Here is a 134,915-nt window from a genome sequence, read left to right as displayed (position 1 = left end):
TCGGGTCAGCCTGATTGCCTCAGACCACAGCAGGCTGGGACTCTGTGCTTTCTTGGTGGGAGGTGGGTGGGAGGGGGGTCGTTTACAGGATATGCGGAGAGTCAGGGGATTAAATAAAAGGTCAAGACAGGTGTGGAGGCTGCTGACTTCTGAGGCCAGTGCAAGGTCAAGTCAAGATGGAATTTGGACTGTTACTTCCTGCCAGGATGGACGAGCCCCATCTCCTTAATCCCTTAACCAAGGGGTCCCCAATCCCCGGGCCGTGGACCGGTACCGGTTCGTGAGCAGAAGGTGAGTGGCAGGCAAGGGAGCGAAGCTTCATCTGTATTTACAGCCACTCCCCATAGCTCGCATTACTGCCTGAGCCCCGCCTCCTGTCAGATCAGCCGCAGCATTAGATTCTCATAGCAGCACAAACCCGACTGTGAACTGCGCATGCGAGGGATCTAGGTTGCATGCTCCTTATGAGAATCTAATGCCTGATCATCCTGAAACCTTCCCCTCTTCCTTGGAAAAAATTGTCTTCCGTGAAACCGGTCCCTGGTACCAAAAAGGTTGAGGACTGCTGCCTTAACCCCTGCCCCAGCCCCTCACCAGACCTCAGGGCCTCCCACCTAAGGCCCCAGCTCAGGAAGCTCCCAGGGCTCAGGGATGGGGAGGGAACAAATGCCTGGAAGTGGGTAGGTTGTAATGGCTCAGGGTCTGGGTATCCACAGGGCCAGCAATGGGTCCTGGCTGGACCAGAGCTCTAGGGTCACCACCTGTCCGGGTTTGCCCATGACCGAGGGATGTAGGACTCCTAGTGCTAAAAGAGGGACAGTCCAGGGCAAACCGGGGCAGTTGTCCCCCTGCAACATCTCTGACCCCAAGACAGCTCCTCCTGCTCATTAGATGATTCTGGGCCCTGGATAAAGGACGCTGGGAAACCCAGAAGGCGTTAGTGCACACAGGGAGGTCAGCCTGGGTGTGGCCCCAGGGGCTGGTGGAGAGAGCAGGGCCAGGAGTCGGAGTGCCCAGGGCTTGAGCCCACTTCAGCCTTGCACTGGCCACTTGCCGAAAATCCCTGAGCCCCCCTTCCTCTTCTCTAAAATGAGGCGGGTAACGTCCACTCGACAGGGTCATTGTCAGGATGAACACGAGATAACGCAGCCAACAGGAGGTATCATTGCAGGATTAAGCTCAACTGCAAATAACAGAATCATTCTGGCTTCAACAAGAGAGTTTGTTTCTCTCTCACATAAAAGCTGGAAATAGATGGTTCAAGGGTGGTATGGAGGCTCTGCTTTGTTAAGTCCTCAGGTGTTCAGGCTCCTTCCAGCTCATGGCTCCTCCAACCCTAGGGCGTGACCTATGTCTTCAAAGACCAAGATGGTGGCTAGAGCCCCAACCATCACATCTATGGGAGCTGTAGGCACAGAGAAGGCATTTAAAGCCTTGCAATTGGATGAGCCTGACAAGCAAATGGTTCTGCTGGAGAAGAGAAGCCCAAAGACTGAGCTCCAGGGCTCTCACAACAGGAGAAGAGAAGGAACAAGCAACAGCTCCTGAGTTTCTGGACTTCTCCCAGCCTCCAGACTTCTAAACCCAACTGTATGCCTGACATCTCCACTTGGATGTCTAAGAGACACCTGAGAATTAGCATGTCCAAACTCAAATTCTGTTCCGTTTCCCAAATCTGCTCCTGCTGTCACCTTCCTCAGTGGCAGATCATGGCAGCACCATCCTTCTAGGTGTTCAGGCCAAAAACTTGGAGCCATACTTGACTCCTTTCTTTCTCTCACAACCTATGTTCAGTTCATCAGAAAATCCTGTGGTTCTACCTCCCAAGGACACCCCAGCATCTGATTACTTCATCATGCCTGCTGTTGCCCTGGTCTGAGACACCATCACCTCTCATCTGATGCCTCATTCTGCTCTCCCTGCTTCTACCCTCTCCCCCTTGGTCTGACTCATAAGGCAAATGACTTAGAAGTCTGCAGTGACTTTCCATTTCAATTGGAGTAAAAGTCAAATTCCTCACCATGGGCTCTAGGCCCTTCATGATCTGATCTCAGTGACCTTGTACACCATCCTTTATGTCCTTCCGCCCTGTCACTCCCTCCACTCCAGCCATGTTGGCCTCCTGGCATGAACAGACCAGGCACATCCCACCTCAGGGCCTTTGCACCTGTCATCTGCTTCAGGTTTTTACTTAAATGTCACCTTCCCTGACTACTCTGTTTAAAATGGTAACCCCCTCACCGATACTCCCTACTATCCTCTGTCTATGCTGTTCTTTCTTTTGTCCAAAGTGCGTGTCCTATCTAATATATACCATTCTCTCTCTCTTTTTTTTCTTATTGTCTACCTTCCTCTACCGGAAAGTAAATTTCATGAGGGCAGAGATTTTTGCTGCTGTGTTAGAATGTTACAACCATGCTGAGCACAAAGTAAACACTCAATACAAATGTATTTAAAGAGTGAAGAAAGGGATGGAGCAATGAATAAGTGAAGGAATTGCTCTCCCTGCCCAGGAGGGTTGGGCTGCCCAGAGAGGGCAGTAAAACAGGGGCAGTGATGACCACCATTGTGTCGCGATGTACCCGGCCCTGTGCCAGCTGCCAGGTGTGGCCTGGTGGAAGCAGACATCTAAGCTGACATTCACAGAAGCGGCTGGTAAATGAGAGGATGGAGGGAAGCCCTGGGGCCTGTGGGAGCCCAGAGGCGCTTCCATGAGGTGGTGACACCTGAGCCCTGCCTGAAGCCACACCTTGCCAATCTCCACCCCTCTATAGGCTAAGTCCAACTTGACTTTGAGGCAGCAGTGAGATTGAAGAGCACAGATGTGGAGGGAGAACTACCTGGGTCTGCATATTGGTTTACCAGCTGGATGACTTTGAGCAAATCACATCCTCTCTCCACGTCTCAGTTTCCTCATATGTAAAACGTGGCAGCTGCTGGCCTAGAGCTTGTTCTAAACTCCTACCAACTTTAGGCATCAGTCAAGCCTTGGAGGTGTATCGCTCAGCCCTCCCTTCAAGAGAGAGCTTGCAGGGCGGGGTGTTCTTAGCAACAGCCTCCTGCTGCAGCCCATTTGGGATCTAGGGCAGTGGTCGGGATGAGGTCACGTCCTTCCTGGGCTGCTCCAGCCAATGACTCGGAGCAGCGGGAGAGCAAGGGCCTGGCCATTTCTGCCCAATGGGCGTTTCCTCTAATAGGCAGTTTGTACTCTGGGCTCCCCACCGGGCTGGTGGGACTCTCTCAGAGCTGCCCTGTATTCGCTGAGGCTTTTCCTACTTAATTCTTCCTTCCCTCTCTCCATTCACAGACGGCAGACCTACCTCACAGTCTGAGGGAGGCTCCCTAGAGGAGGAGAAACTGGAGCTGGGTCTTCCAGGTTGGCCAAGGACAAAAGCATTCCATGTAGAGGGTCTAGCAGGGGCCAGGAATGGGGAGCCATGGAAGAGTTTTGTTGTTTTTTTTTTTCAATCTTCATTTTTGTGTGTGTGTGATTTTTTTTTTAACATCTTTATTGGAGTATAATTGCTTTACAAGGGTGTGTTAGTTTCTGCTGTATAACAAAGTGAATCAGCTATACATATACATATATCCCCATACCTCCTCCCTCTTGCGTCTCCCTCCCACCCTCCCTATCCCACCCCTCTAGGTGGTTACAAAGCACCGAGCTGATCTCTCTGTGCTGTGCGGCTGCTTCCCTCCAGCCAACTATATTACATTCTGTAGTGTATATATGTCGATTCTACTCTCACTTCGCCGTCCCACCCCATGTCCTCAAGTCCATTTTCTATGTCTACCTCTTTATTCCTGCCCTGCAAGTAGGTTCATCAGTACCATTTTTTTTTTCTTTCATACAGAGTGAAGTAAGTCAGGAAGAGAAAAAAACAATAGTTTTTTAAAGAGTAAATGCTTGGACCAATACCTAGTACACAATACACACTCCAGAGCAGAACCTTTCGGGGGAGGTGGCGGTCTTCGAGGTCCAAACTCTCTTCATAATGATACTAAGGTGTCCTTTGTCTTTTTCACTGGGGTGACATTTCACAGATGATGCAAAAACAATGGTGGTAAAACTGCTGGCACCTCAGGACAAATCTGAGCAGCGGCTCCAAACTGTACTAGAAGTCATCGTATCCTCTGCCACCATGCCCTCACAGTAAATCACTGCCAGTATCACTCGAGAAAGTCATTGATGGGCATTCCCTGGTCGTCCAGTGGTTAGGACTCTGCGCTTTCACAGCCAAGGGCCTGGGTTCGATCCCTGGTCGGGGAACTAAGATCCTGCGTGCCGTGCAGTGCGGCCAAAAAAAAAAAAGAAAAAAGAAAAAAGGAAAGTCATTGATGAAGCGATGAAACATTTAATTCACTCTATATTGATATTTAAATGCACATCTTTTTAATATTCTGTGTGACAAAATGGTAGGTACCATAAAGCACTTCTGCTGCAGACTCAAGCACAGTGGTTGTCTCCAGGAAAAGCATTTGTGCAATTATTTGAATTGTGAGCTAAACTAGCCACTTTTTTTATGGAACACCACTTTTACTTGAAAGAAATATTGACAGATATTATGGTTATGCAGACTTGAGTATCTGGCAGACATTTTTCTCAAAAATGAATAAAATCAGTCTGCCATTTCAAGGTAAACTGACAGTATTTGTTGCTAATGATAAAACTCAAGCTTTCTGGGACTTCCCTGGTGGCGCAGTGGTTAAGAATCTGCCTGCCAATGCAGGGGACACAGGTTCGAGCCCTGGTCCGGGAAGATCCCACATGCTGCGGAGCAACTAATCCCGTGCACCACAGCTACTGAGCCTGCGCTCTAGAGCTCGTGAGTCACAACTACTGAGCCTGCGTGCCACAACTACTGAAGGCTGCATGCCTAGAGCCCGTGCTCCACAGCAAGAAAAGCCACCACAATAAGAAGCCCGCGCACCACAACGAAGAATAGGCCCCGCTCGATGCAAATAGAGAAAGCCCGCGTGCAGCAGTGAAGACCCAATGCAGCCAAAAAATTAATTAAGTAAGTAATTAATTTTAAAAAAACTCAAGCTTTCAAATGAAAATTAGAATTTTGGAAAACTTGTGTTCACCACTGTGAGCTTTACAGCTTCCAAAAACTTAAAAGACTTTTCTGATGAGATTGGTGGTTATATTAACAAATTTGATTTTTAATATTATATACTGAAATTTATCAATATTTGAAAGATCTGCATGACTCAGTGAACCACTTTTTCTCCCAAATGGCCAATGCATGCTTTTACAAAATCATCCATGGTAAAAGATACAAAGTGCAAAAGAGACCAATGGATTTTAATGTAACTAAGTAAGAAAATCTCATTGATATGGTTTCAGATTTTTTTTTTTATTTGGTTGCACTGGGTCTTATTTGCGGCAGGTGGACTCCTTAGTTGCAGCACGTGGGCTCCTTAGTTGTGGCAGGCAGGCTCCTTAATTGTGGTTCCAGGGCTCCTTAGTTGTGGCAATGCGAACTCTTAGTTGCGGCATGCCTGTGGGATCTAGTTTCCTGACCAGGGATCGAACCCGGGCCCCCTGCATTGGGAGCGCAGTGTCTTACCCACTGTGCCACCAGGGAAGTCCCATGGTTTCAGATTTTAATAGTAACTAAACTTCAAGAAATATTTCAAGATTAAGTTAGTATAAAATAATAGCCACAATTATTTGAAAAGGCCCATAAAATACTCCTCCCTTTTCTAACTCATATCAGTATAAGCCTGTATTTTCTTTGTAAACTTTAACCAAAACAATATATTGCATCTGACTGAATTCAGAAGCAGGTATGAGAATCCAACTGTCATTTATTAGGCCAGCCATTAACATTTTTTGTAAACATATTAAAAAAATGCCTCTAATTTTTTTTTTAAAGAATGCTTTATTTTTTTCTTAATTAATTAATTAATTAATTTTGGCTGCTTGGGACTTCGTTGCTGCGCACGGGCTTTCTCTACTTGCAGTTAGTGGGGGCTACTCTTCGTTGTGGTGTGCGGGCTTCTCATTGCAGTGGCTTCTCTTGTTGCAGAGCACAGGCTCTAGGCTCACAGGCTTCAGAAGTTATGGCACATAGGCTCAGTAGTTGTGGCTTGTGGGCTCTAGAGCGCAGGCTCAGTAGTTGTGGTGCACGGGCTTAGTTGCTCTGCACCATGTGGGATCTTCCCAGGCCAGGGCTCAAACCCATATCCCCTGCATTGGCAGGCGGATTCTTAACCACTGCACCACCAGGGAAGCCCACCTGTAATTTGTTGTTTTGGAAAATGTAGGTGTTTTTCATTAAGATACGTTAACATTTACTAAGATTGTTATAACTATTTTAAATTAATTACTTAAATATTTTAAGTGTCTCTGTTTAAATTTATAATACTGTAAATACCGATACAAGCCATATAAATAGGAGTTCTTTGGGGTCCTCAATAATTTTCAGGGTGTGAAAAACAGTCCTGAGACCAAAAAGTTTGAGAACCAGTGCTCTAGTGTTACCAATTAGGATTATTATTCTGCGCCAATCAGGATCATACAGCAGGGGGCAGCAGAGGCAGCCAGATGAAGGCATCCCCTTTGCCTTTCTTTAGTAAAAGGTACTGGGCGTCTGCCTGTTGGGTATTCCTCATACCCTGTACTGGAGACACAGAAGTAAATCTGACAAGGAGTTCATGGTCCAGCAGGTAGCAGACCCTGGCAATTGACGGTGGTGGAGCCAGCCCAGACACCCCCCCTCGTGAGCATCAGGAGGTGCTGGTAAAGGTAAGCTTGGCGTTACTGGGATCACGAAAATTCCCATCTGCTGGTGGCAAGGCCTGGTGGGAGGGAGGAAGCCCACAGACTTTGGGGTCCGAGAAGCCCTGAAGCTCCCCGCCCTTTCAAGACTGGAGCCTGAGCAGGGATCCAGGAGAATGGGAAGGGGGGCCCGGTATCACTGACACAGGCATTCCCCGAAGCCGCCCCCAACCCCTCCACCAGGGGAAAGGAGCTGCCACAGATTCCCATCTCAGTCGGACTTTTTCCCTCCCCTTTCACTTTCCACAGCAAGGCTCCCAGCTTCAGGCCTCTGCCTCGGCTGCCCCACCTGGCCCTCCCCTGGCCTCCTGCTTCGCTGAGACCCCAGGCCTGATCTTTCTCACCTGCCCCACCCCCACTAGGGTCCCTCCCAGACCCTGAAGTGGAGGTGCTGCCTCTCTAGCCTTACCCGTTATCTCGTCCGTGCTCACGCTTTTTTTTTTTTTTCCAATGCTATTCTCGTCTGCTTACATTCTTTTTTTATTTATGTATGTATGTATGTATGGCTGTGTTGGGTCTTCGTTTCTGTGCGAGGGCTTTCTCTAGTTGTGGCAAGCGGGGGCCACTCTTCATCGCGGTGCGGGGGCCACTCTTCATCGCGGTGCGTGGGCCTCTCACTATCGTGGCCTCTCGTTGCCGAGCACAGGCTCCAGACGCACAGGCTCAGTAATTGTGACTCACGGGCCGAGTTGCTCCGCGGCATGTGGGATCTTCCCAGACCAGGGCTCAAACCCGCGTCCCCTGCATTGGCAGGCAGATTCTCAACCACTGCGCCACCAGGGAAGTCCTGCTCACGGTTTTAAGTCCTCTCTAAAAGCCTCTACCTCTGCCTCCTCCTCCAGCTGCCACCCAAGCATGCACCCTTTGCAGTACCCTGGGGAGGGCACCCACACCAGCTCCAAGTGCACCCCTTCTCCTGCCTCCACCTCCCCCAGGCCACCCTCAGTCCCAGCCACTGACCCCAGGATGCTTCCATCCTGGCCGTGCTCACCTCTCCTTGCTGCTCACTCTTCGCTCAGTGTCTGATTTCCCCCTCTCTCCGCCTTCTCTGACCAGTCCTTCTCTGGCTCTTTCTGGGCCCCATCGCCTGCCCACCCCTGTCCCTGTGGATTTCCCACTCCCTCCCTGGGGCCGCTGACCCTCTCATCCCAAAGCCTGTCTCAGGCCGTGGCCTCGGGCCTGGTCCCTCTCCTGAGCTCCGCACCCAACTCACTCTCTCTCCCCCTTACCCCACAGAGACAACATCAGCGGCCTACCTCGCCCCCAACTCCGAAAGGTTCCTGACCTCCCACCCCTGCCCCACGGCCAGGGCCCAGTTCAGACCCTCATCTCTCCTTGTCACCTGGACTCTTAAAATAGGTGCCAGCCGGCCTCCCTGCCTGTCTCTTCTCCAGACGGTGATCAGGCTGAGCTCTGAAGAGCAAACCTGACCTTGTTACCGCCGCTTAGACCCTCCCAGGGGTCCCCTCTGCCCTCAGCAAAGAAGCCAAACTCAATGACAAAGACATGTGACACGTCCCCCTGCCACCTCTCCAGCTACGGATGCTCCTGGCCTTTCTGCCTCGGTGCCGTAGAATTGAGTTTGGTGTCAGCACATGCACCATGCTACCTCAGGCCTGGTGACGGAGCACTGCCTCTCCTTCCGTCCCCACCACCTTCAAGGGGCCACGCTTCTCATCTCCATTTTACTCATGGAGAAGCCGAGGCATAGAGGGGAGGTGCCTGGGCCAGGATGCTCGTCTGGCTCCCGAGCCCTCTGCATCAGGCCCCAAGTGTCCGATACCCAACTTCACCTTCAGTGCTGGCAGTTGACTTTCTCCCTCCACCCCCCATACATTCCCCACTGAACACACACTTGGATCCAATCCCACCATCCTTTCAGCCCAGCCAGGGCCTGGATGCTAGGCCCTGCCCATGTGCCTTGGTCCTCCTCGGTGCCCCTCCTTGACCTCCTTTGGCAATTAATCGGGCCATTAGTTTCCCCGGGTGTTCCGGGGTAGGGGTGGCCCCAGCCCCTACAGTCCCACTATACATCAATTGATGCCACAGGGCTACTGGGGGCACCGGAAGGCCAGGGAAGGGGAGAGGTGGGCAGGGCTGGGGGCCAGCAGGAGGCCCTCTGGGTGTTCATGGGCTGGGAGGAGCAAGGCTGGATCTAAGCCAAGCCGCCTCCTCCCCTTCACCCCTCCCCCTTTGTTAACGCTCTGGTACCCTCTGGATATAAAGGCCAAACTCAAAGCCCCACCTAACATGGCCTGTGCAGTCCCCTCCAGCTCCATCCTGTTTATCAGACACTCACAGTGGGGCTTATCATGTACCAACACTGCCCTAAGCTTTTATAGAAATTAACTCATTTTATCCTTATAAATAGACTACAAAGTAGGTACTAGTATTATTCTCACTTTACAGATGGGGAGACCGAGGCACAGAGCAATGACAGAGTTAGTGATGGCAGAGCCGGGATTCAAGCCCAGGCCATGTGGGTCCAGAGTCTGTGCTCTAACTGCTCCCAGTGCGACCTCCATTTCTTCCTTCCTGTGTCATTCCCATTCCCCCAAACACACCGAACTTCTCACCCATCACCTGCCAGTTCCCACTTTCATGCCTTTGTGCTCAGCGTTCCCTCTGCCTCAAGTGCCACCTTCCCAGTGAAGCCGGCTCGACCCTGCCCCACCCTCCTCCTGCTGAATCAGGCAGCCTCCTCTGTGTTCGCGGCGCATTCTGTGTACACCGCCACTGCAGAGAGCCCTGGGACTGGGCTCCTTGATGTCAAGGGCGGCTCCTCTCTGATTGTCCCATCCCTGGATGCCCAATATTTGGTCTGGGACTTCATCCAGCCTAAGAATTCTTGGTAAATGTGGGATGAGCGGGGCGGGGTGGTGGGGTGGGGACAGAGAGAAACAAGACTGCATTCCTTGCTCTCTAGAAGCTCACACTCCGGTGGGAACACCAACCCAGAAAGAGCCCAACATCTAAGCAGATCAGAGCCCTAAGAGAGGCACAAAGAGCCGCATCACCAGCTCCGTGGGAAGATGCCGTGCTCCCCACTGGGGGAGTCAGGCAGGCTTCTCAGAGAGGTCAATTTGTGTACTGGGCCTTGAGGATGGAGAGAAGTCCAGTGGCCGGGTGGGGCGCATGCAGGCAGGAGAGCTGGGGAAAGGAATCCGGGCTGGCAGAGGCAGAGGCAGGAAAGCAGGATGTATTGTGAGGGCCAACAAGTTCGGCTGAGCCTATCAACCCCACACCAGACAGTGAGCTGCAGGAGGGCCACGTCTGCCTGCACCAAGCACAGTGCCTACACGTGGTGGGTGCATTGTAAGGATTTGTTGGAAGCAGATCTCACAGGGTGTGAAGCCTTACGCAATTCGGTGGCCCTATTTAAGAAAAAAAAATGTGAAATTGTTAATGTAAATGTAGGCATGAAAGTGAATGTTCATTTGTACTGAGATTGGGAAGGAGCTTGCAACAGAGCTGAAGCTGCAGAAGAAAGTAAGGTCAGAAGAATGTCAGGAGGGCGAAGGTTCTTGGAGCCCAGCACCAGGCTGACAAGGCTAGCATTTCCTGTCAGCCCCGAGGCCCAGGTTCAGAGCCGGCCTCTGAGCCCTCAATCACCCTCAGACAAGCTACCGTGACCATGCCTCTGTCACACTTTGTGAGCCTCTCTGGCCACAAAAAGGCCTGATTCTCCAGCGTCAGGAGACTTTCTCCCCCGGAAGGGTAGTCAGAGGGCAAATGTGGGCGTCTGAGAACTGTGTGCTGGTCACCTCCTGGTAACCTTGGGCACCTCTCTCCAGGGCCTCATGGGTCATGGAGGGTCTGTTCTGAAAGCCTCCTTTTCATGCAGGCATTCTGCTCATCTGACCCGCTTTGGGGGCTCTGTGAGAGCCTCATTCATCTCCCAGTGCTGAGGTCTCACAAGGGCACCAGGCTCTCTGCTGGTGATGGGTGCGGGATGCATAGCCATGGAGGTGCTCCTGGCCCAGTGAGTCCAACAAAACACGAAATGCCTGATTACAGAGGCTTCAAGACGAGAGATGCCAGACCAAAGACAGACTTTCTGGGGGAGTCCGGGAAGGCTTCTCAGAGAAGGAGACACTTGATTTGAGAGATGGAGCATTCATTCAGCAATTATTTACTGAGCACCTACTACGTGCCAGACTGTGCTAGGCTCTGAGGATACAGCAAAGAGGAGGACAGACGGGCATTTGCCCCAAAGTTTCTTCCCTTCAGGCCAGCAGGGAAATAGGAATTAACTCAGGAGAAAAGGGGAACATGGTCCCCCAGACAAGCTAGAGCAACCACATGGAGGGGAGAGACTGTATCCTGCTTATGGGTGGAGTTGAGAGAAGTTTGATGTGAGGGGAAAAGGAAGCAATTGGGAGACGAAGCGCGTGGGGTTGGCAGAGAGCAGCAATGGAGGGGCTGGAATACCAGGCTAGGAACCTAGGACTCCATCACGCTGGCAACTGGGAGCCACAGAAGGTTCTGAGCAGAGGAAGAAGTCACAAGGCTTCTTAGCAAAATAGCTTGCAAGCCCTCCAGCTTGCACAGCCACCAGTGCAAGCTTCCTGGGCCAACCTCCCCACCCCCACCCCTGGGCTTGGCCAGGAGAGGGCATCCCTCCCCTCCCCCCACCCAGCTTGGACTTCAGCCTCCAGCTCACCCTCTTCCTTGTTCTCCCAACCAGACTCTAAGGCTGGTGCACTCTAAAGAGGGGATGGGGGGACTTCCCTGGTGGCGCAGTGGTTAAGAATCCGCCTGCCAATGCAGGGGATACGGGTTCGAGCCCTGGTCTGGGAAGATCCCACATGCCGCGGAGCAACTAAGCCCGTGCGCCACAACTACTGAGCCTGCGCTCTAGAGCCCGTGAGCCACAACTGCTGAGCCCACGTGCCACAACTACTGAAGCCCATGCGCCTAGAGCCCTGCTCCACAGCAAGAGAAGCCACCGCAATGAGAAGCCTGCAGACCGCAACGAAGAGTAGCCCCCGCTCGCCACAACTAGAGAAAGTCTGTGCGCAGCAACGAAGACCCAATGCAGCCAAAAATAAATAAATAAATTTATTTAAAAAATAAAAATAAAAAATAAAGAGGGGATGGGCAGAGCTCTGGGTCCAGGCCTCATGGAGGACTCCAACCCTTCACACCATTTGCCCCACACTATTTGCCTCTTGTGGGCTTTAAATGTTTTCATGCTACCTGGTTTCCCTACAAAGTGCTATCTTTCCCATAACAACGCCTAGCTTAAAAACTTCCCAGGGCGCCTCTCTGATAACCAGTGAGTCAAGACTCAGGGGCTTCCAGGCTGGGGCCTCAGCAAAACCCTACTGGGTTCAGGGTCATGAGCAAGACCCCAACAGAGTTCTTGGCCTTTAAAAAAAGTCTGAACTCTCTCCTGTTTGGCTCCGCCTGCCTCTTCCCATCTGTTCTGCTGTCCCTTCTCTGGGAGCTCCAGCTACCCTGAACTTGTCGGGGATTCTTCAACAGGGCAGTGCTCTCCCCCACCTCCCGGGTTTTGCCCAGGCTGGCCTTTGCCCAGACAGAGCACTGTCCATTCCCTGAGGTTCCCTCCTAAGCTAATTAACCCCTACTTCTGGCCTGAGTCTGCCCTGAGGGAAGACTCTCCTAATCCCCCCCAGAATAGGCCAGGGGTCCCCAGAGGTGTTCTTTCAGACTCCATGCTTTTGCACATGCTATTTCCTCTGCCAGGAAGACCCTTCCCTCCACCCTCTGAAGCCTGGTGCCTGCCCAGTTCCTGCCAAGTAGCAACATCTTTATTTCCCTTTTACAGACGAGGAAACAGAGGCTCAGAGGGGTTGAGTAACCTGTTCAAAGCCACATAGCTTTGCCCTAGAATGTTAGTGGTTGTTTTCTTGGCCACGCTGCATGGCATGTGGGATCTTAGTTCCCCGACCAGGGATGGAACCTGCACCCCCTGCACTGGAAGCACGGAGTCTTTTTAAATTAATTAATTAATTTGTTTTTGGCTGTGTTGGGTCTTCGTTGCTGCGTGCGGGCTTTCTCTAGCTGCGGCGAGCGGGGGCTACTCCTCGTTGCGGTGCACGGGTTTCTCATGGCAGTGGCTTCTCTTGTTGTGGAGCACGGGCTCTAGGCGCGTGGGCTTCAGTAGTTGTGGCACACGGGCTCAGTAGTTGTGGCTCGCGGGCTCTAGAGTGCAGGCTCAGTTGTGGCACACGGGCTTAGTTGCTCTGCGGCATGTGAGGTCTTCCCGGACTAGGGCTCGAACCTGTGTCCCCTGCATTGGCAGGCGGATTCTTAACCACTGTGCCACCAGGGAAGCCCCCGGAAGCATGGAGTCTTAACCACTGGACCGCCAGGGAAGTCCCCTGACCTATAGATAGTGATAGTGATGAGTAGATGGAATCCTGTGCCAGCTATATGGTCTTGGGAACATCATTTGGCCTCTCTCTGCTTTGGTGGCCTCATCAGTGAAATGGAGTACCTACTGCATAAGGTTCGTGGTGAGGCTTACAGATAACCTGTCCTCTGCGGCCTCCATTCTTTCGCTCCCCAGACCAATTAGTGGCTTTCACATGGCCCCTGCAGGACATTCAACACTCATTCATTCATACATCAAAACCCTCCAAGACCAGCTCTGTGCCCCGCCCTGTGCTGGGTGCTTGGGACTCAGAGATAAATCAGACACAGCTCCAACCCCAAGGCTCTGGGGGGGGGGGGGGAGAGGGGAGGGGCAGGAGCTCGGAGCAGAACTCAGTACTCTTGGAGCTCGGAGCAGAACTCAGTACTCTTGATGGTGTGTGTGTGTGTGTGTGTGTGTGTGGTCCTCACACACCTCTGCTCTTAACTTCTTATTTTTAAAACTGACAACGACGCACCTCCCCGCGGATGGGCGCTGGGAAAGGCGAAATGTTGAAGGAAGATCCGCTCTTTATCTTCAGAAACTTGTTTTTCACTACTTCCTGAAACCCGAATATTTCACCGCATCCAAGCTCGCCTCCTCGCGCTGAGCCCTATTAGCTGGGAAGGAGGAGGGTACTGTGAGGGTGTGTCCCACCAGTCCCGAGGGCTCCACTATCCCTGGGGACTCCACTACCCCCGGATAACTCACCTAGCCTACCTCCTAATCCTTTTCCCACCCCGACCCCTGTTCCTACCCCATGACTCCCCCACCCCAGGTCCCAGACAAACCAGCCCTCCCCACCTCTCCCTCCATCCGGGTCCCCAGGTTACCCTCTCCTCTCGCTCAGCTCTTTAAACCATCCTCCCCCTCCATTGTCCTCTCTCGGGCGGCACCTCTCCACTTCTGCCCCGCCCTCTCCGAGGTAGAGTCCACGTTCCGCAGACCTCCGCTCTTTTCCCACTCTCCGATTGGCTCCCGCTGCCCGACGGCGAGGGACCGGGGGGAGGGGATCTGGAGCTCGCCCCGCCCCTTGCCGGTGGCCGGGGTGGGGCGGGGCCTCAGGCTGACCCCGCCCCCACTCGGGCGGGGCCGCGCTGGCAGGCGCTCCGGCGCTGTGCGGCGCTACCTAGGCTCTGCTGGGCTCCGGCTCGACTGTAGCTCCTGTGGGGGTGGGCGGCGCGGGTGGCAGCGGCTGCGGCGCGGGACCGAGCGAGCGGCTAGCGAGCCGGGGGAAGAGGAGGAAGTATAGCCGCGGCCCGGAGCTCTGGAGTCAGCTGCCGCGCCGGGGACCGCCCCATTTTGCAGAGCGAGCCGAATCCGAACCTAAGAAGACTTCCCCGCCGGGCTCCGCGCCTCCTCGCCGGCGCCCTGCCCTGCCCCGCCTGTCCCAGCCCCGGGTTCCGCCGGGACGCTCCCTGCCCCGCGGTCCGGGGCGTGTGACCGGGACGCCCCGAGCCCCCGACCCTGATCCAGTGCACCGGAGAGGGACGCTCCTGGCCCACCATACGGCTCTAGGGTTAAGGGCTCATTCCCAGCCTTTCTATAGTGTGTGTTGGAGCCCCCAGCCCTCCGACCGCGGTTAAGGCGGGGTGCCCCCAGCCCCCTGACTGAGTGCAAAGCAGCCCGGACGCCTCCAGACTCTGGTTCCCCGAAACCCGAACCTTCAGCTGCCTCCGATCCGGTGCTTCGGACTTGGGACCGTGCGAACATTCAGGAAACCCCGGCCCGAGTTCAGCGCCCCGTGAGGGGTCCAAGGCGGGCTGGATACTCGGACTGAACCAGACCGGGCTGGTGCTTCGAGTCGAAGCTGCCACCTTCCTGCCGCCCCAGGAGAGGGGCTGAGCGCTTGCCCCCAAGAGAACACAAGAGAGAGCCGAGAAGTGCAGGTGAGAGAGCCCCGGATGCCGGGCGGCCTCCGACCCCATCCTGGCAGCGCTGGGGCCACCTGCGGGTGTGCACTGGGTACTAGCTGAGGCTGGAACTGGCTAGGAGGGGGCGCGGGAAAGGGAGGAGGAAAAGGGAGAAAACGGGCACTTATTGAGCGCCCATTGTGTGCCGTTCCGCGCCCCACCCTTGCGCAAATGGCTCACTACTCCGTGTGATAGAAGGTGTTGTGTGCTGTTAAGAGCGCTTACAGATGGGGAAACTGAGGTTCAACGGGGTTAATTGACCCTGCTCCTTTTACTCTGGTGCTGAGACTGGGGAGGAGTGTTATGCTGGAGAGGGAAAGGAGCAGAGAATGGAGAGAAAAAGAAAGGAAGTGCAGAGCCGCATGGCAGGAGGTGGGGCGGGGGGGTCGAGGTGGGGGCCACTGGGGCATCGGAGAGCTGATCCTGAGGCTGGGACGTGGCTTCTCCTAGCCTCTTTCCCTCCCACTCCATTGCCATGTCACCTCCCAGGAAAGGTGACCCAGAGTTGAGGGAAGAAGTGGGAAGCTTCCCAGTTCCACATCTTCCCTCCCTGACAGAGCAGCTGCCCCTGTACCCTGTGTGCCAGACTCCAGTGTCTCTAAGACGCTCCGGAGGTCCTGACACGCTGCTTATCTGATGGGAGAACACACTGTAGAGGTCCCTAAGTCACAGCCCATCAGAACTGCAGGAGATGCGGCCCCTCAGCACTCACCCAGCTCACATCCTTCACATTAGTAAGGGGGACTCTGAGGCCTGGGGACAGGGGGTGCCAATTGCTGAGGTCCTAAAGCAAGTGAGTAGTTGAGCCAGAAGTACACTTGAGAAAACCTTCCCAAACATCCTTCAAGGTGTCCACTCCCCTTCCCAAGTTAGCATCTTCTGGGTGACTGGCTGGGGTTTTCCCACCCCTGATGTGAGGTCTGGGTGACCCCGTATCAGGCTGTTGTGAGAATCTGTGTGCAAGGTGCTGGGACCTGAGGCAGATCAGCAGCCCCATAGCCTTTGGCCCCAACCTCAGGTCTGACCTCAGCCTCTCCTGGGCAAGGGAACCTGCAAGACACCTCTGGTCCAGGAGGGGCGCGGGTTGCACAAGGTCTCAGGGCTGGGGGCACAGTCTGAGGGTCTGGATTCCCAGGCAGGGTCTCCTTCTGCTGCCCCCCTGGGGCTGTGCAGGGAGAGGCGTGTTGTGAAAGAGTGCTTGGCATGGATTCTGTGGGCTCTTGTTCTGGGTGGGGAGGGGGAGGGGATGTGGCCTAGGTAGGAACCCCGGTGGCCTTGGCCGGGACTGGTTAACCCCTGCTGTGCCCAGCTTCCTGGAGTCAAGGGGAAACCACCTTGGAAAGCCCCTGGGAGGTGGGGGAGGGTGGAGAGGTCGGCTGGAGGCTGGAAGCTCAGTCCTGGGGGTGGAGTGTTTGGGGGAACTGGAAGAGAAAGTGACTGAGGGGCTTGGGATTCTCCAGCCTCACCTCCACCATCCGTGGGGATTCAGATTCTCATAATAATCCCTGCCTCTAAACAAAGCTGCTCTTTGATGAGATAATTTCACACCTGTGATCTCATTTCACGGTGGGGTGGAAAGGACCTGGAACTTGGAGTGAGGCAGAACGGGGCTGGGGAGCCACCTGGGACCTTTTGGATGCATCCAGGGCTCCAAGCCTCACCTGTAAAATGGGGTCAAGGCAGGCTGTTTGTTACCTGCTCAGATAATGGAGCCATCACATCCGGCACACTGTCAGGTGCTAGAGAATTTTTGGTGTTTGCCAAGACTGGGCTTGTTCCTAATGGCTACCTTGTGCAGGAAGCTGAGGGGCAGAGAGGTGAAACCTCCTGCACAGGGCCTTGGAGTTTGCTTCAGGAACTGAGTGCTGACTGCGTACCAGGTGCCCTGGAAGCTACCCAGATGGAAAAAGCGTTGTGGTGACTAGCTCCCAATGGGGAGGGCTAAGCGGCACGGGCAGACGGCAGTGAGTCAGACAGACCAGGCGGCGTGAATCTGCTCTGATTCCTCCCACCAGCCGTGTGGTGTTGGGCAAGTCACTTCACTCCTTTGAGCCCCAGCTGCTTCTCTATAAATTAGAATTCCTCCTTTACAAGGTTGCTGTGAGCTTTAAATGAGATATAAATATACAGCACGTGGCCAGATAATTTATTTCCTTCCCTATAAGAAAAGGAAGCTTGGATTTTGACCAGGAAATCTAGAGAAATTCTCAGACTTGCCTTGGATTGGAATGGAGGCTACTGTTGCAGATTCACAGACCTGAGTTTGTTCAGCTGTATGGGTCAGGCTCCCCTATGCTACCTCCCTGGGCCCACAGCCCTCTGGAATCTGCTTGGGGACCCTGGCAAGGGGCTCTGGGTTCTGAACCCTCATCCCAGGGCTGCTAGCTTTCTTTGGGATTGTGGGGAGAGGGTGTTCATTCCCTCTGGCCTCCCTAGGCACAAGGGTGTGGTGAATAATTTATGGCTTCCCTCGCTGTGAGGTGGGCTCAGGGAAATTGATTGCTGTGTGCTCAGCTGAGCTTCTGAACCCCACCAGAGGAGGCAGGTAGTTCCCATCAGTGCTAGACAAAGTCTCAGATACGGGGGAAAGGGGCGACAGGAAGAAAGTGACCTAATATCAAGCCCAGCTCTCTTACTGGGGTGCAAGGTGGACCCGCAGGAAACAGTGGAAACCAAGCTATAGATGAAGCAGGCTCAAGCTGTGGGCCTCCGATTCCAAATGGGTCAGGAGGGGTGGCAGGGAGAGGCTCTTGGGGACTGGAGTAACCCAGAAGGCTTTATCAAGGAGAAAGGGGTCTGGGCTAAGGCTAGAGGCAACTTGCCTTAGAGAGTAGGGGTCCCGACATCTGTTCAAGGTTGAATTCTGGCTGTGCCACTCACTCACTGTGAGACTGTGAGCAAGATACCCGACCCAGCCAGTCCTCTGCTCCCTCCTCTGTAAAATGAGGGTAGTTACGGGTGACTGTGAGGTCATATATGTAAAGCAGATGGCACGAAAGGTACTTAATGAAAGGGTGCTTCACTGTGAACGAGAACCGTGAGGTGGGCTAATGGTGGGGAAGATGGGATGGTGTAATAAGCAGGGAGGTGGAGAGAACTCTGGGGTGATGACGGTGGATCTGTGGGGTCAGAGAGGGGTGTGGAGAAGAGGGGTGGGTGAGTGACCAGATGGTGGAGGGCCTTGAATGCCAGACAGAATTCATATTGCAGAAAGCATCATGGGGCCCCAATTGAGAACCCTCTGTGACTCCTTCTTACCAGTAAGATGGAGACCAGGCCTCTTTGTTGTGCATTTAAGGCCTTGCCCACTGCCGCCACTGCATGGACCCCTGGTCATTGCTCACCACTGTCTCCTAAACACATCATGTGTGGCCCCTTTGTTTATGGGGTTCCTCTGGTCATCCATACCATCCTCGGCTCTGCTCACTTCCACACTTCCACATCAGTCAAGGCCCAATTCAGGTCATAAATCCCCCCAGAAACATTCCTGGATTACCCAACCCTCTGGTCACACCCCCTCTGAATCTTTAACACTTCACAGTACTAGTAATAAACAATACCTACCATTGCATCACATTTTACAGTTTGTAAAATGCATCTACATGCTCATTTATTTTATTTTTTTATTTTTTTAATTTTTATTTATTTTTTTATATTTCTGGCTGTGTTGGGTCTTCGTTTCTGTGCGAGGGCTTTCTCTAGTTGCGGCGAGCGGGGGCCACTCTTCATCGCGGTGCGCGGGCCTCTCACTGTCGCAGCCTCTCTTGTTGCGGAGCACAGGCTCCAGACGCGCAGGCTCAGTAATTGTGGCTCACGGGTCTAGTTGCTCCGCGGCATGTGGGATCTTCCCAGACCAGGGCTTGAACCCGTGTGCCCTGCATTGGCAGGCAGATTCTCAACCACTGCGCCACCAGGGAAGCCCTATTTTTTTATTTTTTATGAATTTATTTATTTATTTTGGCTGCGTTGGGTCTTCGTTGCCGCACGCGGGCTTTCTCTAGTTGCATCGAGCAGGGGCTACTCTTTGTTGCGGGGCTTCTCATTGCGGTGGCTTCTCTTGTTGCGGAGCTCAGGCTCTAGGTGCACAGGCTTCAGTAGTTGTGGCACGCGGGCTCAGTAGTTGTGGCTCACAGGCTCTAGAGCGCAGGCCCAGTAGTTGAGGCGCACGGGCTTAGTTGCTCCGTGGCATGTGGGATCTTCCCGGACGAGGGCTTGAACCTGTTTCCCCGGCATTGGCAGACGGATTCTTAATCACTACGCCACCAGGGAAGCCCCTACATGCTCATTTAATAATATTGTGACGGTGATATGAGCAATTGCTAATGCTCTTGAGAACTTATTCTGAGCCAGACACTGTGTTAAGTGTTTTACAGATCCTCTCATTCACAACTCTGGGTGGTAGCTACTGTTATGCCCTGGAAGACGGGGCTCAGAAAGGTACATTGTCTTGCCCAAGGTCACACAGCTAGACAGTGGGGAGTGAGGAGTCAAGAGTGTGCTCTCATCTGTGACTGAACAGACAGCTCAATAGCTCTTAGATGTCCCACCTCTTCAACTCTACCCAGGTACCTCGAGAGCATGCTGCGCAGGTAAAAAGCCTGGAAATGAGCCTTCTTCTCAGGGCTAGGGAAGGGCAGTGCTGGGTTGAGAAGGGGGCCTTGGGCTCTGCACTGGCTGGCTGTGTGACTTGGGGTGAATCAGACCCATGCTGTGGTCCTGTTTCCCCGGGTCTGTGGTGAGGGGGATGGTGTCTGAGCTTCCAGAGCTCCAGCCTTCTGCAGTGTCCTCCGTGACCCTGGAAGGTAGGGGAGGAGACCACAGCCTCAGGGCCAGAGGATGTGGTGTGACGGGCAGCTGTGATTTTTGGCCCGGCCACTGTCTGGGCCAGCAGGCTCTGTAGTTAGCTGCTGCCTCCCCCGAAGGAGGGTGGCGGCCAGGGCTGCTGGCAGCATGGTCATTAGCTGGGCAGAGAAGACCCTGTGATTGGGAGCCAGCTGGGCCAGGCCAGGTTGGCAGGGCTGGAGGCAGGCTGGACCTGGCCACAGTGGGGTCATTGGCAGGGCAGCTGGCTGGGCAGCTGCTTGTCCCTTTGCAGCCTCCAGGGCAGTACCCGCAGGGCACCAGAGCTTTGTAGGCCAAGGCTTGCCCTTCTTCCTGTGGCGGTCATGGGAGTGCAGCAGTGAGGAATCTAGCCAGGCCTGAAGATGCCTCCTTCCAGAAGCTTCCAGGACTCCTCCCCTACAGATCCACAGCCCTCACTCGCCTACTGTGGTCTGTGGGTTGGACTTGTGTAGATGTGCTTCCTTTGCCAGCCAGTCAGAAATAGATTCTCTGCCGCCCCAATTCTCCCCTCCGCCCCACAGAGTGCCTAGCAGGGTGCCTGGCACAAAGTGGCTGCCCCCACCCCTACCCAGGAGAGGCAATGCGAGCTGCCCCTTGGGCAAGTCGCTCAACCTTTGTACCTCTGCCTCCTTCTCTATAAAGTGGCACTGGCAACCACAGTGTTGTGAGGGCTAAATGAGACAACGGGCGGCAGGTGCCAGGCCTGACACATAGGCAGGTACTCTGTCAGCGTGAGTCCCCTTGCCGGTCCCTTCAGTAGCTTCGTGATCAAGTGACTCAGTAAGAAGCTGATGGAGGAGCCCATCCAGTGAGGCCGGGAGGGAGGATGTGCCAGGCAGCAAGGAGGGCTTCCCAGAGGAGGACACTTCGCCGCCTGGGGAGGACTCTGTCAGACGGGATTGGGAGAGCTGCCATTCCCACCACCTTCCCAGTGAGCAGGCCCCAAGCTAAGTTCAAGGCAGGGAGCAGGACCGGGATGTCCAGGGACCTGGTTCTTCTCAGGCCTTAGCGGCAGGAATGACCCAGTTGGGAGGAGCCGTCTGGGGTCCAGGTAGCAGATGCTGTGATTTGCTTGAAGATTACTTCAAGGGAAGCAGTGTTCATTTGGTCTCCCTCTCCCCCTGCATACACACATGATTACGTATTACAAAACGTAACATGATGGGAGATTTTGGTCTGCAGGGGAAATAGACATTCAACAAGTAAACACAGATACAAAACTTCCAAATTGTGAAGAGAGCTCCCAAGGCGGGGGCCGGTCCCATCGACGTCTGTAGATGGTGGTAGAGGGCAATGCTCAGATCACAGCCCGAGTGCACACTTACTAGCCATGTGACTTGGGCAAGTGATTTAACCTCTCTGGGCCTCAGTTTCCCCATCTGTAAAATGGGGACAGTTATAGTTGTGGTGAGGATTAAATTCATTATACATGTAAAACACTCAGAAAAATACCCAGCGCATAATAAGCACTCAATGCATATTAGCTGTTGTTGCCTGTATCTCCTAGCAGAGTCTGAAAGAACAGGTGCTCGGGAAGGGCATATGGAATGAATCCCAGGCACAGGGCAGCTGCTCTGTGTAATGAATGAATGAGCGACCTCATCAGGAGGGGAGAACGCAGAAGTAGTGACGACACTGAATGTGACAGATGTGGCAGAGAAGTCCAGGGGCTGGGTTTGTCCAGTGCTGGGCGGGGAGGGAGTCAGGAAAGGCTTCCTGGAGGTGGTGCTCCTGGCGCTAAGTTGGAAAGTATCATTTAACACGCATCTGCGCACACGCACCCGGGCACCGCTGTGAGGTCAGCACGAGGCATGAGGTCAGAGAGGAGGCTCCTGTCCAGGGTGGCCAGCTAAGAGGAGCGTCTGGGCAGACCCCAGGTCTGCTGGACTCCACAGGCCTCCCTCTTCCCACCACCCCACGCTGTCTTGCCATCTGTGATATTCTGCTGGAGGGCACAAGGAAGGCAGGTGGGAGGAAGTGTGGGCCGAGGTCTGAGAGTCCCAGCTCTTCCCAGGCCTAGAACCAAATCTCCTACAGAAAAGAATAAACAGGCCTCACTCAGAGTTCTTTTATCTTCTTGCTCCCAAACACGCCCACCGGCGGAGGTGGTCTTCCAGCATTAATCCTACAGTTTAGCTGTTTAGCTTTTGAATGAGTGAACTCTACTAAAGAAAAAATAAAAAGGCCGTGAAGAATTCGCCTCACCCTCCCACCCAGGAGGCTCAAAGGGAAAGTTTTCTTCCACTGACAAGGGAGCCAGGACCCCCCAAGTATCTTAAAGGAGTTCACCTCTGAAGTCAGGGTCCCCTCATGTTGCCTACACTCGTGGCTGGTGGTGGGGCTCCGAGAACACGACCTCGGCCCTTACGTTTTGCCTGTTTTTTGCCCCTCTCGTAAATGGGTCAGAGTAACAAAGCCCTTCTTTCCTTCAAGAGGTGTAGGGTGGGAGAGGTTGTAGTGGGCATCTGGGCCCACGGCTCTCAAATTTGCTGCACACATTAGAATCATCTAGGGAACTTTTAAAAGTTCGGGCAAGACCCAGGCATCAATAGTTATTAAAGCTTTGCAGGTGATGTCAAAGCACAGCCAAGACTGAGAACCACCTGGCCACCTCCTGCAGCATGCCTCCTACAGCATCCCCAGACTATACCTGCACATCCCCAGGACAGGGAGCTCATTGCTTCCAGGCTGCTCCCTCCTCTGCGGTATTGCTCTCCCTGGAGAAACAGTGAAGTGGAAAGACTTTGCAATCCGATAAACCTGGGTTCCAACACCCCTCTGCTCCCTGCTTGGGTGTCTTCTCTGAGCCTCAGTGTCCTTGTCTGAAAACAGGAATAACAGTAATCTCTCTCTGAAATAACAATAATCTCTCATAGAGACCAAATGGGGCCGTGCGCAGAAAGCACCGGGGCAGTGCCGGACACGCCGGCAGTGTGCAGTAGAAGGTCACAGACAGTGGCAGAGCCTGCTGGACTCAGACCCTGGACCCCCCTGCAGTGCTCTCTCTAGTGCCCCAACCACCTGAGGCTGGCGGGGGAAGGATCAGCACCCAGTCTTGGGGCCCTTCCCATCCCCCTTCTCTCTAAGAGATAAGGCAGCAAGCATTTTGTCTTGCTTGGTTTTGTTTAAATGGCCAAAGAGTCAGGCTCTCCTTAACAATGAAGCCTTGTCTGGATCTGCTTGTTTTTCCAACCCAGACACCCAATTGCGCCACCCACTTGGGGCCCCCATCCCACCTGGGAGAACTGAAGAACGCCAGAGGTTTTTTTTCATCTTGGGGGAGGGTACTGGGGAGACACTGGAGACCTCTGTGTGGCCCTCACCAATAATTGACCCCATTTAAGTCAGCTGCCTCTGTTGAAAGCCAATCCAATAAAATTATTTCAAGGTAGCTACCAGGATGGGTTTTGGATGCAGAGAAAGTTGAATTTGAGTCCTGGCTTTGTCACTTACTGGAAATATGACCCTGGGAGAGTCATTTCAGCTTTTGGAGCACCCGTTTCCTCTTCTGTAAAATGCACAAATAGGGCATACCTCCTTGGCCTCCTTGGGGTTTTTTTTGTTTGTTTTTTTTTAATTTATTTTATTTAATTTTTTTTTTTGGCTGCGTTGGGTCTTCGTTGCTGCACAGGGGCTTTCTCTAGTTGCGGTGAGCGGGGGCTACTCTTCGTTGCGCTGCATGGGCTTCTCATTGCGGTGGCTTCCCTTGTTGCGGAGCGCGGGCTCTAGGCACGCGGGCTTTAGTAGTTGTGGCGCACGGGCTCAGTAGTTGTGGCTCACGGGATCTAGAGCGCAGGCTCAGTAGTTGTGGCGCACGGGCTTAGTTGCTCCGCGGCATGTGGGATCTTCCCAGACCAGGGCTCGAACCCGTGTCCCCTGCATTGGCAGGCGGATTTTTAACCACTGCACCACCAGGGAAGTCCCCCTTGGGGGGGTTTTAAGAAGTGAATGAAGTGCTTGGTGTGTAGTGCACAGTGCCTACCATACAGTGAGCGCGCACACTGGCCGTGGCTGTCCTCACTGAACTCTGCCTCCTGCCCCTCCCTTCATGGCCTGCTGGGCCAGGCCAGGCTGAGACAGTGGAGGCCTGCACGCTTAGTAACGGGCACCCCTGCAAACCGCGATTCTGTAATCATTTGTTCCATGCACATTTAGAGGAGGCTCTGAGGGTGAGAAGGAGACTGTAGAAAGGGGCCACTGGCGATAGTACCTGGTCTCCTCTGCTCTGGCCCCACCAGAGAGGGTATATCGGCCCAGGGTGAGCTGCTCCGACAGTGGGGTGGAGCAAACCAACAAAGGGAGTGCAGCACCTGGGGGCAGTTACCGCCCAGGGCTGCAGTTGCCCTGGAGGAAGGTGTCAGCTGTGTGGACAGAGGCTGCGGCCAAGGGACCCTGTTAACCCAGGAGACCTGGCAGGGGGAATAAAACCTCCACTCTCTTTCTTCCTTCCTCCAGTCTCCCACTGGGGCTTCCCTCTGGGTGAACCTTCTGGAAGCCAACGACACATTAACCCAAGGCAGTCCGTTGAGATCAGCCTCTGGGGCCCCACGTAGAGAGGACTGGGCCCAGAGAGGCAAACGGAAGGCTTTCCTCAGTCAGTCAAAAGCCATGAGGTCCACTGGACTCACCCTCCTTGGGATGCAGTTTAAGGCTCATCTGTTGGTACTTGAGCTTATCCCTTGTAAAAGAGGTCTCAGCCCTCACCCCAGAGATGAACCAAAGCATCCCAACTGCCACATCCTCTCAGGGAGAGGAGTTCTGGGGGCACCCATCTTTCCGTTTCTGCCTCACCAGAGGTGCCTTAGCACCCCTTTGAGATTGGTGCCCAGGCCCCTGGCCACCACGCCCACCACTTGGCCCAGCTCTGCCGTCGCTGGTCCTCAGAGGACCTGGCTGTGAGTTTTTTCCAGCCTGTGTCTCTGTCCCTCTTTGTCTGGAAGCATGGAGTAGCAGTTAGAACACAGGCTCTGAAACCAGACTTTTTTCCTGAAATCCTGATTCTGCCTAATATGGCTGGGGAACTAAACAATGTGGCCCTTAATCTCTCTGTGCCTGGGTTTTCTCATCTTTGGAATGGGTATAACAGAGAGTACCTCATAGGGGTGTTGTGAAGACTGATGAATGAATGAACGGAAAGTGCTTAGGACGGTGCCTGGCGAGCAGGAAGTGCCTGGTAAATGACAGCCTTTACCATGATCGCAAATAATACAGTGGGAGCCCAGAACCCACGGTGTGGCCAGACCTTTGATGAGAGGATGGGGACCGTCACCGCCTTCAGTCTAGACTCTGCCCCAGTGATGAGGCTGTGACAGTCCCCCACCGCCTGGCCCCATTATGGACACTCAGCTGTCAGCCATCCACCCCCTCCCCCCAGTCCTCTCCCGCAAACCATGTCCTGTGAGAAGTGGCCTCGCATTCTGTCAAGCTTCAGTGTCCCCATCTGTGAAAGAAAGCAGTTGGACAAGATGTCCCCAAGTTCTGCTGCCCAGTCTGTGCCGGGAGCTGGGGGGAAGAGGACTCGGGTGTCGCTGCCCTGGAGGAGCCCTGAGGCCGGGGGGGGGCGGGCAGGGAGTGGCTGGGGCACAGGCCAGGTCTCTTCCTCACAGGGCAGGCCAGGCAGCTCCGAGCAGGAGACAAACGAAAACAGAGGAGGTCAGATGAGAATGAGAGAAATCAGGGGGGGCTTCATGGAGAAGGGGGCATTTGAAATGAGTCTTGAAGGTAGGCTGGGAACTCTACTGGCTCAGATTGGATGGGAAAGGCATCCTAGGATGGGGAAAGGGTGAGTATAAAGCATGGAGGTGTGGCCCTAGGGGCCGCAGCAAGCCGAGCAGCAGCTGCACTCAAAGGTAGAGTGATGTGCTGGCGAAACACTTGGACTCTGGAATCAGGCAGATGTGGGTTTGAATCCTGGCTCGGTTTCTTATTGAATTATTTCTTCTTCTTTGACTGTGGGCAAGTGGCTTGGCTGCTCTGACCCTCCGTTTCCCCAGCAGTGGAACAGGACTAAGCGCTCCAGGGCCGGGACGGTGACTCACAAAGCGCTGAGCGTGGCTGGAGGAGCCAGGCCTCCCCTCCACCCTGTTGCTGCAGAGCAGGCAGGGACCCCAGGGGCCCTCCTTGGCCCATGCCTCCTCCCGCAAATCAGGTGCAGGTAGCTTCCAGGGTGGCCTTGCTGGGGATAGCCTTATCTCCGGAGTGGGGCAAAGGCTACGGGGAGGCTGGTGTCGGGTGAGCTCAGGTGCACAGTCGGACAGAAGATGTCAGGCCACATCGCATGGAAAGCATCGGTGAGGCCCCTGGGGCGTGGCGTCTTGGGGGCAGCAGGGCAGGCCTGGGACGCAGAGCCCTTTCCTTATAGCTGGCCACCACTGAGCACTCCCTCTTCTCCCTGGCGGGAATGCTCGCGGCATCTCCGACAGCTCAGCCCTGGGTGTCTGAGGAGGAGCGGTGAGATGCCCATAGTGGGTGTGGTAGCGCTTTGATCTCGGAGGCCTTCCTGAGAAGGGAGGTGTGTGGGCTTCCGAGTCAGTCCTGGCTTTAAAGCCCAGCTCTACCTCTTTAGAGCAGAGCTTTGAAGACACTGCGCAAGTCACTTAAACTTTCTGAGCCTCAGTTGCCCACCTAGAAAATAAGGACAGCCACACTTACCTTCCAGGTCTGTTTTGAAGCTAAAAGGACATAATGGATGAGATAGCATCTTGTATTTTACAAGCGACTCCATAACCACCTTCATCCTGCTCCCTTTCTCTGTGCACTGTTCATTTCTAATGCTGCCTAAGGAAGTTCTTTCTTGTGTCTAATTTAAATCCACTATGCTGCAATTGGGACCTTCTTCTTCTTGTTGAGGACTCTGCAGAAGCACACTGAGCCCTTTCTCTATACAAATGTGCCCCATCAGTACCTGCAGTGAGTGAGGCAGGCAACAACAGAGCAACTGAGTGTTGGTTTTCAACTTGTGTCTTGGGGGCCCCGCTGTCAATGGCCAAGGCCTCCTGACCAGCATGACGTGGGAGTGGGTGCCTCATCTTGACTCTTTTCACTGTTCTTCCTCTCTGAGTCTTATCCATGCTCTAAAACTGGGACCCTGGGGCAGTGGAGAGAGCCCTGCGCTAGGCCTGGAAGGCCTGGGTCCCAGCACCCACTTGACTCCTGACTTGCTGTGTGGCCTGAAGCCAGTTAGCAACCTCTCTGGGCCACAGTAGGCCTGTGAGGATGTCTGTCCCCTGGGGCCCAGGTGTCTCCAGTAAAGATGAGTGCAGTTCATCTGAAGCCCCTTTTCCTCCATCTCACTTACCTGGGCCCCAGCCACCCTGGGAAGCCAGCAGATTAGGGTCCTGCTGGTGCCGGCGGTGGTAGGAGCTGAGTCCACCTCTCAGGCCAGGGCTCCCAAGGGCAGGTGGCGAGTTTAAGGTTAGATAGATGGGGGATTCCTGGTGGGTGGGGTAGCACCTGCCTCCTCAGCCAGGGATTTTTTTTTTTAATTTTTAATTAATTAATTAATTAATTAATTTTTGGCTGTGTTGGGTCTTCGTTTCTGTGCGAGGGCTTTCTCTAGTTGCGGCAAGCGGGGGCCACTCTTCATCGCGGTGTGCAGGCCTCTCACTATCGCGGCCTCTCTTGTTGCAGAGCACAGGCTCCAGACGCGCAGGCTCAGTAGTTGTGGCTCACGGGCCCAGTTGCTCCACGGCATGTGGGCTCTGCCCAGACCAGGGCTCGAACCCGTGTCCCCTGCATTGGTAGGCAGACTCTCAACCACTGCGCCACCAGGGAAGCCCCAGCCAGGGATTTTGAGAGCCTGGATTTCCTCCGGCTCACCCAGTTAAACTCATCCAACCAAAGGTCAGTCATGTTTGTTGAGTCCCTCCTTGGAGTAGATCCTTTCCCATGTGAAGTCTCCTTTAATGCCCCACTTTGTGGGTGGGAATCCCAAGGCTCAGAGAGATGAGGCGACCGGCATGTAAGTAGGGCGAAGGAGCCTGGGCTCTTGATTCTGCACAGCCCCCAGGGCCCCCGGGCCCAGCCATGCCCTCCGGGTCCTCAGCAGGGTGGAACACAAGGTGGTCAGGAGTGAGGCCGTTTCTGGTCTAGGAGGGGGCCCCATGGGCTGCGGGGGGTTAGCTGGGGCTCCTGGGACTGCCCTTTCCCTGGAAGAAGTTGGCCAAGGAGGTGCAGGGATCAGGAACCCAGGAGTTCTGGGCTGCGGCCAGTTCTGAATGCCCCTGTGAACTTTAGTGTTTGCTTTTGTGGAGGATCAAGACTGATTTCTTGTTGGCTCTGGACACATGATAGTTTACCTTTTATAAAGCACTTTGATATTCATGATGTCACCGAATCCTCCCGGCAATCTGTGAGAGGCGGTGTGGGACTTGTTTGGGAGGGCCGGAGAGGGTGAGCTTTGGAGTCAGACAAACCTAGGTTTAAATTCCAGCTCCCATCAACTCTCTGCCTTCAGGCAGGTGAGTAACCAGCTGAGCCTCAGTTTGCTTATCTGTGAAAGGGACAATCGTTCCCTGCAACAAATAGTTAGCTGTCTTGCTGGTTGTGCACATTAGATAAGGTCTGTAACCACTGGTCCAGTGCCTGGTGCAATGTAGTAGTTTTTGTGATTTTTTATTTTTATTTTTTATCATCCACCCCACTTTATGGATGGGAATGTAGAAGCTCAGAGGGGGGAGGTGACTTGCCTGAGGTCACGTGGTGATTTAGCTTCATCCTCCAGACTTCCTGTCTGTGGCCTTTTTTCTCCAACACCTCCTTCTCTGTCCTCAAGTGACCCAGCACCTCATTGATCTATCCAGGTCTTTAATGTGTGACACTGAGGAGGCCTTGTGTCCCCTCCCCCCAGTGCCTAACAGCACTTGCCTGGCACACAGTAGGTACTTTAAAAATGTTTGTCCTGTGCCTGAATATGTTGATGAGTTGGTATAAAAATGTAAGAAGTATTTTTTCAGGCAGCTAAGGCTTGTGTCCCTGAGGCTTCCTCTTGCTCCCTGTTCCCTTTAAAAACAACCCTTTAATAGTTTTGGTTGGAAACCTTTGTGAAAAGGAGTGATTGCTTCCTTTCCCTGCACGAGGCCCACATGGTTAAAGTCCCGGGATGGGCCCTGTGAACACTGACTGAGCTGCTGGGACAGCCGAGACCAGCTGGTCCCTGCACCCCGTGGCCCTGGGCTGCTCGCCTGTTCAGCAGCAGCTTCTGCCTCTGTAGGTTCCTGACTCTTCTCCCCCTGCACCTTCATTCTGCTGCCCACAGACCTGCCTCCAGCAGCCCGGCACCTCTTTTTCCTCCCCTCTTGCTCTTGTGTGTGTTTCCTAATTTGCTGCTTCTACCAGCTGGGGACTGAGAAATGGGACAATGGAGCTTATTAGAATTGGTTCATTGATTCATTCATTCATAACTATTCAACCAGCCATTGTTGACCCTGGGTCTTGCTAGGGATTCCATCTATCCATCCATCCATCCATCCATCCATCCTGATTGAGGACCTCTGCAGTGGCTTGTGATCAATCAAGACGTGACCACACCCTCCTGGCAGCACACGCGGGGAAATCATGATGTACATAGCAAAGGCCAGCACAGGACTTTACAGTTTATAATCTGCCTCTGCCTGCAGTACCACACTGCATTTTCACAACAGCCCTGAGAACAGCATTATCCCTGTTTTGCAGACAATGAAAGCAGAGCTCAGCAGGAGAAGGTCCCTTGCCCAGTGGCCAGCAGTGAACACAGCATTGCAATGGGAACTCAGGTCTCCAGGCTGGCCTGTTACCTCTTCCCTCCTCTGGGCTCCGTTTGCAAGCCACGTGATGCCCCGTTCATTTACTGCTTCTGTCACAAAGGAGTGTTGTTGGTGGCTTGGGTGGGATCTTCTGCCTCTGGAATGGTCAGCGCGGGGGAGTATGGGCTTGCCTCAAACACCCTTTAGTGCGCATACTTGTCCTGCGGTGGACGTGGGCACACCATCTAGTCCCCACTGCCCGGACTAGGGCTCTGGGGAGCCCTAGTTCCCTGGGATGGTTAGGGGTCCCAGGACGCATACAGATTTGGGAAATGTGAGGTCACATAAGTCAGAATGGGACTTCTCCCTTTAATGTGTTGATATGAATGAGGGATCCCTGACAGGTGGCACGGGTGCCACCAGCCTTTCCCAAGCTTGTCTGAACGTGCAGCTCCTTTGTCACAGAGCAGGGTCTGGGGCGGATAGCCTAGAGAAGACACTGGGCAGAGCTGATCAGCGAACCCTCACTTTCCCATTTTGCACAGAAGCCTCCAGCTAGAGCTTGTTTCTTGCCCAGGGCAGCTTGCCTTTTGAGAGAGGATCCCAGGGAGCACCATTTTGCCCCAGGAAAGAATTGGTAATAATGGTGGAGTTTCAGGCAGCAAGGGGAAGTGGAAAGTGGAGATATTTTGATTCTTTCACCCACCAAACGCACATATCTCAGACATCTACTGTGTGCCAGGCACAGAGCCAGCGTTTGGAAATGCCAAGACGCGTCTGACTAAGAACCTTCCATTTCATTTCCCCGTGCACACTAAGGGTTTTTAAAGAAAGACAAATGCTAGCCTTAAAAGGAAGAAGTGATTATTTTTCATTGTTCTGGGTCTTCATGGCAGGTGGGTGGGTGACGCAGTTACTTGATTCAGTGGCTCTTTAGTCCCGGGTCCTGAGGGGTGTAAGGGAGATTGTTCCAGGAACAGTTACCCTGGGCAGGGAGTGCAGATATTGTCAGGAGTGTGGGGAAGCTCAGAAGAGGGAGGAAGGGAAAGAGGGAGGAGGGAGGGAGGGAAGCGGGGGGAGGGAGCACTTCCGGCTCCATCAGCCTGAGCTGGGGGGTGAAGGAGCTGGGGTGAGGCTCTACACAGAAGAACAGAGGTTACCTGGGGGTTGGAGGGGTGGGCAGGCTCTGGCCAGCCGGGGAGGACACTCTTGGAAAAGCAGCAGCCTGGAGCAAAGGTACAAAGGTGTCAACAGGTGGGTTGCACCTTCAGGGCACTGTGAGGAACCTGGGGTGATGGGGGCAAGAGGGAGGAAAGGGGGGACATTGGAGATGGGGCTGGAGAAGCTGGCTGGGGCAGCTCACGAGGGTCCGAACACCAGCTGAGTGGATGCCTGCATGACTGGGAACACCTTGAGGGCCAGGCCATTCAGCCTAGTGTGCCCAGCACCTGGCTGCTGCCTGGTAGGTTTATGGACTGACTGGACTCTTCCGCTCTGGGATCTTGAACAAGTCCTTCCCTGCTCTGGACCTTGAGTTCCTCATGCTCATAGTCAGGCAAGGTCACCTAGCGTGTCCCTTCCAGCTCTGAAGGGCTCTCAGGAATTCTTGGCATGTATGCAGGGGAGGACCAGACTGTTTCTTCCCCAGCCTCGAGGTCTCCTGGGCTGCCCTAGCTGGGTAGGGGCCAGAGGCTCCCTGGTTGGGGGTCAGACGTTTGCTGGGGCGGAGGTCAGGCTGGCTCTGCTGGAGGAATTCGCTCCTCATTCTCTCTTTCTTTCAGCAGTTAGCCTGCTGAGCTCAGGATGAAGTGCCCTGATGTGCTCACTGATGGCTCTTCTAAGGCCCCAGACTGGGGGGTGGGGGGGAGTTGAGCCAGGCTGGGGTTGAGGGTTGTGTGCATGAAGCAGCTTGGTGTAGGGTAGGAAGTTCTGCTTCTTCCTTCTGTGTGAAAATGGGTAAGTTACTTGAACTCTGAGCCTCAGTTTCCTCATCTGTAAAATGGGAACAATATTAACTCCCACACTGGGCTTTTGTGCCAATTCAATGAGATAAAATTTGTGAAAGCATATAGTAAACCAACCCCCCCCCCCCCCCCCCCCCCCGCCGCCCTAGTCCTCTAGCCCTCTGGCCCACTCACCCCTTTCCCGGAAGTGCTCCCTGGTGGCCACTCACTAATCTCCACGCGGACTTCTGTTGGGTACATTTTATCCAGGCCACAGCGATAGGAGCCCATGAATTATGTACATGTTGCACATGCAGGCCAGGCCTGCGTGTTTGCATTCCTGTGTCTGTGTGCCTTCCAACTGGAGGAGAAATGGCGCTGCCCCTCTGGTCTCCTGAGCCCTGGGACCAGACACCACCCCTCCCCAGCTGTACCCCAGAGGCCTGCAGAGAGTTGGGTCTGGCTTCTGGGGAAGGGTGAGGGGCATATGTCAGGAACTCCCCCTCCCCAACTTGTCTGTTCTGCTCACAGGCTGGGTCCAACAGGGCTTGTCTTATACAGGGGACTCTGACCTGTATCCCTGGGGGCAGAACAAGACTGTCACCCTCCATCCCTCCACTTCCCAGGAGGCATCAGTGGGAGCGACTCAGATCTCTGGTGTGGATGCTGCTTTATTTCAGCAGGGCCTGGGGTACCCCCTCTGGGAGGTCCGCAGCCTGTCACACAGAGTGTTTGGTCAAAGCCACCCTGCCCAGGATGGGGTGCAGGGCTGGGCTGTACCCAGCCTCCTTTCCCCAAGAGTTCTGAGGGTCTGTCTCAATGCCCTTGTTCCTGAGTGTCTCCCAGATGGTCTGGCCCCACCAGGGCTGCAGGTTGGAGGCAGACTGGGATAGGCTGGCCCCAGAGGTACCACAGATGCTCCCTTGGCTTCCGCTGGCATGGAGTTGGGGGCGAGGGAAGGGGCAGGCAAGGAGCAGGATACTAGTAGAGTAGCAACGCAAACTTAAACAGTTTATTGAAGAGCCCAGTGAACATAAACGTCTATCCCCCTCGCCGACCTTAAAAAGCCCTGACACACCTGGATTCCTGTCCCAGCTCCACCCCGTGCCTGTGCAACCTTGGATTTGTGACATGACCAGTCTGAGACTCAGCCTAGGCTGAAGTTCACAAGGTTGGTGCGAGGTCAAATCAAACCACCCAGTGGGTAGGACACCTACTAGGGTGCCGGGCATGTAGTAGGCCACCTATTTGCAGAAAGGATTTAATTCTAGCCCAGAGCAAAGCAGTTGGGTTTTTAGATTACTTGACCTGTGATTTCTGTAAGCAGGAAAGAGGAAATTTCACTTAAGGCTCCATGAAGTGGTCAGTGCAGCTTAGATACATTCTCACACTCATGAGCCCAGCACAGGAGGCTCTAGTTCGCCGGGGCATTCGGGAACTCGTCTCTGGGACCAGGCAGCCCAGCAGCCCTGGGTGTGAGTCCTGATTCTGCGTGCTCGCCAGTGGCCTAGGGCGAGTCCCTGGTCTCCTTGTTCCTATAACAGGACACCGAACTCTCAGGGTTGTGAGATTCGGATGAGAAATTACCTGTAAAGTCTACTGGAAAACAAAAAGCACTACTGATGCGTAGTGGGTGCTTGGGGGAGGGTGGCCTGGGGTGCAGGCCAGTGGCTCAGGAAGCCGAGACTGTGTTTGTTCCCCGTTCTGGTGACCAGCAGGCTCTGTGACAGCCAGCTCAGTGGAGCCTCATTTGCTTTGCTTAATGGGACAGCTGGTTAATTAACCTCTGAGTATTCCTGACAAGTGCCCCTGTGAACTTCCCGACACGTGTCAGGGTCAGCCCTCTCCAGACCTTGTCACCCTTGTGCTCAGCTGGCCAGCCTTGGGCATGAGGCTGTGACCCACCACCCCATCCCCTGATTCTCAGCTCATCCCTCAGATGACCCCGTGGAGCAGTTGCTGTGCTGGGGACCGAAGGAGCAGGAGACAGCTCTGCCCCAGGAGCCCGGTTCTGGGTGGGCAGAAAGGGAGGATCCAGAGAAGGATCAGTGACAGGCACCTGGTCAGGGGATGGGGGACAGTCAGTGGGAACAATTCTGCCTGGCTTGCTACCAATTCCCTGTGACCTTGAGCACCTGACCTTTCTCTCTCTGGGCCTCAGTTTTGCATCTAAAAGAGGATGTTGGGAGAGGTGATCCCAGGAAGCTGTGGGTTAACATGAAGCAGTGTGAGGTGAGGAATGATCTCTGAAGCCAGCCAGGCCTGGAGTTCTCACCCTGGCTCCTCCATGTCCCAGCCTTGACCTGGGACAGGTCACCCAGCCTCTCCAAGCCTGTCTGACGGGGGTATGCTGGCCCTGCTAGCACAGGGCAGACACTGATAGTGGATGCCCTGCCCAGCACTGTCTGGTGATGGTGGGCCTCAGGGCAGCTTCAGCCTGTCCCCTCCTCCTTTCCCAGTTTCTCCTGCAGTACCCAGAAGTTCCCCAAGAACTCTTGCCCCCAGCAGATCTGGGCGGCCGGGGAGCATTGTTGACCTCAGTGCTGAGTCCACCAGGGCTGTATGTGTCACTCATGCCAGAGGCCCCAGGGTGAGGATGGAGCTGAGGATCCTCTGCCTCTTAAACGGAAGGGGAGGTGCACACACTAGAGCCAGCCTCCAATCTTCTTCGGCATCTTGGAAACTTGATCCTTTAGAACCACAGACTCTTTCCCAAATCTTGGAAGCACTGGATTATGGAACCTCAGAATCTTGACCCTTTGAAATCAAGACTTTGAGAATCAGAAGTGACCTTCGGAGTCATCTGATCCAGATCTCCAACCAGCCTTATGTAGCCCCTCTGCAGACCCCTTGGACATCCCAGGGTCGGGGGCTTACTCTGCAGCCCCGTGGTGCTGGCCTCAGGCTTCAGTCAGGTCACAAGGCCGCCGTCCGCCTCCTTGTGGTCATGATTGACCCCCAGGCCCACACCTCCGGGGCTGGTACCTCAGACAGGCAGCTGGGAGGGAGCTAGGGCTCTGCTCAGCTAAGAATAGAAGGCTTTGTGCCATTTAAGTAGCAACATGATCATATCAGGCCTCCCAGCCAGGCCTCAGGGAGCTTATGAGGCAGGATCTGGGGTCACCGTGGGTCCTCCTGGGTGGTGGAGGGAGAGGATGGGTGAAGGGTGCTGGGACAGCCGCCGGGCTTCCCTAGGACTTGTCTCCCGTTTCCACATGATGATGATTTGACTTTTTCCATCAAGTAAAGCTCATTGCTCCTCCCTTCTCCTTCCTGGGGCTGGCTGGAGAGCGTCACTCAGCGTTCCCCAGGAGTGCTGGGGAAAATCTCTTCTGGGAAGAATTCAAACAAACAAACCAGCCTCTGAGAGGAACGAACAGATCAATGAAAATGGCTTCATCTTCAAAGAGAGAGCCAAGGATGGTGGCCATTTATTAAGCACCTACTGCATGCCAGACCTTGGGCTCAGCATTTTGTGCCCTTGCCTCCTCTAACCCTCACAGGGGAGGTATCCATATCCCCAAAATGCAGACGAGGACACTGAGGCCCAGCTTGTGCTTGGCAGAGCTGGGATTGAAACCAAGGACTGTCCTACCTTGTTCTTTCTGGGGACAAAGGACTCCTGAGTCAGGGGAGAGGTGAGAGTGGGATTCTTGGCAAGAGCCCTGGGCACGGAGGACGCTGTCTCTCAGTGCAGTTGTGTTGCTACGGTACTGGATTGGAGGTTAGATTGTGATCCTGTCACAAACATAGTAGGTGCAGGCCCCTGTTTGTAGAGTTGGAATGAAACCAAATCCCTTGGGTCTCAGATTCCCACTCTGTGAAGTGAGCAGAGGCTGCCTGGGGGTTGAGGTTGCAGCTTCTGATTCCTGGGCTTTTGACCAGGAGTGTCCTGGTCCCCCTCTCGGCAGGTCACTGGTGCCTCCCACCTCCCCTCCCCCTCAGAGGTTATTCCCAGTGTGCGAATTGGAAGGAATTCCGGGTCACCTTCTGATTGTACAGACAGGAGGACTGAGGCCCCAGGAGGACAGGGACTGGCCCAAGGTCATGAAGTAAGTGGGCCTGAGAGCACATAGTAGGTGTTCAAGAAATCCCTTCTTCAATCCAGGCCGATGCTTGCTCCCCTGTGGGGTGCTGCTTCTGTGTGGAGATCTGGGGGGCCTGGGGTGGGCCAGGGGATGGAGTCAGCTGGATCCTGGCAGGCAGGGAGGCAAGGGCCAAAGGCCCGAGCCTCTGTCTGTAGTGCCCCAGACTCATCTATGCTTGCGCCAACCCTGCCCAACTTAAATGTCCCCTCTTCTGTGAAGCCTGCCTGGACTCTCCCCCACAAAACGTCTCCTAATCTCCCTCTCTACTCCAAGAGTGAGAATCTTTTTTTAACTGTCGGGTTTTTTTTTTTTAAAAACCCACATAACTTAAAATTTACCATCTTAATCATTTTTAAGAGCATAGTTGATAGTGTTGACTATATTCACATTGTTGCACCACAGGTCTCAAGAACATTTTCATCTCAAACACCTGAAGCTCTGTACCCACTAAACAACAACTCCCCATCCTCCCACCAGACCTTGGCAACCGCCACTCTACTTTCTGTTTCTATGAATTTGACTCCTCTAAATACTTCATGTAAGTGGAATCATGCGGTGTTTGTCTCTTTGTGATTGGCTTATTTCACTTGGCATCATGTCCTCATGGTTCATCATGTTGTAGCACCTGATAAGAGTTCCTTCCTTTTCAAGGCCAAATAACATTCCATCATATGTATATACCACATTTTGTTTATCCATTTGTTCGTCAGTAGATACCTAGGTTGCTTCTGTCTCTTGCTGTTGTGGAAAGAGCAGAAGTTTTGAAGTTGAGTGGGCCTGGGTCAGATCCTGGTTTCCAGCATCACTTGAGTGGTAGGTCTGGGTCCTTTGTCACTTGCTGTTGTGCCTAATGAGGTTGCTGCAAGGATGCAGGGAAAGGTGCCCCGCACACGGCGAGCTCCCGGTGAGCGGTAGGGGGATTCATTCTTGTTATCCACTTTCCTCCTAGCGTCAGATCCCTTCTGGGGTTTATAGGACCCACATACTGAAGCTCACCTTGACCCCCATCCACCAGGGCAGCTCAGCATCTGGTGAGTCTTAGAACAGTGTCACTGGAGAGCACCTGGGACCAGAGAGGGTCGGGGACTCACCCAAGTTCACACAGCCAGGCCTTGGCCATGCTGGGATGAGACCAAGGTCTCCAGCCTCCCAGGCTGGGAACCTTCCCGCTGCAGGCTCCAGGATCCGCAGGCCTTGTTCTTAGGAGGGACTGGCTCTCCAGGGGATAATTCTGCAGCATGCAGGGCTGAGGGAGGCAGGGAGCAGGGAGACGAGCATCTCAGGCTTATCTGTGAAAGGCAGAGGTGGGTGGCATCTGCCAGGCTCCTCTGATCACCGCCTTCTCCAGGTGACAAGGGGCTCGTGTCAGACTCATTTACATAGTTCGGGCTCATCTAAGGTCCTTGCCTTGCACCTGGGAGCTCACTCTGCTTTCGTTCACACTCATTCAGCTGTTCCTTTGCTTATCCCTTCCCTGGTCGTTTATTCAGCAACCACTCCCTGAGGCCTGCTGTGGGCCTGGAGACCAGTCAGACCTTGGAGGCATTTAGTATGGCATGGCAGTGAATAGTGTGGACTCTGGGGCTAAACTGCCTTGGCTCAAATCCTGGTTCTGCTGGTTACCAGCTCTGTGACCTTGGGCAAGTTGCTTAACCTCTCTGTGCCTCAGATTCTTCTTCTTTAAAGATGGGATAATGATGTTCCGGTTACTGCTGTTACATAACAAATCACCCCGAAACGTAGTGACTTTATGCAAGAACAATCACTTTAACCCCATGGTTTCTATAAGTCAGGATTTAAGATGGGCTCAGCTGAGCAGTTCTGGCTCATGCTTACTCACGTGGTCTCAGGGCTTTGTTTCTCTCTGCGAGCTCATCTGCGCTTCCCCACAGTATGCATCACATTTGATGACCTGGCCTTGGAAGTCTCGTAGTGTCACTTTAGCCATTAGTCCCAAGCCCTCCCAGATTCAAGTGCGGCGGGTGATAACATAGACCCCACCTCTCCATGGCAAGAGGGACAGAGTTATAAGGAGAGCGTGTGGGATGGGAGATACTGCTGCAGATGTCTTTGGAAATACAATCTGCCGGAGTTGTAAGAGTTAGATGAATCAAAACACAGGAAATATCTAGAACAATGCCTAGGCATTGTAAATAAATGATAGCTATATATAGTCAAGGGTGATTTTGACCATATGCAATTTACTTGTGGTGTGCTGACTTTAGGACCTGATTCCCACTATAGAAGTCAGTTCATTAACCAGCAGCATTTCCCATTTGGGTACTGAGGGATCTATAGGAGGTCAACATTCCACGCAGAGGGAACCAACTGTGTAAAGGTTTGGAGCTGGAGAGTGGAGTCCCTGAGGCAGGGACTTAGCTCCGGTTGGCTGGGGCTCCCCTGTGTGGGAGGCCAGGAAGGTGAATTGAGGCCTAGTTGAGAAAAGCTTTGTATATGGGGTATGTTTGCTCCTATAGGTCCCAGGGAGCCCTTGGCTGAAGTATGCAGGGCTGGAGTGCCCTACTGGAGGAGCCACTTCTGAGGTGGAATCAGCAGGGCTGGGGCAGGGGTGGGAGAGAGGACAGGAATGATGGGGCTCATACCCAGGTGTTCGCCTGGGGCGTTTGCTTCAGCTTTGCATGTGCTGTGGGCATCCCCCTGGCTTGCTTTCCCACCCCTGCCAGTATATCAGATACTTTGCCATTTTTTCTCTGCTTTGATTAGCTCTCCTGCAGAGGGAGGTAGCCGGTTACCACCCTCTGGGGGGGCGGTGACTGCCTTGGCAGCCAGCCCTGGGGCAGCCGGCAGGGCCAGAGAACACCCAGTGGCCACCTCCTCTGTCCCCACCCCATGTGGAGAACAGCCCCTGCACCCCTCGTGGTCTCCCCTTCCAACAGCCCTCCTCCTCTGCAACCTTGCAAGGTCCAGATGGAACTGACCCCAAGGGTCGTGGTATCCAGCTCCCCTCACATCACAGGTGGGGAAACTGAGACCCAGTGACTTGCTCCACATCCCGCAGCAAGTTAATCAAGGAGCCCGCCTCGGGGCCCTTCGTGTGGCTGCAGCCACGTGTGGTGGTGCTCAGGACTCCTCCCCGCCAGGCCCTCCGCCCACCGCTCCCAGCCCCCCTCTAAGGCCACTGCTCCCTCCTGAGAGAGGTCATGGCTGGGAATATGATTTCAAGGAAAGAAAAGAAAGTCTTAGCAGTTGTGTAGCCCTGGGAAAGTCACCTTGTCTCTCTGAGCCACAGTTTTCTCATCTGTAAAAGGAGCGTGAGAACACCGACCCCAGCAGGGTTGTCCTGAGGATCAGATGAACCCACGAGTGCTGAGTTGTTAGCTCTCTGATGCCGGTGCCGAACCTGGAAAAGGAATTGCCAAGGGTTACTCGGAAGGGACATTTGAGCTGTGATTTGGAGGCAGGGCAGGACTAGGGCTGGGAAAGGAGGGGACCTTGATCCTAAAAGCTCTGAGCTGTGACTGGGCTGGTGCAGCCCTTCCCTTGTATAATCTATGAGAAGGGGTCCAAGGGAAAGATGGGGGTGGGATCCAGGGAGCATCCCCCGTGCGGGCAGCCTCCTCCCCTAGCGCTGAGAGGAAGGGCGTGATGAGGGAGGGCTTCCTGGAGGAAGAGTTTGTGGAAACAGAGGGGAGGAAGGGCTGAGGCAGATAGAGGTCCTCCGGGGTCCGGCATTCCCCAGACCCTTGCACTGCATCCATGAGATCCAGCCCCGGCCAAGCCAACCTTGACTCCTGGAGCCCATGATGCCCAGGGAGGCTGGTGCCCCGAAGGAGGCATGCTACTTCCAGGAAGCTGTGTCTGTGTGGGCCTGTCTGCACATCTGCACGTACTCCATGAGCCCGTGTGCTTGCACCGAGTAAGCATGAGTATTTGCCTGGGTCTGTCTGGGAATGTGCGCTTGGTGTATTTTTGTATGTCTACGTATATGCATTTGCAGGCCCTGTGCGACATCTTGTAAAGGCAGACAGGTTAGAATGCCTCTAAAAGGGGACTAAGTGCTCATGTGTTTTAGCAGAACAAAGAGATAGCCCTTGCCCCAGGGAGCCTGTGGGCTGTGGGGAGATCCAGACCTCACTGATGGGGCAAATTCAGCAGAAAGACAATTCCCAGATTTGGGAAACCTCTCCTGGGGCCCCTCTGCGCTGAGCTTGGCCTGGGTGCCGGGACCCAGAGTCAGACCAGGCCCTGGCCCTGCACTTCTGGAACCAGCCTGTGGCCATCACATGTGCAGCCAGTCACCAGCGTGGCTGCTGAACTAGGGCTGTACAGGGCACACGGAAACAGAAGAAGGCCGGCTTGAGTCTGCCAGGAGAGTCAAGGAGGGCTTCCTGCAAGAGGAGCCTGAGCAGAGGGACGTGAGGGACGTTTGGTGGGAGGTGAGGGGACGGGGGCGGGGAGAGCAGAGCAGGGCTTGGTGTCGGGTGGGATTTGGGGGTGTGAGGAGCGGGGAGGTAGGGAGGGTAAGTCTGGTCTTCCAGGCCTGGAAGACTGCGAGGATGGAGGCACCTTGAGTTGGGAGAAAGGGGGAGGAGCAGGTTCAGGGGCATGTGACGAGTTCCCATTTGGCCACTGTGGGTGTGAGGTCCCTGTGGGGGGGAGGATCAGAGGGCCATTGGATACTTGGGCCTTGCGCTTGGTCCGGGCAGGGACGGGGTGTCTGAAGCCACGGGAGTGGTGGTATCGCCCTAGAAGAGTGTGCAGGGCAGGGCAGGAGGGAGGGGCTGGGCCAGGCAGAGAGGGAAGCCAGCTAAGGCGCAGGGGGGCAGCCGGAGGGGGAGGAGAGAAACCGGAGCGACTGGTGTCCTGGAAGCCAGGGAAGGAGGACGTTTCCAGAAGGAGGGCGAGGGCCAACGTGTCAGGGAGGACTGAACCATCCAGGCGGCTTCCTCACGTGGAGGGCATAGTTGAACTTGGTGGGAGCAGAGGGCGGTGGATTTAGAAACAGGTGGGAGGGAGGAAGTGGGGGCGTGGGTGTCGACAGGTCTTTCAGAAGTTTGGATGAGAAGGAAGGGACGAAGGGAGTGCTAGCTGGAAAGGGGTGGAGGGGAATGAACTGGGTGAGACTCCGCCTGTTTATTGCAGAGGGAGGAGGAGCCGGAGATGCGCACCTATAAACCCCTGCTGTGGTCCTCTGCACCCCGGAGGGTTGGCTGCAGAGAGCAGGGGCAGAGGAGGTGGCCAGGTGGCAGCCCTCCGTGCCACCCTGAGTTCTGCCAGCTCCAGGGCCTCCATCCACACTGGGTGTGGGTGTGAGGATCGGGGGCCCCCACTTTTGACCTCCTAGGAGGCAGAAACCCCACAAACTCAAAGCATCCTCATAAACCAGGTTCCAGGTCAGTGGTTGAAGCTCAGGGCTGGCGGAGTTGGCCTCCTGTGGTTTTGTCTTCAGTGCTCACCAAGGTGACTTCATAGATGCTTCAAACCAGTAAGGCCTGGGAAGGTCAGGACATCAATTCACCTGCTCCCAAAGAGGCCATGACCATGCCTGCCTGGGCCAGCTCCCAATTACTGGGAAGTTCTTCCTCTGGGTCTAGCCTAAGTCTTTCCTGCTGTGTGTTCCCTTCTGGTGAACTTGTTCAACCCTGCTCCGTGGAGCCAAGCTCATCAGCAGGCCGCTTTGAGTGGCGGCCAGTGTTTTTACAACTTGTTTTCGTGAAGTTGGTTTGAAGTCTCCCTGCATTCCCAGAATGTCAGACCCACCCTGATTCACAAGGATTGACCAAAACAGGATCTGAGCCAACGAGAGGAATCTAAGGACTTAGTCATCCCCCTTGGATCATCTACAGATTCTCCTGCTTTCCTTCCAATTAAAAAAAAAAGAAAGAAAAAGAAAGATTAGCTCAGATGGCCGGGAGGGGACGGCATTTGAGATGTAAACAGGCTCAGATGATACTGGCGGTGGACAAGAGGGGTCAGTGCTCAGGCTTTGTACGGGGCTGACCTCAATTCAAGCCTGTGTTCTGATGCCTGCCACGTGGGGGTCTTTGACAACTTTGAGTCTCTCTCTGAGCCTCAGTTTCCTCATCTCTGAAATGGGAAAACTAATGGCACTTACCTCATAACTGTCTGAGGTTGGGGGATCTAGAAGCAGACCCTGAAATAAGGATTCGTGTGAGAGTGACTTACTAAGAAGTTTTCCAGGGGGAAGAAAACTGCTAAGGGGATAGGGAAAGTAGAACCAGAAAGAGAAGGAGAAGCAAGAGTGTGACTTCAAGCCAAGCCCCTCGGAGGGGATACTTGGCTCAGTCCCCAGAGCTGGCTGCCAGGGGCAAGGGTGCTGCAGCACTTAGACCTCGCCCAGGGGGTCCCTGGTAAAGGGGCCCTGGGCAACAGCCATGCCCACAGGCGAAGGGATTCAGGCAGCCTGACGGCAGCTCACCCACACGCCCCTGCAGTTCTTGGCTTTTGGAAGGGACAGTGCAACCTGGAATGACTCAGAACGGAGAGGGGGGGTCCCAGGGGACGTGGGTGGAGACAACAGAGGCAGAGTTCTCCAGGCGGAACCCGGCTCAGAGGAAGCACCGATTAAGTGTCAGCTCTGCCCACCTGTTAGAAAGGGGGGGTGCAGAATGGGTGCCCCAGGATCGTGTAGGCAGCAGCAGACAGGACCTTCTGAGAGCTGCCCTGAGCCCCCATTGTTCCCCCAGCCCCAGGCGCTGTCACTGTCTCTCAGCTCCCAGAGGCAGAATCCCTCAGAGCTCCCCAGCCAGCGGACCTGGCCCCAGCCCCCAGGGTTCTTCCTGACTACTTGACGTCAGGCAGTCGATCCAGCCGTGCCAGAGCTGGTCTGATGCCCTGATATAGCCCCTTCCAGAGAAGTCTGCCTCTGTGCCACCACCCCCACCCAGCCCTGCCTGCACCGCCTAGCGGGGATTAGTGACGGTCAGGAGGTGGCACAGGGCCATAGAAACACTGAGGGCCACGGAGGAAACTGAGGCCCAGGGGCCTATCCCCCACCTGAATTGAATTTGGCTTTTCTTCCCAGCCCACCCCGCCCCACTGTGTCTGCTGAGCTTTTTCTTTCTTTCTTTTTTTAAAATTTATTTATTTATTTATTTATTTATTTATTTATTTATTTATTTATTTATTTTGGGCTGCGTTGGGTCTTCGTTGCTGTGTGCGGGCTTTCTCTAGTTGCGGCGAGCGGGGGCTACTCTTCGTTGCGGTGCCGGGCTTCTCATTGCGGTGGCTTCTCTCGTTGCGGAGCACGGGCTCTGGGCACACGGGCTTCAGTAGTTGTGGAGTGCAGGCTCAGCTCTACGGGGCTTTTTCCATAGAAAGTGCTCAGGGATCGCTCATGGAGCTCGTGTTGGTCAGCGTGTCCCAGGAACAAATAAACAGAAGTTGTGCTTCCACGACTCTGACTATGATGACTTTAACTGGTGATGTCAGCCTGGGTCGGCCCTGATGGAACTTGTCCCAACCCCTCTCCTGCACCTGTGTTATCGCAAGGGATGTCACCCTAATCTGGCCTCTCCACCCTGACCTCTGGGAGTCTAGCCCCGCAGAGCATGACAGGCCTGGGTTCTAGTCCAGACTCTGTCACCTGCTTTGTAACCTTGCTCAAGTCACCTGCCTTCTCTGAGCCTCCGTGACCCGTGTTTCTGACCGAAGTTTTATATGCGCCCACCCAAAATCAGATGATTTCAATGTGGTGTTAATCCCAGCTTGACTCGTACCCCGAGAGGTAGAGTGATTTGCTTCTGTTCACATAGTGAAAGGGTGGAGGTGAGAGGGTCAGGACCCATTACCCCCACCCGCCTGTGACTGCTTATCTGAGCGCCTTACTCTTTACCAGCTCTGCTCTGGTCCCCACCAGCCTCAGTCTGATTCAGAACCTGAGCTAACCTCCCTGCAGTCAGGATGAACTGAGCCGGGTACCAGAGTGGTCAGTCACTACTGTTTAGTCATTAGCTCCTCTGCTCACCTACTGGGTAAGGGGTTGCATGCTCAGATGGGCAGGATCCTTCTTTCACCAGGCTTAATGTCTAGTCTGCTGCAAGGCTGCACCCTGTCCTGAAGCCTGGGGAATCTGCAGACCCTAGGGGTGAAGGTGGACATGAGGTAGGGGCCCCAGAGGAGGAGGTGGTCTGAAATGGCTAGGGCCCCGCTCCGCCCAGGAGCAGGCATGAGGGGCTGGCCAGGTGATGGGTGCAGGGGAAACAGGTTTGCTCACTCCTGGGTATCTGTTGCTGCCTGGGCTAGGCTGGGAGGTGGCTTTGATCCACCACCAAGGCCCTCCTGCACCCTTCCCCAGGCAGGATGCCTCCTTTGTTCACACGCCCTCTCCGCGCATCTGTCTGTACCGTAGACTGTGGGCTCCTCCAGCAGGTCTGTCCACCCAGCCTCAGGCCTCCCCTGGCACACCGGAGAGCTCAGGAAATGTGTGTTGGTGATTGAATTTATGTTGTCTAGCCTGGCTTGGGAGTCAGACAAAGTATGAATCCTGGCTTTGCCACTTGCTTAGTTGTGCCCTTGAGCATGGGACCCAAACTCCCTTGAGCCTCCGCTTTGGCATCTGTAGAATGTACTGTAGTGGGAGGCTAAGAGGGGTAAGTGAGAAGACAGACAGGGAATGTCAGCCTCGTACAAGGCTGTGGCCAGCCCTCCTTAAATGGTGGACGGTGTCTTAGTAGATGGACTCCACATGGGCCAGGCCGAGTAGGAAACACAAGAGATGCAGTGAGCCTCCATCACATGGTTCAGTACTTTACAGTTTCCAAAGCCCCATCAGGTCCTGCCCACTGGGTTATCCTGTTCATCCCATGAGGCATTCTGGGCCGGTTGCAGCATCCCCATCTGACAAGTGAAGACCCTGAGCCTAGAGATGACACCGGCCTGCCTTTCAGTGGCCAGGCCACACCCAGACCCAGGTCTCCCGGCTCTCAGTCTCCAACACCTCTACCCTGACCCCTTCCAGAACCCAGGTTCTGGAAGCTCTTTGTGAAAGAGGCTGGGAAGGTGGCAGGCAGGGAATGTGGAGATTTTTTTTTTTATATATAAATTTATTTGTTTATTTTTGGCTGCTTTGGGTCTTCGTTGCTGTGCGCGGGCTTTCTCTAGTTGTGGTGAGCGGGGGCTACTCTTCGTTGTGTGTGGGCTTCAGTAGTTGCAGTGCGTGGACTCAGCAGTTACGGCACGTGGGCTCAGCAGTTGTGGCTCGTGGGCTCTAGAGCGCAGGCTCTGTAGTAGTGGCACACGGGCTTAGTTGCTCCGCGGCATGTAGGATCTTCCCGGACCAGGGCTTGAACCCGTGTCCCCTGCACTGGCAGGCAGATTCATAACCACTGTGCCACCAGGGAAGTCCAGAATGTGGAGATTTGTCAGCCCAGATGTCATGGGGCTGAGGGTGCATTCTGGTGGCTTTAGCCCAAAGGGGGTCACTGTGACCGGTAGGCCCAGAGTAAGGGGGCAGGAGGGGGTCATGGGTAGAGGTGGACGGAGTGAGGGTGCAGAGGAGGAGAAAACCAGTTGTGGGGGCCATGGGCCATTCGCTCAGTCTGAGCCAATGGGGGCTACCAGCCTGGTGGACCACAGGCTGCTGGGCCCTCCCATCCGGGTCCCTTTGCTGATGGTGCTGGAATGTAAGGGACTTTAAGGAGCACCAGGTCTGTGGGAGATGGCAGTCAAGTCATGGCCATTGCCCTTGAAGGATATTCGAATCAGCTCTGGAAATAAGTCCCACATCTAAGCATGAGGACTTTTCATGTGAGGAGCACTTTCTAAAAGGCAGACTCAGGAACACAGGGCTGGCTCGACACCCAGCTGATCCTCAGCGAGGAGAGGCGACCAGCGCGGGTGGCCTGGGCCCCACCAAAGGGAGCTGGTGGGCAGGGAGTCGGCAGACAGGCACGGCCCAAAATTTGCAGGGCCCAGGACAAAAATACAAACAGAGGCCCATGCAGTATATGTTTGTCAGATATTGGAAGGTTACAAAACAAACCAAGAAAGTATTAAATAAGATAGTTTCATTTTTCCACCTTGTAAAGTTATGGTTTTATATAACTGAAAGGGACAAAATATCAAGGAAGACAATTTAATTATTATTACACATCTGGGTGTTTTGTTGGTGGGCTGGTGGCATTTGGATGAGTAATAAGACGTATTTCATAAAATATGTTTTATTGTCTTCATTTTAGCAAGATCACTATAATTGTTATAATCAAGATTTTTCACATCATTTGAAAATTGTGTATGGATGGTAATAATCTAAAGGATCAAAAATAAAATGCAGTTGTATTTAGAGTGTATAGAATTTGAATATATTTCCATCAAAAATGTAAATTGAATGTAAAGAAAGGAAAATTTATATTTTCAAAAGTTGTTTTTATTCCTTGAAATTATCTAGGAAATTAAAACTATAGACATCATAATTAATGAATATCCAATTTTAAAATAGTTATAGTAATTCAAATTTTTGAAGATTTTATAAAAATTAAACTATTCATAGTTGTGATTAATGTCCATCTAGTTGCCAGTGTAAAGAATTAGTACCACATTTCATGGGACTTCCCTGGTGGTGCAGTGGTTAAGAATCCGCCTGCCAATGCAGGGGACACAGGTTCGAGCCCTGGTCCGGGAAGATCCCACATGCCACAGAGCAACTAAGCCCGTGTACCACAACTACAGAGCCTGCGCTCCAGAGCCCACGAGCCACAGCTACTGAGCCCGCGTGCCACAGCTACTGAAGCTGGCACGCCTAGAGCCTGTGCTCGACAACAAGAGAAGCCACTGCAATGAGAAGCCCAGGCACCGCAACAAAGAGTAGCCCCGGTCGCCACAACTAGAGAAAGCCCACGCACAGCAACTAAGACCCAATGTAGCCAAAAACTAAATAAAATTAAAAAAAAAAAAAAAGAATTAGTATCTCATTTCATGTTACATTAATCCAAGTAATATGAATTGTTAAATACTGTAAGATGTTCCTCAGCTGCCATGTGCATTTATTGTGAATACCACACTAATTCATGAGTACTTTTAGAACCACAAATTGGAACAGGGAGAAAAGCCAAAAAAAAAAAAAAAAAAAAGATGCTCAACATTACTGGGAAGCGGATACTTTGTTATGTAAGAAGTTGTTGCTCTCCGAAAGGATTTGACAAGTTTAATTTGTCTGCCCTGCTAAACATTCTTGCCACTTAGTGCCCTTCCTCCATCCCTCCCCTCCCCCCCCAGTAGCATCCTGTTTCCCTCCCTTTCCCACCCCCCACCCCACCCTCGCCCCTGTCAGCCACTGTGCAACCCTCAGACCTTCATCTGGACACAATCACCTTTTGTTCTTCAAACCCAAGAAACGAAGAGTTTCTCAGGGGCCTGAGCTGTGTTAGGGGAGCAGATTAGGCTTGTGGGTCCCATGGATGTTGTGTGACAGAAGCTCCTGTATGTTCTGTAATATATTTATTTGTGAACGTGTGTTTGTGATGTGTGGGGCTCAGGACAGTAGCCCTTCTTCCCTGCACCTAAGGGTGATTCAGGGGATGTCTTCTTGCCCATGAGATAGATGTCTATCCTGCAGCTAACGAGAGATAAATGACGGTGCTTACGCTAGAGCTGGAGCTTAAATCTAGGTATCGGCATACACTCATTCATCTCTTTCACATATGCTTTTGTTCATTTATTTAAAACCTATATTCACGTCCTCCAATCCTTTATTTCATCGTAGAATGCCAGGCTGTAGCATTCTTGTAGTGCAGCCCCGTGATCCTACAGATGAGGGAATTGAGGCTCAGAGAGGGGTATTGATGTACATAAGATCATACAGCAGAGAGCCCTCCGGCCGGGTTTCACAATGCAGACGATGGGTGTTGCTTTTGAGTTTCAGGTAAAATCTGAATAGGTGTCGCTATGTCCCAATCAGCTTCCCTTCCTTCACCAGCCTCTGTCACCGAGGCACCTGCCCTGGGGAGCTCCTGGGCGTGGGGGTCAGGGGTTCTACCTGAAGAGCCATTTCCTGTTTGGGGCCAAGCACTTCCTTCAAGTGACTCATAGGCTCCCACTGGCCCCATGCTGGGAAGCCAAGGTGGGGATGGAGACGGGCCCCGGCCGCATCCCGCCCTGCCTGGTACCGAGGCTGGGTGACCCTGAGACGGAGCAGTGCCACAGACTGGCTGTAGGAGCTGGGCCATGGAAGGAGGATGCTAGACTGTTCTCGCCCAGCCTGGCAGGCAGGGCTCTGCGAGTGCAGGGGAATTGGGGCCACGGTGGGCATGAGGGCAGCCTCCACATCCAGCCACTCCCACACACATCTGGTTTCCAGGGTAGCTGCTGCCCAGGTGGGGGCCGACAGCAGAGCTGGGTCCCCCTCAGGGGGAACTTGTGATGCTGTTTCTTCCTTGCAGGGCAGTGAGGTGTGATGGAAAGAGCAGTAGGCCGGGGGTCATGGACTTGAATTTCCGACACCAACTTTCTGGTGACCTTGTCAGTTCCCAGCCGCTCTCCGGGCTTCAGTATCCATGTCTGTCTAATGGCGGAGGGCTTGCTGGCTGTGACGTGTGGCAAGTTGTTATTGCAGGATTTCCATTAAGAGATTTGTGTTTGAATTCTGGCTCTGCCATCTTGCTGAGTGTGTCCATCTCTCAGAGCCGCCATTTAAAAATTTGAAATAATCGTCATCACTTTAAGCATTTTACATAATTTAATTCTCACTTCAACCCTATGGGGTAGGTTATATTATTATGATTATTGTTTTATACATAAGGAGATTGAGGCACAGAGAGGTTAAGGAACTTGCCCAAGGTCACACAGTAAGAGCCAAGATCCTAACTTAGGCAGTTTGACCCCAGTGTCCATGCCGTTAACAACTATGTTCTTGCTGCTCAAACTGTGGTCCCTGGACCTGCAGCAAGGTATCACCCAGTAGCTTGTAAAAAAATGTAGAATCTCAGACCCCAGCCTAGACCTACTGAGTTGGATTGCCTTTTAACAAGGTCTCTAGGTGATTTGTTTGAGAAGCCCTGCTCTATTTTTTTTTTTTTTTAATTTTATTTATTTATTTATTTATTTTTGGCTGTGTTGCATCTTCGTTTCTGTGCGAGGGCTTTCTCTAGTTGCGGCAAGTGGGGGCCACTCTTCATTGCGGTGCGCGGGCCTCTCGCTATCGCGGCCTCTCTTGTTGCGGAGCACAGGCTCCAGAGCGCAGGCTCAGCAGTTGTGGCTCACGGGCCTAGTTGCTCCGCGGCATGTGGGATCTTCCCAGACCAGGGCTCGAACCCGTGTTCCCTGCATTGGCAGGCAGATTCTCAACCACTGCGCCACCAGGGAAGCCCCCCTGCTCTATTTATATTCCCTCTGTCACTTAGGCCTTAGGATCGTTGTGGGAGATGAAGAAAATAAGTGTTTTATCAACTGTAAAGTGCGGTGCATTGAGGGCTCTGCGAGAAACCTGGGGACTGGAAGTGGAGGGAGGCAGGGCTGGGGGTGCCCCCGGAGCCCATCTCTCAGTAGCTGGATGTCATTTCCAAGCTTCTGTGCGTCCACCTCTGTCCCCCTCCCATCCAAGGCTGAGTCTTGTTTGTATTTCTTGCTGCTATGTGGCTCCAGGGTCTGATCAGATTGGAGAAAGTTCTCATGTCGGAATGGGATTGGGCTGGACACCAGGCCTGAGCCACCCACCCCTGCCCTGGGTCCCACCCTGGCTCTGACTCTGACTCTCTGAGTGACATAGGCCCTGCCAGCCTCATTGTCCCCTAGTGGGCAATGTGGTGACATCCTCTGAAGCCTGCAGTGCTGACCCAGCACCCCCTTCCCTCTCCCCCTCTCCCCTTCTCCCCAAGGCCTGTCAGTACCATCTCTCCTCCCAGTTCCTGGGCAGGAGGGCTGCCCTGCCAGCTGTAGGAGCTGGTGATGGGGGAGGCGGGGCATGAGTCAGAAGTCAGCCACATAATTGCGGTGCCCCAGGTCCCTCCTCCAGCCCACCCAGCCCTCCCTCAGCAGCTGCTTTAGAACAGCTGGTTTGGCGTCTGACTCCAAAGAAGCAGGTCCCTGGTCAGCATGAACGGGCCTCTGCCTCCCAGGAGCCAGGCATAGCCCCAGGTTTCACCCCAGGGTGGCTGGGCCTTGGATCATGTTTCTGTGGGTCCTGGTGGGGCAGGAGTGGTTCAGGCAGCAGGTTGTGCTGGGTTTGGGTTTGGGGCTGGTTTGGGGGCAGCATGTGTGGAGGTGCTTGTGTGGGGTCTCACAGCACACGACTGGATCACGTACGTCTCCTTGGCTCTCCCACCGGCTTGGCGGCTTCCCCAGGGCAGGGACTAGATGTGACCCATCCCTGGTCCCCATACCAAGCGCGGGGTGGGCACAGGGCGGGGGCTCACTCAGGGCCGGGTGGGAGGGGAGAAGGCAGGATGGACTGATGTGTAATCTGACTGGGTTTGTCCCCTCAGCTCTCCCACTGACGTGACATCACCACCTCTGTGGACAGGACCCCCCAGGAGCCCGGCTCACAGCCACTGGTGCCTTCTTCCAGGTAAAGGAAAAAGCAAGGAAGGAGGTGGGGGGAAAGGAGTTAGAGGGAAGCTGCAGAGGGCAGCCCACTGGGTTCTAGAATGATGTTCGCTCTCTCACGGGAGCTGTACTCTACAGTTCATGGGAAAAGGCAGAGGAAACAAGGATTGTTTTTCCATTTTACAAGCAAGAAAAAAACAAAAACAAAAACAGAAACTCTGAGTAGAGTTGTCTCTTGCTTTCTCCAGTGGACTCGGTACTTATCTAAAGCACCTCACACATATTAGTTCATTCAATCCTCACAACAGCCCATGAGGTTGGTGCTATTATTATCCCCACTTTATAGATAAGGAGACTGAGGTCTAGAGGCATTAAGGAACCTGCTCAGTTAGTAAGTGGTTGAACTAGGTTTCAAACTTGGCAGGCTGGCTCTGGGTGCATATTCCTAACCCCTATGATTTACTGCCTCTCTAGAGCCAGGCATTAAACTAAGTTTCCTTGAACTTCAGTTTGGAGGTTCAATGGGCTCCCATTTCCAGGGGAGATTTGTATTTTAAGAGAGAATCCCAGAGTAAGTGATGCTTCAGCCAAAGGAATGAATGGTAAATGGTGGAATTAGAGGCCTTGAATCATGGACTGAGCATGAACCTTCAAGGTTTACTGGACCAGCCAACCCCTGGGACTTTCTTCCTCAGCATTCAGGCAAGGTCGGTTTTTAGAAAGGAAACCTGGAAATCTGAAAGAGGGGAAGAGAAGCTTAGGCCCCAGGTTCTCAGACTTGCCTGAGCGGCAGGGCTGCTGCTCGTCACAGAGCACTGTGATGAAGAGAGATGCAAGTGGCAGTGAGAAAGTCAGTATTCTGTGCTAAATCTGAGGTCATCTTGTACTAGACCTGGAACAGATATCAGAGGTTTCAAAAAATTGTGGGAGAAAATACTTGAGAGTTTTTTTAGTAATTAAATTTTTCCTGTAAATAGGGAAAAGGCTAATAATTATTCAGAGGCAGAGTTGGGAACAGGCTCCGAAATGGCCCTGCAATTGGGTGGTTTAAGAGGCTCTGATGGGTTCTTTCTTTCCTTCCTTTGCACATTTAACCAGCTTTTCTGACTGACATATAAATGGGCGCCTCCTTGGTGCTGGCCCAGGGCAGGAACACAGGTTCCCCCGTCCAGTGATTCCTCTAGCAGGGACGGGGCCTGGGGTATCGCGTGTCCCTATCACCTGCAGGGTCGCAGATACTGTGGCTCTTCAGAAAAGCTGGGCCAAATGGATCTGAAGTCTCCGCCTGGGGAAGCTCCCAGCCTGGTGGGCAAGGCAGCTGCGGAAGCAGATAATTCCTGTGCACAGAGGCCTATGATCGTGTCTCAAGAGCTCTGCCTGGTGATTCGAGCACAAAGGGAAGAAGCAGTGGGCTTCTGCGGGGGGATCAGACCAAGCTTTGTCCAGGGTGCATTTGTTAAGATGGTTGGGATTTGGATCGGGGGGGGGGGGTGGGGGGAGGGCTCTCGTGGCAGAGGGCCCAGCATGAGCAAAGGTACGCGGGAGGCGGGAGGCTGGGAGGTGCCATGTGCTTGGAGCCGCGTGAGGAGGGGCAGGTGAGGCTAGACAGGTAGGTGTGAGGGGAAGGAAGCAGAGAGATTCCTAAAATGGCAGGACCTGCTTCTCCTCCCATCCCCAGGGCCTGCCTGGGAAGCCTGTTTGTATAACAACTCTGCTCTTTTACATAAATAAATAACATAAATCATTGCTGTCCGTTCCCTCAGGGGCTAAAAACTGGGCAGAGGCGAGTTTGCTAAGTGCGTGTCTCTGCCGGACTCAGCTTCCTCCTCTCCTCCTCCCCTTCAGGGCCCCCTCCTTCCAGAGACCCAGGGAGAGGCATTGGAAAAAGCCAGCCGGGTTCCTGTGACTGAATCACTGGGTGCCTGGGAGGGGCTGGGGCGTCCACCAGGGGTGAGAGGATGGTGAAAGTCTCTCCCCTGACCAGGCCCCTGGCCTGGCGCTTTGCTCACTCCAGGGAGAACCTGTCCGTGCTGGTGGGCGGAGGGGGGCTGGGGGCAGGCCACTCCTCTTAGCGGGGCCTTCCTTCTGTCCCCGTTTAAAGAGGGAACCGCTTGGCCCTCCGGGGAGGGAGGGGCCTGTCAAGAGGCGTAGGCAAGCCCATGCAGGCCACTCTGCCAGGGAACCACCACTAGCGGCTGTGCAGAGGATTTCTGCAGGGAGGGGAGGCTGGATGGAGTAGCTCCGGATCTTTCCTGGTGCTGACACTTGATGACTTTCATATTCTGAAATCCAGGGTTAGTTCTAAGATCCCTGTTGGATTGTGCCAGGATTCCATGATTGTAAGAGCCCTGGGGGAGGTGATTCTAAGACTCTGGTTTAGAGAGTGTGCAGGCTGTTCCTGGTGAGTGCTCAGCCCAAGCTCATAGCCCTGACCTGGGGAAAGAGAGATCCAAAGAGAGGTCCTCTCTGTGCCAAGAGAACCCAAGGGCCCTGGGCAGGGTCCTGAGCCTGATCCTCGTTCAGCCTATGGCCCCAAACATGCAGGTCTGTCCCCCAAGGGCCTTAACCAAGGGTGCAGCTCAGCAAACCTGTCCTGCCCTCCACCAGCCTCAACCTCCTCATCCATAAAATGGGGATCCAGTACTTACCCGTGGAGTTGGGGCCACGCTTCAAGGAGACGATGTGTGTGGAGGCTCCTTGTACACTGCAAAGCGCTGTGAGTGTGGTTATAATTGTAGCTGCTGTTGCTGCGATGAGACTGTCTCCTTGAAAGGAAGGGCCACATCGGATTCTCGGTGAATCTCTCTCAGGTCCCAGCAGTGCCTGGCACATAGCAGAGGCTTCTCAAACATACACTGAATGAGTAAACTGGGTATGGAACAGATAGTACCAGAGGCCACGGTTCCGAGGAAGCCAGCCCTTCCCGAAGGAGAAGCAGGAAGTGCTCCCTACAGGAGGGCAGCCCGGAGGGACAGAAGGGGACCCACAACTGGGGTGAAGCAAGCCTGCTGGGAATTTCCCCAGAGGAAGAGCAATCAGAAGTCTTCTGGGACAGAAGTGTTGGGTAAACAGGAGGCCCTGGCACCACGGTGGAAAGAGATTAACAATGACCGTAATTATGGCATGATTGATTCTTTGACAGCTCCTGTTGAGCACCAGCCTAAACCACTGAGTAGCTTTTCCCCCAAAGAATGAGTGGCCATGACGGGGCCACTGGCCCACCAGGCCTCCTTCGGGGCACCTCCTCCCCCAGCCTCTCCCCACCGGCAGCTGCCTCAGTGACAGACTTCCTTCCTCCCTACATCTGCCTATCTTCTCTGCTGATTTCATTAGAATCTAGGGCTTTCTCTGAGGCCCAGAGAAGTGGAGTGACTTGCTCAGGGCCACACAGTGAGATGTAGCAGCCCACATCTCTCGGTTTAAGCCATCTGATGAGGCCCGTGCAGTGGGGAATGTAGTGACTCTTGGAGCGTTCCTCAAAAGCTAAGCCCCGGAGGCTGTGCTGGAGAGCAGTAGGGTGGGGCCTGGGATCGGATGGTCTGGGAGCGGGAGGTCCCAGAATCAGCTCTGTCCCCGCATCTCCAGCCCCAGCTCTGGGGCCAGGGATTTGTTTTGTGGATTTGGATTTGGTCGATTATTTGGAGAAACAGCCCAGCCCAGCAAGTTGCCCGGGGGTGCCCTGCTGCCCCTGGGTCCCCAGCGGGCTGGGAGGCTACTGTTGGAGGAGACACCCCCGTCACAACCAGATGGAACCCACACGGGACTTAACTTGCTGCCGGAGCCCTCGGCCCTGGGAGAGGCCCTGCTCACCCCCCTGCCACCACGCTTTCCCTGTGCTGTCCGCTTACCTAGAGCCCCCTTCTCTCTCCCCCTTGTGCTACAAATCCTCCCTTATTTCTGAGTTCTGTTGACATCCACGCTCTCCAGGAAGCCGCCCTGCAGCGCGGCTAGGGGAAGCACAGGAGTTTGGGTTCAGAAGAGACCCTGACCCAGGCAGGGCTGAGTTCCTGGAGGAGGAGCTGCTGCGCTGAAGTGAGCAGGAGTTTTCCGGCCTCAAGGTGGACAGAGGAGCCCAGAGCTGAGGTGGTTTCACAGACGCACCTGCATTGGGAACAGGGGATGGGCATGCAGCGAGGAAGGACCACAGGGAGCCCTGGTCTTGCTCCAAGGCCATGTTCCCTGAGCACTGTGGGAAGGAGTCCCCACAGCCCTGTGCCTTTTACTCCTTGGGTTTCACTCTAAGTCAAGTTTGGGGTCATCACTGTGAGTTATCCAGGCCGTGACTACCTATACCTTAGTCCCTGTCAAAGATGGTAGAGGCACCTGGACAGGGGCAGAGCCCTGGCCTGGGGCTCAGGATGACCAGGCCTCTAACCTCGTCACAGGCCTTCCTGCAGGTTTCAACCTCGTCTTGACTGCTCTCCAGTCGGCGGCGGGCTCCTGACTTCCAACCATTGGTCCTGGGAATGGAGGGGGCTCTTCCCCGCCAGACCAGGCAAGGACTGTGGGATTTGTCCTTCCATCCTCCTTGAGCAATCCCACCTCTGCTTATCTCCCGAGGATGGGGAGAGAGCAGGTGGATAAAGGGTTTTTAGAAGCTGAGCGCCGAAAAGGCCCTTGGAGATCATCCGATGTTGTTCACACCGTCCCATGATACAGACGGGGAAGCTGAGACCAGAGGCTTGTGGAGGTCACCCAGCCTACTGGTGGCTGAGCTCAGCCTCAGCCCTCCAACCCCGGGTCTGGGCTGGGGTTGAGGCGCAGTGAGGGCGGCCATGGCCAAGGAGACGGGCCCGGGGCTGGGGGGGGGGGGGGAGGCGGGAAGGGGGAGGGCGTGGTTCCACCTCCACATGTGCGCCCTGCCCTCTTCCCTAGGCCCCGGGAAGGCTGCCGGAGGAGGTCAGGTCTCCGTCTCCCCCAGCCCTGCACCCACTGTATGTGGGAGGGTCCTTTTTCCTGCCCAGAGTTCTTGGTCGCACTCCATGCCCCTGCTGCCCTGGTGCCAACCAAAATATTGAACTTGGCCCTTGAAGGTGCAGTTTTCAGTGACACATGCTACAGCTGTCATAGACACGGAAGGCGGTAGAAACGTGGGCAGACGGACCCTCCATCTAGGGCTGGGGCCGTGGAAAGACTAGGCTTTAGAGTTGGCAGCCCTGGTTTCAAATCCTCTCTTCTCCATGGTTAGCTGTCTGGCCTCGGGTGAATCGTGTAATCTCTCAGGCCTAGATCTATTGATCCAGCTGTCTATTGATCAATTGATATAGATATTTAAATTAAATACATATGTATTTAATTAATAGATGATTTTTTTGGTGACAGTTTTAGAAAAATTGATCGGAAAATACAGAGTTCCTACATACTCTCCTTCCCCTACCCCACGGTTTTCCCTGTTACTAACGTCTTAGGGCTTAACATTTGCTGTAATTGATGAGCCAGTGTTGCTACAATATTATTAACTGAAGTCCATAGTCTCCATTAGGGTTCACTCTTTGTGTTATATGTTCTGTGGGGTTTGACAAATGTATAATGACATGTATCCATCATTACAGTATCATACAGAATAGTTTCACTGCCCTAAAAATCCCCTGTGCTCCCCACCTCCAACCCCTGGCCACCACTGATCTTTTTACCACTTCTTGGTTTTACCTTTTCCAGAATGTCATACGGTGAAATCATACAGTATGCAGCCTTTTCCCATTGGCTTCTGTCACTTAGCAATATGCTTTTGAGGTCCCTTCATGTATTTTTATGGCTTGATAGCTCATTTCTTTTTACTGCTGAGTAATATTCCATTGTCTGGATGGACCCGTTTGTTCCTCCATCCACCTGGGGACCATATTTCTAACCTGTAAAAGAAGACTGTCAAGCTCTGCTTTGGACAGCTGTCATCAGGCGATGACACAGGTGCAGTGCTCAGCATGGTGCCCCACAAGCTCCCACACCACCTTCTGTAACTAGCTTCCTTCACTTAGCATAATGTTTTCAAGAGTCGTTCACGTTGTAGCATGTGTCAGTGTTTTACTCCTTTTGATTGCAGCCTTGGGTCCTTTTTGTGTCGTTCCATCTAGTGCCCATTCCTCAGAGAGGTAAAAGATAAATCTCCAAGCTCACACACAGCAAGTCAGTTGAAGGAGACCAGGCTGCAATCCAGGCACTGACACCTGGCCTGAGACTCTTTCCACTCTCAGGAAAGAGAGCAGGCCTGGGACCTGAGGCAGCGGGGTCTGGGGGCAGTGAGGGCCGGGCAACCTGCCAGTCAAGGGAGGGACGAGGAGCCGGGAAGTGGGTGAGGTGTGTTCCCAGGGTGTAAGGATGGGCGAGGCCCCTGGAGGTGTATGCCCACCCCCAGCATCCTTCACCCACTCCATAGCGGACCCTCACTCCGTCTCCCTCCTGACTCCCTCCTGACTCCCTCCTGAAGCCCCTTCCCTGTGCAAACAGGAGGCTGTGGCGGTTGGGGGCAGGGACCAGGAATTGAGCCAGAAAATGAGACTTTGGGCTGAGGAGGGCCCTCAGACATCGAGCTAAGAGGTGAGGGCTTTCTCTTGTCCCAGAGCCAGCAGGGGCTCCAGGCTGGGGATTTCTTTGGAACTTGGCTGATATCAGCAGCTCTGGGAGGTGGCTTGGAGAAGTCAACTGATGCTAAGTGATGCCATTAGCCCTGGCAGGAGGGGGGCGGTTGGGGAGAATCTGGTCTCTGGGGGCTTGTCCTGACCGCTCAGGGTCTGGGCAGCAGGAACTTCCGGGCCTTCTCGGAAGTGTGGTCCAGGACGCCCCCAGGGCTGCCTCCCCTTGCTACCCCGTGCTGGCCACTGGGGAAGTGGGAATAACTCAAGCTGTCCCCTGCGGGAGCAGGCATGTCAGCGGTGCTCCCACAGGCTGCCCAGGAAGAAGGAGGGATGCCAGGAGCCCTCTAACCAAACCTGGGGCTCAGGGGAGGCTCCCGGAGGAGGTAGCATCTGAGCGGAGACTCGAAGGATCAGGAGGTGTTAGCCAGGTGAAGGGACAGCAGGTTCTGGAGCGGTGAGGCTAGAGGAGCCAGATCCTGGTCATTTGTCTGCTAAAAACTCACTCTGACTGCAGGTGAGACCTTGGATTGGCAGGGCAAGGCCCACCGCAGGGATTCCCCATCCAGGGGAGAGGTGAGACTGGGCCACTGCCCTGGCAGTGGCCAAGCGGGTGCTGAGAAAAGGGTCTTGAGGGATGTTAGAGGCAGGTTGGGGGTGATGAGGAGGTCACTGTGCCCATGCTGGGTCTGGGTGACCCCCCTGGAGACAGCAAGGAGCCGCTGGCCATCTTGATGGCCCCAGGAGAACATGCAGAGGAAAGAAAAGAGGTTTGCCTCTCAAAGATGCCCCTGCAGTTCTGAACAGTGTGAAAATTCATGGTGGGGATGTGGGGGGAGGGGAATAGTTCCAAGAGCCACAGTCAGCTGAGTCCCGCCGGAGGCCTGGTGCAAGCAGCTCTACTTCCCTCTTTTCCAGATTTGAAATGGAAATTCCATTCCTGGGTGGGTTGTAATGCTCATTCATGGGGGGTGGGGGAGCAGGGGACACATGGGAATCAGTCCCAGGGTCGGGGGTCCTGGGAAAGGAATGGGAGGGCAGGGCCCCTGCCTGCAGAATGCCCACCTGCCGTGCCTCAGTCACTGCAGCCATGTGCCCTCCTGGCACCGCCGCCCCTCCCCCAACCCCCAGTCATCTGACCTTTTTTGGAAGTCAAGACAAAAGCTGAAACCAAGGCTCAGCAAAGAGCCCTGAGTGGCTCTGGCTACAGGGCAAGTCATTGGCCAAGGCAGGGTGAATCGAGGGCCCTTTCTACATGTTAGCTGCTTCCTCCCTTCCGGGGGAAGTAGGGGCAGGTGTTGTGGCCCACCTGACAGCAGAGACCCTCATCTGGGGGTGCACAGGGTGAGACGTGGTCCCTGGCTGTGGACTCGGGCCTTCTACCTCCTCTGGAAGGCTGTGAATGTGGGAGTACATATGTGAGCACACACTCCTTCCATTTTTTAATTTTAATTTTTTTTTTTTTGGCCACGCTGTTCAGCTTGTGGGATCTTAGTTCCCAGCTTAGCGATCGAACCCAGGCCCTTGGCCGTGAAAGCGCCAAGTCCTAACCACTGGACCACCAGGGAATTCCCCACACACTCCTCCCAGAGAGGAGTAAAGCTGAGAGGATCCCCTGCCTGCTGACCCCACCCCGACCTCCCCAACCGCATGGGTGCTAAGCTGACTGCCGCAGCATCCCCATCCTATACCGTCCCCCAGCCCTGGGCTCGGCTCGGCTCCGAGGGCCCCCAGCAGCCGCACCGTGTCCACATGCCTCCGCAGGCAGCCACGGGCACAGAGGCTGCACCAGACGATTCCCAGCAATTAGGAGGCTCCAGGTCGGTCAGTGTGCCCAGCAAGCTCCTAATGCGTCTCCGCACTCGGACAGGAGGCTGTAATCCCTGTGCTGAGGTTAGCACTTGGAGAGTGGGGGGGAGATAGGGGGTGTTGGGCAGAGGCCCTGAGCAAGGCCCAGACGTGGAAGTAGTTGGTGGGCCTGAAGCCCGGTGCCCCTATGGTGTGGCCTCTGGGGCGTTAGAGACGGGAGCTCATCCTACAGGCCTCAGCTCAGCACTGCCTCTGGGAAGCACGCCCTGACCCTCCCTGTACCTGTTAAGTGCCCACAGCACCCTTTCCCTTCTCAACCATATGCTGCACTAACAATACTGGTTCAGGAGCCGTGGTGGCCCCGTGGTTGCAGGGTCAGCAAACTTTCCCTATAAAAGGCTGGGCAGTAAGTATTTTAGGCTTTGTGAGCCATATGGTCTCTGTCATAACTCTGCAGTTATACTTAAAGCAGCCATAGACAATACATAAATGAGTGAGTGGGCCTGCGTCCAATAAACCTTTATTTACAGACTCTGAAATTTGACTCTTGTATAATTTTCACGGATCAAAACATATTTTTGTTTTGGTTTTTCCCCCCAACTACTTAAAAAATGTAAAAACCATTCTTAGCTTGTGGGCTATATAAAAACACGTGGCTGGAGTTCTCAGAGCTCCTGGTACAAGCTTCTTCCCTTGGGTGGATTCTTGGCTTTTCTCCCAGCATGGCCCCCAAACACCAGTCTTCACTTCCACCCCAAGCAAAGAAACCGAGACTGACTCCTGCCTCCAGGCCAGAGGAAACGTCTGCTTCTCCGAACTTGCCGAAGGAAGAAAAAGAACAGCAAGAAGCAATTGAATATATTGATGAAGTACAAAATGAAACAGACAGACTTAACGAACAAGCCAGTGAGGAGATTTTGAAAGTAGAATAGAAATATAACAAACTCCGCCAACCATTTTTTCAGTAGAGGTCGGAACTGATTGCCAAAATCCCAAATTTTGGGGTAACAGCATTTGTTAACCATCCACAAGTGTCTGTACTCCTTGGGGAGGAGAATGAAGAGGTGCTGCATTATTTGACAAGAGTCGAAGTGACAGAATTTGAAGATATTAAATCAGGTTACAGAATAGATTTTTATTTTGATGAAAACCCTTCGAAAATAAAGTTCTCTCCAAAGAATTTCATCTGAATGAGAGTGGTGATCCATCTTCAAAGTCCACTCAAATCAAAAGGAAATCCGGAAAGGATTTGACAAAACGTTCAAGTCAAACGCAGCATAAAGCCAGCAGGAAGAGACAGCATGAGGAACCGGAAAGCTTCTTCACCTGGTTTACCGATCATTCTGATGCAGGTGCAGATGAGTTAGGAGAGGTCATCAAAGATGATATTTGGCCAAATCCATTACAGTACTACTTGATTCCGGACATGGATGATGAGGAAGGGGAAGGAGAAGAAGATGATGATGATGATGAAGAGGAAGAAGGATTGGAAGATATTGATGAAGAAGGGGATGAAGATGAAGGTGAAGAAGATGATGATGAGGGGGAGGAAGGAGAGGAAGATGAAGGAGAAGTTAACTAATGGAACACTGATGGATTCCAACCTTCCTTTTTTAATTTTCTCCAGTCCCTGGGAGCAAGTTGCAGTCTTTTTTTTTCTTTTTTCTCCTCCTCTTGTGCTCAGTCGCCCTGTTTTTGAGGTCTCTTTTCTCCTTTATACCATGGCTCACAACTTATTTTGGGGAGAAATACCTTGAGCAGAATTCAGTGGGAAAAGAATCTCTACCCCTTTCTGTTCCAAATTCATTTTTATCCCTTCCTGTCTCAAAAAAACTTTATAGAATCAACACCACCATGCTCTGTGGGAAAAAAGAAAAACCTCCTGCTCCCTTAGCTCTGCTGGAAGCTGGAGGGTGCTAGGCCCCTGTGTAGTAGTGCATAGAATTCTAGCTTTTTTCCTCCTTTCTCTGTATATTGGGCTCAGAGATTACACTGTGTCTCTATGTGAATATGGACAGTTAGCGTTTACCAACATGTATCTGTTTACTTTCTCTTGTTTAAAAAAAGAAAAAAAAAAACTTAAAAAAATGAGGTTATAGAAGGTCAGCAAAGGGTGGGTTTGAGATGTTTGGGTGGGTTAAGCGGGCATTTTGACAACATGGCTTCTCCTTTGGCGTGTTTAATTGTGATGTTTAACAGACATCCTTGCAGTTTAAGATGACACTTTTAAAATAAAATTCTCTCCTAATGATGACTTGAGCCCTGCCACTCGATGGGAGAATCAGCAGAACCTGTAGGATCTTATTTGCAATTGACATTCTCTATTGTAATTTTGTTCCTGTTTATTTTTAAATTTTTCTTTTTGTTTCACTGGAAAGGGAAGATGATGCTCAGTTTTAAACCTTAAAATTATACAAGTTGCTTTGTTACAATAAAACTAAATGTGTACACACACACACACACACACAAAATATGTGGCTGGTTAGATTTGGCTATGAGTTATAGTTTGCCAACCCCTGGGTTAGAACAAGGAGCCAGACTGCCAGGCTCTGCTGTGTGACCTTTGACAAATGGCTAAACATTTCTGTGCTTCAGAATTCTCATCTGTAAAATGGGGATGATAATGATAACACTTGGAGAAAGTAAAATTGTACAACAGCTTTGGAAAACAGCTTTTGGCAGTTCTTCAAAAAGTTAGGGCTTCCCCGGTGGCGCAGTGGTTGAGAATCTGCCTGCCGATGCAGGGGACACGGGTTCGAGCCCTGGTCTGGGAAGATCCCACATGCCGCGGAGCAACTAGGCCCGTGAGCCACTGAGCCTGCGCATCTGGAGCCTGTGCTCCACAACAAGAGAGGCCGCGATAGTGAGAGGCCCGTGCACTGCGATGAAGAGTGGCCCCCGCTTGCCGCAACTAGAGAAAGCCCTCGCACAGAAACGAAGACCCAACACAGCCATAAATAAATAAATAAATAAATCCCATTTAAAAAAAAAAAAAACAAAACAAAAAGTTAAACATAGAGTTACCATATGACCCAGCAATCCCATCCCAAAGTATGTACTCAAGAGAAATGAAAATATACATTCACACAAAAACTTGTTCATAGCAGAGTTATTCATAACAACCAAAAAGTGGTAACAACCCAAGTGTCTACCAACTGATGAGTGGATAAAATGGTATATCTATACAATCAAATAATTTTGTCATAATAAGAAATGCAGTACTGATTCATGCTATAACATGGATGAACCTTGAAAACATTAAGTGAAAAAAGCAAGACGCGCAAGACCATATATCATATGATTCCATTTATGTGAAATGTCCAGAATGGGCAAATCCGTGGAGACAGAAAGTAGATTAGGTTGCTTGGGGCTGGGGGGTGGGAGTGAGGGAGTGACTGCTAATAGGTATGGGGATTTTTGTTGGATGATTAGGTCATGGGTGGGTGGCAGGGGACTGTCCTAGGGGACTTGCAAGGATGGGCCTCTGACTCCGAGAGAGACAAGGACCCACGGCAGGGCTCTGAGCAGAGGCTGACCCTCCCTGACCTAGACTGCAGTGACACCTGCTGTGCTGGGGCCAAGTCCCCACCCCTCCCCTGCCTCACAGTACTTTGTTTCCTCCCCCAGGACCAGCTGGGGGCCTCCATGGGCGCCTGAGAGCAGGGCGCCAGGGCCGCGGGCGCGAGCATGGTGAGACACCAGCCCCTGCAGTACTATGAGCCGCAGCTCTGCCTCTCCTGCCTCACGGGCATCTACGGCTGCCGCTGGAAGCGCTACCAGCGCTCTCACGATGACACCACACCGGTGAGCTGTGCTGGGATGGGGCCAAAGGACCCAGGGAGCCCCAGGGCCTGGGGGAGGGGTCTCAGCTCTGACACCCTGCTGTGTGGCTCTGGACAGGCCAATGCCCTTTCTGGGTTTCAGTTTCTCCTTCTGTAAAATGCGCCTATGGAAATTCCCGAATCTACCTGACTAGGTGGGCAAGGAACATGGGTGTAGCCAGCTGTTGACTCCCCTCTGACAGTGTGGGGTGTGGGCTGCTCTTGAGGTCTGGGCAGGGAGGGCTGCTCCAAGAGGGTGGGGTCCCCCAAGGTGAGCAGAAGTTCTCAGCTTCCTGGCAGATCCTGATGGGCAGGTAAGCAGACGGGTGGCTCTTCAAGGGGAGGGTGAAGGGCTGGGCCAGGCCATCCTGGAGCCTGGGAGCTGGCAGGGCCATGGCCTGGCACCAGGGCCCAGTCACCTGAGCCACAAGCCTGCCAGGGCTGGCAGCAGGTGCTCAGCTGGATAAAGAAAGCTTCCCTTAGTGTTCGGCTCCCCAAGCCAAACCCCACGCCACACTTCCGTCCCTGGGGCACCATCAGCCAGTGGATCCAGTTTCTTCTCTGAAGGAACCCAATTCCTTCAGGAGGGAACAGAGAGAGAGATAAATGGTGTTTATCTAAAAGCTTTGCTGCCTGGAAAACAACTTTCTCCTCCCTCCTGCTTGTCTGAACAAAGAGGCCAGCCTCCAAATTCAGCCAGCCCCAAAACAGGCTGGAGTGGCCAGGGCCGGAGGTCAGAGGCCAAGCATCACCAGACTATCTGGATGTGGAGGTTGGGGAAGCTTGTCCACCTCCCTGCCCTCCTTCTCTGCCTGTGCTGGTAGGGACAGAGGAACAGAGCACTCGACTGAGTCAGGAGCCTGTTCTCATGACCCCCAAATGGTAAGAAGCAGGTACCACCTGTGGGTACCTGGCCTGATTCATTGCCGTGTACCCACTCTAGCACACAGGAGGCAACATGCCCAACTGAGGCAAGGGAGAGGAGGGGCCTGCCCAGGGCAGCCTGTCCGTCCTATGTGCTGTGCTCCGAGCTCCATTCTCCCCTGAGACAGTGGAAGGAAGGCAGCAGGGCCTCCATGTGTCAGGAGGGCAGGAGCTCACAGTCCGCTGGCACCCAGGTGTCTGTCTGTGTGCCGGGCGCTGAGCTGAGCGCTGACACGCGGCCACCCCTGTTGCTCCCAAGCCCGTGAGCTAGATGTCATCGCCACCGCTCCACATGCGGAAACAGAAGCCAAGGACGTCCGTGACCAGGACGAGGTCACGCAGCTAGAGAGAGACAGGGCTCGGATCTGGCCCTGCATGGTGTCCAGCACTCTTGGTGGGGGTGGGATGGGAAGACAGCCGAGGCTGAGGAAGGGAGGAGAAGGATGGCTAAGCTCCCAAGCAGGAAGCCCTTGGCCGTCGGAAGAGACACTGGAGGAAGGCGGCTCTCTCCCAGGGCACCTCACACCTCTTGGTGGGCCCGGGGCCAGCCAGTCCCAGGCTGTGGAGTCAGGAAGTGATGGGTCTTGGCTGTGGCCCGCCCAGGTCCCAGGCTGGAGGAAGTGGTAGGCTGAGGCCAGTTTTGAGTTGACTGGGGGCCCAAGCGGCGTAGGCTCTGCAAATGCCAAGGCCTGAGGTGCCAGGTATGGGGCAATGGCCGGAGGCTGCAGGCCACAAGCCTGGGAGAGGCTGGGAGAGGGGAGAGGGTTTTGCAGCAACTCTGGGTGGCAGAGCCTCTGCAGAAAGGGCTGAGCTCACCTCAGGCAACCCACACCTCCCAGCTGAGGATGAGTGGGCCCGGCCCTTAACTCAGCTCCACTCCTGCTTCCCCTCCCACTTCCTGGGTTCCAGCCTCTGCCGGCTCACCCTTCTCTCCCTGGCTCTCCTCCCTTCTCTTTTCTCTCCCCAGTCCCTCCCCAGACAGCTGGGCCAGAATCATAATGGGGGCTGGGCTCCTGGCCTGACACAGTGAAGGCAACAGCAATCTGGTGTCTCAAAGTCAGGGCTGGTGCAGAGAAGCTGCTCTGTAAATTTTGCTGAACAAATAGAGGCCCAGAGTGAGCTCTGGGAGTGCAGCTTGGGGAGTGAAAGGAGAGCCCCTCGGGCCTGGAAGGTGGAGGAGAGGCTTCGGCCAGGGGGAGTGGGCCCAGCTTTGGGCCTGTGCCTTTCCTCATCCCCACCTTCCCCTCCTCCTTTGGGCATCCCCTTACCCCTCCACCCCCCCACCGCCCCCACCAGGCACTGCCTCCCCTCAAGACCTCTTGGGGGAACCTCTTGTGTCTCCCAAGTCAGGGAAGCCTAGGGTCAAGTTCTTCAGTGAAGCTGAACCTCTCTGGGCCTCTTGTGTGCAGTGAGGTGACACACAGGTGGTGAGTCGCAGAAGCACTCATCCTCAGGCTGGGAATGAAGTGTGAGTGACAGTTAATGTTTATTGAGCACCTATTGTATGCAGGGAGCTTATGGCTTACAGGCATTGCCCTGTTGATTGTTCTAACACCCTTTTGGGACATGTTTAATTGTTATGCCCTGTTTATGGATGGGGAAATCAAGGCTTGAAGCCCCGTCTGTGATAGATTTGCAGCAAGAGCGTCAGGAAGTTGGAGGCTGCCGGGAAGACAGGCGGGTTTTAAGTCTGGGTGTGTTTATTTATTTATTTATTTATTTTAAATTAATTAATTAATTTTTTTGGCGGCGTTGGGTCTTCGTTGCTGCGCGCGGGCCTTCTCTCATTGCGGCGAGCCAGGGCTACTCTTCGTTGCGGTGTGCGGGCTTCTCGTTGCGGTGGCTTCTCTTGTTGCGGAACATGGGCTCTAGGTGCGTGGGCTTCAGTAGTTGTGGCACGTGGGCTCAGTAGTTGTGGCTTGGGGGCTCTAGAGCACAGGCTCAATAGTTGTGGTGCACGGGCTTAGTTGCTCCGTGGCATGTTGGATCTTCCCAGGCCAGGGCTCAAACCCGTGTCCCCAGCATTGGCAGGTGGATTCTTAACCACTGAGCCACCAGGGAAGCCCCAAGTCTGGGTGTGCTTAAAGGAGAGCTTACAAGGAGAAGAAAGGCGGGACAGGGAGGAGGACTTGGGAAGTTGCCTGACAGAGAGAAAGAGCAGGGACCAGGAGCATTTGGGACAAGTTGGGGAATGGCTTGAATGCCAGGCTACGCACCCTCAGTGCTTCCCTGGTTAAGAGGTGGCCCCGCGGTACTGGACGGGGATCCTGGGGAGGGAAGAGGGGTGCAGGGAGCCTGGGAAGGAGCCCCCGCCCCGCCGCTCTCCATCCAGGCTGGCCTCCTTCCTTCCTGCCCCTCCCCGCCCCTCACATTCCCACCTCCTCCAACCCTCTGCTCACACTGTCCCCTCCCCCCAGGACACACACTTGACAAATAAGGAAACAGGAAACTGAGGACCAGAGAGATGAAATGACATCCTCTCCTGCCCCCCAACACCGAGGGAGTGGAGGAGCCTGGCAGCAGAAGGCTGGCTCACTCGACAGCTAGGAAGGGGAAGCAAAAGCTTTTTCTAACTGGGGATAATTAATTGGTTGTTGTCTGTGACTCATTACTCTAATATTGCCAATTAAGGATGGGGTAGGACAGAAGGCAGCTCTCAGGCCATCCCCACAGGGGCCCCTGAAGACTCTGCATCTGTGGGAGGCAGCACAGTGTCAAAACCAGCTTCTCTGTAGCAAGAGGGACATAGGTCGGATGCCTGGTGGAACTTCCAGCCCGAGACATTGAAGGAGACAGTCAACTCTCTTGCACTTCTATAGTATGTTTGCCTCTTGAAGGGTGTTTTAAGCTTCTTTTGACCCCCTTTATCTTACGGATGGGGCTTCAGGAAGAGGAAGTGATTTATTCAAGCCGAGGAGTTGAAGGCACGGCTTGCACTGCGCCTGCTTGCACCCCGAGTCCCGTGCCCTCTCCCCCGTTCCACACCAAACAGTCTTGTCTGGGATGCGTTGGTTACTTACTCAATCAACAAACCTGTCCTGATACCTGCCCTGAGTCCAGGGGTCACAGGTATATCAAACCTGGTTCCTCCCTCCCTTGAAGGGCTCCTAAGTGGGTGGGGAGCAGATCAGAACTGACATCCAGACCACCCAGGGTGATCACTGCCGGGGCCCAGGGACACCGCAGGCAGGAAAGCTTGCCTGAGCTGGTGTCCGAGAGAGTTAGCCTGTCATGTCATGCCAGAGTGGGGAAGGCAGGGGAGCTGCGTGTTACAAGAGTGTCTTGTGTTTGGGAACTGAAAGTGATTTGGCCCAGTGCAGCTCTGGTGTTAGGAGGGAGAGCGTGTGGCCAAGGGGACCTGAGCCAGAGGCTGTGCTGGCGAGCCTGCACTCCATCCTGGGAGGTGGGAGCCCAGTCGGATTCGGTCTGTGCAAGGACCACTCTGGTTCAATCATGGAGAATGCGCTGAGGGGCCTTGAGTGGAGGCGGGGACGGCAGGGAGCTAGACAAGAAAGGCTGAGGCCTCAACTAGGGGGAGGGGTCTGCAAAGAAGTAGCAAAGGGAGGGATTCTAGAGGCACCTAGACGGTGCATTCAGCAGACTGGCTGCGGAAGAGAATTTTGATGATGCCTCCCGTCATCCCATGATTTCCACCTGGCTGGATGAGGCCATGCCTGGAGTCGGGAAACCATGCTGTGCCCAGGGGGTGTGTGAGAGGCGGTGCGGTCTCAGGAGTGTCCAGGAATAGCGCAGTGGGGGTGGGTGGAACACAGACAAAATAAGCCCCCCCCTCCACCCCACCATTGCCTACATCTGTCGATGGGAGCCCCTCCCACCATGGCAGGAAGACACCTGCTGCTGGGAAATCCATCAGCACTCCTTCACCCTTCACCCTCCACACAGCCATCCCAGGATAACCTACCTCACCAGTTCACAGCACTGCCCTTCGCTCCGCTGTCCCCTCTGCCTGGAATGCCTTCTCTCTGGTCTCTGCCTCTCAAGGCTCATCGCAGATCTCTATTCCTCTAAGAAGTGTCCCCTTCAAACAAAAGAGTCAGGCCTCCTTCCCTTCCTCTCCCCTTCCCCTGGGCTCCCGCAGCACCTCGGGCCTGGGCTGCCCATGTGGGTCGTGACTTCCTGTTTCTCCCGCTGGACCGTGAGTGTGCTGAAGGCAGGGCCTGGCTCAGAGGAGGACCTCAGGCAAGGAGTGGGAGGATGACTGAGCCGGTGACTTGAGGAGCAAGTGAGGAAGCCAGTGAGGGTGGGGAGGCTGGACCCCCGATGAGCTCCCGGGTGAGCACCCCAAGGAGCATTGGGTGGTCTGGAGAGTAGGGGCGCATGCTGCATTCCAGTGCCCCTGGCTGTCGCTGACAGGGAGGGGTGCTGACTCAGCCGAGGGACCTCCCAGGCCACCCTTGGAGAATCAGGCTCTGCCAGTGGGAGGAGGAGGGCGTGAGTTTCCCAGCTGGCTCCCCACGTTCTTGTCCTATCAACACCACGTGGGCCTGTGACAGGGCTATGGGGCAGGGAAGAGTGGATCTCGCTCAGGAATCAAGGTGGGCTCCCTGGAGGAAGCAGCCTTTGGAATGGGCTCCAGGGTGTGACTGGAGTCAGCCAGACGTACCTGGCCATTCCTGGCTAAGGGAGCTGCGGCCTGGACTCTACCCTGCCTCCTCCAGTGACTTAGTGTGTGGCCTTAGACAAGGCCAGACCCTTTCTGGGCCTCAGCTTGCTGTGGGTGAGGTGGAGGTACAAACCTACGCCCCAAGGGTCCAGTTAGATAACAGATACCAACGTGTCTCACATCCTGAACAGGACAGACCACTGTTCCAACTTGGGGAAAACGTGTCCTCCCTACACACTTTCAAAGGGATGGCTGTTCCCTTCTCCGGTGCTTTGGGGGAAAGGGGCCCAGCAGGTCAGAGAGGAGCCCTCTGAGCTTCAATTCTCCCACTTCTAAACTGGCGATGATAAGGGCCATTTTATCCTATAAACCTTGCAGGTTTGCCATGAGGATAAGAAAATGGTAGATGATATTATTGCATCCATGAGAGAGAGGAGAGGCTGGCAGAAGCTGTTGCAGCGCAGGGAGCTACGGATTTATTGCTGTAATAAAGCCAGGCCGTCGCTGGCTTTCGGGAACCCCCGCACCCCACCTCCTCCTCTCTGAACGGCACTGAGGGGGCCGGGCGTGGTCATGCCACGCTCAAGGGGAGACGAATAAGCTCTTGTTCATGACCTCTGTGATCACCTTGAGTGTCTGCTTAGGGAGCATGTATGGGGCAGGAGGTGATGGGCGTCAGCAAGAGGCTGTGGCCACTCCCCACCCTGTGGCCTTGGCCGGGCCCCCTGCAGGGCGCTGGGATAATCCCTCCTAAGGGCCCCCAGCTCTTCTGCTCCTGTCTCCCCAAGGGCAGATGCAAGCCACAGGATGGTCGGGGAAGGACGGGGTGCTCCAGGCTGAGCCTGGCTTCATCCTCCTGCCTAATGAGCCACTCTGAGTGCACCCTGGCAGAAGCAAGGGCAGACAGAGGCCTAATTGCCCAGCTCCCTGTAGCCCAGAAAAATAAATCCAGCCTCTTAGGCTGTCAGGAGCTGGCTGGGGGGTGGGGATTTTAATCCTTTTCCCTGCTCGGCCCTAATGCTGAGATCCATCTCAAACCTCCCTAGGCTGCCCCCTCCCCCAGATCTCCTGGGTCAGAGCCAGAGTAATCCTGCCAGGGCTGCCCAGCTCTCTCTTCTGGGAGCTCCACACACCGTTCCCAGCTGACATTCACCAGTCTCCCCGTTAGGAACTTGGCGAGGATGAAACAGGCGGATGATTGGAGGAGCCGGTGTGCCCGAGGTGCAGCCTGCAGGTGGACAGACTAAGCGGGGAGGCACCCCTCAATCGCTCTCCAGTCTCTGCAAGGCTGTGTGGTGCTGAGGGCACAGCTGGACTCTGGGGCCTCAAAGCAGAGCTGGGACCCCAGGAGTGGCACAGGGAGCTGAGCTCAGCCACGTGGAAGGAGCTGTGCCAGGCAGAGCCAGCACGTGGGGAAGGGCTGCCTTGGGACAGACTAGAAAACCTAGAAACAACCCACACACATCTGAGAGTGTGCTGTGTGGTAGACAATCATGGAAATCATTGCAAATATCACAAACCGTACAGGGACAGCTGAAGTATCCATCTGGTAAAAGTAAAATTAGATCTCTGTCTCTTAACTCAAATCAAAAGAAATTCCAGGTCGATAAAATGTATTTTTTTCTTTTTTTAAGCTCCTTTTTTTCTGTTTAGGAAGCACACATTTGTTGAGAAAATTCAAACAACTCGGAAAGATGTAAAGTAAAAGAAATTCTAATCTTCATGCTTTAGAGGAAAGGCTTTAAAACCTCTCTCCATACACGTATACACACATATAGAGCTATAGATAGGTGGATTACAGATTCAAGTGTAAACAAAGAGAAATTATCAGTGTAAAATATGAGTTAAATATATGATCGTGGGCCACCTTCCTTAAACACGATACCAAAGGCAAAAACCCATAAAGGAAAAGAGGGGTAGATTTGACTGAGTAAAAATTTAAATATTTTAAACAAAAAGCATGAAAAACAAAATTAAAGTCAACTGATAAAATAAGAAAAAATAGACAATCTATATGAAAGTTACTACTCTGACATAGAGAAAGCTTTTATAAACCCATAAGAAGCCAGTTGTCCCAAACAAAAGCTGCCAGGCTCTGTGCATTTGCACCTTCCGCTCCCTCCCTCTGCCCTTACCTTGTAAGGTAAGCCCATTCCAGCAAGCCCATTCCTTTCAGCTTTGCTGCAAGCATCTCCTCCTCCAGGAAGCCCTCCAGACCATCCCTTCCCCCATACCTGGCAGTGTGCTCCTTGGTAGCCCTTGCTTGCCCCATTCGCCACACTCGTTTCTAGGATTGGCGTTGCCTGCTGGCTGGTCAGTCTTCTGTGCAGGTTGCTCAGAGGAGAGTCCAAGCCTGATCTGTCTCCCAATGTCCAGGCTCAGCACACGTGTAGAATGACTGGAAGAGAGTGGTGGCGCGGATGTGGAGGGGAGATGCTGGAATTTAGTTTGGTGTGGGGTATGAAGTAGGGGTCTAATTATATATTTTTTTACCAAATGGATGTCCAGATGTCCCAGTACCATCTGTTGAATTCTCCATCCTTTCTGTACTAATTTACCTGGTATTAATCCTGTGTCCATCCTTCCAAGCCATTCCCTGTCTTTGGGTCTCAGTTTCTCCAGTTCTTAATTGGACCTTTAGAGGATGAGGCAAGATGATCTCTGAAATCTCTTCTAACTCTGAAATTCCAAGGTTCCTGCCCTGACACTGCCTGTGACTTGCTGTGTGACCTTGGGCAAGGCCTTGCCTCTCTGAGCCAGTTTCCTCCTTGGTCAGACAAGGATAATTACATGTCCTGCTTCTTGTTGCTTTGGGATAGTTGAAGAAGCTGGACGCGCCCAGAGCTGGGTGTGAATTCTGGCTCCATCATTATGTTTGCCCTTTGTGACCTTGGGCAGCTCACTTCCCCTCTCTGAGCCCTGGTTTCCTCCGACTATTCCGTCTGCTTTGCAGAGCTGTGGAGAGGGCGAGATGCGAAGGAGCAGGTAGAGGGCTCTTAGGACTGCCCCACCCCCAACTCTGCTAAGTGCTCACATAGGGCTCTGTCCTCCGTGGCCAGCGATGTGGGATCTTCTTCCTTCAGCCGTGCTGGCTCCTAGGACTGCAGCCTGCAGAGCTGGTCCTGACCTCTGCATCCCCCTGACCCTGTCACCGAACCTGGGCTGGGAGGAGGTGATCTCCTTGGCTGTCTTCATCAGCTGGGGAAATGTGATGTAGAGCTGGGGGCGGGGAAGACTTGATCACTGTCTTCACGTAATTAAAGGGCTGTCAGACACGAAATGATAATTACAGGAACGATCCTGGATTTGGCAACGTACAGCTTACATCCGTAATCCCATTTGAGCCTGGCAGTCCTCCTGTGAGGTACGGGTGATGTCATCCTCACGAACAGAGGAGGAAGCTGAGGCTTGAGGTCCTGAGTGATTGGCCCGCAGCCAGGCGGCTAGTGGTAGAGGGCGGGGAATGAAAATCCAGCTCTTGATTGTATTCCCCCACGCCCTGGTCATTTGACCCCAGTGTTCTTGCCCTTTTGCTGGACTTGTTCTCTGTGGTGTCAGAGAACCAGCTGCAGGGTGGCAGCCGAGGAGGCAGAAATCAGCTGCACCTCAGGCAGGGATGGAGGCAAGGACAACAACTTCTGACACCCTGCTGTTGCCAGATACTTCTGTCCAACACTGCCGTCCCCATTTTACAGAGCAGGAAGCCGGCGCTCAGGGAGGATGAAGCAATGTCTTCTCCAAGGTCACCCATTTAGTAGGTGGCCAGTCACACCCAGTGTTCCTGGACTCCCAGACACAGCCTGCCTCTATCCGGCTGCTGTCTCAGAGGGAAGAATTTTCAGCCCAGAGGAGGGCCCGGCAGCACCCACAGGGAGAGTGCCCGTCTCTGGAGCTGTGGGAGCAGAAGCAGGGCAAGGTCCTGTCCTGGAGGCCGCAGAGGTGGTCTCTGCCCCGGAGGACACGCAGGGGACAGGAGTCCAGCGAGACAGCTCTGCCTCCACCGGTGAACCTGAGGTCATGCTGGCACCAAGGGCGGGGAGGCGGCTCACGCTCAGGGGCCATCCTGACGCAGATTTGAGTCTCCAGGGTCAATTCTGGGGACCCAGGGGAGGTGCTCCAGACCCCGGGGGGACCCCAGCAGCGTGAGCAGTGTCTGTGTGTGTTCTGGCCCAGGGCCATGGTCTGGGGTGGGCAGGGGCCCACAGCGGGCAGCACGCGGCAGCAGCGGGGCCTGCGCTCACGCGTCCTGTGCGGGGCTGGGGTTTGTGGCTGCAGCGCTCTGTGACCCCGTGAGCCCCAGCTGCTAATAGGCTCTCTGTCCACACACACATTCTCCTCTAAATGCAGAAGGCTGGGGGTGCGACAGAGACAAGAGGGGTGAGGAGAAGACGTGACAGCCAACGGGAGACAGTGAGCAGGAGAAACTGGCATACGGTTGCCCGGTGTGGGATGGAGGGTCTCGCCTTCCTGGAGGGTGGGGGCAAGAGTGGAGGAGACGGGATGGGGCCGGGCCTCTGGGATTCTCCGCCACAGTCACCCCTGTAACAGGGATGGAGCCCGCTGCCCCACCCGCAGCCAGGGCCCGTCCCCTTCCCCAGCTGCTCTCAGCCCTTCTTCCTTGCGCCTTGACCGTCATCCTGCTCCCAGGCAGCTGCAAGACTGGAAGGAAGGGGCTGTGGTGTCACAGTGGGAGCTCCTTCCCTTGGCTCCCTGGGGACCCCAGGCTTCGCCTGAGGATAAATCTGGGGTTGGATGATGTCCTTGTCCACTGGTGGCCCTGAGACCTCCCTGCATCCCCACCGCGTCCACACCTTCTTCTGTTCCTCACACCATGTCTGAGCACCGCCTTGTGATCCGAGCGATGTGGGCCCAGGGTGCACAGAGATACCTCAGCCATCCCTGCCCTGAAGGAGTCCATAGCCCAGTGAACTGTCCCTTAGTGTGCACCTACTGTGTGCTGCTTGACGTATATCACCTCACTGAACATCAACCCTCCACAGTAGGGGGTGTTATTCCAATTTTATAGGTGAGGAAACTGAGGCTCAGAGGGGTTAAGTAACTCACCCAAGTGGCAGAGCCAGGTCTGTCTCCCTCGCGAGCGTGAGCTCTTTCCACCGCCACAATTCAGAATGTGATTGACAGTCAAGTTGATGGGTACCAAGAGTCTGTGCAGAAGCAGTTAAGAAAGGGAGGTCCTGGGACTTCCCTGGTGGTCCAGTGGTTAAGACTTACACTTCCCCGCCGTACTTCCACTGCAGGGGACGTGGGTTCGATCCCTGGTAGGGGAACTAAGATCCCACATGCCACGCGGCATGGCCAAAAGAAAGAAAAGAAAAAAGAAAAGGAGGTCTTGGGAGCAGGAGGGATGGGAGAGCTTCCTGAAGGAGAAGAAGGCTTGGCCTAGGGTGTGGACTCCAGCAAGAGAGGATAAAGGACTCTCAGGGGGCTGAGCTGGGTCTGGGATTAACATGCCTGGGTCCCAGAGGGCAAGGGTGGGTTTTGGGAGAGCTGTGCGGGGCTGGTTCCCAAGGGGGCGGTAGAGGATTGCCTCCTGCCAGGGCACCTGCATTCAACCCCACCTCCACTGCTCTCCGACTTGGTCACCTTGTATGCATTGCTCAATCTCTGACTCACCTCCACTCATCCATATTTGCAAATTAGCAAAGAGTGCCCCTTCCCCAGGGATCTTGACTGTTATCTGCTAGAAAACTGTCATGACAAATAAGGACATCAATGGTGACCATGATGTGAGTGGCACTTCTTAGTGTTGGCACTTCTTGCTCAGCCATATGTGGTGGCCCTTCTCTGAGTCTTGGTGTCTTTGTTTGCTCTGAGTTGGGGATAAATACCCAGGCATTGTACAGACTGGGAGGTGATGGAGGGCCAGTGGCTCCCCGATCCCTGCCAGCGTGGCCGTGGCCTCACAGCCTGCCTCTCTGGAGCAGGGCCAGGCTGGCTTGTTGGGGGGCGGAGCTGGCTCAGGCCCCTCTCCTGTAACACGCCCTGACAAGGACCATTAGTGCCATTTGGAGCCTCTTTGTCAGTGCAGCTGCTCCCCAGGCCACTTCCTCCCCCAGTTCCTGGCCTTTCCTCCCCTTTCTTCCAGCCCCTGCCATTCAGTTTTTTCCTCTGATTGTTCTTAGAGTGACCTGCCCCCTCCATCCCTACTGTGGATGGGGCCTCTTCATCCCCATGTACAGGCTCCCTGTGGCCATGGGACCTCTGGCTTTCAGCTCCTGGGACTTTCATCCCTGGGTGGCCCCCAGCCCCAGCTCATGCCTGGTTCCAATAATGGGGGTCCTAGTTCTTTGTTGCGGTTCCCAGGGGTAGGGAGGGGCGGTAGCCCCTTATTCTTGCCCTGTCCTCCCTGCCCCACTCTCGGGATCCAGCCAAGTGAGGACCGTGGCCCTTAGTGCACAGGACCCCTGTGTGCTGCGGGCCCTCCTGACACCTGCGGTCTTTCTGGCCACCTGTCAGAATTGCCCCTGGGTCCTGCATCACACACCACCAGAGGACATTCCCCACCCCCGGCACCTGTGGCGGGTTCTCTACCTGCCACTGTCCCTGCAGCTATTTCCCTGGTCCCACGGGACTCCATGCTGCTGGCCTGGGACAGGACCCATCATAGGCGGAGGCTTACCCCTCCCCCGGGCCCTTCTCAGAACCTTGTCCTGTGGCCAGAGGCCTCTCACCTGCTGAGGCAGAGTGAGCTCTGTGGACAGATGGCCACTCACTGCTGCTGACTCGGGGTTCACAAAAGACCAAGGGCTCCTCTATGGGGGTAGGGTGGTAAGCCCCCGGTGAAATCTCTCCTGGGTGGGCATACTCATGCCAGAGTAGGAGAGAGGATCTTTGCTCACCTGCCATCCCACTATCGAATCTTTCCTAAGTTGCCACCTACCCTGGGAATGTGAAGACCACCCAGATCTTCAAGGTGCCTACAGTGTAGCAGGGGGGACCGACATATAGAAGGACAGTTCTAGAACTGCAGGGTCTGTGCCTTAACCGACATGGGTGCAACAGTTATGGAAGCTCTGAGGAGATGGGATTCGCCCTGCTGGGACAGGGCAGGCCTCCGGGAGGAGGAGGGTTGCCCTATGGACCAGAGAGCGGTTGCTTTCTAGATGGAGGCATCAAGAGGTTAAACTGGGATTAGAACCGTAGCTCCAAGCTGGCTGTCCGGCACAGGAAGGATCAAAGAAGCCCGGAAAGCTGCGGGGAGCCCGGCAAGGGGCCCGGGAAGTGGCTGGGTGAGAGATGCTGAGCTCCTCCAAGCCCTCCAGCCCCTCAAGGTGGAGGGTGGTCTTGGTTGTCTCCTGCACTGACTTCCCCTCAAGGGCTGTTGTTTGTACTGATGATCTCAGCAGTTTCCCAGAGAGCAGGATGTTCCAAGCTTGTTGTGCTTCTGAGATAAGGGGACGGATGAAAGCAGAGATGAGCCCAAGGGCCCAGCGGAAGTGCCTGCAGACCTCTCGGGAAGCAGCAGAGGTGGCGTCAGCACCCCCCTGCCCACCCCCCCGCCAGGAGAGAGAGGCCACCCCTGCTGGGGGTTGTAGAACACCGCATTCCTTCAACTCTAGAGGCTGGGGCACTGCTCTGTAATCCTCTTCTAACTTGCTGTGTGACTTGGGCAAGTCACTTCACCTCTCTGGGCCTCCGTGTAGCAGGGGGCAGAGGTGAGGAAGAACACCTACTTTGCAGGCGTGTGTGAGGAGGGAAGGAGGTGAGGAATGTGACCCCTCAGACTGCGGCTCACCCTCCCAGTGTGAAGGCTTAGGCAGATATGGCCTTTGCTCCTGGAGACTGGTGCACACTGGAAGGGCCTCAGGCTGCAGCACAAAGGGCCCAGCTCTGGCTCCCCACTGTTTTGTGACTTCGGGCTCAGTGATGTTGGATAGGTCACTTCGCTCTCTGAGCCTCAGGTCCCCACCCGTGTGAAGAGGGCAGTAATCCCTGCCTGGCAGTTGGGCTACAAAGGGGGAGGGGTGGGAAGATTCTGGGTGGAGGTGGCCTGAGGGGCCATCCCTGCCCCGCTTGACCCCTTTCCTCGTTTGGCCCCTCCAGTGGGAGCGCCTCTGGTTCCTGCTCCTCACCTTCACCTTCGGCCTCACGCTCACCTGGCTGTACTTCTGGTGGGAAGTCCACAACGACTACGATGAATTCAACTGGTGAGTGGGTATCAGGGGGCGGGGGCCTGGGGCCTGGTCATCCGGCAGCTGAGACGGGGTGGGGGGAGGGCTTGGGTTTGAGTCTCTCTCCCAGGCTGGTCCTCAGGGCTCTGCCACCACTGGCCACCAAATCTCTGTATAGCCTTGGGGGCACAGTCCTCTGGAGAGAACAGAGGCTTAGCGAGGAGCTGAGACCAGCTGGGGAGAACAGGGAACTCCTTCCTCATGCTGCTCTCATGAAAATCGGAATGTAAGGTGGGGGCAGGGCTCAGCTGGGGGCTGGGACCTCTGGACCCCTTTGTAGACAAGGACTCCAAGGCCCAAAGAGACCAAGGCCTCAGCAGAGAAGGTGGCCCCAGACCCCAGGCCTCCTAGCTCCCTGAGCAGGGCCTTGGGCAGGGCTGGTAGGTGGTTCTAGGAAAGCTCAGGGTCCTTTGTGGACAGCAGCCTCGGGTCCAAGGGCAGAGCCGAGGCTGGTACCTGGGTGCACGAGGGCACCTGTTTCTTCCTCACCCCCACCCCCGCTCCCCCATTGTCTGCCTTTGTTAAACAGTGAAAGGCACAGAGGAGGGGACGTTCCCTCGGTTCTAGTGGGAACTCCCCCATTGACAGGTGTGGAAACTGAGGCCCACGTTCACACAACCAGCTGGGGGGCAGAGCTGGGGCTTGGCAGCCAGTGCTCCCTCTCCATCCAGTGCTGCCTTTTCCTTTTGGTTAGAAGTTCAGGGGCTTCCCTGGTGGCGCAGTGGTTAAGAATCCGCCTGCCAATGCAGGGGACATGGGTTCGATCCCTGGTCCGGGAAGATCCCACATGCTGCGGAGCAACTAAGCCCATGCGCCACAACTACTGAGCCTGCGCTCTAGAACCCACGAGCCACGACTACTGAGCCCGCCTCCCACAACTACTGAAGCCCACACGCCTAGAGCCTGTGCTCCGCAACAAGAGAAGCCACCGCAATGAGAAGCCTGCGCACCACAATGAAGCATAGCCCCCGCTCGCCACAACTAGGGAAAGCCCGCGTGCAGCAACAAGGACCCAACACAGCCAAAAATAAATAAATAAATAAGTAAATAAATTTAAAATAAATAAATTAAAAAAAAAAAGTTCAGCTCAGTGTGACCATGGGCACATAAGTGTGAGTCCTCAATAACTGACCTCATCAGGTCTTCCTGAGGATGAAATAAGATGACGGACACGAGAGGGCTCCAAGCTCACCTAAACCCGAGGGCTGCTTCCTGGGAGGCCGAATCTCCAGCTGCCATTATGTTAGAATTTAGGACTTCTGGACTCTGGGCTTCTGCTGGGCTGTGGTTCTAGGATTTTGTGATGATCCTGATTCGGTTCATGGAGCCTGAGCATCCACTCCCCTCTGCGTGGCACTAGGCTGTGCTTCTGTTATTAATGAGCGCAATAAAGGACCGGCTGCCGTCCCGCCGCAGCCCAGCAAGATGAGCCGGAGCCCCAGCCGAGTCCCAGAGGTGGCCCCTGGCCTTTATTAAATGCCATAAATCAATTATTCATCCTTCAGGTATTCCAAAGCACAGGCACTGCTGTGGGCAAATGGGAACATTCTCTGCTGGCCCTCGACTGTAGACCTTGGACAGTTCTGCTGAACTGCAGGTCTTCTGCCCAGGTGATGGTCTACCCCCAACATGTACAGAAGGAGAAGCTAAGGCCCAGAGAGGGTTAGGACTCACCCAGGGCCACACAACCAGTTGGTGCCAAATGCACATACTGGGGACAGTCGAGGAGACTGAGGCTCAGAGAGGTTAAAAAGCCTTTCCAAAGTCACACAGCAAGATGCAGTCAGATCTGGGACAGGGACTTGAACCTCCCTGACTGTATCATGCTGTCCACGGAGCTACCCCACTCTGCCCAGAGAGTGAGCTCCCTGTCACTGGGCAGCTCAAGCAGAGGAGGGATGCCTGCCCTGTCGAGGAGGCTGCGGAGGGAAGGGCTGCCTGGGGCTTAGGGATGGCCTGAGGACCTGCAGCTCCCTCACCCTGTCACCTCAGTTTCCTGGAGTCGGTGCTGGGATTCAGGAGCCCCTGGCCTGGTCCTCAGGGTCTAGAGAGTCTCCGGGGATAGCTCATGAAGCAAGAGAAGGTGAGTGAGACCGAGGTGGTCAGGGCTAGACAGGGAAAGCCAGGAAGGGACCATCTGGGCTGTTGCCATCCCGGGGTGGGGGGCGCTCCCTGCCAAAAGGGAGAGACAAGTGGAGCCAGAACACTTTGCAGGAGTAGTCACCAGGGACGGGGCCTACCCTTCTTTGGGCCTCAGTTTCCCCAACAGATTTTCCACTGGGATCTGAGGGTGAGGGCCAGGGGAGGGCAGATGCCCCATAGTGTCCTCCTGGTGTCCCCTCCCAGCCCCCTGCCCAGGCCCAAGACGGCAGCAGGCCTGAAGCTGCCTGGCGCCGGCTCAGTTTCTCTGACGACCGTGTGCAAGTTGCTGCCTTCTCTGAGCTTCAGTTTCCCCAGTTGTACAGGGAGGATATGGGTGGTTCAGTCTTCCTGGAGAGCAACTAAACAGCATCTATCAGGAGCCTTAAAAAGTTCATTCCCTTTGGCCCTGTAATCCTATTTGTAGGAGTCTATCCTGAGGAAATAATTAATAATACAGAAAGGTATGTGCAAAAAAAACCACTGTTAATTTATGATAGTGAATAATTGGAAACTATTAATTGTCGTTAGTAGGAAGTTGGCTTCATATGGTACATTAATTCACTAGAAGACCACGTGACTATTAAAAAAATCACATTTCCTCAGGATTTTAGTGACTTCAGTAAATGCTTGTGTTAATAAGAAGCAGAGAATTGAGTACTTACCATGTTCCTCACCTCACTTCATCCTCAGGAAACACTATGAAGGGCACTTTGTTATCCCCATCCTGTAGGTGAGGAAACTAAGGCTCAGGGAAGTCAGGTATTACATTTTATCAATCCTAAGACCTCATCTTTTCACATGTTAACATTGAAATTGAGATGAATGTCACAATCAATGGCATCTTAGATTCAGGGGAGCCTGTCACCTCCACAGAGTCCTGCAAGCCAGGGGATTTGAATCTGCGTGTGCCTCCCTCTAAAGCCTGAACTCTGACTGCTGTGCTGTACGCAGCGGGGTCCCGGCTTTGCTGTTTACACAAATATATAAGCAGGGTTGGGGGGGGCTTCCCTGGTGGCACAGTGGTTAAGAATCTGCCTGCCAATGCAGGGGACACGGGTTCCCTGCCCTGGTCCGGGAAGATCCCACATGCCGCGGAGCAACTAAGCCCGTGTGCCACAACTACTGTGCCTGCGCTCTAGAGCCCGCAAGCCACAACTACTGAGCCTGTGTGCTACAACTACTGAAGCCCGAGCGCCTAGAGCCCGTGCTCTGCAACAAGAGAAGCCACCACAATGAGAAGCTGCACACTGCAACAAAGAGTAGCCCCCGCTTGCCGCAACTAGAGAAAGCCTGCGCGCAGCAACGAAGACCCAATGCAGCCATAAATAAATAAATAAATAAACAAACAATAAATTTATAAAATAGCAGCCTTCTTAAAAAAAATATATATATATATATATATAAGCAGAGGGGGGAACCCACTGGAAGGAGTCAGCAAAGTTTTGGTGATGGTTACTTCTGTGCAGTAGAATTAAGGGGAATTGTCTTCTTGTTCATGCTTCTTGGCATGCCCAGGTGTCCCCGTGAGCCATCCAGAGGCTGACCTATGACCAGGGAGACAATGACCTCCTCACCGAGCGGGCAGGGCCGGGTCACTGAGCGGGCCGCGTGAGAGCTGAGAGCTGGCCGGCCCGAGGGAGCGTCCTGGCTCCCTGGTGGAGGTGTGACCCTTGCCCCTTCTCCTCCTGGCAGGTACCTCTACAACCGCACGGGCTCCTGGAGCGACTGGTCCGTGCCCATCCTCATGACCACAGCAGCCGCCTTCACTTACGTCGCAGGCCTCCAGGTACGTGGGGCTGTCTCAGAGGGCAGGCGGCCCTGTGCCCAGGGGAAGGGAGACCTGGCCTGTGCTGGGCTGACGGAGGGGCCCGCCCTGGTCTGAGGAGGGCAGCTGGCTTTTCTCCTGGCTGCTGGGGCTTGGTTCCTTCAAGGTGGGAGGTCCTCTCGCTTTGCCCCATCCTGGCATGTTTTCCCCCGACCCCGTGGAGCACCCCACCGTTAGGCCCCACTGCAGACTTCCTCTTCCAGGAACTTCCGCTTTGGTTCCTGCTCCCAATATGCTACTCCCTCAGACTCAGGTTAGTCCCCAGGCTGGACTGGGGCATCCTGGGGGACAAGGCTGAAGTCTGCTTCAGAATCCTGGAGCCTGGAACTCCCAAAACATTAATTAGGCAGTCCAAGTGAAGCAGGGCCCAGTGACCTCTTGAGGGAAAAATCCTAGAGGAGGAGGAGCCTGGAGGCCTGGAATAATCTGGGAAGAGGCCAGGCTTGGGCTGGGCTGGGCAGGGCTGGGCATTCCCATCGCCTTCAGGGAGGTTTGCTGACTGGCTGCGCCGGGCCCAGAGAGCAGTGGGGAGCAGGGCGTCTGGGGAACTGGCAGAAACCTCCAGGTCACACCTGGTGCCTGACTCTAGCCCTGTGGGCCCCCTGTTCAGGTCCTGGCACTATGTCACATTGCCGTGGGGCAGCAGATGAACCTGCACTGGCTGCACAAGGTAAGGGCTGCCTCCGTGGGGGCTTAGGGAGGAGCGGGGAGGCCGGAGGCCGCAGCAGCGGAGGAGGAACCTGGACACATCTTCCCTCTCCTGCATCGTGATTATAATTGTTCTAGTAGCTAACACTGAGAACTCACTGTGTGCCCAGCACTGTTCTCACGGTCTAGACTGTATTAACTCATTTAACCCTCACAGCAGCCCTGCGACGTTAAGTACTGTTATGATCCCATTTTGCAGTTGGGAAAACTGAGGTACAAAGAGGTTAAGTAACTCACCCAAGGTCTCCCACTGAATAAGTGGAGGGTCCAGGATCTTAGCTCTGTAGACATGCACTTAACCAGCACAGGTCACAGCTCCGGCCCTCTGGCTGGCTCTGCCTTCAGTCTCACCCTCTCCTCCTTTTTAGTGAGCTCCTTTTAAAACTCTGATCCAGTGATATTTTCCCCAATTTAAAGCCCTTCCCACCACTTCCATTGCTCCCAGGGTGATCCAAACTCCCCCACCCGGCATTAAGGCTCTGCGTGACTTGGCCCCAGCTGAGGTCTCCCAACTGCTCTCATGGGACTGTCACCCTCAGCTTCTGCCACATGAGACATCTCAGGCCCTCCCAGCATGTCTGCCTCTTCTCTGCTTTACCCCTTCACTCCTCCCTTTCTCTCTCTTCTGGACCCTTCCTTGGTTCTCCTCCCCACCTACACAAGACTTCTCAGGCTCCCCCAGCCCCCTCAGGCTCCCCTGCCACAGTCCTGACATCTCATTGTCCATTTCCATCTGTCTCCCTGACCCCAGCCGTGCCTGGTCTGGGAGCTCCGTGCAGGCCAGAACTGACTTTCCATCTCCGTGTCCCTGGTGCCCCACGCAGGACTGGGCCCAAAGCAAAGAGGCTTCATACATTCCAGATCCTTGGCTCTCTTGCTTACTGTTCGTGGCACGCATGGTGCTGAATACATGTGGCTGATGCCTGCTCTTTCTGAGGGCCTAGCGGGCGCAGGGGTGGCGGTGGCACAGAGCTGACCAAGAGAGAGCCTCTCCCTCCCAGGAACACCTGGGCCTTGGAGGAAAGGACGGGCCACCTCTTTTCCTAGAGCCTGACTCAGAGTGAGCATGCCATTTAGGAAGGGGCAGAAATGTCCAGAAATAACCACGAGCCCATGAGATGGGTCCAGAGTGACTCTGAGGGGAGGCGCTCACTTCCAGCTAGAAAGATACGAAGCAGGAACCGGAAGAAGGATGTGGTGAGCTCCAGTTGGGCTTCGTGGAGCGGGAGGTGCCTGTGGACATCCAGGGGGACCTCTGAGATCTGGAACTGAGGAGTTAGACCCGGGGGACTGAAATCTTGGAGGGATGAAGAGCAGTGAGCCACGGGACTTCCCTGGTGGCGCAGTGGGTGAGAATCCGCCTGCCAATGCAGGGGACACGGGTTCGATCCCTGGTCCGGGAAGATCCCACATGCTGCGGAGCAACTAAGCTCTTGCGCCACAACCACTGAGCCTGTGCTCTAGAGCCCATGAGCCACAACTACTGAGCCCGCGTGCCATAGCTACTGAAGCCCACGCACCTAGAGCCCGTGCTCTGCAACAAAGAGTAGCCCCCACTCGCCAGAGAAAGCCCGCATGCAGCAACAGAGACCCAACGCAGCCAAAAAAAAAAAAAGCAGTGAGCCACCTCTGGTCCCCTCCCACCTTCCTCCTGCTTGTCACTCTTTCCTAAGATCTCCTCTGGGCTTCTGAAGTCCCCACTGTGAGGAACTTTCTTCTCCCACCTACAAAGCTGACACTTTGAAAGAACTGCACCCGCTGGCACCCCAGGTGGGGCTGGCGCACACCGCAGCCACCTCCTCCGGGGCACGCCTGGCTCTCAGCAGGCCAGAGCGCACCTGCTTGATCCCAGTGGAGAGGCGTCCGGAGGCCCGAGCCAGCCAGGGCAGCAGATCAGTGCACGGAGTCTTCTCTTGGGGGAAGGGGGCTCAGGTCGCTTCATCTGCACTGGTGCCAGCTCCCAGGGTGCCGGTCCTGCCTCCCTCTCCCCTCTGATCCCTCCCAAGAGATGTCAGCACGAGGAAGGTCCTTCCAGGAGGAGCTGATCCATGGCTGGATCCACTGCACCTGGAGGGAGGGAGTTCCCTGGGGCTCAGTATTCAAACAGGGGCTGGAAATTCTACCCTTCTGTTTCCAAGATTCTATCATTTGATTCTAAGATTTTAAGGAATTCTTACTCTTTTTGGTTTTGTTTTAACCAACTTTTGACCATTAATACATTGACATGGTTCAAAGTTACAAAGGTACAAAGAAGTACAAAATGTAAATCTCCCTATTATCTTTCCAGAGATATTTTAAGTACATACAAATGTGTGTATATGTGTGCATATATATATATACACACACACACATTTCCTTTTTCTTTAAACACAAGTAGTAGCCTATTATACCCTCTATTTTGCACCTTAAGAAAAAAAATTTGGGGTAGTATTTTTTTTTTATTGAAGTGTAGTTGAGGTACAATATTATAGAAGTTACAGGTATACAATATAGTGATTCACAATTTTTTTTAATTAATTTATTTTATTTTTATATTTATTTTTGGCTGCATTGGGTCTTCGTTGCTGTGTGCGGGCTCTCTAGTTGCCGGGAGCGTGAGCTACTCTTTGTTGTGGTGCGCGGGCTTCTCATTGGGCTCAGTAGTTGTGGCGCACGGGCTTAGCTGCCCCGCGGCATGTGGGATCTTCCCGGACCAGGGCTCGAACCCGTGTCCCCTGCATTGGCAGGCGGATTCTTCACCACTGCGCCACCAGGGAAGCCCCTGATTCACAATTTTTGAAGGTTATACTCCATTTATAGTTATTATAAAATATTGGCTACATTCCCTGTGTTGTACAATATATCATCATAGCTTATTTTATACATCATAGTTTGTACCTCTTAATCCCCTACCCCCATCGTGCCCCTCCCTGCTCTCTCTCCCCACAGAAAATTCTTGGAGCTCCCTCCCCTTCAGTACAATAAGAGCACTCCCATCGGTGTCCATCCCTTGCTCCTGTCCCACCATCTAATCCCTAGCTCCCGAGGTATCTGGCCAGTCCCCTGTTGATGGGCCTGATCAACATCCCAGTTAACTTTCAGTTCACTGGCTGCACAATGTGGCAGTGACCTGTGTGGGGAATTGCTGGGTAAAGAGTGTGTGCTTTTGTAATTCGGATAGTTCCTGCCAAACTGCCTCCTTGCCAGGTGCCAATTCATGCTCCCTCAGTAATGTATGATTGTGCCTATAAAATCACCCTTGCACCTGAAGTGTTCAGGGATTTCCTGACTTTGCCAGTCCCAATGGGTGAAAATGGTACCTCAGTGTAGTGGTTTTTTTAAATTAATTTTTATTGGAGTGTAGTTGATTTACAGTGTTGTGTTAGTTTCTGCCGTACAGCAGAGTGATTTAGTCATACATATACATATATCCACTCTTTTAGATTCTTTTCCCGTATAGGTCATTACAGAGTATTGAGTAGAGTTCCCTGTACTGTACAGTAGGTTCTTTTTTTTTTTTTTTTTTTTTTAAATTTTTATTTATTTATTTATTTATGGCTGTGTTGGGTCTTCGTTTCTGTGCGTGGGCTTTCTCCAGTTGTGGCAAGCGGGGGCCACTCTTCATCACGGTGCGCGGGCCTCTCACTATTGTGGCCTCTCTTGCTGCAGAGCACAGGCTCCAGACGCACAGGCTCAGTAATTGTGGCTCACGGGCCCAGTTGCTCCGTGGCATGTGGGATTTTCCCAGACCAGGGCTCGAACCCGTGTCCCCTGCATTGGCAGGCAGACCCTCAACCACTGCGCCACCAGGGAAGCCCGTACAGTAGGTTCTTATTAGTTATCTATTTCATATATGGTAGTGCGTATATGCCAATCCCAATCTCCCAATTTATCCCTCCGTGCCTTCCCCCCTTGGTAACCATAAGTTTGTTTTCTACATCTGTGACGCTATTTTTGTTTTGTAAATAAGTTCATTTGTGCCATTTTTTTAGATTCCACACATAAGCGGTATCATATGTCTGGCTTTCTCTTTCTGACTTACTTCACTCAGAGTGACAATCTCCAGGTCCATCTGTGTCACTGCAAATGGCATTATTTCATTCTTTTTAATGGCTAAGTAATATTCCATTGTATATATGTACCACATCTTCTTTATCCATTCATCCGTCAATGGACGTTTAGATTGCTTCCGTGTCTTGGCTATTGTAAATAGTGCTGCAATGAACGTTGGGGTGCATGTATCTTTTCAAATTATGGTTTTCTCCAGATATATGCCCAGGAGTGGGATTGCTGGATCATATGGTGACTCTAATTTTAGTTTTTTAAGAAATGTCCATACTGTGTAGTTTTGGGGGGGGTTTTTTTTTGTTTTTTTAAAAAATTTATTTATTTTTGGCTGCGATGGGTCTCCGTTGCTGCACACCGGCTTTCTCTAATTGTGGCGAGTGGGGGCTACTCTTCGTTGCGGTGTGCAGGCTTCTCATTGCGCTGGCTTCTCTTGTTGCAGAACACGGGCTCTAGGCACACGGGCTTCAGTAGTTGCAGCACGCAGGCTCAGTAGTTGTAGCTCACGGGCTCTAGAGCGCAGGCTCAGTAGTTGTGGTGCACGGGCTTAGTTGCTCTGCAGCATGTGGGATCTTCCCGGACCAGGGATTGAACCCGTGTCCCCTGCACCAGCAGGCGGATTCCTAACCATTGCGCCACCAGGGAAGTCCCAAATATTCGTTCATTCATTCATCTGGCTGCGCCGGGTCTTAGTTGCAGCATGCGGGATCTAGTCCCCTGACCAGGGATCAAATCTGGGCCCCCTGCATTGGGAGCGCAGAGTCTTAACCACTGGACCACCAGGGAAGTCCCTCCATACTGTGTAGTTTTAATTTGCATTTCCCTTATGATGAGTTAGGTTCAGCATCTTTCATCTGCTTAAGTCATTGACATTTCCTTTTCTATAAACCGTCTCTTCACATCTTTTGCCCTTTTTGCTGTGAGATTTGCTTTTTGCTTATTAATTTGCAGGATCTCTTTATAGATTTGGAAAATGAGGCCTTTGGCTGATGAACTGCAAATCATCCTTCCTAGTTGTCATTCATCTTTTGACTTTGCTTGTTGTATTTTTGCCACAGGAATTTTTTTATCCTTAAGGATTTTTTATGCTTAGGGATTCTGTCATCTCTTTTATGGCTCCTGGGTTTCGTGTCAGAAAAGTCTTTCCCACTCCAAGATGATAAAAAATTTCTCTGTGGTATCATTTGGTAATTATGTTTCTACTTTTTTTAACATTTAAATTTGTTGTCCTTTTGGAAGTTATTTTAGGGTACAATGTGATCTTACTTTGTGCTTTTTAGATGGCTTCTCAGTGTTCCCAGCTCTCTGTTGAGTAATCCATCCTTTCCACTCTAATTTGAGATGCCACTTTTATCATATACTAAATATTTTTATGTATTCAGATCCGTTTCTAAGCTTTTTATTTACTTTCATTTATCTCTCTGGTCCTATACCAGTACCATACTTAATGCTATATAGTTTATGCTATGTTTTCATCACAATCTTTATTCTGAGAGTCTCCAGTTCCCCCCCGAGTCCTGAGGAGGGGAGGGCTGGAGGACAGAGGGCCTCTGGGCAGTGCAGGGAGGGAGCTATTTGCGGCAGGCTGGGTACTGTGAGTGGATCTGGATGTCTACTTGGGGCCCTTCCCCCTCCTCCCCGGTCCTCCCAAAGCTCCTATTTCCCAGAAACCCCTCCCAGGTGAGCCTCCAGGAGACGTCCAGGGGTCCAGGACGTGAAGAAGAAGGTGGAAGGGTACTTGGGGGCTTTGAAGTAAATAGGAGGTGGTCTCCCTGAGATACCCCCCCTCCTACCCCACCTACCACCCCAGCATCAGTTCAGGTGCCACTGCTGTGAGGGGCTTTGATCACAGCTCCCACCTCCCTAGGCCATCCCCATCAGCACCCCCAGTGAATCCAGACTTCCTTCCAAACCACCGGCCCAGGCTCCACAGTTCTTCCTGGTGTCTAGCCTCTATCCCTCTAGTTGCGGTTTAGGAAGGCACATTCACATTCATCCTGTGTGTCAGGTACGGTGCCACAACCATCATTTATTGGGTTACATGTCAGGCGCTTTCCACACTGTATTTCATTTACTCCTTGAAATAATCCTGTTTATTTGATATTATGTCCACTTTTAAAAATTAAAAATTAATGCCACTAACATTTAGTAAGCACTTATTATTTTGGTGCCAGCCATGGTGCTGAGCATTTCTCTTGCATTTTCTCATTTATCTTTCCAAATCCCTTTCAGGTAGGCGCTCACTCTCCCCATTTCACAGCTCAGGAAACATGCTTTGAGAAGTTAACCACCCCCATTAGGCACAGTCACCGAGGGATGTGACATAAGTGGGTCCCTGAACCCTGGGCCAATCTGCCACTTGGACCACAGAACCCAGACTCCAGCTACCCCCGCAAGAGGCCAACCTGTTGGCAGAGCTGGTTTCCAGCTCCTCCGGGTCCCAGCACCCAGGCAAGGCTCACTGAATGAACGGATGTAGCTCCTGTATCCTCCACCCCTCCCACCGTCGTCACAAACCACAGTGCCTCCAGCACAGAAAACCAGAGACCGCTTTCTCAGAGGCTTCCCCTGGGCCTTCTGGGTGGGATGTATCCTTTCCAGTCAGACTTGAGGAAGGGTGGTAGAGTTGTTGAGAGTCAGCGCTGTAATCGTGGCTTAAGGACACGGCGTGTGTGGGGAAATCCCACAGAACTTGACCACTGCGGTAATGCTGTGGAGCATAAGGTTGCCACTAGAGCCACTGCAGAATTCAGAGAGGATAAAATTTTTAATTGCATTAGGATCCTTGGAAATCAGTTTTATTACAAGTATTTCCACTAGCAGTTAAATACTGTAATAAAATGCTCAGAGGTGACCCTTCAGAGATGCTTGCTATGGCCTGGAGGGCAGCAGGGGGCAGGGAGCCTGCGTGTTGGGGTGGGGGGGTTGGGAGGATGCGCAGGGATGGTTAGGACACTCGTGGGCTCCCTCCACTGCAATGTGACATCCCAGAAAGAGCACGACCTCCGAGACGGGCAGAATGGGGTTTGCTTCTGAATCTGCCCCCCTTCAAAGCTACATGACCAAGCAAACCCTTAGGCTCTCTGAGCCCCATTTTCCTATGTGTAAAATGAAGATGATAACATCTCAGCTGGGATTTTACGAGGATAAACATGAGGAGCAAGCGGAGTGCCTCCCGCAGAGCCAGGCACACTCGGGCCCTCCATGCACCTTCATGTCTCTCATTCCCGTGTCCTCTGGACCGGCATGTCACAGTCCGTAAGGGCTCCTATCCATTTCAGCCTTATTACTGCTTCTTATTGGAACATTTGTTTCCAGGCTGATGGGCTGGAACGACAAACCTCCAAAGGCAAACTTAATCCCAGACGGGGATGAATCTTCCCTGCCTGGCAGGGAACGAAGATGGATCAGCCTCTGTCTCTGCCCTGATGAGCTAGAAACTCAATTTAGAGCTTGTTTGGTCGTTAGAGGGCTCTCACAATGCTGCTGTCTCCAGGAAAGGCACTGTTAGAAGAAAAAGAAGGCGAGAGCCCTGCTGGCAAAGAGAGCAGCTGGGAGCAGGCAGTAGGAAGTCAGCAGGGCCAGATGTGGCGGTCTTGGCAGGCGCCTATGGAGAGAGGGGCTGCGGGGGGCTGCGAATGGCTTCGGGGTAGAGGTGTGACCTGAGTTTTATGAGGCAGGCCTGGCGGTGTGGAGAGGTTGGGCAGAGTGAGATCCAGGGCCCAAGGCAGGGACCCTGGGGGGCTGAGTAACCAGAAACCAGGCATTACTTAGTTTGGGGGAGCATCTTGTGTTACATGACGCATTTCAGATCCCATCTGTCCCCAAAGTTTTCCGTCCCATGAAGGTTCCATCTGGTCTCCCATCAGAGCTGTGCTCCTCACTTCCTCTGGGAGGGCAGCTCCTGTAACACGTGAGAGGCTGGAAGCCAGGAGGCTGAGGCTGAGAGCAGGCCTTGGCAACGGGGCGTGTGGGGCAGACCCCTGCGTCACCTCCGCCCGCTCCAGCCTGAAGGCCGGGCTGGGTGTCAGCCTCCTGCAGAGGGCCTGCCTCCTCAGCCTGCCGCCCGGCAACCTGGGCAGGTCCCCCTTGGCCCCATCTCCTGGGGAGCCTTGGTTTCCTCACCTGTCACGCTGGATGAAAGGTGGCTGGGCAAGGCCCGGGACGGGACCTCCTGGGCTCAGGGAGGCCCCCCATTTGCCGAGTGTATTCCCTCCTCACACCCTGAGCCCTGGGGCCATGACCCCACCTTACCCCAGCTCCAGCCCACCCGTCTTCTCTCCACCCTCCCTTCTGTTTCTCCTGCGGTCCCTTCTTCACTGGGTCCACCTGCCTTCTCCTGCCTCTGCTTCTCTCACTGTCCTCTGCACGGCTGCCTCTGGCTTTCTTTCAGTGCCTGCCTCTGCCCTGCTTTGTCGGTCTCTCTTGTACTCTCTACTCTCCCCTTTCCGCCTCTCAGCCTCTCGCTCTGTCTCTCTACCTCTGCTCTCCCTCTCAGTCACACTGGGGACCCTTGGGCCGATGGGGCTCTGATGCTGCCCTGACCCTCTGGTGGCTCTTCCCCTTCCAGATAGGGCTGGTGGTCATCCTGGTGGCTACAGTGGTGGCCATGTCAGCTGTGGCCCAGCTGTGGGAGGACGAGTGGGAGGTGCTGCTGATCTCCCTGCAGGTGAGTGGGGGTGGGGACGGGGTGGCTGCTTCCCCAGGACCCTCAAAACAAGACAGTGCCTTACGGTCACTCCCATTTCTCTAGATCAAGGTCCAGAGGAAGTAGGGAGGGGTCCACATCACATAGCAACTCAGAGGCAGGGAGGGTGCTACAATCCAGGGCACCTGGACTCCCAGTTTCCTCCACTGAAAAATGGAGACACTTGCCTGCCCCATGGATAGAGACAGGCCGTAAGGACGTTGGTAACCAGAGGGTCTGGGCACAGCTGGGAACCAGCAGTCTCTCTTGCCCCTTCCTGCACACAAGGGCACAGCGCCGTTCCTGCACATGGGGGCCCTGGTCGCCGTCACTGCGCTCTCCTGGATCGTGGCAGGACAGTTTGCCCGCGCAGAGCGATCCTGTAAGTATGACTGGGCAGGACCTACCCTCCGTGCGCTCCAAGTACCAAGGCCAGCTTGTCCTGCCCCCGCCTGGACATTACCTAGGTAGCCTGGGGATACGGTGCGGCCCTTGCTGTCAGTGTGGGGAGTCCCGGCTCAGAGTGGCCTGCAGGTTCCACAGAGGTTGCAGCCTCGGCCTTGCATGTTTCTTCCTCTGTGTCTCTACATGTGTGTGTGAGTTAGAGGCCAGGTTCACCTTCCTAGCAAGAATGGGGGATCCTCTTGGTGCAGGGTCCCCTCAAAGCATCTGGGTCCTGACAAGTGGAGGGAGGAGGGATCCAGCATGCCCTCCCAAGCTGCCCGGGGCTCATGGTTGGGCCCATGTCTGCAGCCTCCCAGATGGCCATTCTCAGTACCTTCTTCACCGTGGTGTTCGCCCTCTACCTGGCCCCTCTCACCATCTCCTCTCCCTGCATCATGGAGAAAAAGGACCTGGGTCCCAAACCTGCCCTCATCGGCCACCGCGGGGCCCCCATGGTGAGTGCCACTTGTGGGCCCTAAAGACTGGGGTGAGGGGTGGGTGGAGCTGCCACTCCAGTGGGGAGACAGGCAAAAACCTATCTCCTTGTAGGGAGGAGCTTGCAGGGAAATGTATATAATACATGTAATGTAATAATAGCCACAATTTTTAGCCCTTTTTGGTGGTTGTGGTGTTGGGGGGTGGGCGTGGGAGGGGTTTAATGGAAAGGATTGGTGAAAAGGCTGGAGAGTTTCAATGGGATCAAGTCCTGAAGAGCCTGAAGGCATCTTGCTTGAAAGATTTCACTTTCATCCTGAGGGCCCTGGAAAGATGCAGGAGGGTTTTAGGCCAGGGCCAGATACTGCCAGGTTGTAGGTTAGGAAGGCCCAGGAGAGAGAGAGATGCTGGGTGTGGGGAGGGGAGCAAGGCCCCGGGGCCTGGGACAAATCAGCAGAAAAACCCTCCAGGCTGTGCAGGCAAGAGAGCTGGGTGCAGCTCTGAGCCCACTGCTAAAGGAAAACATTTGCACCGGGGTGAGATGGAGAGTGGAAGGAGTCAAAGTCAGCACCTGCTCCTTCTCTGCCACCCCTGTGACCCCGCAGTAGGACCTCCCCTCGAGGGAGTATGCTCCAGAGCCAGGCGTCCAGACCCCCTGGCAGCTGTGGGAGTCAGGGCCTATTCTATCTTCTCTGTGCCTAGTTTCCTCATCTTGTCCCCTGGGATGATGGGAGTGTCTGCACCGTATGGCCACAGGAAGCAAGAGTTAGCATGTGTGATGTGCCCAGGTATGAGCCTGGCTCACAGAAAGTAAGAGTTAAGCTTTACTGTTACCTCGGGCAAGCCCTCCTGCTTCTCTAGACTGGGTTTCCTGACCTACGGAAGCCTTGAACTTTGGTTCTCAGCAGATGCAGTACCACTCATCACCACCAGGGAGCACTTGAGGGCTCTATGAGAGCTTTTTCTTGGTTTTGGCAGTAATTGGGAGTTCCATGGTATCGCTGAATTTCAGGGTAGTCTAGGGGGCCTCACGAAGTAAGCATTTAAAGGAGGCGTCACGTCGGACAGGGCTGCAAATCACCATTATTGTGCCCATTTCCTAGATAAGGCTCAGAGACCTGCGCCCCTGAGCTGGACGCTGGTGCCCTCCCATCACACCCCATGCTGCTCCCGGCACCTCTTGGAGGCAACCAGCTAGAAAGGCCATGGTTTTGGAGTCAGAGGATCTGGATTTGGGGTCCAGTTTTGCCACATGCTGCCCGTGTGTCTGGGGGGTTGCTGGTCCCCTCCAAGCCTCCCTGCTGCTGGCTTTTGTGAGGATAAATTAGGAGGAAAGCCTTCCAGGAGGCAGGGCCCCAGATTATAGCTGCTTTTCTTTCCATGACCCGTATTACCCACCCCACCTGCTCTGGAGGCCACAGGACAAGAGGGTGGGGTGTGCTGAGGCAGGAAGCGGGGGCAAAGGGAAGGAGTGAGGTGGCCCCATGTGGATTGTTGTTTTAGCAGAAAGATTTCAAACATTCACAGAAGGGGAATGAATAGTATAATGAATCCAATACCACCTTCACCATTTATCAACATTTTGCCATTCTTGTTTCATCTATCGCCCTGCTTTGTCTTTCCCCCTGCTTTAACATTTTAAAGCAAATCCCAGGTATTGTATCATTTTATCCATGCTGACTTCAGGATGTATCTTTAATGCATAAAGACTTTAAAATCAGAACCACGCCACACTGCCACTATTACACCTAACCAAATTAATAACCATTCCTTAATACTATCTAATACTGAATCAGTGTTCAGCTTTACTTCGTCTCAAAAATATCTTTTTATAGTTGAGTTGTGAAAAATCAGAATCCAAACAGGGTCCACGTGGTACAGCTGGCTGGGATGTCTTCTAAGTATCTTTTAGTCTATAATAATCTCCCTCTCTTTTTTTCCCCATATGCTGTTTATTTGTTGAAGAAACTGAGTCATTTGTCCAGTAGAATGTCTCCCATTGTGCATCTGGCTGATTGCATCCTGGTGGTGGTCCTTGAGGGGCTGGTGTGGGTGTCTGACACAAGTCCTCCCTGTGTCACTGTGAATGCATAAGTACCAGTGTCTACACCTGTATATGTCTGCCTGTGGGAGGTTTTGACTCTGGGTCCACACATCTGTGTGTGGTAAGCCCAAGTGCTCATCCCTGTCTTGGAGACGGTATCTGTGTGCCCTGGGCGGGGGTGTCCTTCCTATGTGGGTGGCCTGTGCGTGTGTGCATACTTTAATATTTGGTCAGACTGACTCCAAAGTTGGGCCTCTTAACCACAGTGGTCCACCACCATGAGTCTGTGACAACCACACCCACACATGCACACTTCTGACAATACAGCCCCATCTGCCTTTAGGCCTGAGGCAGTAGCAACCCTCTTTCTCAAGGAGGCCAGCACCTAACGCAGGGAGATCTGAGTTTACAAGCCTCCGGAAAAGAGATTTTGCCCCTCCCAAACACTTCCTCCTTCCCCCAAGGGTCTTCATACCCCCTGCTACGCTCTTTGTGTCTACCCACAGTCTACCTTCTGCCACGTGGGAGCGGGTGTTGGTACCTCTCTGGTGGTCACTTGTGGGACGCCTGGCCACAGGGCATTTAGAGGTGATTGAGCAGGAACCCCGCCAAGTCCACACCTGGATGCCTCTGTGGGGTCTCACCCAGCCCACTTGACCGGGAGACAAGGCAGCATATCCCCCAAGGCTGCTCTGCCCTGCAGAAAGGGGAAGAAAGGAACTCACATTTCAGAGACTGCTGACGTCTGTTACTTCATCTATGAGCTTGGTAATATTAGTCCATTTTATAGCTAAAGAAACCGAGGTCCAGAAGGTGAGGTGTGATGGCCCAGGTTGGTGACTGGGAAGGGGAATTGCTCCTTCTCAGCTTCAAAGCCCTTGCCATGCCAGGCCGCTTCCCAGAGGAGGGGAGTGTGTTTCGTGCTGGGGAACAGCATGGCCGGAGGAAGAGAAGATGGGAATGAGCATGTCTCGGTGAGAATGGGATGAGCCATGGGAGCCCTTTCCAACCATCCCTCACTGCCAGAAGTCTTCCCTGTCTTGCATCCCGCACTGCACATGGTCCTAGCCCAATCCTTGGTATGGTGCTGACCCCCAGTGGCAGCAACGGGTATGACAGGATCATCAGACCAAACGACTAGGGAGACTCGGAACCCCAACTCCCCCAACTGGAAGGACACTCAGAGAACAGTGTACATATACCGCCAAAGACCAAATGGGGAAACTGAGGCCCATAGGATAAAGAGATGCACCAAATGTCACAAAGCTAGTTAATGGCAGAGTCAGGACTAGAACTAGGCTTTTCTGATGTATATGCTATAGGGTAACAGTTGTCATTTATTAAGCACTTACTGTATATCAGGCAACGTGCTAGGGGCTTTTAATCCTTATAACAGTCTAGGAGATGGTCTTGTCATGTCTGTATAGATGAAGAAACCAGTCACCCCACTGAAACTCTGCCATGCTATCTACCCTGTCCTCTCCCTTGGGGATCTCCACCTGGACTCAAGGTGTAACCAGGAGAAAACTTGGCATTCAGCCCAGCCCAAGACTGCATAGAGGCAGAAGACTGTAAAAAAGGCCTCCACCCCCCACATTTAGATACATCAACACTAACCATCCCTGCTTCTCTCTCCCCCCCCCACCAAAAAAATCTATGAGGTAGGCATGATTTAACAGATGAGGAAACTGAGCTTCAGAGAAGCTGCGTGGATGCCCAGGGCTCCACAGCTACTGCTTAGAGGAGTGGGAATTAGAACCAGGTCCACCCCAGCCTCCCAACGTGGAAGATTTTCTGTGGGTTGGGGAGCGGCGCATGAGCTAAAGCTTGGCTCTCCCTCACCACCACCTTCCTCTCCAGCTGGCCCCAGAGCACACGCTGATGTCCTTCAGGAAGGCCCTAGAGCAGAAGCTGTATGGACTCCAGGCTGACATCACCATCAGGTAAGCGTGGGGCTTGGGAGGACAGCGCCTCTTCTCCTCCTCCATGCAACCACACCCGGGTCTCTGCTGGAGACCTGTTTGGTCCCAGAGTCTTAGAGATGGGAGAGCAGAGGCTTGGACTGTCCACTGCAGGGCAGGCACCATGTTTATGCAAATAGATTTTGTGCCATACTCCAGGATATAAAATAGAGAAAAAAACAGACACTTGATTCAAGCAGAGTGGAGGTAGGGACCTGGAGTCCTGCCACAGATCCACTTAATGGAAAGACTAGATCTATATGGCTCAGCAAGATGGAGCGCAAACACTCTGATGAGTGAAATCAGCAAGGTGCAGAGTGATACGTTCACGGTGATGTCAATTATATTTTTAAAGACCACATAAAAGTGATCTATACAATTTCTACATGTAGATATATAAGTATGTGTTTGTATAAAGGGCAAGAAGTGTCCATACAGATCTGATAACATCATGTCTGAGAAGGGGAGGGGGGCAGGGTACTGAACAGGGGTACCACAGTGTGAGGATACCGTTCCCATTGTAGACATTATAGAATTGTGTATTTATCAAAGCTTTCTAGCAGATAGTAGAAAAATGCCTTGAGGAGGGGGAGCACAGGTGCCTTTTACTGTTTCACGCTAAGGCACCTTATGGGGATACTGGCAGCCCCAGCAGTGGGGTAGACCAGGATGATAGCAGGGTGGAACTTGTCAAAGGGGCCTGCATTTGCACTCTTCTCATTATGGCATCACAGGGACTGGGTTCTAAGCCAGGTTCCGCCACTTACTGGCTGGTAGGCCTTGAGTTTGATACTTCTGTCTCCAGCCTCAGTTTCCCCATTATCAAATGAGATAGCCTCTACCTCCCAGGGTTGCCGAGAGAACACACTCAGCCCTCCCTCCTCAGCAGTGCCCACCCCCATCTGACCCTCAGAGAGAACCGAGAGATTTGCCTACCGCCCACTGACTTCCCTATGCAGATGGGGAACCTGAGGCCCAAAGACGTGCAGAGCGGGCCTGGGTCCCTAGGTGGGCTGGTGTAAGTGGGTGGGGAGGAGCGTGTGGGAGGAGCGGGTGAGGGACCTGGGTGGGCACTGACTCCGTGGCCCCACCCTCCCACAGCCTGGACGGCGTGCCCTTCCTCATGCACGACGCCACCCTGCGCCGCACCACCAACGTGGAGGAGGAATTCCCGGAGCTCGCCCGCAGGCCCGCCTCCATGCTCAACTGGACCCTGCTGCAGAGGCTCAATGCTGGCCAGTGGTTCCTGAAGGTCTGGCAGCACCTGTCCCAGTCCTAGGCATGGAAAGCATGGTCAGGGACTCCATGGAGAGGGCCAGGGGCAGCCCTCAGCTCAGGTGACCTTCACACGCCGAGCTTCCTTGACTCACAGCCAGGCTGGTTGGCCGCCTCCTTGGGCTCCTGCCACTGCAGCCCAGATATCATGGCTGTCACTACTTGTTCTGGTTCTGCCTCCCCTACCAGAAGAAGTTGATTTTGATTATAATAGTTAATAGTTAAAATCGTTAACACTGTAAAACTCTAGAGGAAGTTGGTTCGCTGGTCTGAAACACTACTGAGAGAAAAATGGACTGGGGTCTGAGATATGTTCCAAGCAAATCATTCTTTTGGCAAGCAGACTGGGATAGAGAGGTTATGGTTGGGTTCTCCTAGAGGTCCCACAGGGCCCCAGCCTTCAATGTGCCTGACTTGCACACACCAGCCGACACTGGCAGCTCAGTCGTCTCCAAGTTCCATAGCCAGGAAGGCATGTGGAGGCTCCATCGGACTGGTGAGACAACCACGTGTGTCCCTGTCTCTGCCAGACGGACCCCTTCTGGACGGCCAGCTCCCTGTCACCGTCCGACCACAGGGAGGCCCAAAACCAGTCCATCTGCAGCCTAATGGAGCTCTTGGAGCTGGCCAAGGGCAATGCCACACTGCTGCTCAACCTGCGTGACCCGCCGCGGGAGCACCCCTACCGCGGCAGCTTCCTCAACGTCACGCTGGAGGCCCTGCTGCGCTCGGGCTTCCCCCAGCACCAGGTGAGGCCCTGCAGCCCAGTCGCTCGGGCTTCCCCCAGCACCAGGTGAGGCCCTGCAGCCCAGTCGCACCCAGCTCTGTCCCCAAGGCGCTGAGCTCCGCCCAGCCCTGCCCCACCCGCAGGGAGACCAGGCCTGCCTGGAGTCCCGCTCAAGCGGTAAACTCACTGTGTCCCCTCTCCAGACCTCAGGGTTCCACATTTGTGAAATGAGGGTAGCATGCCCCACGCCTCCCTGACAGGGTCATCATGGGGCCAAGAGGGAAACAAGAAAGTCGTTTAAAATGTACAAAGGAAAAAAAATAAAACGTTCAAAGGGCAGGAGCAGGGCCAGATTCTTCGGAACATGGTACTTCCATGAAGTGTTACCTACATGATACCTGGGGATCAGAAAAATACGATACCAACTACGACAGCACACTAGACGCTGGTGGCCACATGCACAGTAGTTGACATTTGGGGCGTTATCGGTCTTGTCCTGACTAGGGTCTGGAGGGGAAACTTCCTGAGGTGTTGCCAAAGCAATTCCCAGCCTTGGCCGGAGGTGATTACTACCTGAAAGCTTTCACTGCGTGCCAGGTCCCGCCTCTTTTAACCCCTCCAGGTGCTCCACGAGGGATAGACACCCTAACCCCATTTTACAGAAGGGAAATCAGAGGCTGCTCCTCTCCCGCCTGCAGGTCCTGTGGCTGCCTGACAGGCAGAGGCCCTTCGTGCAGAAGGTGGCTCCCGGCTTCCAGCAGACATCGGGCTCCAAGGAGGCAGCTGCCAGCCTGCGGAGAGGCCACATCCAGCGGCTGAACCTGCGCTACACTCAGGTGTCCCGCCAGGAGCTCAGGTGCCCACCCCATCCTGCCAGGCTCACCCAGAGGACTGGACACAGAGGCTCAGGGTTCAAAGAGGAGAGGTTGAGAACATCAGGCAGACCTGGGTTTGTATGTGAGCTTGGCCCTCTGAGAGCGGAGTTTCCTTCCTCCAGGGACAGTTTTGAGGACGGCGTGAGGTTGTGAAGGGCCATGCTTTACAGGCTTCCCACACTGGCCAAAGGGCCGACCAGCCTCTGTCCCTGCCCCACAGGGACTATGCATCCTGGAACCTGAGCGTGAACCTCTACACGGTCAATGCCCCGTGGCTCTTCTCCCTGCTGTGGTGCGCGGGGGTCCCGTCTGTCACCTCTGACAACTCCCACACCTTATCCCAGGTGCCCTCCCCCCTCTGGATCATGGTGAGTTGGGGATTGTTGGGGGTCCAGAGAGCTGCCTATGGCTTCCAGGGCTGGGGGGCAGGCTCCACACCCGGGCTCTCTCTGGTGAGGTCTCAGGGGTGGGGGGAGCACCTGAGGGGACAGGCTTGAGGCATGAAGAGGACTCTCCTGACCTCTGGGGCCTGCACCAAGGTCTGGGGGGTAGGAGGAACCTTGGCCTGAGCCACATGGGGAAAAGCACCAAAGGCTCTAGACAGATAAACAACTACTTGGGTTTTTGGGGGGTTTGGAGATTATTATATTTTGTTTTAAAGGAAGGGAGGTCATTGGGAAAAGAGGGCAACGGGGCAAAAATAGGGAACATTAAAATCTGCTCAGAGATTACAGCCAACAAAACCAGTTTTCGGTTGGTTGACCGACTGAGCACCTGAAGACAGGCCTGCGTTCCAGTCCCAGCTCTGCCAACCAGGGGGCTTGCGGAGCCCTTGACCTCCCTCCTGTGCTCCCACTGCCACTTCCCTGAGGTCATGAAAGGCAGATGGAGGGTCTCATTATGGCTAAGATGATGCCGTGTCAGTGAATCAGATCTAGGTTTTGGGTGGTTATCTCCATCCACCCACCCATTGTCTTTTAAAACCTCTGAAGGCTCAGCTCGGAATGAGATGAAATAACAGACTGGCAGCAGTAGCTATGAGCACAGTCTGATTTTCAGGCCACAGGAACTGACCAACAGCAAAAAGTGCCTCTGGCCCACCCCTGCCCCTCCTCCCCAGTTTACCTGAGGTCAAGGGGGTGCGAGGCCTGGCTGCTCTGCAGGCTTTGTCCTGCTGGGCCCCCCTCTGTGGTCCCCTGGAGGGCAAGCTCCCACGCTGCACACCCTACAATGACAGGTACTCTTACATGCACACGGATGCCACATGCCTCTTCACATACCCACCTGCGCACCTGCTTGTCACGTCACACCCTCTCATTCATCTATTTGTCTTTCATATTTTGGTTCTTGCATGAAGCCCCTTTAAGCACATACATCCTCTAGGTTTAAAACACACCACCTCTACAGTGAACACTGCACAGATCTCTTTTATCCTACACACATAGACACACACACACACCCCCACCCCCAAACCACAGGCCCACTCCTACAAAATATAACCTCAAGCCCCCAAGCCCCCTCCAGGTCCTCCTCTGCCCCTCCCTGATGGTGACGTGTGATCCTCCTGCCCATGGGCCCTTGGTCTGGAGCCCTGGTCTGGACCAGCCGTGACTGGAAGCTGGTCGTGGGCCATCTGTCCACAGCCCCCGGACGAGTACTGTCTCATGTGGGTCACCGCCGACCTGATCTCCTTCATCCTGATCGTTGGCATCTTCGTGCTCCAGAAGTGAGTAGGCCCTGACCACCTTCCGTGGCCTTCCCTGCCCGAGACAGGCCAGCTCCCACCCCAGCCAGGTGAACGTCCTCCTGAGCCCTCGGCCCGGAGATGTCCTGACCAGACCACCCTGTTCTGGGGAGAAGGAGGCCTCCCTGTAGCCCCCAGCCCGTTCCCCTCAGCCAGAGCCCAGTGGCTTCTGGAATGGGCACCCAGCTGGGAGCCCAGAGCCAAGCTGGGCCAGGATTTGCTGTGTAGACTCTTTGGTGAGTTTTAGCTCCAGGGGGGCTCCTCTCTAGGCTTGTCTCCCCGCCTGTCACCCAGGGCACAGGTTTCCACAGCACTCGTGCCGGGCTCAGGCCTCCCCACCCACCCTTCAGGACGACAGCTGGGGGTGGCGGTCGCAGCGGGAGTGGGTTGGTCCTGGGGAGGTTTTAGGGCCAGGCGGGGCCCCAACCCAGCCGTGAAGCAGCAGGCTGCGGTTTTACTCTTGACTGACGTTCTCTCTCTGTCCCATACTGCTCTGATCCGGCGCATGTCCCTCCTCTCTCTCCCCCCTCCCCACTCTCTGCTGCACTCTGGCATCTCACAGCTATCACTTGATCAGGTAATTCTGGTGTGGTCCTCCTCCTCCTGTTCCTCTTTCTCCCTCCTCCTCACCGCCCCCTCTCCACTTCCCTCTGAAAGCCTGCCTCTTGAGGAGCCCTAGGCCCAGGTCGCCCTCCCAGACACCTCCCCTGCCTGAAGCCTCCTCCCCGTCCTTGCTCCCGTCCTCTCCCCTGCAGTCCTCCCTTCTCTCTCCCCATCTTGCCGTGTGTGTCCCTCTGCTCTCTCCCCGCCCCGCAGACAGGGAACCAGCATTTCCTTGCAGGTTGCTGACCTGGCCTCTCTCAGCACCAGAGCGTCTCCCTCTGGGGAGGGGCTCTGCCTGGGCCACCCCCCACAGCCTGGCACTTTGGGCAAGGCCTTCCCCGGTGCCCGGCGCACAGCCTACCAAGTCCTGTTTCTCCCTGCCACCTGTGGCCCTCCCACTCCCAGTTTGCCTTTCCCATTGCTCACTCTGTTTATCTTTCTCTCCACCTCTCTTCTCTCTTTCTCTCTTTCACTTTCTGTCTCTGACTCCCACCCCACTGCTCTCCCCCCATGAGCACAGCCTCCCGCACTTTCCCCTGGGAAATACCCCCAGTGGTTGAGCTTCCTGTCCTAGATGTACCTCACTGCAGAGACACGGGCCTGACACTTTCCTCCTGGGTTTAACGTTAATTTCCAAGATGAGACCTTGGTCTTGGAGATGCAAGTTCCCCTTGGTCAGGTGCCTTGGGCCCTCCTAGGTCAGGCACCTTCACTGACCAGCTTCTAGGAGGAGGAACTCTGTGCTCACTGACTGTAGGACTGAGCCCAGCAAAGGGCCATTTGCCTGGTCCCTCCACCATCCTCTCAGTCGGCAGATGTCCACATGTGCTGGCTGGTGCTGTGCTGGGCCTTCTTCCCCAGGGTGCTCCACAGACACGCTGGGCCACTCAAGATACAGCCAGGGCGGCATCATCGTCTTCCTGGGGGTCAGGCAAGGCCTGATGGAGGACAGGACCCTGGGGGAGAAGTTCATTTCCCTGTGGGCCTCATTCTTCCATTCATTCACTCAACAATACTTACAGCACCCACCACACAGCAGGCATTGGGGTTGGTGCCAGGCACGCAGCGATAAATAAGAGACCCTACTGCTGTTCTCAAGGATGCGTAGGGTGGCCAGCCCAGCCAGAGGTTGCCTTCCCCTCTGCCTCCTGCTTTCCCCTTGTCTGTCTGCTCTGTTCATCCACCTGTCTGCCTGTCCATCTGTCTGTCCATTTCTGCTGTGCTGATCCCATCTGGAAACAACTGACTTCTCGTGGAGTCTGGGCTCCCTCCACCAACTCCAGCAGGGCGTCGGGCCCTGGGGGGTTGGGTTTTTGTTTCCAAGCTGTTCCCCACTTCCCTGAGTGGGGTTGGGGGTCTGGTGAGTCCTTCTGTCTAGGTTGCAGGAAGAATCTAAGTTCAGAGGCCAGGGATTTGGGTCTAGTTCAGAGGAACTGTAACAGCAAAAACTGTGCCCTGGGCTGGACGAAGGAACCCAAGTCCTCCCGGCTCTGCCTGGTCCCTGCACGCCCTATGCAGCCCCACCTCTCAGCCCATTCAGTTTTGCTCCCACCTTGCCCCAGCCATCAAAGGGGTAACGCTCCGGCCTGTCCCTCTCCACCAGGGAATATGCACCCCACTCTTCCAGGGCTGTTGGAACAGAGCAGCAGCAGGCCCCACCCCAGGTCACTCCAGCACCCTTGCCTTGTGACCCCATAAGACAAGCTCCCCGCTGTCTCCCCTCCCCTCCCTGCTTTCCTTCACTTCCTCTCTGGGGTTCCTCACTGGCTTCACTCAGCCTGGTCCTGATGGTGGAGCTGTAGGCGACGTCACCTGGGACTCCCCTAGATTGGTTTGTACCCCAGGGTGGGTCATCAGTCATGCCTGCTAAGCCCCCACCCCCAAATTTGTCCAGGTGTATAACTGGGGGCACCTGACACATAACTAACCAACCCCTAACCATCCTCCTGGGCAAGGGGAGCAGATCTAGGGGTCTGGAGGTAAGAGGGCTGGAGAGCCCTGGCTGAGAGTCAGCAGACTCTGATTCAGGCCCCAGCTCTGCCCTACTCTGGGCCTCAGTTTCCCCGTCTGTACAGTCGGACAAGAGTCCTGCTGGTCTCTCAGGCCAAATCCAGAGAGTCTGTGGAAGTGGGCAGGATCCCTTCTCCAAGGGAAGGTGGGGAAGGACCTGATGCCCACGGGGCCATCTCTGCAGGTGGCGCCTGGGTGGCATACGGAGCTACAACCCCGAGCAGATCATGCTGAGTGCCGCGGTGCACCGGACCAGCCGGGACGTCAGCATCATGAAGGAGAAGCTCATCTTTTCAGGTGTGCAGCTCCGCAGACAGGTTGAGTCAGGCTCTGGGCTCTGTCCTCTGCACCTCACACATGCAGATGGGTGTGTGTGCACACATTTCACACACAGCACATACAGGTAGGGACACGGCACAGACATCAATATACCCACCTAGCTTCACACTCACACTGGTACAGGGGCACACGTACACATACACACACAGAAATGCACACCCCTCCACATGCAGCCATCAACTCCAGGTCCTGTGGCTCAGTGTCAGCCCCATGGGTAGTGGGCAAGGGTGACACGCAGGGGTGGGGGGAGGGCTGGAGGACCATCCTGCCATGCTGGTTCATACACAGACCCCACAAATGTTGATTTCACCCCTGCTTGCTGCCTGTTGACATTCCCAGATTGATGGAGGAGGCAGCTGTATAAACACATACATGGAAAATTAGGTGTCACTGAGCTGTAATAGATGGGGGTACTGAGCCAGAGTGGGGTGCAAGGAGGAGAGAGGGGTTCAGAGTTCCCTGGGGCAGTGAGGAAGGTTTTGGGGCCCACTTTGTGAGGAGGTGACGTAGCTGAAATGGGAAGGAAGGGTAGGAGGGTGATGGGTTTGAGGTGAGGGCTGGGCGAGCAGAGGGAAGGAAGGGCATTCAAGGCAGGAACAGCATGTGTTCAGAGGGAGTGAGGGAACACTCCTTGCCGGGCACCAAGAACTAAACATCATTCCACGCGGCTTGAAGGGAGGGCCTCTGGCTGACTCACCCCAAGATGGCACTGGGGAGGCACTTCGGCCTCAAGTGTGTGGTCAGGAGCTTGGGCTTTGTTCTGAAATAACAGGAAGGTCACAGACAGATTTGTCTTTGTTACAGTAGGGCTATAACAAAGTACCACAAACTGGGTGGCTTAAAAACAGAAATGTATTGTCTCACAGTTCTGAAAGCTAAGAGTCCATCATCGAGGTGTCAGCAGGGCTGTGAGGGAAAGATCTGGTCCTGGCCTCTCCCATTGCCTTGTAGATGCATCTCTGTGTCCGAAGTTCCCCTCTTTACAAGGACACCAGTCATTCTGGATTAGGGCCCACTCTAATGACCTCATATTAACTAATTACATCTGCAATGACCTTATTTCCAAAGAGGGTCACATTCTGAAATGCTGGGGTTAGGACTTCAATATACGAATTTGGAGGGAACACAATTCAATCCCTCTTTTTTTTTCTTTTTTGGTCGGCGCCACAGGGCTTGTGGGATGGGATCTTAGTTCCCTGACCGGGGATCGAACCTGTGCCCCCCTGCAGTGGAAGTGCAGAGTCCTAACCACTGAACTGCCAGGGAATTCCCCACAATTCAGTCTCTAACGAGTGTGGAGGGTGGGTTAGAAGGGGAAGCTGGAGGCAAGGAAACCAATAATTCAGATGGGAATTGTGGGCATGGAAACAGGAGAGGAGAGATTTGAGAGATATCTAGAAGCTGGATGGACCTGGATTCAAATCCCAGCTTATCCCCCGAGCTGTGTGAACAAGAGCATATTACCTAACCTCCCTCACCATCAGTCTCCTCCTCTGTAAAATGGGCTAGCTCCCCCTCACAGAGTACTTGTGAGGGTTGGTGCCACGCCTGGCCCAGATGGGTGCTTGGTAAATGCTGCCCGAGTGAACCAGAGCCCAGTGGGGGGTGCTTGTGGGTTTAGTGGGGCCAGCTCCAGCGACTGTGTGAACATCCACTCATCTATTCACTCCTTTGTTTATCCCTTCCTTCAACAGATGCATGCCAGGCCCTGTTATAGGTGCTGAGGATACACAGATTCTTGCCTTTGGGGTACTTAATTCCTCCTACCCTCGCTCAAAAACCCTCCTTCTCCTGGGAGCCTTCCCTGAGCACCGAAGCTGGGTTGGAGGGCCTCCCCCGGCCTCCCACAGCTCTCTGGCGACACTGGGGAGCTCCTGGAAGGAGGAGCCCGTCCAGGGCACCTTGAGTCCCCAGGCTCCTGCACTGTGCCTGGCCCAGGGAAGTCAGGAGGGGCGGGTAGCATGAATGGCAGGCAAGAGGCCAGCACTTGGGCCTGTCAGGTCCTGCACCTCCCCAAGCCCCGCCTCTCTGCAGTGCCAAAGGCCATTCATTCATCTAGCACCTTCTCATCACTGGCCCTGAGGAGTCGCCGCAGGCCTCACCCCCTGCCCACTCCTGGTTGAGAGGTCCTCTCCAGGGACCCTCAGCCCCACCAAGGTGCTCTGAGTCCCCTTGGGGTGTGCTTAGCTCCCCTCAGCAGACCTTTTCTAAGCCTCTGCTGTGTGTCCAGGACTGTACCAGCCACTGGGGACACTGATGCCCAGACCTCATCCCTGTCCTTTAAGTACTCCAGCCGATGGGGGCCATAGACGGTGACAATACAGGTGGGGCAGGGGGGAACAGGGTGGTCATGAGGAGGCCCCATCCCAGCCTGGGGGCAAAAACAGAAATGAGAAGAATTTAGCCAGATTTTAAGAAAAGGAAGTGTTATCGGGAGGTCACTCCCAGGAGACAGGCCAATATGTGCAAAGCCCTGAGGAGAGTAAACACATGCGTGCCAAGCTTAAGAGGGTGCAGATAGTTTTCTGTGGCTGGAAGGTGGAGTTCCAGGGAGAGGAGACTGAAGTGCAACCAGAGTGTTTGCAGAGACTGAGAAGGGCCTTGAATGCCAAGCTCGAGAGCACACCTGAAACCCGAGGTTTCATTCCTCCTAGTGGCTGACCAGGAGTGGCTCCAGGCCACCCCTTCCCACCGCATCTGCCAGCCATCTGTCCACCCCTCTCCTTCCTGCACTCACATTCTGCCTCCCTCTGGCCCAACAGAGATCAGCGACGGCATGGAGGTCTCCGATGAGCTCTCTGTATGTTCGGACAACAGTTATGACACATATGCCAACAGCACCACCTCCCCTATGGGCCCCCAAGGGAGCGGCAGCCGCGCCACGACCCTCACAGACCGGAGTGGGCGTTAGCTGAAGACCCGTCTGTCCAGCCTGTACCTCATGTGGAGACAGGGGAAGCCCACAGAGCTGGCAGAAGCGTGCTCTGGGAGCTGGCGCCACAGTCTCCTTGTTGGCTCCAGCCCCTTGTCAGCCATGGCCTCTCTTGGAGGGGGCTCCCCTCGCCAGCCTCTCAGATGCCCCTGCGGGCCTGGGGCTCCTTTTTCTGGGAAGTTTGGGGCTCGGGGCCTGGTCCACTCCCGGAGGCTCTCCCTTGCATCCTGACCTGGAAGTTTGAAGGGTCACTGGGCCGTGCCATGCCCCCTGCGGCAGTGGAGGATGTGGAGCCTGCGTGTGCCCACGTGTGTCTGTCCTCCTGTCTGTGCTGTGAGGAAACCACCTTCTCCGTGGTTCTCCTGCCTCAAGGGCCTGCGCTAGGCCTCTGCCCCAGCACCTCTGCTCTTCCATCAGCCTCAAAGCACAAGGAAGCTTGGCCCAGGAGCAACGCCTGCTACAGTGGTGGAGACACTCCTCCCCTGCCAGCCTCCTGCTGCCGCTGGCCCTGCCCCGGGAGAGGGTCCGAGCCATATCCCCTAGGAGCAGCTGGAGATGGCAAGAGCAGGCTCGGGGCTGCTGGATCCACACCCAGGAGATGCACAGACTGACATGGCTGCTGGATCCACGCCCAGGAGATGCACAGACTGACATGACCTCAGGTTCCCACGTCAGTGGCCAAGGGCAGGGGCCACCTGGGAAAAGTGTTCAGGCATGGTCAGGGGTGGGTATATGGCCAAGGAGGCCTTCAGCGGAGGGAGCCTGAGGGGCCTTGGCCAAGATGATTAAAGCTGCCATCTTGACACGTGTCATCTCTGAATTGTCAGTGGGAGGGTGGGGACAGAGCTTGCTGGGTTTGGATTCGGGTCCCATGACTGAGGAAGAACCAGTCTCAGAAATGAATGGGAGAGTGGCAGGGTGGTGGAGCCCCTCCCCTGCATCACATGGCACTGGGGCTTCCTTAACAGCACCGGGCTTGGGGGCAAGTGTCCTCATACTGTGGTGGAGGAGACAGTCTTGGAGAGGTAAAGTGACCATCCAGAGCCACACAGCTTAGAACTGGCAGAGCCAGAATCCCACTCAGGCTCTGTGTGCCTTCCGTAACCAGCCGGGAATGGTAAGGCAGATGGGGAGGACTCCCTGGTCCGACGTAGGACTGGGCAGTGGGACGAGCAGGTCCCTTCGTGGCCACATGGAGGCTTTCTGAGATCCCTGGCCTATGGAGGGACAGGCCCTCAGCCAGGAGATGCCTCTCCCCCATGGCGGAGGTTCAGCTTTGAAGAGGCCCATTCCCATTCCTGGCACAGTGGGGCACCTGGGCTGAAAGCCAAAATACAGCCCCTGGGACCACAGATGCCCCTGTCTTTCAGTCCTTGGACCTTTGCCCTCTGCCCTCCATGAGAAGGGGTCTGTAAATCCCATCTTTGTCATAAAAGTCTGCATGGTCTTGGGTGTGTCCTAGGGGAAAGGAGGGGGCTGAACCCCAGTTTCATCCTACATTAAATAAACATGGTGCTTCCTGGGAGCCAAGGGATGTGTCTCTTCTCCAAACAGGGGCCTTCTGGATAGAGTTCTTGGGGTCTGGAGCCTTCATGGAGGAAAGGAAAAGAAACCCCTCCTAATGCTGGAACCCAGACTGGGCCCCCCACATTAACCTCTAGGACTGCCCCTCTGGGAACTATCAGGGGACTCGCCCTCCTTTCCCCCTTTCAGACACTTGCCAAGTGCTCCCTTCCTGGGGCAGAGGTCAGCTCCCGGCTCTCCCTGGGCATGAGGAAATGTATGTGAAACCTGACTGTCTGGGTCAGCAGTGGGGCACGCTGCCCTACCCAAATGCCCCAGTAACCTCCTCTCCAGTGTCTGGCAGGCCTGCCCAGGAAAACAGAACCAATCTTTCATGCTAGCCCCTCCCTGTTCAGTCAGTGCCCCTGGGTCCACTGGCTGCATGTCCTGGGCTCCTGGCCACACTTGGGCAACTTGAGTCATCCTAGAGTCTTTCAGAAGCAGGGAGAAGGGTTCTGAGTGGAGCAGCCTGTCAGCATCCCACGCTCACCAGGGCCCTACACTGCACCCCTCCAGTCCCCAGTGCAGAGGCAGTCCAGCGGTCTCCCCTCACCCCAAACAATGGAAGGAGGATGGAGGCCATCCCCCAGCTAGGCCGATAGCTGAGCCCTTCACCCTCAGCTGAGCCCACAGCCTGTGGTCAACCCTGGCTCCTGTCCCTTGACCTGAGGGGTTACTGAGAAGGCCACCTTCCCAATGCCCTCCTCGTGACCTCTCCCTGTCTACTGAGGACAGCCTGACTGCCCTTAACAGGGAAACCGGAGACAGGGCCTCTCCCTTACTGCCATCTCTACAGACCCACTCCTTGCTTCCTCCCTAGGACCTTAGCGGGTGAGGCCTCTCCAGGCTGAGGGCCCTCCCTGAACCCTCAGCCCCTCTGTTCCAGGTATTTAGGTGCCCATATCTCTCACATCCTTTAACACACAGCAATATATACAATCCATTTTTAGGGGGAAGCAGGATACACCATTCCCTGGAACAGTCCCCAGAACAGACCCTCCCCCAGGCCTCAGGACACATGCTTGGCCGTCATCACAGTGACCCCTCCCATCACGACTTTTCCACAAACTCGGCCTGCCTAAGCCTTGCTGGGGGCGGGGACGGGGCGGTTCCTATAGGATCCCAGCCTCACCGACTCCACAGGGCAGATGGCTTTCACTTACAAACCCCTCTTGAGTTCACAGCACCTCAGTAAGATAGGCAGAGCAGGAACAATGACTAGACTATTGCTCCTGCCAAGATGAAGAGCTGGAGCTAAGGGGTGGTTAGTGATCTGCCTGGAGCGGCACAGAATCCCGGCAGTGCCAGTACCAGCTCCCAGGTGCCCTTTGCCCATCCGGGCTCTCATCAAGGCAACCTCCTCCCAAACTGCTGCCCTCTTCCGTGAAAGCAAATTTCCTCATCTGCCCCACAGACACCAGGCCCTATGGCCCTTCGCAGAGGCAGCAAATGAACAGACACCAGCCTATGGCGCTGCCTCCCTCTGGCTCCAGGCCAGCCCAGAGCTGCCTCGTTCTCTCCCCACCCCCACCAGGCTGGCCCAGTACCACCACGCCCACTTCACTGTGCCCCCTCCAAGGTGGGTACATTGTCGAGTGAAAACCACCTCAACCATACCATACCACAGACCCAGGACCACACGCTGTCCACACACACAGTCCACAAGACACAGCCCCCTGTTGTGCGCAGACAGACCCCTGTCACACACAGAAATGATCATATAGAGATGCTGACACAAAGACAGGGACACACAATGCATATAACCAGATACGCAAAGTCGCACAATGACATGTCTGCTGTCAAGCACGTACACAGATACAGCACAGAGTCACAAAGAGGCAGGAGGGATACCTAGACCTCCAAGCTGTGCAGTTACATTCTTAGTCACACCTACAGCTACTCAATCACACCCACCCCGATGCCACAGTCACCACGTCCCCATGCACTCCCACACTCACATACCGGTACCCTGGAATGCCTGCATGCACACACACACACCCTCACATCCATGTATCACTCAGGGGCACAACCAGCACCAGGTCACCCCCAATCCAGCCACACGGATCCCAGAGTTGCACACACAGTCAATCCCACGCCTACTCCCGGGTCCTCCCTTCTCCCCCTCCCAGGGCTGATCCAAGGGTAGAACAAAAGCCCTGTGTCCCCTCCTCCCCTTCCCCCTGAACTCTCCTCTCCCCCTCCCCCCCCCCCCCCCGCCAGCGTCCATCCCCTTTGTCCTCCTGCAGTTGAGCCTGAGCGGGAGTCCAGGCAGGCAGAGCGGCAGGGACATTGCGCCCAGGCTGCCAGGGGTGCAGGGCGGCAGGACAAACAGGAGTGGTCAGTGCAGGAGCAGCCGCTGCAGAGAGCCTGGGAGAGGTCATGGCCAGGTAAGTGCCAGGTACCTCCGGGGACTTAGGATGCAGGACTCCCCTGGCTGTGTCATGTCTACAAGTCTGAGTGTGTGTTTGTGGGTGTAGGTGTGACTGTGAAAAAGAAACAGGGTGGCATGTCAACTTCTAGAGGCTGGGTACCTCAGTCTGTGTCAGCACCCTCGGCTTGAGGTGCCTAGACTCTTAGCTGGGATAAGAGAAAACTAGAGCAAGCCCTGCCTGGGAATCCCTACCTTTCATGTTCCAATGGGGTGTCCTTCGGCCCCCAGACTGGAAATCCCTAGGGTGGAAACTGGGTCTGATGTCCCAGTGTGTCCACAGTGCCCAGTGCAGTAGACAGCAGGAGAATGAATGAAAAAGTACTGGCGCACTTCCCAGGAGGGGACTCCCTCCCTCTCCCCTGGCAGCCCCTTGTGCCGGGACATCTCTGCAGAGAGAAGTCCCACCTGACGCTGATGAGACCTGCCCTCTTGGATCTCAGCTCAGAGTGGGCTGCCTTCTCAGCCAGTGGAAAATAGAATGAAGGCAGCATGCTCCCAGGACCCCTATCAACTCCTTCCAGTGGTCCTGCGCTGCTCCTTGGGATACACCCCAACCTTGGCAAGTGAGGCTGAGCCGCTAGGCATGCAGAGTCTACAGCCAGGTGGGTTCAGGGCCCAGCCCCTCTACTTGGGCAAAGTAGTTAACTTCCTGGGACCCTGCCCATCAGGGAGCTCATTTCCTTTGATGCTAAGACAGGGGACCCACCACCCTGGATGGCCCAGGCATTAACAGTGAGAGCCAGACTGACTACTGGGCAAGATCTGACCTCCAGGGCAAAGCAGTCTCAGGGGAGGCAGAGCAGCTGGGATCAGGAGAATGGAGGGAGAAGCAAGGAGCAGAGAGCAAAGGTCTGCTGCCCTAGAGTAAGTTGCTACATAAAGGTGTGTGCGCTCCTTGTCCCTGGAAGTATGCAAGCAGAAGCTATATGTTCATAATGGCCAAACCATAACCAATCCGTCACAGCCCTTCAGGCTATAGAATGCTTTCACAAACACCCCTCCTTTGATCCTCACAGCAACCTCTGAAGGGCAGGTTCCATCTATGTGATTGTTTCCTCATGACAAACTTAGAAAAGAAGAGGGGAAGGAGTCTAAAGAAACTCTTCAGGTTTGTGAGGATCAAATGAAATTATGTACATAAAAGCAACTAACACATGGGGTGTGCTCCCTTCCTCTTGGGTAAAAACATGTTAAGGAAACATTTGTTGAGTTTGTATTGTATACCTAGCACTTTTCATACATTCCATTTAACAGTCACCAAGTCACAACAACCATGTGAGAGAGGCATTATGACCACATTTTTAGATGAGGAACCTGAAGGGGAGTAACTTGAGCAGGTCACACGGCGAGCCAGTGGCAGAGGCAAGATTAGCACCCGGATCAGTCCTTAGAGCCAGCTCTTTCCACTCCCCCACAGGGCTTCCTTGAGAACAGAAAACTTACAAAAAAGGTCAACTTCCCTCTCAGCCTGGGCTCTAACCTCATGTCCTCTTTCCCTCTGGGCCTCTGCACAGGCTGTTCTCTCAGCTGGAGACTTCCTCCCTCCACTCCCTTCCCTTCACCTGGCTAATTCTACTTATCATTCTCAGTCTCCACTGCCTTCCCTGACTCCCTTCCAACTGGGTTCAGTGCCCCTTCTGAGCTCCCCTAATGCTCTGTACTTCCCCATGGGACCCTGCCACACTGCGAGCTCCAGGAAGGCAGGGACTGTATCTTGTTCATTGACTGGCACAGAAAAGGCTCTCAATAAATAGTAACTTAATGTATTCACTCGACCTTGAACAGGCACTAACTGAGCACCTACTATGGGCCAGATCCTGTACTCTTGGGGAGGGGCAGATATTAAATAGAATAATCAGGGTGTGGTCAGTAGGGATCACCTGCCGGAGATCCCAAGTAGAGTGGACGGGGTGAGGAGATGGGGGTAGAGTTAAAGCCCCCCGCACATACTAGATCTCTGTGGGGTCGACTGAATTCCTTGACCAAAGGCTACAGCTCCTGTCAGAGGGCCCTCCTTATACGGATATTTTGTGCAGGTTCCAATAACCTCCCAGCCCTCCGCCTTTAGACCTTGGGGAGGTAACGTCTCCCTGCTGTTGGTAGCCATGTGGCACTGCTCTATCCCTTGTGGGAGTCCCAAAGCAGTCTATGCTTTTGTAAATCCTTCCTTTATTAGAATCTTCTTAAATTACCCCATCTGAGAGCATGCCATCTGTCTTCTGCCAATACTGATAGGAAAAAGCTTAGCACGTTTGAAGAACAGAAAGAGCAGTATGGCTGATTGCGTAAGTGGAGGAGGAGGTGGTACAGCTAAGACAGGGTCTAGACCTTCAGGTAGGCAGGGACTAGCTCATTGAGGCCATTAGGAATCTCGACGGGTGGATGGAAGGAAGAGTGGTTGCATGAATGAAAGCACACTAGTTAGGTTAATGCGCGCCTGCCTGACTAAACCAGTGAACCAACGGCAGGAATGGTGGGTGAGAGGCCTCTTGCCTTCTAACCGGGCCCCAGCCAGGTGGATTTGCCGACGACGCGGTCTGTGTTCTCTGCCCGGCAGGATGCTGGAGGGCCCGGTGCCGGAGGAGCCGGAGCGGGATTGGGGCTCCGAGGCGCCGTGCGCGGGGTCCTGCCACGCACAGCGCATCCTGCAGACCCTGAATGCGTATCGGCGGAGCAGCACCCTCACCGACGTGGTGCTGCGTGCCGGTGGCCGCGACTTCCCATGCCACCGCGCCGCGCTCAGCGCGGGCAGCACCTACTTCCGCAGCCTGTTCGCGGCTGGGCAGCCAGAGCGTGGCCTGGCCATGGTGCCCGTGGTACCCGAGGCGCCGGGCCCGGCCGGGACAGCGGTGGCGACGGCGCTGGCCGTGGTGCTCGACTATCTGTACGGAGCGGGCGTGCGGCTGCGCGCGGAGGACGAGGCGGCTGCGGTGCTGGCGCTGGCCGAGCGGCTGGGCGTGGCGGGCTTGCGCGAGGCCTGTGCGCGTTTCCTCGAGGGTCGCCTGCGCGCCGCTAACAGCCTGGCGCTGCGTCGCGTGGCTGCTGCCTTCTCCCTCGCCTCTCTGGCCGAGCGTTGCGGCCGCGTGCTGCGCCAGGCCTTCGCCGAGGTGGCGCGCCACGCCGACTTCTTGGAGCTGACGCCCGACGAGGTGGCAGCGCTTCTGGCCGACCCAGCGCTCGGCGTGGCGCACGAGGAGGCCGTGTTCGAAGCGGCCATGCGCTGGGTGCGTCACGACCCGCCAGCCCGCCGCGGACAGCTGCGGCGCTTGCTGGAGCACGTGCGCCTGCCCTTGCTGGCGCCCGCCTATTTCCTGGAGAAGGTAGAGGCTGACGAGTTGTTGCAGGCCTGCGGCGAGTGCCGCCCGCTGCTGTTAGAGGCCCGTGCCTGCTTCATCCTGGGCCGCGAGACCGGCACACTGCGGGCCCGGCCACGGAGGTACGCCCCGCCCCCTCCCTCCCAGCCGCCCCTTGCCTCCTGCCCTGCATTATTTCCTACGTTATTCCCCTGTTCAACCGCTCGCTCAGCCCTCCATCATCCTTTAATCCTATCACTTGATCATGCCTCTTGAATGAGATTCAGTCATACATTCAACAGACATTTCATAGGCTTGGTGCTGGGTCCCTAAAGAGTTCACAGTCCAGTGGGCGAAATGAAGGGATCTCACATCTCGTGCACATTCTGCCTCAGTGCGGACTCAGGAGTGATTTGGAAACACCCTTTACTCTCAGGGAGCGCAGTCTAGTAAGGGGTATAAATAGGCAGGGCTTGGGGGAAAAAAAGAAAGAGGCTTATTCCCACCCCTGGAACACCAGACCAGAAGACTTGGGGTGGAGTAGTCAAGACGGTCTGTCACCCTCACAGGAGTAAGGGACAGACTCTGTCTGACTCATCACCTCATCTCCAACAGTAAGCTCAGGACCTGGTACAAGATGTTCAATATTTGTCAAAGGAATTAGATAGGAATTGGCTAAAGGGTTTGGAAATTCTGGTGGGGCCAGAAGTCTGAGGGGTCAGTGGGAGGGGAGAATGCTTTGCTGAAAGGTTGTGTAGCCTGGTTCAGTGGAGTCAGTGATTAGGGGATGAGTTTAGGAGGTGGTTATAGGAGGAGGGACACAGCCAAATTAGTCCACGATGGAGGTCAGAAAAGGGTGAAGAGAATGAGTTAGTGGCACACCAACTTGGGCTTGAATTCCAGCTCTGTCTCTTACAGCTACGTGACTTTTGCAAGCCAAAGTCAGGATTAAACAAGGTGGTTTTTCTGGGTAAGGGTAAGGACTCTGTAAAGATTTTTTTCCCGTAACTTAGAGGTCAGTAGAATGGGGTAAGGAGCAGTGCCCCTCTTCCCCTCAATAGCCAGAGGGGAGGCTGAAAGTGGCAGAGTCCAGCATGCGGAGGGTGGGGCAGAAGCGCACGGAAGGGCAGCAGGACCATATAGTGCAGTCCATGAGCGGGTGAAAGAGGGCTGAAACACGTGTGTGGGTTAACCGGCATTGGGTTTGTCCCCACGCCAGATTCATGGACCTAGCTGAAGTGATTGTGGTCATCGGCGGTTGCGATCGCAAGGGGCTCCTGAAGCTGCCGTTCGCCAACGCCTACCATCCAGACAGCCGGCGCTGGACCCCACTGCCCGGCATGCCCGGCTTCGCGCGCTCAGAGTTCGCGACCTGCACTCTCCGCAATGACATCTACGTCTCTGGTGAGGGCGGAGCCATAGCCGGAGTCCCACAGGATTGGTTCATCACTTCCCGTGCACCGCCCTCTGTTCCTCCCTCCAACCAGGCTATAGGAGCAGATCGGTCCTGATAACCTACAGTTACTGGCTGAGGTGGTACTGCAGAGCCAATCACTGGTGTGACTCCACCCTTGCAATGTTGACTTCAACTCAGACTAGTATTGATCCCTTCTCTTTAACTAGCCTACCATGTGCTATGCATTATGCTAAGCAGTTTACATTAGTTATTTAATTCCCATTACAACTCAATTTTACAGGGAAATTAAGAATTTCCCCTGTTGTCTTGACAATGGCAAAGATCGGTTTGATACCAATGGACGGTGCCCTCCCTGAGATTCGAGCCCTAAAGACTCAGAGAATAAAACACAGTCCCTGCTCCCCTGGAGTGCCCTGGGGATAGCAAGAGGGCCTGGGAACAACAGCTGCTTCTCTCTCCCTAGGAGGCCACATCAACAGCCGTGATGTGTGGATGTTTAGCTCCCATCTGCACACCTGGATCAAGGTGGCCTCGCTGCACAAGGGCAGGTGGAGGCACAAGATGGCGGTCGTGCAGGGGCAGGTAGGGACACCCGGCAGCTGCTGCCTTGGGCTCAAGGTAGAGATCTATGGACTGCCTGGGGGAAGGCCCTTTACAATCCGCTCTCTGTAAGAAGGGATCTGAGGCCCCCAAAAGAAAAAGGACTTGCCCAAAGTTGCATAATGATGCTAATGCTAATAATGATAGTAATTATTGTAATAGTACAGCCTAGTAGTCAGGTGGTCAAGGGTGTGCGCTCTGGGGCCAAAGAGCCTCGGTTTGAATCTTGACTCTGCCACTTAAGACCAAAAAGAAAAAGGAAAAAAAAATCTGCCAATTATCTTTGCAAGCTACATCCCTAATTCAGAAATGCAAATAAAAGTGCTTCTTAGGATCACTTAGTAAGGTGGTAAACCTTTAAGAAATTAGTAGGTATTTTTATTAAGCATCAACTTGGTGCCAGTTATTTTACACATCTAATCTGTATTCAGCACCCATCCTACAAACCAGTATCATCCCGTTAGTACAGGAAAATCTGCTAAGGGAAGTTCAGTAATGGGAAGTCAGGACGCAGAGCCAGGAGCTGGGATGCGCCCCTGGTGGGATAGTTTCTCCACACACAGCCAGAGGCTGTGGGGCCGAAACGCAGACAGCCCTGACTCTGGGCGACCCCCTCATCCACAGCTGTTCGTGGTGGGTGGCTTCGACGGCCTGCAGCGCCTGTGCAGCGTGGAGCGCTATGACCCCTTCTCCAACACCTGGGCTGCTGCGGCCCCGCTCCCAGAGGCAGTGAGCTCAGCTGCCGTGGCACCCTGCGCCGGCCGGCTCTACGTGATGGGAGGCGCCGGGCGGGACGGCGTCAGCACCAACAAGGTGGGCTGGGAGAGGGCAGTGGAGGCCTGCTGTGTGCCTGGCGCAGAGCTGGGTCTTTCATGTCCTTGTCCAGGCACTGAAGAGTCATCCCCATGTTTCAGGCAAGGAAATGAATTCAGAGAGATGACTCAAAGGTCACACAGTAGGTCTGGACCTGGATGTTTGGGCTGGTGCCATATTGGTTTCATAGATTTTAAAAATTAAGTGAGGGCAAGGGTGCGACTAGTTAAAATGCTTTTCCTCCATTCCAAAATACAATACACTTGGGACTTCCCTGGCAGTCCAGTGGTTAAGACTCTGCACTTCCACTGCAGCGGGCATGGATTCGATCCCTGGTCGGGGAACTAAGATCCCACATGCCACGTGGTGTGCCCGAAAAAAAAAAAATACACTCATTATTGAAAATTTAGAAAACAGAGAAATAGAAAAAAAAAATCATCCATAATCTCACCACCTAAGGATAACTACTACCATTAATATTTGGTGCATTGCCTTCTAGGCTTCCTCTGAGTTGACTTTTGCTTTTGTTTTAGTTTTAGTAAAATTTTGTATTCTGCTTTCTCTTGTTCTAAGTATAAGCACTTTCTACATGCTTAGAAACTCTTCACAGCCATCATTTCAATGTCTGTGTAACAGTCAATGGAGTGGATGAATCACAGTCTACCAAATTTTCTATTGTACATTTAGGCTTTCTGTGAATAAAAACTGATCTTCGTTGTGGCAGCTCCCTCCCCACCCTGATGGCCTCACAGGCATGTGATCCTGAGATCTGACTCTTCCCCAAACTAGGATCTCTCACCCTCCTTATTCCCGCTCCACTCCCAGCACACCTTCCTGGGCTGGCTGGGGGGATGCCCTTTAGCACCTTCTTGTGCAGCACTGACATGAATAGGCCATTCTGGGGGTTTCCAAGGAAACAACTGAGGAAATAGGGAGTACGGTGAGCAGGCAATTACAGGTATGAACCCTCAGAAATTGTAAAAGGCATCTTAAACACCTGTGGGCCTAGGAGGCCTGTGGACAGCTATAGAAGTGGGGGCTGTGAGACACCCCAGCTGGAATCTGGGCATGACCTCAGCACACCAGGGAGGAAGAGGGTTGACAGTATATGCAGCCAGGAATGCATCTCCATGGGAGCTCTGAGAACCCTCTACAGCACTAATGCAGACGGTATCTCCACCTCCTGGGATACAGACCTCTTCCTGGACCCTGAAAGATGAGGAGGCTTTTGACAACGGGAGTCCAGGGGGAGGAGCTGGAATGTGGAACCAGACTGAGCACACGTGAGGGGAGACACGCAAGCTCAGGCCTGGTGGACATAGGCAAATGTGTTGAATGAGTCCCCCCGACCGAGAGATGGGAGGTGTGGGCAGCAGGGCAGTTGAGGGGTAAGGCTTCACCTCTGCCACTCGTTCCTCTCAGGTGCAGTGCTTTGACCCCAAGGAGGACCGGTGGAGCCTGCGGTCACCAGCGCCCTTCTCGCAGAGGTGTCTCGAGGCTGTCTCCCTGGAGGACACCATCTATGTGGTTGGGGGCCTCATGAGCAAAATCTTCACCTACAACCCTGGCATGGATGTCTGGGGGGAGGCAGCTGTCCTCCCCAGCCCTGTGGTAAGTGGAGGGTCCTGGGCACAGCCCCGGCACTGGTTCCATTTAGGAGAGTAAAAACCCACTTCTAAGGATCTGGTTCTCAGAGGTAGTGAGTCCTGTGTCTGACTCCATGCTAGGCGGTTTTACGTAGTTCTCTAGCTTTGTCCCATAATGATAATCAGCCTTGGGCTTCAAAGATAAGGAGACTGGCCTTAGAGAGGTTGAGGCCACCAGTAAAGCCATGTAAGGCAGAACCTGGAACCCCAGTCCCAAGTGCTGTAGCTTGGGATGGGGGGCTTGGTCTCAATGACCCTGCAGTCTCTCCTGATCTGTAGGCTACCAGGTGGTAGCTTACTGTTGGAGGAGAGGGGAGAATGGAGAGGGGACTTGGTAAGTTTCCCTTGCCCCAGTGATATCAGAGAAGGGAGGTCTAGGCCCTGGACGCTCCACCCCTGCATTCCTTGCCTCCCCACACTGTTCTGTTCCCTCTCCAAAGAGACTATATAGGGGTATGGATAGATTGGTGATCCCTGCCAGTCTGGCCTCCGGTGATTCTAAGAGCCTGAGATTTCTGGCTTCTCTGACTCTGGTGGTACTTATTATTGGAGTGCTTACTATATTTCAGGCACTATGTAAAATGCTTTACATGCTTAATCTCATTAACTGTTAAAGGAACCTTACGAAGAAGGTACTATTATTCTCCTTACTTTGCAGATGAGGAAACTGAGGCCAGAGAGGTGAAGTGACTTGTCAAAGGCCATTCATTTATTAAGGGTCAAGCCAGAGCTTGAAGTCAGGTCCACCCAATTCTTACCTCTCTACCTTCCAGACTGCCTACTCATATTCTGTGGGTCAAGGTTTTGTTGTCTGGCCTGGCCAGCTAGGCACAGAGGGAGCTCCAGGCTGGACCCTATAGCTAATTGTCTTTCTGTCTGTCCACCCAGGAGAGCTGTGGCGTGACTGTGTGTGATGGGAAAGTCCACATCCTTGGCGGGCGGGATGATCATGGGGAAAGCACCGACAGGATCTTCACCTTTGACCCCAGCAGTGGGCAGGTGGAGGCCCAGCCATCCCTGCAGCGCTGCACCAGCTCCCATGGCTGCGTCACCATCGTCCAGAGCCTGGGCAGGTGACTCATACTTGAACCAGGAGGTGGGGAGGGGAGGGAGAACTCAGGTTCACCACTGCTCCCCTCATGGCACCTCGGTGTAAACAGCCTCTTAACTTATTGCCCCTTTTCTTGTAGAAATAAAACCTCCTTCAAAGGTTGGGTCTGTGTTCCAGCTCAAGCCTCCTTTGCCTGGAGAAGTAATGCCCAATATCTGCTCCCTGCTTTGACTCTTTACAAAGCACCTTCATATGTTACCTCGTTTACCTTCATAATAGCAGCGTGGACATTTTAAAAAATTATGAAATATTTCATGCATAAAAAGAAGAAACATTTTGTACAGTTTAAGAATTATAATAAAATAAATATCTGTGTTCCCACGACCTAGCTTAAGAAATAGATCACTAGCTTAAGAAATGCCTTTGTAGGCCCCTCTATTTCCAAACCCATCCCTTCCCACATTCCTCCCAGGAATTGTCACTATTCTTAAATTTCAGATTATCGGCACTTAAAAAAAAAACTTTTAGTGAGCTAGTTACTAATATCTGTATTTTACAGAGAAGCAACTGATTTTAAAAGATAAGGAGACTCACCCAAGGCCACATACTTAATAAGAGGCAGAACCTATAACTCACAGATTTCATGAAGCTTTAGAATCTATGAGACACTTCTGGTCAGGATGATTCTTCCTTTCTAAACCACCCTCTCCAATTCAAACACCTAGCAATGATAGATAAAATTAAAAGCCAGACAACTGAGGCATAGGCTTATAAGTAAGCAAACATGTCTGAGGACCAGAAACAGAACTGTAAAACATAAGGCAGAAGCTCAAGCTTCTAAATTCAGATTCTGGGATAAAGGCTTTAAAACCAGGATGACAAACCAGGATCACTGCTAGAAGCCTGGGCCAAGGTGGGGCTCCCCTTCTCATGAAAGAAGCTGAAACAAAACAGAACAGTTGTAGAACCGTGAGCAGCCTCGGGGGTCAAGACTCGCAGTAAACTGGAGGCCCAGGGTAGTGGGCACCAGAGCCACAGGCCTCTAAGACACCAATGAGCCCAGCTCTGCACCTGGATGTGCGAGATCCCCAACATCAACATGGGGTACAAGCTCCTGATGCCATTATAAGCACCTGAGTTGGTCTGGGGCTCAAGGGCAGCAACATAAAACTGCTGGGTCGGGAGGGGTGAACTCAGTAGAGAGAGAGGGAACAAAGGACTGATGCCACAGATTCTGTGAATCAAGGCCCAGCGGTTCAGATTCTGTGCCTGTATTTCTGAGGCCCAGGGGAGCTAGCCAGGCCCCATCTGGGGCTCCCCTTATTTGCACTCAGATTGCCTTTTGAAGAGCTGTCATCTGCTCCTCCATCTCCTCCAGCACAGGGCCAGCCCTATGCCCCTCGCCATCTTCCAAAGCCCCAGGGCCCTGTCTGCGGGATCTCTCCAGCTGGGGCTGACCCATCACAGAGCAGCATAAAGGCCTGGGTCCCAGCTGAGCTCCTACCCTCCGATTATCCCGGATTAGGGAGCCTGTGACCATCTGGACACAGCTGATAATGGCAGAGGGGGAGGGGAGTGGGGTAGAGGCCCAGCCTCAGAGCCTTCCTGCTCCCACCCCATGCATAACACCCAGGACAAAGCAAAGGTGCTGTACTGCTTGCTTACCCAGGCGAAAGCCGGAGTGGAAAGGGTAGGGGCAAATCCAGGGCAAGCTCTCCCCGGAGACATGGGCATCTTACCCAGGCTCAGCACTTCTGTGTAGCCAGACAGATTGCCCAGTTTCCCCCGTGATGGCCATTTGTGCCCCAGTGCTTGCTCATGCAAGTGCCAATGCCCTTTCCTGCTGTCTGCCTGGGCAGACCTGACACCCTCCACCCAAGAGCTGACCACTCCCTCCTTGTACCCCTTCCTTATCAGCCCTTCTTCCATCACCTGACATATGGCCAGGCCTTTGTCTGACATCTCTGGTCTCTCCGGACACACCCATAGGATGCCTCTTGAGGCAGGAAAGTGTCACCTTCATCTCTGGGTCCTCCAGTACCTGGAACAAACGCTTCCACTGAATATCTTAAATCAAGGTTTCCTGGATTTCTATCTCATAATACCTGTGAGGTAGGTACTACTGCTCCCCTCCCCCCCTCCGATTACAAATGAGTAAACAGACTCAAGAGTTGTGAAGTGACCTGCTAACTTAAGGTCACAGGGCTGGTGAGTGGTGGCAGAGCCAGGATTCCAACTCGGGTCCAGCTATCTCCAAAGTCTGCTTCCTCCATGCAGCCTCTGCTAATCTGAGAAAATGGTGTGGGGCACAGCAAAGCAGTTGTTTAGAAGTAGGAGATACATCATTTCCACGTGGGAAATTCCAGCCTGATAGGATACTGTCCCTGACCTTCTGGGCTTCCGACTTGATGAGAGACATGGTGCTTGTCCCTGGTGAGTGAGGCTCACAGGAACACAAGCAAAAGGTGAGAGCCACGTGTCCTAATTTCCAGGACTACTGGTTAGACCGAGACCACATATAGAGGATCCCCCTGGCTCCTAGTCCACTGCTCTCTGGCCCCCCAGGCTGCCTGCTGAATGTGAACTGTTACCATTCAGTTCGGAGGGAAGCCAGACAAGTCCATGACCCCTCAGCCACACATGGGTTTGCCATCTTCTCCCCGGCTGAGAACAGAGACAACTCTTGGTATGCAATCAGAAAGCGATGAACCCAAATTTAATTTTTGAGTTTCTTTTTTGAGTAGATCTATTTGTAAAGATTGGTATTTTATGACTGTAACTCTTTCTTAGTCGGCTTTCAAAGAACAAGGAGAACTTTACTTCTTACATAATAGAATAAAACTTTCTATTTTGTAATCACTATATGGACTTGGATTCTTTTATAAATCTGAAACATATCCATGCTGTATACGCTACCCACCCATTAGTATAGGAAAAAACATAGTATATGTAGAGTTCCCTACTATCTGCGGTTTTAGGCATCCCCTGAGGTCTTGGAACATATCCGCTGCAAATAAGGGGGGACTACTGTATTCAATTAAGTTGTTCAAGAGGAAAGATTTCATCACCCAATTCTTTGTGACAAAAACCTGGACTATCCCGGTTTGCTCAAAGATAATGTGACAGTATGTATCTTTTATGATGCCTATGCCCCCAAATTTACTTGGTAGTTTGTTACAGTTCATAGAGACAAGCTGAAGGCAGTTGTACATAAAGATGAGTGGAGAGAAACAGATGCTGTAGAAATTTTAAAAATTCATTGGATTGGTCATTTGAATTGACCTTTATAAATCTAAAAGTGAAAATGTTTTAAAATTATGAAGCAAAGAAAATGGCTATCGTCTCTTCAACAAAATTATAAGCAACCAAAATTTTTTAAGGCACTGCATGTTGACAATCCAAGTGTAAAACAAAACAAAACCAAAAAAGCCCCAGAAGCTAGAGCTTATTAGAGATGTATTTGAAATCTGGAATCAGCAGCTAAAAGATGAATACCTTCACTTCATGGCAGTTGATAAGCATTTCACTGCCTTCAAGTAACATTGCTCATTTGGGGTATATATCCTTCTAGACAATGAAAATGTGAAGTTGTTTGCTGTTATAACTCATATGTGTATGTGTATATATACACATATGTATATATGACAGCTCTATTGAGATACAATTCACGTACCATAAAATTCACCCATTTGAAGTTTACAATCCAATGTTTTTAGTATATTGTTATGCTGTTAATACTTGCTAAATTTTTAGTATTTTTGGATACTTGTTAAAATTTATAATAAAATTGACTTTCACTATCCCTTTATTCTTACTTAAAGTGACTTAAAATATAAAAGGGGGGTGTTTATGGGCCCAGGTGGTAAATAGTGATGGCTATTTTTTTTGGTATATTAAGGGTAAAATCAGTGAGTAAAAGATCCATTTCCTCTGGTCCCCCTCCTGATGGGAAAGCAGCCCCCTACAGCACCTATGCTCTCCCTTCCCCTCCCTCTGTAAAGCAAATACATTATTAAAGGTTATGGGAGCCCTACCCCCTCTCTAGGCAATTTTGGATTTTAATGGCTCCAGCTTCTCTGGTTCACCACACAAAGGACTGTCGGGTGCAAGCTCGTCATGGGGGCAGTCAATGGCTTGCCAGTGAGGGCAGGATGAACCCATTATAGCTGTCCTCAGCAGAGGACAAAGGCCCAGCTGCACCTGGCCGGCTGAACTATTAGTGCAATACAGGACTGAGCAGCAGAGGTGTGGTTTCATTTGAATTTCAGAGCTACAGTTCTCCATCTTTTTTGTTGTTGTAGAAACAAGAGTTTGGGATCAGGTAAGTTGTTGCCAGTCTAGGATCCAATGTTACTTGTTCTCAAATGAGAAGTGGTAATCTCTCTAAGACAGTCTAAGTACAGTTGACCCTTGAACAATGTGGGTTTGAACTACACCGGTCCACTTATATGCGGATTTTTCTCAATAGTAAATACTATAGTACTACACTACCCGGGGTTAGTTGAATCCACAGATGCTGAACAGCAGATATGGAGGAACCGCATATACAGAGTTGACTGTTAAGTTAGGGTCTGCACGCCTGATGCCCCCATTGTTAAGGGTCAAATTGTATTTTCCAAAGCCTAAGATGTATTGCATGGGTTAATCAACACTGCTATAAAATGAAGTTAGTAATGGAATCTGCCCATAACAGGGATGTTGGGAAGATTCAATGAGACATCCACAGCAGGCTCAGGGCATGTAACAATAATCTCCTCACCATGGTCATGCTGATTATCAAGTTATAAATAAATGTAGCTTTGATTAGTAACAAATAGGGAAAAGGCTTAATAGCCATTTCATAAAATAATGTCAAGATCTCATGTCTCTTAGGGAGAAAATAGTAAGAAAAACTATCTTTTGAGACAGAAAATGTTGACTATCAATGATACCTAAATGTTTTCTTGGTCTGATGTTGACAGGCCTTACTGACATACAACAGCTTCATTTATACGTAGCCACACTGGAGCTCAGAAACAATCAATAAATGAAACACGGCACAGAAAAAGGCCATGTAAAATGGGGCTAGTGATACCTGCCCAGCTATGCCCACTCCCTGTAGAAGCAGAAAGCATGGCCCCTGTGGTCAGGGCCCTTACAGTTAGGATGGGGAGAATCCATTACCATGAAGTTAGCTATTAATGATTTCCAAGAGGATAGATATGCTAAGTAGGTAGTAATAACAGCTAGCATTTACTGAGCACTTGCTATGAGCCAGGCACTGCTAAGAACATGCAGATGAACAGAGGCACAGGTATGTAACTGATGTGCCCATGCTTGTACTGCTAAAAGTTGTGGATCTAGTTTTGAATCCAGACAGACTGACCTGAAGGCCTGGACTTGTAACTTGTCTCCAGATGATATAAATGACAAATAGTAGGGAAACATACTGATATTTAGATCTCCTTTAACTCCCGTAACAGCCCTGTGAGATAACTGAGGATCAGAAAAGTCCAAAGTCATCCTCTCAGTGAATCAGTGCTGGTGCCAGCGTTTAAACTCAGATCTCTGATTGCAAAGCCCAGTTTCTCCCCACAACCCCCTGAGTCTCCTTTGTAAAGTGCTCTGCAAGAGAAAGGTACCCTCCACTCTCACTCTGCTGACATCCTCACAGCCTTTGCCTCATTTCCCAACTAGGAGTGGAGATTAACTGACCTGGGGTGGGGAGATGGGAGGGTGTGCCAGCCCCAAGCCTACACTCGGCTGTGGGTTATAACAGCCTTTTCAACAGTGGTTTGCAAAACCAGATTGTCTGGTGGTGGAACCCACCTCCCTAAAATTAACCATCATCTGGACCCCACTAGTTCCTGTGCCTTTCCTGGTTCTACAGTGCTGTCTGTTGGTCTCCAACCTTTGTTTGCCCTTTTGGCCTATTCCCACACTCTCCCATGCCAGCAGGTGTTCTTTCCTTGCCTGATGGGCAAGTGGTTCAATCAGCACCCAGCTTTTGTTTGAGGCCCCCATCACCAGCTGCCAGGAGTCCTAATGACCAGAACCTAGTAACTCTTCAGAGCCTGACAATAACCTTTTGGTGAAGAGTCCATGGAAGGCTTCAGCACTTGCTTCCATGTTGCCAACAGCCATTATTCCCACCAGGCGGTCCCAAGGCCATTTCACAACATGGTCTTGGCTGACCAGCATCAACACCTTGCCTACTGAGGGGCCACTGCATGAGTCTGGCCACAAGGTTAGACGTCAGATGCACACCTGAAAACCTGAACCTCAAAGGAAGTGAAGCAAAGAAAAGGACGGCTGAAAAAATCATTCACTGGGAATCTCGGGGTGGTAGTGATGACATCCTCTAAGGTAGTTTGCACTTCTTGATGAGCTGTGATTATGGAATGCTCATCTCAGCGCTACATTACGTGATTTTCTTAAGTAAACACTTAATTTAACCCCTCCTCCACCTCTGAGTAATGGGTAGACAGAGTTCACACTGATAATTCAAGCTGTATACTTGCACACTAATAATTTGCATACTTTTCTGCACATGTGTTATACTTCGATGAGTTTACTTCTCCCTCCCCAAGCTGCTACTTTGGTGCATCTTTCCTGTTACAGCACCACCTGGTGGGATGTTAACAGCACTACTGAATCACAGATTTGACCTCCAGTTTTAAGTTTGCAGAAAACTCACTAGGAAAATAAATTTAAAAGATCACCTGATCAAATACGCAAAGAACTGACTGGCAATGCCAGTACTAGACACTAAGATCCCAGATGACCAGAACTGTCTTAACCTGTTTCCAGCACCACTACTCCACAGGCTCAAATTAGTTGAAATGGTTTCACTACCAATAGTCTACTCATAAATGAACTACATCATAAGCCCAGAAATAAATACAGGAATAAATCAGCTTAGCTCAGTTCACACGCTAACATTTTTCAGTAACCACCTCTCTCAGCCCTCTCCATAAAACTTTCTTTTGCTTGAGAAAGGGCTCATTCCTGGAAATGTGCCACCCCAGGGTAAGGGGAAGCACAGGGAAATGAAAAATGTTTTTGTATTCAGGCTCTAGTTCCTAGCCACAAGATAAAACATTTACATGAACCCACTCCCTGGAACACAGTAAATGGTCATTAACACATTAGCTTTTTCAGTGGTTGGAAAATTGTAAAGAAGTATTTCTACTACTGAGACATGGTCTCAACTCCATTAACACTGACAAAAACAATGAGATGTTACTCTCTAGACAGTAGAAACATCCAAGGCTCTGTTAAAAGGGGACACACACACAGATAATGTCAGCGTGCTCTCAACATAATTCACTACCTCTAATTAATCTTGTATGATTTTTATGCCAGCCTGTCCCTCACTAGTTTCACCTAAATAAATGAAAAGCACCCAATTTCTAATAAATACGTATCAGCAAACACCTTCAAAATATCACAGATAAAACTGTAGATAATTTAAATGTTCTTTATACTTTTCTAGAGTGTAATGGTTAAGAGAACAGGACATAGAAATGTGGATTCTAATCGCAGCTCTATAACGCTCAGGCAAACTCACTTCTGAGCATGAGGCTCTTTCTTCATCAGCAGCGCAATCAAATTCCCTTTTAGAGATGTTGAGGATTAAATGAGAATGTATATACCTAGAAATGAACACCACCTAGAGCACAGTATAACCCAAAATATAATGGTCATTATATTTTCTATGTGTAATAGAGAAAATGATCCTAAATACGTCCTTCTAAACCTCTAACCCTGAACTCCAGGTTGAGTCAATCAGGGTGCTGTCCTGTTAACAATCAGCCATCACCGTCACCAGATTTGCTCCCCCACAAGATATTTCCTTGGTTACTTCTGCCTGGGTCCTCCTGTTCTGGACCTCTCCTCACAAGTACAATTGAAACCAACAGGATTTTTAGGGAGAGCACACAAACACTGTGAACCAGACAGCCCTAAGAATCTATCAAGCAATGCTCTCATGGAGTGACATGACCATCAGTCTGAATACTGGATGTAGAGTCTAGTCAGGCCACAGGTCTTTTAAAAAGATTTTATTAAAGATCTTTATAGAGCAACATCCAGACTCCAGATCCAGCGGCCAAGGAGACCCTGAAACCAAATAAAACAAATAAAGTACAATAAGAACAGAAAATACACCTGAATATCGGGTTTGCATGAAAATTAATACACAAAGAATGTCTAGAAACAAACAACACAACAGGCGCTGGGCACAGGAGAGGCTTGTTACTGTTTTAAGGGGGTTGCTTCAGAACAGCTAATTACTAGCAAGAGTGCCTTGAAAATTTTAAGTTAAGGGAGGACAATAAAGAAAAACTCTTATTTAAAACAGTGGTAAACGCAGGAACATCTTAAAGAGACCAAAGGCACACACTCCTCCCAATAGCATACCATATTAAATGAGTCCCTGGCTGCAACCTGTGTTCTCGCATGTAAAGCAAGTGTAATCCAATTTTTATTCACTAGGTGCTCTCACAGCGTGGGACACAAGTGTTAACAAGGACAATGGAATAGGGTCCTATTCTGCCCCAAGAGGGCCTTACAGACATACCTATTATGCTGTGGGTACCGGCTGAGGCATGGCAGGTGGCTCTGGCTTCCCACCCTTCTGTTCGGAGATGGGAGTGGTGGGCAGTATTTCATCTTTGGGTTCCACAATGCTCACGTGATCAGGCAGGGGCTTCTTAGGGCCAATCTTACCAGTTGGGTCCCAAGGCAGCATGATCTTTACCTTGATGCCCAGCACACCTAGAAGATGCCATAGATAAGACGGAGCTATGGTTCCATCACCCCCCACTACACGATGGGACAGGGCAGAAGGGAAAAAGGAAGTTACTCAAGCAGCCCTGGGTCTGGTCCCTTCTCAGACAAATGCCTCTGATCAATCAATGAAGAGGACACTTTTGCAAAAGGAACCCATGCACAGCACCACAGAACGTGGCACTGACAAGGACCAAGAGCAGGATGTGCCCTTTCTGACTCGTCATCGTGTCATCACTGAAGGGTACACCAGTGGCCGAGACAAGGACAAACCAACTCTCTCCAATGAAGCTAAACAAAAAAATGCTCCACGACTCCCAGACAAATCCCCCAAACACTGAGGTGTGTATATAAAACCACATCTACCCGTTTAAAAAGCCCCTTGCCCCAAGCACTCCTGGCTGCTCACCCTGTCTGAGCAGCACGTGGCGCACGGCAGTATCAACATAGTAGTTAACAGGGTCCCCACTGTGGATCATCAGGCCATCCACAAACTTCATGGATTTAGCCCTCTGTCCTCGGAGTTTCCCCGACACCACGACCTCGCAGCCTTTGGCCCCACTCTCCATGATGAACCGCAGCACACCATAGCAGGCCCTTTGGGAGCACAAGAGACAAATGGCCATTTGTGTTATCACCAGACAGGATTGCTCAACCCCACCCTGCTAAAGAAAAAACACTCATTAGCCTGCACTGACTACTTCCAATGTTCCTTTAACGGAGAATAAGTTTGACCAGAGCCTGACCCAAGAGCTAGAAACTTTCTTCCACTCCCATCACACCTAACCTTAGGGAATTCCTCAGGGAAACACACCAAGTTCCTTCTAACCAAGTGCTTTCCAACCTTGGCTGCACACTAGGATCGCCTCAAGGTTAAAATGAACCACTCTTAAACTTTGGTGTGTGCAAAATTCACCTGGGGGGATTATGAAGACAGACTGCTGGGCTGCACCCCCCATTTCCCAATTCAGTGAGTCTGGGTTGGAGACTGAGAATTTTTTTTTTTTTTTACATCTTTATTGGAGCATAATTGCCTTACAATGGTGAATCAGTTATACATATACATATGTTCTAATATCTCTTCCCTCCCGCATCTCCCTCCCTCCCACCTCTCCAGGTGGTCACAAAGCACTGAGCTGATCTCCCTGTGCTATGCGGCTGCTTCCCACTAGCTATCTATTTTACGTTTGGTAGTGTATATATGTCCATGCCACTCTCTCACTTTGTCACAGCTTACCCTTCCCCCTCTCCATATCCTCAAGTCCATTCTCTAGTAGGTCTGTGAGACTGAGAATTTTTATTTCTAACCACTCCTCGGGTGATGGCAGTGATGCTGGCCCGCGGACCAAACTTCTGAGAATCACTGTGCTAAGCGGCAGAGCTGGCATTCAAACCAGGTGGGCAGTCTTCCGCACATCCTTGCCTACAGCACTGCCACCACGTCAACCTGTCTACAGCACAGCTCTAGCGTCCCTCCTCCGCTGAAAAACCTCCCAGGGCTCTGCGTTAAGTATTAACAAATTCCAGACACCCGGGCAAGGCATTTCCATTTACTCCACAAATAGTGGAACTACTCAAAAAACTGCCAGCTGAAATCTTACCAGTAGGCCCAGCGCTAGGGCCAATCTAACCACCTCATGTCCTTCAGTCCTCATGTTACTATCTACATACACAGAAATCTGACTAGATTTTAAGCTCTCTCATCAAGGAGGAGTCTTAGCTCTTCACAGTCCCCAGAGAATTAACAACACATAATGGATCTGAATGGCTTCAAAAGGAACCCTAACCACTCCCCCGCACCACCCCGTTCTATTTTTGTTTTACTCCCAAAGCACACCCAGAATAGTTCTCCATCAGAGCACCCACCACTCTTTAAAAATTTGATTCTTTACAAGTCTTTCTTACTAGGCTTCCAGTTCAGTGACGACATGGATTAGCAATGTCTTATTGTTAAAACCCTCAGAGACTAGCCGAGCCTGTCACATAAAAAGAGTTCATTTACTAAATGACCAAAATGCTGATATTCTGATCCACAAAAGGACACAACCATTAAAAATCTCAGGACGCTTACCTCCGCACAGCAAGGCCTCCTAGGAGTTTGTAACGCAGAGACTCTGCCTGGGCAATGGCACACAGACCTCTTGTGGCCACCTTTTCAGCATAAAGCTTTAAGAAGGAAACAAGGGACATCCTTAAACTTGTTACCTTTGCCACTGTTTTCAAATAAAAACCAGTACATCCAGGGGCTTCCCTGGTGGCGCAGTGGTTGAGAATCTGCCTGCTAGTGCAGGGGACACGGGTTTGAGCCCTGGTCTGGGAAGATCCCACATGCCGCGGAGCAGCTGGGCCCGTGAGCCACAACTACTGAGCCTGCGTGTCTGGAGCTTGTGCTCCGCAACAAGAGAGGCTGCGACAGTGAGAGGCCCGCGCACCGTGATGAAGAGTGGCTCCCACTTGCCGCAACTAGAGAAAACCCTCGCACAGAAACGAAGACCCAACACAGCCAAAAATAAATAAATTGATTAAAAAAAAAAAAACAAAACTGAGCTAAAACTCAAGCCCTCTTAAAAAAAAAAAAAAAAAAACCAGTACATCCATCATACAAGCATACGCCGTTTTATGTATCATTGTACTACCCAAGTACTAAAGCACTTCTAATGCCCACACCTAACACACACTCAGTGACATAGGCTGAACTAGTCCTCATTGCCCTCCCACCCCCAGCTCTTTCTATGGCCATACCAAGGAGACCGATGGGGCATCCAATCCCTCATATGTATCATTACTACACCCAAGGTGAATGTAAAATCCTGCTAACTGCTTATTAGAAGAACTTCAACAAAATACCAATCCATTTGTATTACTCACTGATCACACTTTTCAGGGTGATAATATGGGTTTTCAGAAGTACCATCCTAAAGAGCCATTTCCAGGCCCACAGGAACCTCTGGCATAAACCAGGACCACTCACCTCTACACTGCCCTCAGGGAAGCCAAATCTCTTCTGAACCACAGCAGTCAATTCCCGGATCCGCCGGCCCTTCTCACCAAGAACATTCTGTGTCCTGGGGAAAATAAAGAATGACAATTCACAGCTCTCGTAAAATTCCAGATGTGATTTTAAATCTTGCGCATGTGTGGTAGTAAAATCTCATTCATCTGACACAAGCCAAGTATAAATTTTGGATGACAAGAACTAGAGTTAATTTTTTTTCTAAACGCAGCTTAAAAAAATTACATTCACTAAGACTAAGTTCACTGGTTGTCCCCTTAAGTTTACAGAACAGACCACCTTAGTACAGATGACAATTATAGGTGATGGCCAGAAAAAATGAATTTTTACCTGGTGGCCAAGATAATGATTTCTGTCCTGGTTGGTGTAACTCGGACCTCAACTCCAGAGTACCCATCTTCAGCCAGCTCCCGAGTGAGAAACTCATTCAGTTCAGCTTTGAATATGCCGTCAGCAACAAACTAACCAAAAAGTAAATTCAAAATTAGGATGTGGGTGCAGGTTCACTTTTTCTAGCCCAGCCTTTCAGCCAATGCAACCCTCATCAAAACTCAACACCTCCAACAAATGACCCATCATCGATTATTTTACCTTTGTTCCAGAGGGAACATGGCAACCCTTCTCAGACAAATGCCTCTAGGTCATCTTTTGGAAGTTACTTTGACCCAGGGCCCTTAAAACTGTGCCACAGAACGCAGCACAGAGTAGGGGCCACATGGACAAAGAGAACACCTCCAGTCAGACTCGTCATCTTCTCTTCATTGAAGGGTTTTAAAACTGTCATTTATATGTACACATGCTAAACAAAAAACTGCTCTTAAACGGCACATTTAGAACTAATTCAGCACAGCAGGAACACTATGTTTGCAACCAGCAAAAAGAGCAGACAGTGACTTTAGTTAAGCAGTCTCACCTGTAGACACAACTGGGCCCATGAGAAGAATCCCAGTCACCTTAATTATTGCCTTAATTATTCCCAGGTGTTTCACAAAGTCGGCAAATCCTAACTCACACAAGCGTGTGGATTTCACCTTAACATCGATGTTATGTGTACACAAAATGGCAAACTGTCTAAAAGCAAATGCACTTTACACACTTCTCTCCCATGGAAAAGCAAAAAATTAAACTCAAGGAAGCGTTTTCCCCAGGTCCCCCCTCCATTTCCCCAGAACTTTTCCTTGGCCCCAAATGGAACAAGAAATTGTCAGTAAACTTCCCGACGGAGGTCTTTGGGGTCAGAAGGCTGCACCCCGACAGGACTAGTAAAAAGGCAAGAATACACTGCTACCGCCCTTTCCCAAAGCCACAGTTAAGACGAGGGAAATGGCTCATGCCCTCAAAACACCACACGTTTACTAGTTTTATTGATTGACCAAGAAATGCTCACAAGCGCCTTCTCCGGTGCAGGAGGGGTCCCCGGTGCTCACCTCTGCTCTCCGCCCGGAACCGGCAGAAATCTCTTCTCTCCCATTCCCACCATACTGCGCTCGCCCGGCTCGGGCCTGCGCTCAATCAACCTCCATCCGCGGCCCACGGGAATGCCACGCGGCCCAGCCACTGCCTGAGGCATGGCAAGGAGCCGCGGGGCTCGCGACGGCACCCAGAGAAGCTCCTGACCGCGGGACTCCAAAGTTCCCTGCAACCGGGCCCCTGTGTGTCTCACCTTCCTCTTCTTGGATATCTGCACCGCCATCTTGCCGCCACGCGCCGCCGAAAGGAAAAGAAGTGGCGAGTGGGCGGAAGTGCGGATAAAGGGCGCTGTACGACGACAAAGAACTGCGCGACGTCGACGCCTGTAGGCGCTCATGGGAAATGTAGTTTTTACTTTAGGAAGGAGGTAAAAGGAAAGAGAAGAGTAATGGAGACACCTATAGGCAGAAACAGGATCAGATCAATCGGAACTTAAAAACTACAAGGGAGCTTAGAGTCAAATTCTCATCAGTTTAAAAACGAGCAACGGCCGGCGCAGAGATGGAAATTACAGGCATAAGCTCACACAACAAATGCATAGAACCCTGGTCCCTACACTTTACGCTGTAATGCAAATCGGCTGAAAGCCCTCAATGAAATTCATTGAGGCGCCTATCTCTTCCAATCTATGTCCATTTCCTCTGTTCCAAATGATAATAATAATAATATCTAATATGTATTAAATATTCTAAGGACTGTTTTTTTCCCCCCTAAGGACTGTTTAATGACCTTTATATTATTAACCCATTTACCGCTACCTCACTTTCATAAAGTCTGTCACAACTTGTAACAGAAGTCACAATAGTGGCTCACAATTCTTTTTCAGGGCTTCCCTGGTGGCGCAGTGGTTGAGAATCTGCCTGCCAATGAAGGGGACACGGGTTCGAGCCCTGGTCTGGGAAGATCCCACATGCCGCGGAGCAACTGGGCCCGTGAGCCACAACTACTGAGCCTGCGCGTCTGGAGCCTGTGCTCCGCAACAAGAGAGGCCGCGATAGTGAGAGGCCCGCACACCGCAATGAAGAGTGGCCCCCGCTCTCCGCAACTAGAGAAAGCCCTCGCACAGAAACGAAGACCCAACACAGCTAAAAATAAATAAATAAAAATTTTTAAAAATCTATTAAAACAATTCTTTTTCAATTAAAAAAATTTCCCCTCACATTTTATTACGAAAAATTTCAAGCGTACAGAAAAGTTGGAAGGATTGTACAGTGCACACCCATATATTCATCACCTAGGTGCTGCAATTAACATTTTTGCTATATTTGCTTTATCACATATGTATCCATCCCTCTATCCACACAACGATGCATCTTTTGATGCATTTCAAAGCTACTTGCAGACATCAGCACACTTCACTCCTTAACACTTCACCAACAGGTTTTTTTTCCAGCTTTATTGAGAAATAATTGACATACATCAATGTATAAGTTTAAGGCATACAACATAATGGCTTGATTTACATACATCATGAAATGGCTTGTGGTAATCAAGAAATGATTACCACAAAAGGTTCAGCTAACATCCATCATCTCATATAGATACAAAAAAAAGAAAGAAAAAAATTTTCCTTGTGATGAACAGTTTTATTTTAAATCTGAATAGTTTGCCTCCATTTAAAAATCAGATTTCTCTATAAAACTAGGTTTTCTTAAAAATATAGAAAAGTCTAGCAAAATACTGGGCCCACATTTCCTCATAGCAGCACTCTCCTTCCCTGTTATATGGAAAAGGGTTTTTCAATGTGCCAAGGTCTCTGGCAGCTTCACTTACTTATTGTCTGGTCCTAGAAGCCATTTGAGCTTTTCCCCAGCACTGAAACAACTCTGATGCTGAGCTCTGTCCTATAATCATGGAATTAACAGAGTTCTGGGGGGAGCTGTACAGAGGGACCAGGGAAGATAGAAAGAATTGGATGAACCAAAAAGACATGCTGTGGACCTGCTGTACCTTGGTGATGGATTGAGGTTGAGGGGGGAATTGAGAATGACACCAGGGGTGGATGCTTAGTGACAATGCTCACTGAGGTAAGGAAATCAGGAACAGGCTTTTTTCTCCATGTGTCATCTCTCTCTGTCACTTCCTCTAGGATTGGGCCTCTCCTAGTTGCTCCCATAACTATAACACTCATCTCACTGGGTTGGAATGGCCTGTCAATACATTTCTCCCACTAGACTGTAAGCTCCATAGGAGCTGAGACCAAGCCTGTTTTGTTCATTATATCCAGAGTCTAAGATATGGCCTGGCTCAGGCCCAGTGTCAATCAAAGTTTGATTATCAAGCAAATCAATGCATGAATTCTAGATCACTTTTTGGTTGTGTGGTTCATATGAATTTGCTTACAAGTGCCATATCTTACCTGGGTTGCCCACAAAACCAAGTTGTAGAAACTCAAAGCTGAGGATCAGACCATGGCAAGTTCTTTGGGGTAAACGTCACCTCTGGAGTCTCCACAGTAGCTCATCTGCTGCCCTTCCCCAATGACACAAGAGGATGCCTGCCTGGGTATTGTCCTCTGGTCCCAGGAGAAAGCCCATGAAGGAAACGTTTATCATTACCATAATGCCTTTCACTTTATCTAACTATTATTAAGACATTATATTACTCAAAATAACACTGTAAAAATAATAGTAATCACAATACACTGAATTTTTTTTTTTAAATTTTATTTATAGCTGTGTTGGGTCTTCGTTTCTGTGCGAGGGCTTTCTCTTGTTGCGGCAAGCGGGGGCCACTCTTCATTGCGATGCGCAGGCCTCTCACTATCGCGGCCTCTCTTGTAGTGGAGCACAGGCTCCAGACGCGCAGGCTCAGTAATTGTGGCTCACGGGCCCAGTTGCTCTGCGGCATGTGAGATCTTCCCAGACCAGGGCTCGAACCCGTGTCCCCTGCATTGGCAGGCAGATTCTCAACCACTGCGCCACCAGGGAAGCCCCTTTAATTTTTAATTTTTATTTTTTTTGGCTGCGTTGGGTCTTTGTTGCTGCGTGAGGGCTTTCTCTAGTTGCAGTGAGTGGGGGCTACTCTTCATTGCGGTGTGTGGGCTTCTCATTGTGGTGGCTTCTCTTATTGTGGAGCATGGGCTCTAGGCACACGGTCTCAGTAGTTGTGGCGCACGGGCTTAGTTACTCTGCGGCATGTGGGATCTTCCCAGACCAGGGCTTGAACTCGTGTCCCCTGCATTGGCAGGCGGATTCTTAACCACTGTGCCACTAGGGAAGTCCTGAATTCTTTTTTAAAAAAGAATATTTATTTATTTATTTGGCTGCACTGGGTCTTCGTTGCGGCATGCCGGATCTTCGTTGCCATGTGCAGGATCTTTGTTGCAGCATGCAAACTCTTAGTTGCGGCATGTGGGATCTAGTTCCCTGGCCAGGGATCAAACCCAGGCCCCCTGCATTGGGAACTCAGAGTCTTAGCCACTGGACCACCAGGGAAGTCCCTACACTGAATTCTAATTAAAAGTTGGGACCGTGAGGGAATTCCCTGGTGGTCCAGTGGTTAGGACTCTGTGCTTTCTGTCAAGGGCCCAGGGTTCAATCCCTGGTCAGCTGTTCGGCGTGGCGGGGGAAAAAAAATAGATATCTGACTTTGGGATTTCCCTGGTGGTCCACTGGTTAAGACTCCTCGCTTCCACTGCAGGGGGCGCAGGTTCGATCCCTGGTGAGGGAACTAAGATCCCGCAAGCTTCACAGTGTGGCCAAAAAAAAAAGTTGGGACTGCGAGAGTGACTTAATCTCTTCCTGGATATCCAAAATGTAAACAAGGTTTAGTCAGTTTGGCCCTTCATGCCACAGGAGCGTACCTGGAACTATGAAGAGAGGGCGACATGTCTGTGAGTGCCACACAGGTCCTGTCCTGAAATTGTTAAAAATCAAAGGTGAGACTTGCCTGGTTGAATGAATATAGCCCACAGTTTTGGAGAACAGTTTAGTCACTTGATGACCAGTGAAGCACAGTGGAATCTCATAGAAAGCATTT

At 53.1% G+C, this 134,915-nt stretch overlaps 3 protein-coding genes, 1 long non-coding RNA gene and 1 pseudogene across 18 annotated transcripts; 3 read left to right on the top strand and 2 right to left on the bottom strand.

Annotated features, from left to right (window-relative positions):
* The first annotated feature begins 14,333 nt into the window (after positions 1–14,333).
* GDPD5 (glycerophosphodiester phosphodiesterase domain containing 5) lies at positions 14,334–105,671 on the top strand. Of its 11 annotated transcripts, none has more exons than XM_082343178.1 (19): positions 14,334–15,055; positions 50,074–50,156; positions 62,140–62,316; positions 75,946–76,049; positions 79,908–80,001; positions 80,630–80,710; positions 89,363–89,461; positions 89,768–89,861; positions 90,233–90,378; positions 94,263–94,345; positions 95,465–95,615; positions 96,169–96,387; positions 97,064–97,221; positions 97,461–97,608; positions 98,884–98,966; positions 99,547–99,561; positions 101,782–101,894; positions 103,631–103,685; positions 104,699–104,835. In XM_082343178.1, exons 3-18 carry the CDS (start codon positions 62,200–62,202, stop codon positions 103,651–103,653), a joined length of 1,728 nt encoding a protein of 575 aa, XP_082199304.1. In that variant the 5' UTR covers positions 14,334–15,055; positions 50,074–50,156; positions 62,140–62,199; the 3' UTR covers positions 103,654–103,685; positions 104,699–104,835. The 11 variants fall into 11 exon arrangements, with proteins under 11 accessions (XP_082199304.1, XP_082199295.1, XP_082199296.1 ...); XM_082343171.1 differs by lacking the exon at positions 103,631–103,685 and adding an exon at positions 36,077–36,212 and having other exon boundaries at positions 14,339–15,055; positions 104,699–105,671; XM_082343169.1 differs by lacking the exon at positions 99,547–99,561 and having other exon boundaries at positions 14,335–15,055.
* On the top strand, positions 57,758–61,513 carry LOC309606306 (protein SET pseudogene; annotated as a pseudogene). Its single transcript has one exon. The product of its transcript is annotated as a protein SET pseudogene (transcript).
* On the bottom strand, positions 87,575–93,328 carry LOC309606326. The gene is made up of 2 exons (XR_014231763.1): positions 93,128–93,328; positions 87,575–88,696 (listed from the first exon to the last, which is right to left on the bottom strand). It is a non-coding gene; the product is annotated as an uncharacterized lncRNA (long non-coding RNA).
* A 2,917-nt stretch (positions 105,672–108,588) lies between the features above and the next one.
* KLHL35 (kelch like family member 35) lies at positions 108,589–119,797 on the top strand. Of its 3 annotated transcripts, XM_082343164.1 has the most exons (8): positions 108,589–108,818; positions 111,420–112,298; positions 113,375–113,559; positions 114,036–114,154; positions 114,797–114,985; positions 116,408–116,596; positions 117,520–117,704; positions 117,822–119,797. In XM_082343164.1, the coding sequence occupies exons 1-8, from the start codon at positions 108,811–108,813 to the stop codon at positions 117,976–117,978; spliced, it is 1,911 nt and encodes a 636-aa protein (XP_082199290.1). In that variant the 5' UTR covers positions 108,589–108,810; the 3' UTR covers positions 117,979–119,797. The 3 variants fall into 3 exon arrangements, with proteins under 3 accessions (XP_082199290.1, XP_082199289.1, XP_082199291.1); XM_082343163.1 differs by having other exon boundaries at positions 108,589–112,298; XM_082343165.1 differs by having other exon boundaries at positions 108,589–112,298; positions 117,520–117,908.
* A 5,912-nt stretch (positions 119,798–125,709) lies between these two features.
* On the bottom strand, positions 125,710–131,274 carry RPS3 (ribosomal protein S3). Of its 2 annotated transcripts, XM_082343229.1 has the most exons (7): positions 131,128–131,274; positions 129,795–129,925; positions 129,423–129,516; positions 128,523–128,617; positions 126,861–127,048; positions 126,243–126,439; positions 125,710–125,782 (listed from the first exon to the last, which is right to left on the bottom strand). In XM_082343229.1, the coding sequence occupies exons 1-6, from the start codon at positions 131,269–131,271 to the stop codon at positions 126,246–126,248; spliced, it is 846 nt and encodes a 281-aa protein (XP_082199355.1). In that variant the 5' UTR covers positions 131,272–131,274; the 3' UTR covers positions 125,710–125,782; positions 126,243–126,245. The 2 variants fall into 2 exon arrangements, with proteins under 2 accessions (XP_082199355.1, XP_082199356.1); XM_082343230.1 differs by lacking the exons at positions 128,523–128,617; positions 129,795–129,925; positions 131,128–131,274.
* Positions 131,275–134,915: the final 3,641 nt, after the last annotated feature.

Source organism: Balaenoptera borealis, assembly GCF_965194805.1.
Source record: "Balaenoptera borealis genome assembly, chromosome: 11".
In the NCBI taxonomy this organism is placed as follows: domain Eukaryota; kingdom Metazoa; phylum Chordata; class Mammalia; order Artiodactyla; family Balaenopteridae; genus Balaenoptera; species Balaenoptera borealis.
This window is presented reverse-complemented; position numbering and strand designations above follow the sequence as displayed.

Coding starts and splice junctions, on each gene's coding strand:
- GDPD5 (XM_082343173.1), top strand. CDS start 62,200: ATGGTGAGACACCAGCCCCTGCAGTACTATGAGCCGCAGCTCTGCCTC. Junction 94,346..95,464: donor CAGGCTGACATCACCATCAG/GTAAGCGTGGGG, acceptor ACCCTCCCACAG/CCTGGACGGCGTGCCCTTCC. Junction 97,609..98,883: donor CCTCCCCCCTCTGGATCATG/GTGAGTTGGGGA, acceptor ATCTGTCCACAG/CCCCCGGACGAGTACTGTCT.
- KLHL35 (XM_082343163.1), top strand. CDS start 111,265: ATGAATGAAAGCACACTAGTTAGGTTAATGCGCGCCTGCCTGACTAAA. Junction 114,155..114,796: donor TGGCGGTCGTGCAGGGGCAG/GTAGGGACACCC, acceptor CCTCATCCACAG/CTGTTCGTGGTGGGTGGCTT. Junction 117,705..117,821: donor ATCGTCCAGAGCCTGGGCAG/GTGACTCATACT, acceptor CTTTTCTTGTAG/AAATAAAACCTCCTTCAAAG.
- RPS3 (XM_082343229.1), bottom strand. CDS start 131,271: ATGAGCGCCTACAGGCGTCGACGTCGCGCAGTTCTTTGTCGTCGTACA. Junction 129,926..131,127: donor AGATATCCAAGAAGAGGAAG/GTGAGACACACA, acceptor CTTTTTGGTTAG/TTTGTTGCTGACGGCATATT. Junction 126,440..126,860: donor CCACGTGCTGCTCAGACAGG/GTGAGCAGCCAG, acceptor GGCATCTTCTAG/GTGTGCTGGGCATCAAGGTA.